The sequence below is a fragment of the Meles meles genome, chromosome 20, assembly GCF_922984935.1.
Source record: "Meles meles chromosome 20, mMelMel3.1 paternal haplotype, whole genome shotgun sequence".
NCBI classification, from domain to species: Eukaryota; Metazoa; Chordata; class Mammalia; order Carnivora; family Mustelidae; genus Meles; species Meles meles.
The window spans coordinates 2,741,794-2,878,611 of NC_060085.1; the positions used below are offsets into that span (position 1 = coordinate 2,741,794).

At 59.7% G+C, this 136,818-nt stretch overlaps 6 protein-coding genes and 1 non-coding gene across 10 annotated transcripts; 2 read left to right on the plus strand and 5 right to left on the minus strand.

Moving 5' to 3' along the window:
- Positions 1-1,480: 1,480 nt before the first annotated feature.
- DAPK3 (death associated protein kinase 3) lies at positions 1,481-13,766 on the minus strand. Its single transcript, XM_045991816.1, has 9 exons — positions 13,622-13,766; positions 12,570-12,709; positions 7,721-8,081; positions 7,445-7,574; positions 7,140-7,188; positions 6,306-6,332; positions 4,275-4,427; positions 3,511-3,556; positions 1,481-3,138 (listed from the first exon to the last, which is right to left on the minus strand). The coding sequence occupies exons 2-9, from the start codon at positions 12,629-12,631 to the stop codon at positions 2,602-2,604; spliced, it is 1,365 nt and encodes a 454-aa protein (XP_045847772.1). The 5' UTR covers positions 12,632-12,709; positions 13,622-13,766; the 3' UTR covers positions 1,481-2,601.
- Positions 13,767-17,739: 3,973 nt separating this feature from the next.
- On the minus strand, positions 17,740-26,946 carry EEF2 (eukaryotic translation elongation factor 2). The gene is made up of 15 exons (XM_045990777.1): positions 26,801-26,946; positions 25,639-25,853; positions 24,615-24,796; positions 24,325-24,536; positions 23,665-23,843; positions 23,376-23,481; positions 22,814-22,927; positions 22,477-22,615; positions 22,114-22,309; positions 21,247-21,505; positions 20,702-20,809; positions 19,940-20,293; positions 19,486-19,668; positions 19,272-19,404; positions 17,740-18,475 (listed from the first exon to the last, which is right to left on the minus strand). Exons 1-15 carry the CDS (start codon positions 26,801-26,803, stop codon positions 18,282-18,284), a joined length of 2,577 nt encoding a protein of 858 aa, XP_045846733.1. The 5' UTR covers positions 26,804-26,946; the 3' UTR covers positions 17,740-18,281.
- LOC123933301 lies at positions 23,915-23,979 on the minus strand. Its single transcript, XR_006816549.1, has one exon. It is a non-coding gene; the product is annotated as a small nucleolar RNA SNORD37 (small nucleolar RNA).
- An 18,985-nt stretch (positions 26,947-45,931) lies between the features above and the next one.
- Positions 45,932-70,441, plus strand: PIAS4 (protein inhibitor of activated STAT 4). The gene is made up of 11 exons (XM_045991137.1): positions 45,932-46,074; positions 50,979-51,405; positions 62,526-62,610; positions 63,359-63,400; positions 63,742-63,832; positions 63,927-64,055; positions 64,145-64,250; positions 65,739-65,812; positions 65,901-66,061; positions 68,342-68,472; positions 68,623-70,441. The coding sequence occupies exons 1-11, from the start codon at positions 46,048-46,050 to the stop codon at positions 68,892-68,894; spliced, it is 1,545 nt and encodes a 514-aa protein (XP_045847093.1). The 5' UTR covers positions 45,932-46,047; the 3' UTR covers positions 68,895-70,441.
- Positions 70,442-72,060: 1,619 nt separating this feature from the next.
- ZBTB7A (zinc finger and BTB domain containing 7A) lies at positions 72,061-92,380 on the minus strand. Of its 3 annotated transcripts, none has more exons than XM_045990902.1 (3): positions 91,667-92,380; positions 80,800-82,082; positions 72,061-77,163 (listed from the first exon to the last, which is right to left on the minus strand). In XM_045990902.1, the coding sequence occupies exons 2-3, from the start codon at positions 82,065-82,067 to the stop codon at positions 76,665-76,667; spliced, it is 1,767 nt and encodes a 588-aa protein (XP_045846858.1). In that variant the 5' UTR covers positions 82,068-82,082; positions 91,667-92,380; the 3' UTR covers positions 72,061-76,664. The 3 variants fall into 3 exon arrangements, with proteins under 3 accessions (XP_045846858.1, XP_045846859.1, XP_045846860.1); XM_045990903.1 differs by lacking the exon at positions 91,667-92,380 and adding an exon at positions 90,415-90,543; XM_045990904.1 differs by lacking the exon at positions 91,667-92,380 and adding an exon at positions 85,747-85,878.
- On the plus strand, positions 83,858-91,040 carry LOC123932806 (basic salivary proline-rich protein 3-like). Its single transcript, XM_045991431.1, has 4 exons — positions 83,858-83,964; positions 84,376-84,466; positions 89,293-89,361; positions 90,354-91,040. The coding sequence occupies exons 1-4, from the start codon at positions 83,858-83,860 to the stop codon at positions 91,038-91,040; spliced, it is 954 nt and encodes a 317-aa protein (XP_045847387.1).
- Positions 92,381-109,869: 17,489 nt separating the features above from the next.
- On the minus strand, positions 109,870-130,770 carry MAP2K2 (mitogen-activated protein kinase kinase 2). Of its 2 annotated transcripts, XM_045990905.1 has the most exons (11): positions 130,355-130,768; positions 126,796-127,006; positions 121,992-122,138; positions 117,877-117,954; positions 117,200-117,251; positions 116,989-117,113; positions 116,174-116,387; positions 114,239-114,303; positions 112,876-112,937; positions 111,706-111,751; positions 109,870-110,210 (listed from the first exon to the last, which is right to left on the minus strand). In XM_045990905.1, exons 1-11 carry the CDS (start codon positions 130,444-130,446, stop codon positions 110,100-110,102), a joined length of 1,203 nt encoding a protein of 400 aa, XP_045846861.1. In that variant the 5' UTR covers positions 130,447-130,768; the 3' UTR covers positions 109,870-110,099. The 2 variants fall into 2 exon arrangements, with proteins under 2 accessions (XP_045846861.1, XP_045846862.1); XM_045990906.1 differs by lacking the exon at positions 121,992-122,138 and having other exon boundaries at positions 130,355-130,770.
- Between the last annotated feature and the right edge of the window lie 6,048 nt (positions 130,771-136,818).

Here is a 136,818-nt window from a genome sequence, read left to right on the forward strand (position 1 = left end):
TCATGCGGGTGCTGGGCTTCACTCCCTGCTGCCCGCTCCCAGCCACCCGGGCCTCCGACCTGGCAGCTCCTTCCACCAGCGCCAGCCACGGAGAGCCTGCTGGGAGGACGGAAGCCACAGTCTTACAGAGCCTGATGAGGGAAGTGACCTCCATCACCTCGGCGGTGCTCTGTTGGCTAGAACCCACCACTGGGCCAGCCCGGTCTCGAGGGGCGACAGCAAGGGGCAAAGACCCACGGGGGCCATCCCCGAGTCTGCGGGCCCAAGTCAGAATAAGTAACAGCATCAGCCCCACAGGCTCTGCGAAACGACACCAGCACCTGCCGAGGACTGGCACGGGCCAGAGCCCTGACAAGGTGCCCTGTGACCCCCGAGTGGCTCCCCATGCCCCCGAATTCTGGGATGAGGAACTCAAGGCTGGGCTGAGCAGAGCTGCCCAGATCACCCAGGTAGGAGAGGTAGGGCTGAGCTGTTTCCAAAGCAAGGACATGCGCTGTTCCCCAGAGCAGGTGATAGCAACCTAGGCCTGCGGCACGGCGGACCCCGCATACTGAGAGGGTAGGTGTAGGTCCCAAGTGAATTTCATTCTCCACCCAATCTTAGACCAGCTGCACGGACAAGCAGTCCCTCCTCTCCAGTATCAGGACAGACACTGTCTCAGCCTCCCGCCAACGCCTCCCAGAGCCCGCCACGGTGCCCAGAACGTGCGAGACCAGCTCAGGGCCGGCTGGAGCCGTCTACCCAGCCCTGGGGGCCCCCAGGGTCTGGAGGCCAGCGGATCCCGCACACTGCGCCCAGCTGGGCGCCCCCTCCCACGGCCAGCGCGCTCTTCTCGGCAGTGTGGCCCAGGCGGACTTGCTGCTCAGTCATCCTAGAGGACCTGAAGGCCAGATGCTGTGTGTGGGGCAGACCAGGTCCTGGGCGGACAGACCAGCTGCAAAGGACCATCAGGGACATGGAGAAGACCTGAGAGCTGACCAGAGAGCTGAAAACTACTGAAATGCTAAAACCCGACGTTATGAACCAGAAAGAGAGTAAAAGGAGGAAATGTCATGAGAAGTCAGCTCTCTGTTTTTTTTAAGTTAAAGTAAAAAGTAAAAAGAAATGACAAGGAGAAATGTTGGCCCAGGGTGTATGGAACGAGGCAATGAGAGGACGGCTGGCGGCGGCAGGGCCGACAAGGCCGATGAGGCCACCGTTCCCGCCCCTTCTGAGCGGACGGGGTGGCCCTGTGCCGGGGCTCGAAGACGGCCGCGGAGCCCGTGTGCGGCCTGGCAGCACCACAGGTGGCACAAAGGGCAGGAAACGCCTCCGACTTCACCCCTGGCTGCCTGGAAACTTCTGGTTCCTCGCAAGGAAGTGAGACCAGCCGAACTCCGAGATCAGGGCAGCTTGCACGGCCCCCGTGGTGCCCTCTTCTGCCCCACGAGCGCAGGGGCAGGAGCAGAGGGACAGACAGTCAGACACGGCCACAAAGAGCCACGTGTCGGGAGCAGGGCTTTATTTCCCTTTGGCTCGCGGCAGACACATGCAGGACGGCACAGCAGAGCTCGCGGAGGGGGACGGTGGCTCCGGCCCAGCCCCAGGGCCCGGCCTAGGCACGGTCAGGGCAGCTCCGCCAGACCCCACAGCCGGGTCCTCCAGTCCTGGCCGGTCCCCCTGGCCGGTCCCTCCCTGCACTCGGCCCGGGACGGCCTGTCTGGAGAACGCCTCTCGTACTAGAGGGGCTGCACCGGTCACTTGCTTGACCCGACCGCAGCGGGGAACAAGCTGAGCCGCAGACGCCCAGACGCACGATTTGGTGAAGCCTGAACTCAGGCCCTTCGCTGGGGGCTCGACCCTGCTCGAGGGCGGCACCTAGTGGCGAACGGTAGCACTGCCCGTTGCAACTCCTCAGCTCCTCTGGGGTCCAGGGTCACGGGGCTTTCCACTCCCGCGGGGCAGCGCAGGCTGGCCAGGCACTCAGGGGACACTGAGCCTTCGCAGAGCGTCCCGGGGACGACGACTCCACGGGGGCTACTGTGAGCCCTGACAGTCCAAAAGGCAGCACTGGAACGGGGATGGGGGCCAGACGGGCTCGGGGCGCTTCATCCGCGTGCCTGTGGCCGTGGGCGCTTCAGAAAGGAGCGTGGGGTGCGCAGCGCCTCACCCTGCGCCCGGGACTCCACGGGCCTCTGCACCAGGGCTCGGTGCCCGGCCACAGACACCCTCAGTGGCCCCTCTGCGGGCCCTGGTGCCAGCTCAGGGCCGAGGGGGCACAGTGAGGACGGGGGATGGAGACTGCAGGGCCAGAACCTGCCACCCCCGCAGCCCCCGGGGGAGCTGCCTCCCGCCTGGTGTCCGGCAGAGGCAAGCGAGGCCCCTCCGACTCCAAGCCCCAGGCCCTCGGCAAAGCGGCACAGGCCGGGCCCACAGAGGACGCCCCCCCCGCCAGCCAAGTGCTCACAGAGCCCAGAGTTCCCTGGGTGATGCCGCCCCAGGAGCCCCCCAAGGTGCCAGAGCCTCGGGACAGAGGAGCCGAGCGGCCTCGGGTTCCCGCGCCCCGCCCCCCAGCACGTCCCAGCCCAGCGCCACCAACACCCCCCAACCCCGCCCCGCCCCCTAGCGGAGGCCGCACTCCACGCCCTGCAGCTTCTCCTGCTCCATGGCCCGCACCAGATCCTGCACGAAGCGCATCTCGGAGGCCACCTGCTTCGCCAGGGCCTCGTAGCGGTTCTCCAGGCGGCTGAAGCGGCGCTTGAGCCCGCTGGCCCCCAGCAGGGCGCCCTTGGCCTCCTCCTGGGCCTGCCGCTGCAGCGCCTCGGTCTTGTGCAGCTCCTGCCGCAGCCGCCGCAGGTCCTGGCCGATGCTCTCGTTCTCCTCCCGGTACCAGGCCTCCTTCTCCTCGTAGATGGCCGTCAGCGCCTCGACGTCCTCGTGGCAGAGACGCCGGCTGTGCTCCAGCCCCCGCAGGCCCTCCTCGGCCGCCGCCACCTCCTCCAGCACCTTGGAGAAGCGCTCGAAGTTGACGTAGGTGTTGTTGGGGGGCATGCTGGAGTGCGACTTGATGGTGTACTCCTTGAGCCGAGCCGTCTTCAGGCGCCGCCGCTCGGGCTTCCGGCCGCTGTCCTCGCGCCGCACGTTCCGCCGCCGGATCGCCTGCGGGGAGAGAGACGGGCGCCTGGAGCGGGGCCTCCGGGCCGGGCGGCCTCCGAGGGTCCCCCAGCCTCCCGCTAGGACGGCGGAGCTCAGCGGTCACGCCAGAGCCGGACCCTCTGGCCCTTTACAGGAGGTGCCGCTCCTGGCTGAGAGGTCTCCCGTTCCGGAAGTTTCCGTGGGAGGGAGCCCAGCTGTGTGCAGAGGGGGTAAAGAGAGAGCCAGGCCGGGCATGGGGTGGGGGGGGATTCCAATACCACCCCCGCACACAGTGCACACCGGCTACCACCCAGGCCACACCCCTGGGGACCCTCCCAGGACAGAGACCTTGTCACACACGCTGTCCTTGAGTGGGAGCTGCCCCGGCCGCCTCACCTTGATCCAGGAATGCTCCAGGCTCTGGGCGATGGTCATTCTTCTCCTGGAAGAGCCCCCAGCCCCATGCCCTGGTTAGCGCCACGCAGGCCATGTGCCCTGCCCTCCCACGAGGCTGATGGGGAGACGGGAACAGGGAAGGCGTTTCCCGACTCTCCTCCGCATCGCTGTTTTCCATCCCCACCTCAGACGACTCCCTACACACGGACCCCCCCGGGACTCCCCTCCAGCCTGGGGGCATGTCCCCAAAATGCCCTTGAAACGACCTGTCCCCTCCAGGGTGTCTGCTCCGCTCAGCCAGCAAGGAGCCCATGAAGGGGCCAGCGGGGGCACAGGCCCTGGGGTCTCCCGTGCTTTCTGAGGGGCTTTGTGGGCGGCGGCGAGACCCAGCGTCCCACCGAACGCTGGGTCTCGCCAACTCAGGCGCCCACAGGAGGGACCCGACAGGTGCCAGGAATGAGCGCCCGTGCCGGGGGGGGGGGCAACGCGAGCCCCTCACCATGAACGAGAGCTCCGTGACACCCCATGTTTTAGATTTCCCTGGGAAAAGTACCCAGGAATCTGGAATGTCACATGAAAACTACCTTAAACGTCAGCAAGGAACGAAGGGCTCTGAAAGACACAGCGGGAGCCCGGCCAGCCGTCCGCGCCGTCCCCAGCTCCTAGTTATGCACAGGGGACAGCACGGAGGGACGTGCTCTCGGGGGACCAGGTGGCCTTCCCTGCCAGCCCCCCGCCCCTCCTCCCCCGCCTGGCGTTCCTACTTGGGGTCTTTGACGAGCAGCCGGCGGATGAAGTCCTTGGCCAGCTCGCTGGTGTTGCTGAAGTATTCCTCGTCGAAGTCGTAGTTCACGGCCGAGATGTTGGTCAGGGTCTCCTGCTTCGTCTCACCCAGGAACGGGGAGGCGCCGCTCAGACTGGGAGGCGGACACAGGGCTCAGCATCCCCAGCGCTCGCACCCTGCCACCTCGGGGGCCAGATGCAGAGGCAAGCGGATGCTCGGGGGCTCCCTGACACGCCCGCATCCCCCCGGAACCTGCCCCAACCAGTCCCCAGCCTCCCACCAGAAAGCGCGAGGACGTCACACCCAGCCACTGACGGGCACAGAAGCGGGGGCCAAAATCTCTAACGAAGCTGGAAGCATCGGGCCCAAACGTTTAGCGATTCCAGAGGAAAAGCCGGCAACTCCCCAGGAGGGTGTCCAGGCCGACACGACGCCAGCCCCCGGGCAGGGTGCATGTCCCCAGGAGGACACAAGGACCTCGTGTGCCGTCCGGAGCTGCTACGCTGGCGGGGCCGTGACACACAGTGGGGAATACCCTTCTGGTCCTCACCCCGTCCTCGGACACGGAGCTCCCACAGGCCTCGTACTTTCTTAAACGCTAAAAACTCAGAAAGCAGGAGCGTCTATGAGGGTATCTGTTCTCTAGCCTCGGTCTCTTAGCACCGTGCTAAGGTGAGAAGAGCCCTTCGCCGTCCATCACGAGCCCCTTTCAGCCTTTTGGAAGGGCCTTAGAAGCCCCGGGCTGGGGCTAGCGGTGGATTCGCCCGCCCCACGCCTGACCTCTGGGGCACGCAGAGGGGCTGGAGACGGAGCTCATCACCGACAATTCAATCACTCGGGCCTGTACCACAGAACCTCCATGAAATCCCTCAACGAAAGGGCTCTGAGTTTCCAGGCAGGGAACGCCTCCGTGTGTGGAGAAGAGAGCACACCCCCAGGTCCACGGAGACAGAAGCTGCTGCGCTCAGAGCCCCCCTAGACCTCACCCTACGCGCCTCATCAGGCTGTCTGACCCTATCTGCAGCCTTCGTAACCGACTGGTACCAGCAAGCGGTCCTGAGTTCTGAGAGCCGCTCCGGCAGCTCTCCAGGCCGAGGGGGGTCACGGGGGCCTCTGCGCGGACAACCTGGCCTATGGCCGGCCGCTGAAGCGGGACAAGCCACCTCCGGGCAGACAGGACCAGAACCGAGCGAAGATGGGCGCCTCGGTCCTGCGTGCGGTCCCGGACCACGGAGAGCCAAGAGCGGGACAACGCCCGGACTCCGGCTGCTGGCGGTGTCCTGGGCACATCTCTTGGTGTGACAAGCACTCTCCAAGGCGCGAACGTGTCGGGGGAAGCTGGGGAGGGGCACGGAAATGCGGCCCGGTCTTTGCAGCTCCTCCCTAAGTCTGAACTTAACCCCGATCTTTAAGAACAAAAACTAGCCAGAAACTATTTAAAAACCCAGCTCGAGAAACCTTCAGGGTGCATCGCCGGGCCACCTGACCTTGACGAGGGAAGAAAAAGCAGTGGGGAGGGGCGCCTGGGGGGCTCAATGGGTTAAAGCCTCTGCCTATGGCTCAGGTCATGATCTCGGGGTCCTGGGATCGAGCCCTGCATCGGGCTCCCTGCTCAGCCGGGAGCCTGCTTCCCCCTCTCACTCTGCCTGCTTCTCTGCCTGCTTGTGATCTCTCTGTCAAATAAATAAATCTTAAAGAAAAAAAAAAAAAAGCAGAGGGGCCTGTCTGACGCTGGGATGGGGGTGAGGAACAGTCCAACTGCGGCGCCCCAGGGAATGAGGCCAGAGAAACCCCCACAGCACAGGGCAGGGCTCTCCAGGAGCCCGAGACAGGAACCACCTTTCCCTCCTCCATGAATCCACCCATCCTCCCTCCCACCCTCCCGCCCACACAGCCACCAAGTTCACTGAGCACTGCGGAGGGTCAGAGCTGCTGGTCCCTGTCCCTGCCCAGAAGACTTCCCGAGCCAGCAGGGCCCCAGCACACACAGAAGCTCCAAGCAGGCACTCACAGGATGTAAGTGATGACGCCGATGCTCCTGGAGGGGACACACAAGAAAAGAACAGTCAGCTCCGCGGTGTGGGGGTGGGGAGCACCCCAATTCCCAGAATCTCTAACTGGCCAGGGGTCTGGAACCGGGGGGCGAACCCAGAGGCCATGGCCTGCTCTTCCAGGGTCTGCACGGCCTTCGCTAAGGGCCTCCCTGCCTCAGCTCCGGGGTCTCGGGATGGGGCTTTCGCACTGGTCAGGCCACACCCGCCTATCGAGGCTCCAACCAGACAGGGCTGGGGCTCTGACGCCCGCTGCGCTCGAAGGGAGGCTGACGAACCCTTCCTACAAGGGGTGAGAAGGCGACTGCTTCTTGCCTCGTGGGTCCCAGTCTCTGTTACTCATTTGTCTGTGTTAACAACACCTTCAAAGGGGCGCCTGGAGGGCTCAGCTAAACGTCTGCCTTCGTCAGGTCGTGATCCCAGGGTCCTGGGATAGAGGCCTGCGTTGGGCTCCCTGCTCAGCGGGGCGTCTGCTTCTCCCTCTGCCGCTCCCCCTGCCTGTGCTCTCCCTCTCTCCCTCCCTCTCTCTGTCAAATAATAAATAAAATCTTTAAAACCACCCCACCTGAAAACCAGAACGCCATTCCGAGCTCACGAAACTGCTCTGGCTGGCGGGTCCCTGTTCTAAGGCAATGATGGGTCCTGCCCACACCCAACAGCACCCGACCAGGCGGATGGACCACATCCCAGCCCGCGGCTGTGTCCTGGCAGCTCCCACGACAGCCAGGGGACTCCCTAAGGAATAACGAGGCTACACGCCAGGCAGCCTGGCCCCACCACCCCCCGCCACTCACCACATGTCCGCCTCCAGACCCAGGGGCTCATAGTTGACAATCTCCGGAGCTGCAGGGACAGGGAGATGGAGGGGCAGGGTCAGACGCTGGTACATGGGAGGCAGCGCAGGGGACACGGTCACGGGGAGCGGCGCAGCCCGCCTGGGGGGAGGGGCAGGGTGGCTCCGGGGCAGGAAGGCCTGGCCGCCACGTGCGGGACCCCAGGACTCGGGAGAGGATACTGGAGCTCGTGGGCCAGACGCCCAGGGGCCTGGGATCCTCAAACGCCCCACACACCCCGCCCGAGGCGCCGCGCAGAGCCGCACCCACGAACTCGGGGGTGCCGAAGATGTTCTTGAACTCGTTCCCCGCCTCGATCTTGTGGGCGATGCCGAAGTCGATGAGCTTGATCCGCGGGTTGGGCACGTTCTTGTCCAGCAGCATGATGTTTTCCGGCTGCGGGCGAAGCGGGACTCGGTGTCTCTGCCGGCCTGGCGTCCCCGGATCGCCCCCGGGACCCCCCACAGGCCGCCGGCCCGCGCTCGGCACCGTAAGGACCGGACCGCCTCCCCGGACCCTCCGCCCCGCCGGGGTCCGCCCACCTTGAGGTCGAAGTGGGCGATGCGCTTGGAGTGCAGGTAGTGGACGCCGTCCAGGATCTGCTTGAGGAACTGCGTGGCCTCGTCCTCCGTCAGCGACTCCTTCTCGGCCAGGAAGTCGAAGAGCTCCCCGCCCGAGACCAGCTCCAGGATGAGCACCACGTCCGTCTTGTTCTCGAAGATGTCATGCAGCGTGATGATGTTGGGGTGCCGGATCTCCCGCAGGATGTTCACCTCCCGCTCGATCTCCTCCCGGCTGACCCCCCGCCGGCTGGACGACAGGCGGCGCTTCTTGATGAACTTGGCCGCGTACTCCTTGCCGGTGCCCTTCTGCCGGCACTTCCGCACGATGGCAAACTGGCCGCTGCGGGGACAGAGCGGCGAGCGGGGCTTGGCGAGGAGCCACGGCTTCTGGGACGGCACCTCCCAGCACCCACCCCACCCCGGGGAGGTCAGGCGGCGGGTGAGCCGCTGGGTGGGTCTAAAGCAGCCCTGGCAGCCCTGCCTGGCCGAGAGCGGGGAAGCGGCCGCGTGTTCACAGACAGGAACCGAGTCCGTCCCGGGGCTGGTGGGACCCCACGCAGCCTGCAGACAGCGGTGACTGGAGGTGTTGCTCGGGTGCAGCGGGCAGGGGGCCCGAGGGCGGGGCACTCCACTTGCCCTCCGAGTCGGAGGAGGGAGCTGCGGGGCAGGGCGGTCCAGAAGGGTTTTCCCTTTTATGAGATGTAATTCCACACCAATTCGGTTTTCCATAGTCTATTTCATCATATTTAAAAACCTCAGAAAAAATTTTACAAGCCGCTAACATCAAAGGGGCTTCTCATGCAACTGGCCGCGTAAGAGCATCACGTTTTCCAACTGACCGGGGCCAGAGCCCGCGCCCATGGAAACAGAAGCTTAGACACCGTTTCCGCGCGCCTCTGCAGTTCCTTCCAGCGCCCGTCCAAGAGAAATGGCAACAGAAATCCACAGGGAAGCTTCTACGAACATCCTCAGTCGGCACGATCCCCAGCAGCCTCAAGGGGCAAACAGCCAGACGGCCACCGACAGACAAATACAACGTGTCCCCCGTGTGCGGGAGCGTCCCTCAGCCACAGACTGGAGCGAGGCCCCCTCGCGCTGCCCCAGGGACGGACCCCGAGCCCATGACGCGCAGGGAGGGAACCAGACACAGGAGGTCACACGGGGTGTGAGTCCACGCGTGTGACACGCCCAGACCAGGCTCCTCCAGGGATGGGAAGGAGCTCGTGGGGGCCGGGGGCTGGGGGAGGGGAGGTGACAGCTAATGGGGATGGGACTGCTTTTGGGTGATGGAATGTTCTGGAATTATTCAGGGTGACAAGAGCAAAACCCTGTACACACTCAAGATCACTGACTTGCAGGCTGTAGACGGGTGAACCGTGCAGCGCGTGGACGAGAGCTCAAGACGCCAGTTATTAAAGAGAAATCCTATTTACCGCACTCTAGGGAGCTGTCCGACGTCCAAATTACTCTGCTGTCCAGGAACTTAGTTGTACTAACTGACTGTAACTCAAGAGCTGGCTGAAAAAGGCCAGACAGTAAATATTTTTAGCCTTATGGGCCATGTGGTTTCTGTCATAAATTTTGTGTGTTTTCACAACCTTTTAAAAAAACAAAAAGCCATTCGAGGTTCAGAGGCAGGCAGGCCCACGCTGGGCTGGGGCCGGATGTGCCCACGGGCCGCAGTCTGCTGACTCCACGGGCCGCAGTCTGCTGACTCCACGGGGACCGGGTGTAAGACAAGGCACAGGCTCCTGACAGAGACCTCAAGGCGCCACCGGGGGTCAAGAGAAGAGAGACGTGACATCTCGGGGAAAGGAGGGGGAGGGCACAGAGGAAGGGCAGACGGGCAGACGGTCGGCAGAGGGACCCGGCGGGGGTTTGCCGCTAAGTGGACGGACCCACGTGCCTGCGGAGATGTGCTCTACCCGCGCCCGGTCGGAAGACGGGGCACATTCAAGGTGGGCAGGTGAGAGGCGCCAAATCATCGTAACACCATGGGCTCAGCCAAGTCCCTCCAAGATGCCCGTCGGGGAACCCAGAACCTGCCCACAGACCTCCGCTCCTGGTAAAAGGGCCCTTGTAGCTGGATAAAGTCAGGCCCCGAAGTGGGGGCGACCCTGGGTTTCCAGGGGGCCCAGCATCCTCACGAGGTCGTCACGAGAGGGAGGCAGAGGGTGGGGGTCCGAGACGGGCAGACCCCACGCTGCTGGCGGGAAGGATGGAGGGGCGCTGCGGGGCAGGAGAGGCAGGAGCCGGTCTCCCTGGGGCCCGGGGGACCAGCCCTACAGGCCTGTTTTAGACTCCGGACCCCCAGACCTTTCACATAATTCACATCCCTCTAGGCCGCTGAACTGTGGTGACCAGGGACAGCAGTGACAGGAGACTCAAACGCTCATCCAAAAGCCAAGCGCACAGGTCCGTCGAGAGCGGCAGTGCCCCGGGTCAGGCCGAGCCCCGCCTCCCGAACACAACAGTCCCCCGGACACGTTACGCTCCTGCCCCCTCCACGTCTCCACGAACTCTCCTCCACGGGAAACACCTTCCCCTCTCTTCTGCCTGCACCAGCCACGCTCTTTCTTCCAGGCCCACGTCCAGTCCCACAACAAATCCCCGACGGGAACGACACCGAATTCCGAACGTTCACCTCGAGCCGACAGCGCTGGGCTAAGTGCTGGACGAGGGGCCTCATTTCCAAACGTAAGGACTGGTTTTCCCTGTTTTCCTCCAAGCTGAACTAACAGACGAAGAGGAGTCAGGCAGGGCTCACAGGAACAGGCAAAAAGATGCCATTACAGGCCAAACTGGGTTCCCCCAAAATCCATGCCAAAGTCAAACCCCAGCCCCTCAGAGCGGGACTATCCGGAGACAAGGCCTTCAAGAGGTGATTCAGCCCAAATGAGCTCACAGGCATGTGCCGAATCCAATCTGACCGGTGTCCTTGGAAGAGGAGAATAGGACACACAGACACAGACAGACAGACAGCCTTGTAAGGCCACGGGGAGAAGACGGTCATCACCTGCACACCAAGGACAGGCGCCAAGGACAGGAGAAGTCAGCCCTGCCCACACCTTGAGCTTGAGCTTGGACGTCCCGCCTCCAGGCCGGGGAGAGCAAGAACTTGAAGCCGCCTCCCACCCACCCCCATCCTCCCCACACCCCACCCCTGCCCCCGCCCCTGCCCACAGTACTCAGCTGCGGCAGCCCAAGTCCACACAGAGGCACACGCCACTCCATGAAGCAGAAGCCAGAGCGAAGCCCACCCTTGCCGACCCACAGACTGACATTTCCCGGGACCATCGGTGAGAAGCTGAACCAGGAAGAAAGAATCCCGCACCTCTGGTTCCCAGCACACCCGGCTTCGCAGCCAGCAGGGCTTGGTGTCAAGGCCGGAATCCCACGCGGCCACGGGGCAAGCTGCTTCCCTCCTCTCGGCCTCTGCTTTTCTATAAAACAGGGAGGGCCAGCGCACCTGCCTCGCAGGTCCCTTCGTAGGTGAACGGAAGTTACAGACAGAAGTCGGGACGTCCGAATGACATCTCTAACTCATGTAAACTGCCGCCCGGCGCGCACTGTCCTCAGATCTCCCAGTGCGCTGAGGGTCGTGGGATGGAGCCGTGCCGTCCAAGATGACAGCCACCGGCCACGCGGCGGCCCGCACGCCAGTCCGAACCGAGATGTGCTGGGCGTGTGTATCACAACCAGGCTAAAGAGGCTTCCTATCCAGAAAAGGCAGTAAAATTTTCCCCCTGTGATTTTTGTTACGATTACAAGCAAGACGGTAACTGTCCAATCTACTGCGTTAAATTAAACATATTAATTATTAAAACGGACCCAGCTACTTCCGAGGTGGCGAACATTACAGGGGCTGCTGCCTGGCTCGTAGGGATGACTGCGTGGTACTCCAGAGAGGCAGTGGCGCTGGGAGGACCACAGACGAGGCTTCCCGTACATTCCTTCCAGTGATTACAGCACCCGCGCTCTCAGTGCCCCGCGTCCTCCCGTGTACACATTCCCGCGGAATCGATTCCCAACAGTGGGATCGGGGGATGAAGGAGAACATACAGGGGACACTCGGCTGACTCCGGCCAAGCCACCCTCAGCGGGAAGACCTAATGCATTTCCAACAATAAAACGCGAGGTTGGGGGGGGTACGTTCTCTGCCACTCTACTAAGGAAATTCCTGAAGGAGGGACTTCAGAATCCCAAACGAGCCTGAAACACTTTCTCAGCCCAGGCGTGAGGCACGACTCAGTTACTTACATTCCCTTTTGGTGACATCATGGGGCTGGTAGCAGCGAACTCAACCAAATAAGGTCTGAGGCTGGGGGGGCGGGAGGGGAAGGATGGCGCCCAGTTAATCTGAGCCGCGTGTTCTTGGGGGACACGCCGCGGCCCGGCCAGACAGGAAATCAGCTGCCGGGCTGGAACGGGAAACCTCCGCTCTTTCCCACAAGAATGCTAAACTGCTGGCAGGGACGTGGGCCCGGACAGGGGGCCTCTCCTGCAAACGGGCACGAAAATCCACCACCTCCCCCGAGAGAGGATTAAAGGGAAGGACAGACCAACAGACACAGCCACCACCCCCGCGCTCACGCCACAGGGCAGGGACTCTGGCAGGTGCTCCGGGCACTCAATTCAACTCTTCCCCAAAGGAAACGGCACAGAGAAGGTCCGAGCCACAGTGCGGGGTCAGGTGGCCTACACTCCTTGGGCCAGCGCATGCCACTGACTCCCGGAGAGGGGGATGACGGACGGGCGGGGATGCTCTCCGGAAACCCCACAGTGCCCCTCTCCCACCCCCGGAGCTCCGGTGGCCAGTCCCGCTCACCTGCCCAGCTCCTCCCCCATCTCATAGTAGTCCTCCACGTCTTCCTGCCTGAACGTGGACATGGTGGGCGATCTGCCTTCTGAGGCCTTCCCTCGCTTGAGGCTGGAGTCAGGACCTCAGGGAGTCCCCCCGCTGTGACCCTGGAGGAGAAAGGGAAAGAGGGAAGAAGCAAGACGTCAGCTACTACTCTTAGCTGCATGGCGCGACGTCCCCACCCCACCCTGCCCCCGGACGAAGTTCCAGCTCCTCATAAAGGGCACACGCATGCGGCGGGCCCGTACGTTCCTGTTACCTCCCCTGGAAATCACACCACCCGAAAGTCGCTGCCAGCCCCACTGTACGGGCTTGGCCCTGAAACTCCCCGGGGCCACACCTCTGACTCCCCACACACTGCCCCAGCCCTTCTCTGCCTCTCCCCACCTGCTCATCCAACGCCCCCCACCCACATTCCTGCAAGTCGTGTCCGCCCCGCCCCCCCCCAGTTCTGCACGCCCCCAAATCCCGGGGCTCCCTCACGCCTGTCCAACTTGCTAAGTCGTTGTACCCACACCCCACCTCCCTGCCCACCGGCGACCTGAACGCCCCCCGACCTCACCCATTCCCCCCTCAAGCCCCCACCTCCGCAGATCTCTTAACACCCTCCTCAGCGCTGCGCTGGATTCCTCCGGAGCTGAACAATGGCTTCCAGGCTCCCGCCAGCCTCCTGCCCACGGCCGCCTCCCCCTGACCTCCGCCGTCCGGCAACACTAACCGCTTCCCCGCTCCTCGATGGCACCCCTGCAGAGGCCCGCACCCCGTCTCCCCACCCGCGAAGGGCCGCATCTCAGAGTCTCCTCCATTGCCCTCTCCCCGACTTCGCACAAGCTCCAGGGTGCACCCCGATGGCCCCCCACAGGCCCCTCCAGGGTCCCCCCAAGCCCCAGCGTCCGGGTTCGAGCGTCCCCAAGGCCGCCACGCCCCTCGCAAGCCCCGACCCAGACCCTTCTCCTGACGGCTCGTCCCAGGGGTCTCCGAGCGTCCCCCCGCGCCCTCGAATCGCCGCCTCTGCCTACCCCGCCCGCCGTCGGCCAAGGGTCCAGCCCGCTTCGCACCGTCCGCGGCCCCGCGGCCCCGCGCCCCCGCCGGCCCTCTGCCGCGCTGGCCACCGCCGCCCTCTCCAGCCCCGCCGCCTCGGCCTCCGGGACGCGCCGACCTGCGTCAACGTCACCGCGTCAGCAAGGGCCCGCCCCCCGGAAGGCGGGCCCTGCCTCCCATTGGTCTGAGACCCCGCCACTCGAGACGCCCCGCCCCCGGCCTGCTCCAGGCCCAGCCCACTGGCGTCAGGTCCTCCGAATCCGGATGACCTGTCGCCACTGGCCGGCAGGCTCGCCTTCATGCCGCCGATTGGCTGAAACGGACGTCACTTAGGACGACACTTAGGAAGTCGGAAGACCGACTTCCGGCCCTTGGACAGCGCCGCGGCTCTCCGCCAGCCCCGGTCTTGCGGCCGCGGGGCGCGGTGACGAACTGCAGCGTCCCTCTTCCTGCCCTCCCTGAGCGCGAGCTACGGCCGCTCCCTGCGGTGGACCCGGGACCAATTTAGTCCCTGAACTGCAGTTTCCCCCTCTAAAATGTTACCCCCGTTCCCAGTGCATCAGTAAAAATGCAGGTGAGGTGAGGTGTTGCCATGCGCGCTTGATTCTTCCGACTCGTGTCGCCTTGGGACACCGGCTCAAACAGCTGGTCAGTATGGACCATGCCTCCGGTTCTGCAGATGGGGACGCTGACCCAGAGAGGTTAAGGAGCCCACCCGAAGTCACACAGCCAGTAAATGGCGTAGCTGAGGTTCATTCCCAGGAAGCCGCGAACCCAAAGCCAGTGCTGAACCACTGCAGAGACCATCGGACAGCAGACCCCCAGGCTGGACTTTTGCCACCTACCCTGACCTCTCTCTCGCCGTTCTCCCGAGCTCACCTGCCTTCCTTCTGACTTCAAACATTGCACTCCCAGCCAGGTATTTGCACGAGCTGTCCCTTCAGCCTGGAGATGGCCTTCCTCCGTTCTTGCTTCAGGCCCCTCCTCCAGGAGCCGTTGCACTGGTAGTTAAGCACAGCTTACATTAGATGGCATCATCCCGTCTGACGTCAGTACGGAAAACTTGTCACAACTAACGAACCCACAGTAATGCACCAACACAGCCGAGTCCATTCTTCATTCAGATTTGTTCTCCCCAACATCCTTTCCCTGTCCCACAATTCCATCCAGAATCCCATGTATTTAGTCCTTATGGTCCTCATGGTTGTTTCCCAGACTTTCCTTTTCTGATGACTTTGACAGTGTCAAGGAGCACTGGTCAAGTATTTTTTTTTTTTTAAGATTTTATTTGACAGAGATCACAAGTAGGCAGAGAGGCAGGCAGAGAGAGAGAGAGAGAGAGAGAGAGGGAAGCAGGCTCCCTGCCGAGCAGAGAGCCCGATGCGGGACTCGATCCCAGGACCCCGAGATCATGACCTGAGCCGAAGGCAGCGGCTTAAACCACTGAGCCACCCAGGCGCCCCTGGTCAAGTATTTTGTATAATGTCTCTCAACTGGTTGTCTCTTTTTTTCCCCCATAGACTGGGGTGATGGGTTTTAGGGAGGAAGGCCAAAGCCCTTCTCGAGACACCATATCACAGGTCCAGACTATGAACGTGACATTGCTGTTCAGTGACCTTGGTCACCTGGTTCCAGGTAGTATCTGCTGTCAGATTTTTCCAGAATACTTTTTTTTTTTAAAGATTTTATTTGACAGAGATCACAAGTAGGCAGGGAGAGAGAGAGGAAGCAGGCTCCCTGCTAAGCAGAGAGCCTGATGCGGGGCTTGATCCCAGAACTCTGGGATCATGACCTGAGCCAAAGGCAGAGAATTTAACCCACTGAGCCACCCGGGGGGCCCCTCCAGAATACTTTTTTCCCTCCCCTTCCCATATGGCATTTTCTGGAAAAAGTCACTTGTGCATAGCCCACACTTAGTGAGTTGGAAAATCATTTTTCTTGGGGGGGACAAAAAACCTGACAAACTAACATTAGACTTGGGTATATGGAATTTTCTCAGAAACAAATCCAATCAGTCTCTTCAAGGGAAACAATTGACAGGATTTGTTGCCAATGGTAAATTTTAGCTTTTAAGGGAAAAAAAATTCAAATACTTCACTTCCTTGTTGAAATTGTTAACAAATGGGAGTTTTCGATTTTTTTTTAATGAGCTGTGTCACCATCTGAAAGGGCACCAAACTTGATATACCAGCATTTCCAAGGGACCAATGCAGGTTACAAAAAGGATGCCTTCCAAGTGCAAGAGGAGCCAAGGGAGCCTAATAGTAATAAAAAGTTCACTAATATGGTCTCAGATCCCACATTATAGTTATTCTTTAAAAAAACTACCTGCCGAGTTTTGGTGTTCTATCAAAAAGCCACAATTACCCGGTAACAGTTTTCAAAGTGCTTCTCTCTCTTCCACACACAGGAATGAATGAAGCTGGCTTGTCTCCATAGACTCCAACCAAAACCAATCATCACCGGAAGGAACACAGCAGGTACGTGACTCTGGCTGTCTCAGATCGAGACGGACATTTCGGAGACTTACGAAAAGGCAGCCTACTAGTCTTCAAATTTTTGTAGTACTTTTCTCCATAAAGATGTTAACGCATAGGGCGCCTGGGTGGCTCAGTTGGTTAAGTGCCTGCCTTCAGCTCAGGTCATGACCCCAGGATCCTGAGATCCAGCCCCACATTGGGGTCCTCCCGCTCTGTGGGGAGCCTGATTCTCCCTCTCCCTCTGCCTGCCACTCCCCTTGCATGTACTGCCAAGTAAAAATCTTTAAAAAAATGTTAACACATAAAGGATTTACCATTAAAACATTTCTAAATCTCTCCATTTTACTTTCTAAACATGGCAACTATCAGTAGATAAAACCCATTTAAACCAAAAGGGTCTTTGGGGTCCTCCATAATGAGTAAGAATGGACAGGTGTCCAGAAACTAAAAACTGAGTATTGGCCTAGAGATGAGGCTAACACAACTGGTCAAAGTAAACAAATTACGTGTGGAGAGCGACATACACACACACACACACACACACACACACACACACACACACGGGGGTGCTTGTAACACACCGCTGCTGGGGGTAGGCACAGACTGACATCGTCAGGACAGCCCTGACCAATGGCACTTTTCAGTCTCACAAGTGAAAATGCACACATAGGGGTGCTGTGTTAAGTCACATTCCGCAAATGACATACGAATTCAGAATTGAAAACTTAGAACAGTTCCATCTTCTCAATTTACACTTTTGACAGCATTACTAGACTTTAAAAACGCACTAAACGCATGCGGCATCCTGACTGGCCCCTTGAAACCGTGAGGACTTTAACGCAGAAAAGCCAATGAGCGGTCACTTCGTATCACCTTTGTAAGGTCTTCGCGACTTCTGCAGACATAGTCAGAAGTGCCTATAAAAGTGCAAAAAATGTGTGTGCATGTCAAGCAATGCCGGGTTTTGAAGTAACATTTTCCAACATGAAAGACATGGGGGATGAGAGACTTTGCAGAGGTCAACGGGCAGATGGGCGGAGCTGTCCAGTGCCTCTGGGACACCCATCACCCAGGCTCCTGGCTTCTCAACGCCGAACAGGGTTCCTTAAGCCGGTGAACACCCAAAGTCCCCCCACAAATTTCCCAAACCGCTCCCACCGCACGGCATCACTGTTTAAGCCACGCCTCTGGCGGTCATTTATCCAAGGAAGACGAAGACGGACTGAGTACAAAGGTTTCGTTCTACATGAGGTCTAGGATCAAGTATTTAAGGTTAAAATAAAAATCTACACCGCCAGACCCGAAGCGCACTCACACACGAGCTTACACGTGCGGTCCCTGGCTGCAGAGAGCTCGCTTCGAGCATTGAGCAGCCCCACAGCCCAGTGGCCACCACTCTGCAGAGTCCGGGTGAGAGGCCCCATCACACCGGGTAGCCCCTTGGGCCGGAAGGACAGACTGCGGATGGGCCTCCGTACCTGGGCCCAGCATCCGAGGATACTTCGAGGTTGAGTTGAACCTTTTGCCATTTCATGATCAGCAACGGTGGGGATACTGGCCCCGGGAGGCCCACTGCAGCCTGACCGGACCAAGGACGGAGTCACATGGACACACAGTCACCACTGTATCAAATTTATTATTCCAATGGCACAAACACAGCTGGAAGTGCCCGCGGTGACTCCGCACCAGGTTTCCTGCCTTCTAGCTTCTGTCCAAAAAGAAAGGGCTCCCCGCTTGTTCCTTCCCCCTTTCTTTGGGAAAATCCACTACGGGCCATTTACCCAAATAAACCTCTTAATGCATTTTTTTTGTGTTGGTTTTTTTTTTTTTTTTGGACATTTAAGTTTCTGAAATGGAAAAAAAAGTGTTGAATGTCCCATCCCGCCTCCCCCACCCACACCGGCCAAGTAAGTCCCTGCTGCCAGGGCATTTCTGCTGCCTCTGAAATCTTGAAATAAATATCTAGAGGAACGGCATCAAGCGTTCGCGCTGAGTGATGGTACTGAGTGGGCCCCAGAACCTGTCAGGTGGAGCGTCCCCGTCTGGACAGTCTCGAGGTGTCATGGAAAATGCGAGGGCTTGTTGCTGTGGTCGGTCGTCAGCCGGTGCAGGGGCTGTGCTGAGTCCCCTGGGGTGGTGGGCCGCAGGGGAGGGCTGTCTACAATTTGTCCAGGAAGTTGTCTAGGGCCGGAATGCCTTCCTTCAGGCCTTTGCGCTTGCGTGTTTCGGCCACCACCTGGCTGGGGCGGCTGGTGTTGTCGAAGGGATCCCCGGGCAGGATCTGCCAGTGGTCAAAAACGCACTGGGGGAAGGCCTGGCCGCCAGTGTTGGACCTCAGGTCAGCAGTGAAGCCTGTGGGGAGGCACAGGGCTCATGAGCAAGTTCAAGGGACGCGTTTCCACCACCACCGCGGCCAAGTCCGGAGGAGGTGGGGACAAGGCAGGCACACAGATCACGGAGGTCTTAGTCAACCCAGATCAGATCACACATTAAACCTAACTCTGGGGCGCCTGGGTGGCTCAGCAGGTTAAGCCTCTGCCTTCTAGGTAAGACCTTCGGCTCAGGTCATATCTCAGGGTCCTGGGATCGAGCCCCGCATAGGGCTCTCTGCTTGGCGGGGAGCCTGCTTCCCCCTCTCTCTCTGCCTGCCTCTCTGCCTACTTGTGATCTCTGTCAAATAAATAAAATCTTAAAAACAAAAACAAAAACAAAAAAAACCCCTGTAGCTCACTCAAGCTTTGCTCATCTGTAAGCCATGCTGGCCATTCTTGGGCGTCCCACTGCTCATCCCTGTAGCTCAATCTGGGTTACAGACCAACTGCTCTGCTGGCCTTGACCTTAATGTTTTGCCAAGTTACATATCCAAAGATTTTCTTCCCCTGCAGAGTCACCATTCCCGGGATCTACATGCTGAGCGGACCAATTCGTCCACGACCATGCTGCCCCCACCACCCCGCTGGGTGGGGCCGGGCCGGCACTTTGCAGCTTCCGCCCATGACTCTCATCAGACCCGCTCCAGGCCTTGCCAGAGCCGAAGTCCGGCCGTGTCCTGGACCAGGTTTAACTGCCTGTCAGACTACTGCTCTGCCCCAGGGCCCACAGGCCACAAGCAGCAGGTGTCTGAGGGGTGCCCCGAGCCCCCACTTACCGAAGGACTCATTGACGGGCAGGTAGGCCTTCACAACAAACATGGGGGTGCCGGCCACCTGGGACTCCTCAAAGACGTGACCCCGCTTCCTGTTCAGGACACCGTAGATGCCACCAACCACTTGTTCCGGACACTGTGAGGCAAGAACAACTATTATACGCAGCTATTAGGCAAAACAGGACCTGTAAGAATTAAGAGGACCCGAACTCCCTACCTGAATCTCCACCAGGTAGATGGGCTCCATAAGCCGGGGCTGGGCGGTCAGCACGCTGGCGTAGAGGCAGCGGCGGGCAGTGGGGATGATCTGGCCACCCCCGCGGTGGATGGCGTCCGCGTGCAGGGTCACGTCGTGGACATCGAAGCGCACACCACGCATGTTCTCCTCGCACAGAGCCCCCTGCAGAAGGAGGCAAGACCGCCATCAAGGTTAGCCTCCTTCCAGGACGGATCCCAGTGCCACACCAATGCCTCCAGGATAGACCCGCCGTGTCCTGCCCACCTCCCTCCACCGCCCTAGGATCCCCTTCCCAGAAAGCAAGTCCGCTGCCTCGCTCAGCCAAGGACAGGTGACCCCAAGATACCCCCAAAAGACCGCGAGCCTCCCTGGCTTATCTGAGAACCCACAGCCAACTGTCCCATCCTCGCTGGACACCCACGCAGCTCCTCACCTCTTTGGTGGCCCACTGGAAGCCAGCTACCACGCTGTCCTTGATCTCGTTGAGGTACTGCACACCTTTGGTGATGTCAGTGAGGACGTTGGGACCGGTGCCGTCGGGCCCAAAGCACCAGATCTTACGGGCTTCAGCCACGTCCCACTCGTACTTCTCGGCCAGGTAGCGGGCCCGCTGCTTGAGTTCCTGGCGGGCAGACACTTCGCCCTTGTCAATGTCCTCGGCCAGGCCATCAGGGAAGGGCCGTGCCTTCATGTACAGCCGGTTGTGCTTGTTGGGGGACTTGGACAGGCAGAGCACATTTGACTCCTCACTGACAGTCTCGCGGTAGGAAACTACAGGGTCAGATTTCTGCAAAGGAAGTGTGAAAGTCAGGCCTGGCAGGGACCTCCCAGGACACAGGGTCCTGATCATTCACAGACGTAGCATCGTATACAAATGACAAACTCAATTCCTTGCAAAAGCAAGTGAGAGCAGGGCAGCCAACAGACCTAAGGGTGGCTACGGAAACCTAAACCTAAATATGTTAATTTTAGAAACTAGCGTTACAAATTTTTATCACCTGGAAAGCAACAAATCCTTCATGATACGACCTCAAAGATTCTGAAGACAAACGTGAACTGTTCCTAAATGATATGTTTTATCTGAAGAAACACATCAAGGAAAGACAAAAGACCCTTGACTACCCATCTCTACTTGCCCTGCTCTGTGCTGGGGACAGCAGGCCTCCCACCATCTGACCCCAGACCCAGGGCTCACCTTGATGGGAATGCACGCATGGTCCTCCTCCAGGTCCTTCAGACAGATCTCCAGGTGCAGCTCCCCAGCCCCTGCGATGATGTGCTCCCCGGACTCCTCAATGATGCACTGCAACGGGTCCCAGAGTTAGCCCCCGGGCCCTGACCCCAGGACACTCAGGGATCCCGGGAAAATTTTAGGGAATGGGTGGAAAGCAGGCTCCAGGCTTCCCTACGGTTGGGAGAATGCAGACTTCCCAAAAACAGGGATTTCTGGTAGCTCAGGGGTCATGAAAGATAGCAAGAGCTCCCACGGTGTATTGTGCTGGTTCTCAGCACCACATCCCAGAGCAATACGCTCTACAACCTTCAAGAACCTAACGTACGAAAGAAAACTTGATTCCCGGGCAAGAAACCCCCTTGTCGCACAGCCGCTCTGCCAAGAATCGTGCTCACCACACCCGGCTTTCCGAGTATCTGACTCCCCCTATCCGCTGGAGAACCTGCCCGTAGGCCCCCAGTAAGCATTCCTGCAGGCAGCCTTCCCCCAGGCCCGTACCCACCCACCTGCACCATGGGGTCCGACTTGGCCAGCCGCTTCAGACCCTCCACTAGCTTGGGAAGGTCAGCCGGGTTCTTGGCCTCCACAGCCACGCGGACGACAGGGCTCACGCTGAACTTCATCACCCGCATGTTGTGGGCGTGCTCAAACGTGGTGATGGTACCAGTCTTCACCAGGAACTGGTCCACGCCCACCAGACCCACAATGTTCCCACAAGGCACATCTTCAATGGGCTCCACGTAACGACCCATCATCAGGATTGTCCTGGGGGGACAAGACAAGCACCAATACACCAGAGATCCCCAAAAAGCCAAAAATGGCCTCCCTCCCTTCTGGAGCCTACGGCTGTCCTGACCGCCTGAAATGGCACTGTGAACCCACCCCCAGAGCCTCAGGGCCTGGCTTCACCTTGCAACCCAGGTTCCTGGGACGAGGAGTCCCAGTTGTTGCACACCAAAGCGGAAAGCTACCTGCTGATTCCCGCCTCCCTTATGGAGCGCCACACCAACTCAAGGCCGACAGGCATGTCACGGGAACCTGAGAGCTGATGAAAGTCAAGCCCCAAGGAGCTAGAGGTCGGTCTTTCCCCCCACCCGGACTCGGGACTAGCACCAGCAGGCAGGGCGCCTCTGGAGTCTCTGCCCGCTCTCTGGGGACACAAGCTGCTGCTGCCACCAGCACCTCGAGCTTAGGGACATGTGTCCAACCCCAAACTCGGGCTCCAACCCCGGCTTCTGGGCATGCATCATCCAGACGAGTCCTCCCTGCTCTCTGGGCCACACTACACACCGCCACCCTCCCTGTGTGGGGAGCTCAGGACTGGTGTGGGACACAGACCAGCCTGGCACATCCAGGAGCCCCGAGCACCTCACCTCTGGATAGGTTTCAGGTACAGATCCTCCTTCTTCCCAGGGGTGTAGTTGGGCCCCATGATCCTGACCTTTAAGCCAGTGGACACCAGCCCCGAGAACACACGACCGAAGGCGTAGAAACGACCTTTGTCGGAAGTCGGCACCATTTTGGAAATGTACATCATGAGGGGACCTTTGGGATCACAGCTTTTAATGCCTGAGAAGAACGAAATCCCAAAAGGGAACTGTGTGACTCCCTTGCAGCTCACTCTTTCAGAACCACGACCCCAGGACCTGGCCATGAGCATCGCCTTCCAGCCACAGCCGCAGACTGCTCTCAGGACGCAGCGCTCTGCAGCCAGGGCGCAGATGAACCTGACATACCCATGGCCGCCTCGTCGTCCGGGGGCCCCTCGTACAGGAGCTCGCAGCGGTACTTCTGCGCTGTCACGGGGGAAGGCAGATGGATGGTGATCATCTGCAGCAGAGCGTCCCCGGCGGGGAGCCAGCGGCGCATCACAGCCTGCGGCAGGAAACGCAAAACTCAGGCAAGGCCCAGGGCCTTCAGAATCCCAACCTGCTCCTGCCAGACAGGCCAGCACCGCAGGTCTCCTGACCGCCCTGCTGGCGATGGGGCTGGGTCCGGCAAAGCCTCGGCAGCCAGCCACTGACGCACAGGACAGGGCCAGCAGCACCCCCCAAGGGACCCCCACACACTCACCTTCAGAAGTGGTTTGCCTTCCTTGTCTTTGTCTTCGCTGTCCAGCTTGATGTCCAGCTTTTCAATCAGTTTTGCCGTCTCCTCTTTCTTGAAATTCATGATCGCATCAAACACCTGACGAGTGGCACAAACAGCACAGTGAATTTGGGAACAAAACGGGAACCTGTGGCTGCTTCCTGCCCAGCAACGCTAAGCCACGGGCAAAGGGAGGACAGTGCTCCAAAAATCCCTAACAGCATAGCTCTACGGGCCTCACCAGACAATCCTGGGAGAAACAGGACAGGCTCTCACAACAGGAGTTTGTTCTAACACCTAATCCACAAACGCACTCGATTTACAAACGCTTACACTTGCTAAAAAAGCTCCCACTTTTAGTCTCCCTTCCACCCACCAACCTCAGTGGCTAGCCCTGAGGGGCTGAACCTACCTCACCCTCCCCCAGCACCCACTTTTCAACCCAGCTCTGCCCAGCCACAGGAGATAGGGAACAGATCCGGGAGCCACCAGGACCAAGGACAGAGAGCCCAGGGGAGGCACATCCGTGATGAACTCATCAGCTCACCTTGAAAATAGGGTCTAAGATGAGCTGACAGAACGTCCGCGGTAGCTTCTTCCCATCGGGGCTGCTGGCTGACTTGCTGAATTTGCCATTGGCTGGATCAAAATACCTGACAAGGAAGTACCCACCAAGTCAACTATGGCAGGAGGACGTGGGGAGCGGAGACCCAGGTGGGCAGGAGGCGCCTATAGACCTCTGGTGGTCCCCAGCCACATCGCCACCACTGCCACTGGATCCCTGCCGAGGCACAGGAGTACCACGGAGCGCCCCCCACCCCCCGCACAGTGCTCACCGGTCACCCCACAGCTTTTTCATCATGTCCTCCACTTTCTTGGCCCGCTCAGCAGGCCCCAGCTGGCCCTCGCCCTTGGCAGCAAATTTGGCCACATACATCTCTGCGAACTGCTTCAAGGTAAAGGCCCAACCGTGGAGCCCAGACCCAAAGCCGACAGTCCCAAGGACAGGGTCGATCTGCAAGGGCGAGAAAACGCTATGAGCAGAAACAGCTGCACAGAAAGCACAAAGCCCCTGGGTACTGTGGGCCTCAGACATCCGATTTCTTCAACAGCCATCAGGTCAAAGTGAAGAAATTTTAGTCATCATTTTTAAGGCCCACCTCTGCTCCATGCCCTCTGGCAGCAGGGTGTGTGAGCGTGGACAGTCACCAGGCGGGACCACCCACCAGCCCCTCAAAAGCGCAGGTGAGACCCACTTAAAAACGGCCCAAGCTCCACGGTAAACCTACCTGCACAACTACCCAGAGTCCCCAGGAGAGCCTAGACTCACGACAGCCCCAGGGCCTGCACCCTCCCACCAGGAGAGGTCCCAGCCCTTCCAGTGTGCGCAACAACTAAGGCCCCTCAGGCCCCTCCAAGGGAGACGGAACAAAGCACTGGAAACAGGCAACAGCAAGCCAGCCGAGACCCTCAACCGCTAAAGGCAAATGACCTACCATGATGTTGCCCATGGGTCCGCTCTCGCCCTCCCCGTAGGTGGAAATGATGACGTTGACGTTCTCCACGATGCGCTGGAAGGTCTGGTAGAGCTCCTCGGGCTCCAGCTGCAGCTCTAGCAGAGCCCGGTCCATCTTGTTCATCATCAGCACAGGCTTGATGCGCTCGGCAATGGCCTGCCGCAGCACCGTCTCCGTCTGTACGCACACACCTGGGAAGGGGCATCTCCGTCAGTGGGGGGCGCGGGGGGCAGGATCCCAAACCACACATACAGGGACCTACTGCTTACCAGACACACAGTCCACCACCACCAAGGCACCGTCGGTGACACGGAGGGCGGCAGTCACCTCCGAGGAGAAGTCCACATGCCCAGGGGAATCGATGAGGTTGATTAGAAAGCCGGAGCCGTCCTTGCTCTGCTTGATAAAGTTCAAGTCGTTCTCCGAGAGCTCATAGAAGAGGGAGATGGCCCTGAGGAGATTAGAGCAGGTTGCGTGGATGGAAGCCACAGCTCCACTGTCCTCCCCGAAGGCTGGGAGTAAACCCAGACCTGCCCTAGGAGTCAGCACGCCCTTTCTTTACCTCTCAATGAGGTGCTGTTTCCTCTCCTGGCTAATTACTCCACCCTACAGGCAGATTCCGACTTCCCAAGCAGAGAAGCCGACCCACCCGAGACGCTCTGGCCTCAGCCAGGAGGCCCACCTCCCCACCATGAGTACCGGCTGCAAATGCCCACCTGTCCAGCCCCCTCGTCCTGGTTCCTCTCAGGCCCAACACACCTGACTCCAAATACTGACCAGGGGACAAAATAAGACCTGAAAACCGGGGACTACCTTCCACTCTTCCCCCCGCCCCCACCGCAGTCAGTCTCGGAACCACCCAGAGAACCTCCGGAACTACCAACTGAGAGCAACGGCCACTACAGTCCCCGTTCCAGGTGCTCCCTCTGACCAAAGATGGTCACTGGGCGGACACACGCGGCAGGACGATGCCAAGTGGCTTGGTGCCAGTGGCACTAACCCAGACTTCTCACGGTGCCAAGAGCCCCGCAGTCCTGAAACTGGGAGGCCACTGGGCTAAGCCCCTTCCTCTCTCCCCGAAGAGCCCCAGGCCCCAACACCAAGCCTCCCTGGGCCTCGCTGGCTGCACTTTCCCTCGCGGGACTGATCCGCCTCCTCCCTCCCAGCCCCCACGGCGCTCAGGTCATCTCCCCCCGCTCCCCGAGAACGCGACACAACTGCCTGCTGCCGGACTCCCCACGGTCTCGTCTCCCCGCCTGTGCCCGCCCCGCCCTGGGACAGCGGCCGGCTCACGTGGATTTGATGGTGATGCAGCGCTCCTGCTCGTCCTTCCGCGTGTCTGTGAAGCGGGTCTCCCCAGCGCGGGCGGAGGCGATGATGCCGGCCTTGCACACCAGCGAGTCCGTCAGCGTGGACTTGCCGTGGTCCACGTGGGCGATGACGGACATGTTCCGGATGTTGGCCTTCTTGTCCATGATGGCCCGGATCTGGTCTACGGTGAAGTTCACCTGGGCGGGGGAGGGGGAGTTCAGGCCAGCGGCAGCCCAGGAACTTGGGTCTGGGACTCGCCCCGGTGGGGGCTGCCGAGGCCCAGAGAGGACCGTGGTGGCTGGGACACCGCGCCCGGCGTCTCAACGCCCCGTCTGCTGGCTGACACCCCCGTAAAGATGTCACTCGCCCGACCCTCCCGCAGGGACACCAGGTCCCCCGCGGACAGCACACGCCGAGGGCTGCGACAATCCAGCAGCCAGCGCGGGATGGAGGTCGCCCCGAAAACCCCATCCCCGCGGCCGCTCCCCACCCCCCCCCACCCCCCCCCCCCCCCCCGGCGAAGGTCCTCCGTGCGATCCAAGGTCACCCCTCCAGCTGGGGGCCAGGCGCGCCGCGGGCGGGCGGGGAGCTGGCGGGGTCCCCGCCGCCGCCCGCCCGGCCTGCGGGCCGCTGTCAGCCGCGCCTAAGGGGACGCGCAGGGAGGGCGGCAAGCGGCCACGACGGCCCAGCGCCGGCGCGGGAAGCCCGCCTCCGCCCCGCGCGCCCAGCCCCGTCCTGCCACCTCCCTGCCCCCGGCGGCCCCGGCAGAAAGCCGGGCCCCGCTCGCGACCCGCGGGTTACATAAGGCGGCTCGCCCTCGCCCCGCTCCCCACACAGCGACCACCATGACGGCGTCTGCCACATCAGCACAAGCTCCCCTCGCCCCGCCTCGGCCCCAGCTCCGGCCCCAGCTCCGGCCCGGGGTCCCGCGAGGCGCCGGCGCCCCCGGAAGCGGGGAAGGGGCTCGGCGAACGGCGCGACGCGCAGACATGGCGGCGGCCGCTTCCTCCCCACCCCCTCGGGCCCGCCGGCGCCGCCATGTCTCTTCCATGTCCGGGCGGCCCCATCGCTCCGGACCCGCGAGCGCCGGTCTCGCGGGGACCCCGCCGCCCTCCCAGTCCCCCAGCCGGACGCCGCTGCTCACCATGGTGGCGGATGGCGGCGGATTCTCCCAGGCAGATCCGAGCGAGGCGAGTCGCGCCGAGGATGGCGGCGACGACGGCGGAAGAGAACGTTGACGTCAACACCTGACCTTTTATAGGCAGAAGCCGGTTGGGCGGGTCATCTGACCGCGCTGCGGGGGCGGGGCGACAAAGAACGCCCCGCGCAGGCGCAAGGAAGGGCTCCTCCGGTTAACCCTTCCGGCGACGGTGCGGCCGTGGGATTTCCCGGGGGCGGTGGTCGACCCAGAGCTGGGGGCCCGCCTCCGGAATGCAGTACTGAGGAGCCTTGGGCGAAAAGCGCCGCTTTAGCTGAGAATATTAATCGTGACGGCTATCGCAGCTTGCACAGTGCCAAGCACTTCTGCTGAAAGCACTTTACGGTGCGAAAAGGGTCTGTGGATTGCACGCCAGCCAATTTTCTGGATTTGCTATTATGTAAGATGAAACCACCGAGGAAGGTGGAGCGAGAATCCTCGAGACCTCTCTGTGCTATTTGTGTAATTGTCTGCCATATAATTATTTCAGAATAAAAACCTTTCTTGAAACCAGGTATTAATCATTTATCCCGGAAAGACAGATGGGCCATCCACTGCACCAGGAATCCTGTAAGCGTCGTCGCTGTAACAACCCACGGAACACCTGACCATCTCTCCCACTTCACCTGTGCTTACACCAGGTCCTTGGATTTCTTGTGCCTCAGTTTCTTCATCTGTAAAATGGGGTCATCGGTGCTACCTTACTGCGGTAGGGTGAGATGACAGACATTCAAAGGGATAAGCTCTGCGCCTCACAGCGCTCAGTACACGCCAGCTATTTTAATTAGCTATCTCTGCTGTTAGTCCAACATTTATTTCAGAGACGCGGTTCGCCATGTCTCAGGCACCGGGCTCAGCGCTTTCCAGGTGCAACCTCGTTTTCTATTTCATTTCCTCCCTAACCAGAGGTTCACAAGTCTATTTTGCATTTGTGTCCTAATCTGACCCTAACAAGCTATTGTATCTCAGATCTTTGGCTCGAGGGAGCAAATTGACATTCCATTCTGCATCTTTATTCTTTATAATGAGCCAAGTTCAATGCTTGGTACATAGTGACTCGTAGGATGTCTTTCTTGTATCATCCACGAATGATATTCTTATCAGCACACACACACAAAAATCAACCCTAAGATAAATCTTCCCTTACACTCACGCTGTCAAAAAGAGGAACCGCATGCTTCCCTCCCTCCTTCCCCACATCCAGGAGAAGGGAAGATGTGCATGCTCAGAAGACAAGACACGTTGGAATCTGAACTTGAAGCCTGTGCACCCCTCCTTGCACATTTGGCGTTGTAAAGCACTGTCCAGCCCTGACAGCCTTTACACCGGGGGTTAATTCGGAGGCTCTAAGCACCAGCATCTGTGCTCAGGACACGTTTGATGTTGAGCTTTACAAGGCAAATCTATGTGCCATTTGAAGCACACGGGGGGGGGGGGGGGTTGTGGGTTTGGTTTTTTTTTTTAGATTTCATTTATTTACTTATTTGACAGAGAGAGAAAGCACAAGCAGGGGGAGCAGCAGAGGGAGAGGGAGAAGCTGTCTCCCCCCTGACCACAGGGCTCAATCCCCAGACTCCTGAGCTGAAGGCAGACGCTTAACTGACTGAGCCACCCAGGCGCCCCCCAAAGGACACATTTTCAGTGTACAGTTTCCCATTATTAATAAATTTTAATCTCTAAATGGATTGACGACCTACTGCACACTGGACTCCGTATCAGGCACTTTACAGCACTTCCTTTCAAATTGGGGCATTTCATTGACGAAAAGCAAAGGTTTTCATTAAAAGGGGGATCAATTTTCTCTCAAGTGAATGAAATCCTTATGACGAAACTTCAATTTAGTGTAACTTAAACGAGCAGGGTTGACTTTAAGAAGAATAGTGAGATTGAAGTCCTTCCGCCCACAGCGACCCTTCATGGAGAGGTTTTCTGTCCCGCAGCTGCAGAGAGGGGACCTGGTGTTGGCGGGCTACCTGTGCCCACCGCTATTCCCAGACCCACATTCAGCAGAAGCCTGGGGAAGGGATTGGGCTTCAGCAGACAGCGAAAGCAGCCACGGCCAGGTTCAGGGTCTGCAGTAATAAATACAGGCCGAGGTAAAGGGTGGGGAAGAACCACGAGAAAAAAGTCACCTCCGCAGGGAGGCTCAGCTGCGCATGCGCGAGCCCAGAGGTTGGACCGCCTAGGAGGCGACGGCAGCGGCCCCTGCTGACCAGGGACCGCCATTGCACACTCCTCGGATCTGCCTTTTTTTTTTTTTTTAAGATTTTATTTATTTATTTGAAAAAGATCACAAGTAGGCAGAGAGAGAGAGAGGGGAGGAAGCAGGCTCCCTGCTGAGCAGAGAGCCCGATGTGGGGCTCGATCCCAGGACTCTGAGATCATGACCTGAGCTGAAGACAGAGGCTTTAACCCACTGAGCCACCCAGGCGCCCCTTGGATCTGTCTTTTGATGCGCTTTGAGTGCTTACGGGATGTCGGCCACCGCCCTTTCAATCAATTAATTAACTTAATCCTCCTTCCACCCTGGGCTTTGGCTAAGCTCCTTTATGCTGGAGAAAACTGAGGCTCAGAGAAGTTAAGTGATTTAATGAAAGTCTCCTCCGATCAGAGCAGAACCTCTACCAGTGACTACATGTAATGAAGGGTTCCTCTGCCCTGGGAAGGACGCGCGTTCCTGCACCTGCCACGACGCGGAGGGACCCCGAGGACACGGAGCTGAGCGAGGTCCAGAAGGACACATCCCGCAGGACCCCATTCCCAGGAGGTCCCCAGAGGAGTCCCATCTGCACAGACAGGATTTGGTGGGAGCCAGGGCTGGGGCAGGGGTGGGGCCTCCAGGCTTCCTGGGGGCAGAGTCTCTGTGAGGGGAGATGGAAAGTTCTGGAGACAGAAGGTGAGGGTCGTTGCACAAGAGTGAGTATGTGGGGCGCCTGGGTGGCTCAGTCGCCCCACTGAGTGTCCGACTCATGATTTCAGCTCAGGTCGTGATCTCAGGGTTGTGAAATCAAGCCCAGCATCAGGCTCTAAGCTCAGTACAGAGTTAGCTTGCTCTCTCTCCTTTGGGCTCCTGGTTGGCTCAGCGGGTTAAGCCTTTGCCTTTGGCTCAGATCATGATCTCAGAGTCCTGGGATCGAGTCCTGCATCAGGCTCCTTGCTTGTCAGAGAGCCTGCTGCTCCCCCCGCCTGTATGCCCCCACACAAATAAATAAATAAGATTTTAAAAAAAATAAATTTTGGTCCTTCCTTTACTGGCTATGTGACCCTGGGCATGTTACTTAACCTCTCTGAGCTCCAGATTTTGCATGTAAAATATCGAATAATCACAGAACCTATTTTACTATGGGGCTCTTGTGAGGCTCGAAGAAACTACCCAGTATACAGTATTCCCTTCTTAAGAGTTTACTCCTGTTTGGGGCACCTGGATGGCTCAGTGGGTTAAAGCCTCCGCCTTCGGCTTAGGTCATGATCCCAGGGTCCTGGGATCAAGCCCCGCATCCGGCTCTCTGCTTGGCAGGGAGCCTGGCTCCCCCTCTCTCTGTGCCTGCCTCTCTGCCTACTTGTGATTTCTGTCTGTCAAATAAATTTTAAAAATCTTTAAAGAAAAAAAAGAGTTTACACCTGTTTTTTTTTTAAAAAAAAAAAAGGATTTACTCCTGTTTTAGGTTGAATTGTGTCCCCCCTACACCACCAAAATAATATACTTAAGTCCTGACCCCCAATACCTAGGAATTGGATTGTATTTGGAGATAAGGGTTTTAATGGGGTAATGTTGTGGTGAGGTCATGGTGGGAGGCCTGCTTCTCCCTCTGCCTCTGCTCCTCTGCCCACTTGTACCCCCTCCAATAAATAAATAAATTAAAAAAAAAAGAAACTTCAATCACCAGGTTAACATTTTAACACTACTTTCTGTTAACACCACTTTAAAAAAATCAAAACGAATGCATAAATGTCCATGATGAACAAGACATGAAATTTTTTTTCCATTTTATTTATTTTTTCAGCGTAACAGTATTCATTCTTTTTGCACAACACCCAGTGCTCCATGCAAAACGTGCCCTCCCCATTACCCACCACCTGTTCCCCCAACCTCCCACCCCTGACCCTTCAAAACCCTCAGGTTGTTTTTCAGAGTCCATAGTCTCTTATGGTTCGCCTCCCCTCCCCAATGTCCATAGCCCGCTCCCCTTCTCCCAATCCCACCTCCCCCCAGCAACCCCCAGTTTGTTTTGTGAGATTAAGAGTCATTTATGGTTTGTCTCCCTCCCGAAATTTTTTTTTTTTTAAGATTTTATTTACTTATTTGAGAGAGAGAGAGAGCGCGCGCGCACGCAAGAGAACACGAGCAGGAGATCATGACCGGAACCGAAGGCAGTTGGTTAACCAACTGAGCCACCCAGGCGCCTCGAGACATCAAGTTTATACACCAAGACAGAACCCGTAGTCTGGATTTTTCTCTTCACCCCGGGTCCAGCATGGCTAGCCAAATAGGTCTTCAGTGTGCCTTTGGGCAAGATGACCCGCATTGACTTCAAGTCCCGAGAAAGTAGTGTAGTGCTGCATTCTCCCCAAGCACCCCAGGGACAGACAAATTGCACTCCAGGGCGGGTGGGGCAAACCAGTTTAGGGAAATCTGGCAAAGCTAAGTGGTGAGAACAGCCGTTTCAGGGCAAAGCCCGTGTGCAGGGTCACTGAACTCTGCAGAGCCTTTAAGGAAAAAAGACAGCCTTGTTTCTAACCCTTCCGAGGGGTTTCGCCCATGGGTGACGCCCCAGGTTACAGAGGCTGAGGACAAGTTACGGTGACTGCCTCCTCCTCTTCCCGTGAGGACACCCAACAGGCCCTTGGGGCTTTGATTAGAGCCCTCCGCCAACTGTTTTGCATTTCTTTGTCTTTAACCTGCCCCTAGGACCTCCAGCCCGGGGACTTTCCAGGGCCCCGATCCACCCATCCGTTGTGCAGCCATATTTTTGCCTCAAATTTTTCACAACCCTCGGACCAGGAGCTCCTAGGTTTTTTTCGGTTATCTTCTGGGAGAGTCCCTCCCTGCCCTCAGGGAGCTGACTAGCTGGAGGAAATAGTCGATCAAATATTTCTCCAAACTGAAGTTTTCAAATGGGGCTTGGAGGGAGAGATAGACTGGGCAAAGGAGATAGCAGAACAGGGCAGGGGTAAGATCTAGCGTGGAGGATCAGGGAGGGCTGTCTGGAGGAGGTGACTTTTTTTTTAAGACTTTATTTATTTGACAGAGAGAGATCACAAGTAGGCGGAGAGGCAGGCAGAGAGAGAGCCGAGGAAGCAGACTCCCCGCTGAGCGCAGAGCCCATGCGATGCGGGGCTCAGTCCCAGGACCCTGAGATCATGACCTGAGCTGAAGGCAGAGGCTTAACCCACTGAGCTACCCAGGCACCCCAAAGAGGTGACTCTTAAAACTGTTTCCTGCGGGATGCTTGGGGGACTCAAGTCGGTGAAGCCTCTGCCTGCAGCATGGGTCATGATCCCAGGGTCCTGGAATTGAGTTCTGTGTCGGGTTCCTTCCTTTGCCTGCTGCTTTCCCCCCAGTGCTCCCCCCCGCCTGCTTGTGCTCTCTCTGACAAATAAATAAATGAAATCTTTTTTTTTAAGATTTTTTATTTATTTATTTGATAGAGAGAGATCACAAGTAGACAGAGAGGCAGGCAGAGAGAGAGAGAGAGAGAGATCACAAGTAGGCAGACAGACAGGCAGAGAGAGAGGAGGAAGCAGGCTCCCTGCAGAGCAGAGAGACCGATGCGGGACTCGATCCCAGGACCCTGAGATCATGACCCGAGCCTGGGATAGAACCCTGCAGGCTCTGTGGCGAGACTGCTTGTGATTCTCCCCCCACAACCCCCGAGTGTGCTCGCTCGCTCTCTCAAAATAAATAAACAAGGAAATAAATAAATCCTTAAAATACGGACTGTGACCAGCCTTCAGAAGCCCTAGAAACGCCCCCGTGTCTCTTCCAGTTGCTACCACCCCAAATCAACCACCATCTTGTCTTCTAACGACATTAGATGAACGGGGGGCCCCTTCTGAATTTTGTATATGTTCCAACATGCTGCATGGGTTCTTCTCAATGCCGAGTTTTCCTCTCGAGACCCTGGCCCAACGTATAAGCCCGTTTCACAGTTGGTGGGGATTCGGGCGTTTTCAGTTTGGGGCAGTTATGACTAACGCTGCTGTGGAACATTTGAGCACATGTCCCAGCAACATTTCTGTTGGGTGCATCCCTCAGAGGGGAATTGCTGAGTCATACACTGCGCCTGATTCCAGTTCCCCTGGATGCCTCCGTCTACCAGAGTACAAACCAGGATGATCTGGAAAGCAAAATGCATGTTAATTTCATGATAGCAGCATGGTTGTAACTTAGGGTTGCCCCAGGACGCTGGGATGTGTGATGTCCCCCAGCAGAAAGGGGAGGATAGGAGTTCTAGAGACCCCAGTGAGAAGAACCTTATGTACAACATGCTGCCTGTTAAGTGTCCTTTTTTGAGGTGGAATGGGGAAGCCTCATGACGCTTCAGCAGGTAGCCCCCAGGAGCAATTCTGTCCCCCATGGGGCACTGGGTCGTGTCTGGGGACATCTGTAGTTGTCACAACGGAGCGCGCCCCTGGCATCAAGTGGGTAGGGACTGGAGATGCCGCTCAACACCCCCGGTGCCCAGGACACCCCAAAGTGCCCAGCATCACCCCATTTTAGACCATGATCGGGTTCTGAATGTTCACAGTGCTCATGGAGTAAAAACCTGTGATGTGATCATTTAAAAAAAAAGAGTGGGGGCGCCTGGGTGGCTCAGTGGATTAAGCCGCTGCCTTCGGCTCAGGTCATGATCTCAGGGTCCTGGGATCGGGCCCCGCATCGGGCTCTCTGCTCCGCCGGGAGCCTGCTTCCTCCTCTCTCTCTGCCTACCTCTCTGCCTACTTGTGATCTCTCTCTCTGTCAAATAAATAAATAAAATCTTAAAAAAAAAAAAAAAGAGTGCCCTAGGAGCTGGCTCAGTCAGCAGAATATGTAAGTCTTGATCTCAGGATCATGAGTTCGAGCCCCACGTTTGAGGTAGAGATTACTAAAAGTAAATAAATAACTCTAGATTTTTAGAGGGTGTATGATATTCATCTGTCCCACAGGTATCTCGTGAGCAGTCTGCCAGACATTGACTGAGGGGCTGGGGACACAGAACAATCGTCCCTGTCCTGGTAGGGCTAGCCAGGGGAAGCATGAATACAGTATGTCAGACGTGTTGTGGAGAAAGCTGAAATGGGATTAGGGGCTGGGACCATGGGGGGCAGATGGTGGCACAGATTTCATATGTATAAGGACGCAGCAGAGCAGACCTGAAGATCGGGGGCAGAGCGATGTGGGTGTCTGGAGGAAGGGCATTCCAGGTGGGGAAAACAGTATGAGCAAAGGTCCTGGGGTAGGACCATGCCTAGAGTGTTGAAGGAAGAGCGTGGAGGCTCTGTGCCTGGAACAGAGTGAGGGAGAGGGAGAGAGGAAGGAGGGAAGGGCAGGGAGGGGATGGGGCACGTCTTGCAGGGTCTTGGCAGCCACTAGGCGTACTCCCCGGTTTTTACCCCCAGGGAGGTGGGAGTCCTCGAGGGCTGTGGGTAGAACGCAGGAATCTGACTCCTGTGCTCGCTCGTGCCCTCTGGTGGCTGCTGCGGGGAGAACAGACTGGTGGTCGCTGAAGGCAGTGGCGATTTTTCTGGTTCAGGCAGGAGACCATGGGGCTTAGGAATAAACGAATGTGCCTCCAGCCTAGCACACTGGAATATTATTATGCCCTAAAAGTACTGACACGCTACAATGTGGATGGACCTTCAAAACATGATGCTCACGGAGAGAAGCGACATACAGGTCATATAACACGTAAACGTCCAGAACAGACAAATCCACAGACACGGGACAGTGGGTTAACGGTTAACAGGGGTTGACGGAGGAGGAATGGGGAGCCATGGCTAAGGACTATTGGGTTTCTTTTTGGGGTGATAGAAATGTTTTAAAATTAGAATATAGAGATAGAAAAATTCATTGCACATTGTTTATGGATGGGGCGCCTGGGTGGTTCCATTGGTAAAGCATCAGCCTTTGGCTCAGGTCATGATCCTGGGGTGCTGGGATCGACCCTCATATCAGGCTCCCTGCTCAGTGTGGAGCCTGCTTCTCCCTTTCCCTCTGCTGCTCTGCCTGCTTGTGCGCACGCGCTCTCTCTCTCAATAAATAAAACATCTTTTAAAAAAGTGCTTTGGAATGAAATTAACACTTAAGTCAGTGGACTGTTAAGTAAAGTAGGTTGCTCTCCCTGATGAGAGCAACGAGTGGGCCTCGTCCAATCAGTTGAAGACCTGAATAAAACAAAAAAGACCGACGTTCCCCCAGCAAGAAGGAATTCCACTTCACATCGGAACTGCGGTGGCAGCTCTTCCTTGGGTCCCCAGCCTGCAGATTTGAGGACTTGCTCTTCCACAGTGGCCTAAGCAAAGTCCTTAAAGGAAACCTTCCTCCCTTCCGCTCTCACTCCCTCTTCCTCGCTACGGATGCGTATGCATGTATGAATCTATACATGCAGAGACACCCCCAGCATGTGTGTGAATAAACACACGTGTGCACGCACACATGCACCGTGTGTGTTTATTCTATACTGCACATGCTGTTTCTATGCAACACACACTGTACTAGGTGTACCCAGTGTATCCGCAAAATGCACGCATTTGTAACAGACTGCCGTCAACAAATCGAGATCCTTCTGTCTAGGAACACTTGGGCGGCTCAGTCCTTAAGCGTCTGCCTTGGGCTCAGTCAGGGTCATGGGATCGAGCCCCCCATCAGGCTCCCTGTTCAGCAGGGGGCCTGCATCTCATTTCCCTCTCCCGCTGCTGCTCCCCCTGCTTGTGTTCCCTCTCCCACTGTGTCTCTCTCTGCCACATAAATAAATAAAAATCTTTGAAGAAGAAGGTGAAGAAGATCCTTCTATCTATTTGCTTCACCCTCACTAGAGTGCTCCCCTCACCTCCGCGCCCAGGATACTATCCCCACGTGTTCACATTGCAGCCAATAAGAAGAAGGAAAGGAAAAGGAGTGTACATATCATTACCATCATTGGCCAGAATTTAGTCACATGACCACACCTAGCTGCAAGGGAACCTGGGAAATGTAGTCTATTCTAGGAGGCCGTGCCCAGCTTACAATAGGAAGTCTTATTTTTTTTTTAAGATTTTATTTATTTATTTATTTATTTGACACAGAGAAAGGGATAATGAGAGAGAGGGAGAGAGCGCAAGCAGGGGGAGTGGAAGGCAGGCAGAGGGAGAGGGAGAAGCAGGCTCCCTGCCAAGCAAGGAGTCCAACGTGGAGCTCGATCCACTATGACCTGAGCTGAAGGCAGACACTTAAGCGACTGAGCCACCCAGGTGCCCCAAGAGGAAGTCTTATCACTGGCAGAGGGGCAGATATGAGGGAACAATTCATCTTTACCACCTGTGATAATGCTAAGAATTTTGTGAGGCTTGCCACTCCTTAACACCCAGCACAAATTTTTCCACAAATTGTACACTTGCGAATTTATCTGCGCTGAGCTTGGGACATATATAAGAATATATCTCTATGGAATAAATTTCTAAAAGTGAAATTGCCAGGCCAAGTTATATGGCTACTTTTAATTCTTTTTTTTTAAAGATTTTATTTTATTTATTTGAGAGAGATCACAAGTAGATAGAGAGGCAGGCGAGAGAGAGAGAGAGAGAGAGAGGGAAGCAGGCTCCCTGCTGAGCAGAGAGCCCGATTCGGGACTCCATCCCAGGACCCCGAGATCACGACCTGAGCCGAAGGCAGCGGCTTAACCCACTGAGCCACCCAGGCGCCCCTTTAAGTCTTTTTAAAGATTTTATTTATTCATTTGACCGTGAGAGATCACAAGTGGGCAGAGAGAGAAGGGGGTAAGCAGGCTCCCCGCTGAGCAGAGAGCCTGATGCACGGCTCGATCCCAGGACCCTGAGATCGATTCGGGGCTCGATCCCAGGACCAGGCAGAGGCTTAACCCACAGGGCCACTCAGGCGCCCCCCTACTTTTAATTTTTAATAATGACGTGAATGTGTCATTCATGTGACACATGTGCCTGGGTGGTTCAGTCAGTTAGGCGTCTGACTCCTCGTTTCGGCTCAGGTCATGATCTCGTACATCATGTATTGGGCTCTGCGCTCAGCAGGAAGTCTGCTTGCAGAGTCTCTCTCTGACCTTAAACCTATTTGTGCTCTCTCATGCTTTCCCTCTCTCCTTAAAATGAATAAATCGTGGGGCGCCTGGGTGGCTCAGTGGGTTGAAGTCTCTGCCTTCGGTTCGGGTCATGATCCCAGGGTCCTGAGATCAAGCCCACATCGGGCTCTCTGCTCGGCGGGGAGCCTGCTTCCTCCTCTCTCTCTGCCTGCCTCTCTGCCTACTTGTGATCTCTGTCTGTCAAATAAATAAATAATTTTTTAAATGAATAAATCTTTAAAAAAATAATAACATGAATGTCAGGGTACCTGGCTGCTCTTTATCTCAGGGTTATGAGCATTGGACTCTTTATCTCAGGGTTGTGAGTTCAAGTCCCCTGTTACGTGTAGGAATTGCTCAAAAACACAATAACACGAATGTCTAATATTATACATGAGATCAGATTGCATATACTACTTTTAAGATACTTCTAGTACTTTTGTAGGAGTATTTATAAATGTACCATGGTGGACAGACTCTTAGGGTGGCCCTCCAAATCCTCACCTCCTGGTACTCACACCCTTGTGCCGTCTCCTCCCTTTGAGTGTGTGTGGGATCTGTGACTTGCTTCTAACTAACAGAACACAGGAGAAGTGGTGGATGTCATTCCCATGAATCGGTTACATAGGATTCCTGTCTCCGGCTGAGTTGTCTCACTCACTTGCTGGTGGGGATGGAGTGAACATCACGTTAGGAAGTTTCTCATGACAAGTCCTGGAGGGTGACTTCTAGCTGACCGCCAGCGAGGAGCTGAGTCCCTCTGTCCTACAACCAGAAGGAACAGAATTCTGCCCGTGACCACAGCACGTGTGGAAACATTTCCTTCCTCGGTCAGGCCTCCAGATGAGACCGTGGCCCAGCACACATGTAGATTTCAGCTCAGACTCTAAGAAGCAGAGCCACCCGAGCTGTGCATCGGATGCCTGAACTACAGGAACTTGAGCTGATAAACAGGTGTTGTATTAAGCGGCTAGATGAGTGGTTATTACGTTTCGCAGCAATAGCTACACAGTCAAGTTAAAGGGACTGGTATGGGGCACCTGGGTGGCTCAGTGGGTTAAGCCTCTGCCTTTGGCTCAGGTCATGATCTTAGGGTCCTGGGATTGAGCCCCGCATCGGGAATCTCTGCTTGGCGGGGGGCCTGCTTCCCCCCACCCTGCCTGCCTCTCTGCCTACTTGTGATCTCTTTCTGTCTCTCTGTCAAATAAATAAATAAATAAATAAATAAATAAAATCTTTAAAAAAAAATAGACTGTTATAAAAAACCATCCCATACCAGTTGCAATTATACAACAACAATCAAGAATTTACAAGCTTGTAGTAAGTCCTATATGCAATATATTCAAAATTTATGGAATTTCCCAAAAATGTCATTTTCGTGGCACCTGGGTGGCTCAGGTGGTTGAGCATCTGCCTTCAGCTCAGGTCATGCTCTCCGGGTCCTGGGGTCCTGGGATTGAGCCCCACATCAGGCTCCCTGCTTAGTAGGGTGTCTGCTTCTTTCCCTCTGCTGCCCCCCGCTGGTGCTCTTTCTCTCTCTCAAATGAATAAATTAAAAATGTCATTTTAGTATTTCTCTCCTCCCTTTGAGCAGTGTATCAATTTCCTAGGATTGCTGTAACAACAGATCACAAACTGGGTGTCTTAACTGACAGGAGCTTGTTGTCTCCCAGCTCTGGAGGTCAGAAGTCCAAGATCTAGGTGTCCGTGGCATTGGATCTTCTGAGGCCAGAAGAAGGGATCTGTCCCATGCCTCTCCCTCAGTTCTGGTAGCCTCAGGTGTTCTTTGTCTAGGAGAGGGGCTTCTCCTTGTGTCCTCACATTGTCTTCCTTCTGTACTTGTCCAAATCTCCCATTTCTACAAGGACACTAGTCATATTGGATTTGAGCCCATTGTAATGACTTGATCTTCTCTCGATCATTTGCAAAGACATTGTTTCCTTTTCTTTTAAAAGATTTTATATTTGTTTTGGAGAGACAGGCAGCAGCACAGTCCCCACCAAGCGGGGAGTCCAATATGGGACTCGATCCTGGGACTCCAGGATGATGACCTGAGCCAAAGGTGGTCACTTAACCGACTGAGCCACCCAGGCGCCCACAAAGACATTATTTCCAAATGAACTCCATTCGCAGGTGCTGGGGGTCAGGACTCCCAATTTTGGGGAGACACAATTCAACCGATAACAAACAGGACCCTACAACAAAGTCCGTGGTTATATTCAGTTGCTATGTCTCTTGAGTCTTATCTTCCCCGAAACTGTTCTCCCTCCCCAGCTCGCTTTTCTAAATATGACCCCATTGAAGAAAGTGGGTCGGCTGTGCCGAAAAGTGCTGCACATTCTTCGATGTGTTAATGTGCTTCCTTGGGGTGTCCACATCCGTTAGCCATCTGGTCTAACCTTGATAAAATGGCAGTTAGGGCTGGAGTCTTGGTTGAGTTCAGGTTCAACTTTTGGGGCAAAGAAAATGCTTCCTAGGTGGTGCTATTTACTTCCTATTGCATTACACCAGAAGGCTCAGAATGCCACGTGTCCCAGGCAGCGTGATGCTAAGACGGATGCGAATGTCCAGGTGATGGCAACCGGACCCCTCCAGGGTCAAGTCATCCTTCCATTGACAGCTTTGACCAGGAATCGTCTTTGCTGGAATCAGTGATTTGTTCAGCAGCTGCAAAATGGCAGCTTTCTAATTCCATCAAAACATAGGCTTTCCCTTTTGTTCCTTTTTCAAAAATTGAGATATAATTGACTACAGGTTAGTTTCAGGTGCATAATACAGATTTGATATTCGTGTTAAACGTAGACTTTTTTTTTTTTTAAGATTTTATTTGATAGATAGAGATCACAAGTAGGCAGAGAGAGAGGAAGGGAAGCAGGCTCCCCGGTGAGCAGAGAGCCCGATGCGGGGGCTTGATCCTAGGACTCTGGGACCATGACCTGAGCCGAAGGCAGAGGCCTTAACCACTGAACCACCCAGGCGCCCCCAATGTAAACTTTTTTTTTTTAAGATTTTTTATTTATTTATTTGACAGAGATCACAAGCAGGCAGAGAGGCAGGCAGAGAGAGGAGGAAGCAGGCTCCCTGCTGAGCAGAGAGCCCGATGGGATCATGACCTGAGCGGAAGGCAGAGGCTTTAATAACCCCCTGAGCCACCCAGGCGCCCCAAATGTAGACTTTCTAGTTCCTGTATTGATTGGCTGGAAATCTGTTAAAAAAAAAAATCTTCCCTTTACCAGCTAGAGCTACTCAAGTCCACTGAAACAGAGTTTGTAGGGTAAAGATTTTTTTTTTTAAATTTTATTTATTTAACAGAGAAATCACAACTAGGCAGAGAGGCAGGCAGAGAGAGAGGAGGAAGCAGGCTCCCTGCGGAGCAGAGAGCCCGACGTGGGGCTCGATCCCAGGACCCTGAGATCATGACCTGAGCCGAAGGCAGTGGCTTAATCCACTGAGCCACCCAGGCGCCCCTGTAGGGTAAAGATTGATTAAATGTTTAACTCTCTCTCTTTGAAAGCCCGCTTCAAGAGCAGTGGGCACCCCAGTTACCTCCCAGGGTGACCAGGGGTAGCTTAGTTTTCTTCTTCCCCTTTCTGCTTTTATGAAGTGGCATTAGGAACTCCTGGTTTTTGGTACTGGCAACTTACCTGGCCAGTTGTGGTCACCTCATTATTTTTTGAAAGCTGCCTTCCCCCCATGTAAAATCAGGTCATGAAGACCTCTGTTATTCCACCGAATCCAAGACGTCATCCACGGTAAGAACGACGCTATTCCCATGACTTACAGATTAGTGAGAAAGAAATTACATCGTCCATCCATCTACGTCACACAATTGGCGGCAAGGGGCACCTTAATTTCAGCGACATTCAAACAGGAAGACACGCGCACACGCCAATTTCTTTTAAAAGTCCTGTAGTATAACAGTCTATTTTGCTCCTTTTTTAATTTTATTTTTTTAAAAGACTTTATTTGATAGAGAGAGAGAGATCACAAGCAGGCAGAGAGGCAGACGGGGGCGGGGGGTGGGGAGCAGGCTCCCTGCTGATCCCAGGACCCTGAGGTCATGACCTGAGCCGAAGGCAGAGGCTCAACCCACTGAGCCACCCAGGCGCCCCTCGACTGTTATCTTGAGCTGCCAAATTTGGGGGCCATTTGTCATACAGCTATACATAACTGATGCATTATTGCCTTCCTCATTCATGCTAAAGCTAAAGAAAATGAGGCTCTGGGGCACCTAGGTGGGTCAGAGGGTTAAAGCCTCTGCCTTCTGTCTCAGGTCATGATCCTGGGGTCCTGGGATCGAGCCCCACATCGGGCTCTCTGCTCAGCAGGGAGCCTGCTTCCTCCTCTCTCTCTGCCTGCCTCTCTGCCTGCCTCTCTGCCTGCTTGTGATCTCTGCCTGTCAAATAAATAAATAAAATCTTAAAAAAAAAAAAAAAGAAAAAGAAAATGAAGCTCTGATAAGTAACCCGCCCCAGGTTACACAGAACACAGGTCCTAAACTTAGTATTTTTTTTTTTTTTAAAGATTTTATTTATTTATTTGTTTGTCAGAGAGAGAGAGTGTGTGTGCACAAGCAGGCGGAGTGGCAGGCAGAGGGAGAGGCAGGCAGAGGGAGAGGCAGGCAGAGGGAGAGGCAGAAGCAGGCTCGATCCCAGGACCCTGGGATCACGAACTGGGCTGAAAGCAGATGCTTAGCCCACTGAGCCACCCAGGTGCCCATTTTTTTCTTTTTTATACTTAAAAAAAAATGTAGTAAAATATACATAGCAAACTTCACTCTCAATTCTATTCCATTGGTCAGTATGTCTACAACAAGTCAATATGGTACAGAGGTCGGCACCCGCTGTTTTAAACACATGGTCTTATAGTAAATTTCCAAATCAGGGAACATGAGTCTTCAGATTCGTTCTCTCTCTCTCTCTCTCTCTTTTAATTGCATTGGGTGAGGCGTCTGAGTGGCTTAGTCATTAAGCATCTGGCTTTGGCTCAGGTCATGATCCCAGGGTCCTGGGTTCAGGTCCCACATCTGGCTCCCTGCTCTGTAGGAAGCCTGATTCTTTCTCCAGCTCCCCCTGCTTATGTTCTCTCTTTCTCTGTGTCTCTCTGTCAAATAAATAAAATCTTTAAAAAAAAAATCGTATTGGCTATTTGGGGTCGCTTGAGATTCAATACGAATTCTAGGATGGATATTTCTTTCTTTCTTTTTTTTTTTTAAGATTTTATTTATTTATTTGACAGAGAGAGATCACAAGTAGACAGAGAGACAGGCAGAGAGAGAGAGAGAGGGAAGCAGGCTCCCTGCTGAGCAGAGAGCCCGATGCGGGACTCGATCCCAGGACCCTGAGATCATGACCTGAGCCAAAGGCAGTGGCTTAACCCACTGAGCCACCCAGGCGCCCTAGGATGGATATTTCTATCTCTGCAAAAAAAGTGATTGGGATTTTAACGGCGATTGCATTAAATCTGTTGACCCATTACTTTGGGTAGTTTTTGACATCTGAATAATATTAAGTCAGGCACCCAGGGAATAGGAGAAAATATTTGCAAATCATATAACTGATGTGGGGTTAAGGACCACAACATATAAAGAACTCCAATAGTTCAACAACACAAAACACAAACGACCTAATTAAAAGAAAGGGGGGAGGGGCACCTGGGTGGCTCAGTGGGTTAAAGCCTCTGCCTTCGGCTCAGGTCATGATCCCAGGATCCTGGGATCGAGCCCCGCATGGGGCCCTCTGCTCAGCGGGGAGCCTGCTTCCCTTCCTCTCTCTCTGTCTGCCTCTCTGCCTACCTGTGATCTCTGTCAAATAAATAAGTAAAATCTGTAAAAAAAAAAATAAATAAAAGAAAGGGGGGAGCACAAAAGACCTGAATAGACTTTTTTTTTAAAGATTTTATTTTTTTATTTATTTTTGACAGACAGAGATCACAAGTAGGCAGAGAGGCAGGCAGAGAGAGAGGAGGAAGCAGGCTCCCCGCTGAGCAGAGAGCCTGATGTGGGGCTTGATCCCAGGACCCTGGGATCATGACCTGAGCAGAAGGCAGAGGCTTTAATCCACTGAGCTACCCAGGCGCCCCTTGAATAGACAATTTTTTAAAAAAGATTTTATTTATTTATCTGACAGAGATAGAGAAAGAGAGCATAAGAAGGGGGAGCAGCAGAGAGAGGGAGAGGGGGAAGCAGGCTCCCCTCTGAGCAGGGAGCCCAATGCAGGACTTGATCCCAGCACCCTGAGATCAAGACGGGAGCCCAACCATCTGAGCGACCCAGGCAACCCTGATCATGATTCCTTAGGAAATGCAAATAAAACCCAAGGAGATACTAATGACTTCACACCCAGGAGGATGGCTATTGTTAAAACAAAAGACAGGGGCACCTGGGAGGCTCAGTGGGTTAAAGCCTCTGCCTGGCTCAGGTCATGATCCCAGGGTCCTAGGATGGAGCCCCACATTAGGCTCTATGCTCAGCAGGGAGCCTGCTTCCCCCCCTTCTCTCTCCACCTGCCTCTCTGCCTACTTGTGATCTCTGTCTGTCAACTAAATAAATCAAATCTTTAAAAAACAAAACAAAACAAGACAAACAAACAAAAAAACACGGAAAGTAATAAGAGTTATTGAGAATGTGGAGAAATCAGAACCCTTGCATACGGCCAGTGGGAATGGAAAATGCGCCAGCCCCCATCCAGAACAATACGGCAGTTCCTTAACAAGTTAAACACAGAACTACCACGTCATCCAGCAACCCCACTTCTGGGTATTTACCCAAAAGAGCTGAAAGCACGTTCTCAAAGAGCTATCTGTACATCCTGTGTTCGTAGCAGAATTATTCAGACAGTTGAGCGATGGAAACACCGCCAAGTATCCATTCGTGGACGAACGGAGAAACAGAACGTGTCCCCTCCGCACGGCAGAATGTGATGCAGCTTGAAAAATGACGGACACGGGCACCTGCTGCAACACGGATGGACGGAGGACATCACGCTCGTCCAAATAAGCCAGATTCAGGAGGACAAATTCTGTATGAATCCACTTAGATGAGGTCCCCAGAGGAGACGGTGGGAGCCGGGGCGCCCCTTTACAGAGCCTTCTAAAAACACAGCCATAATACCACGATTGCACCTTAAACCATTAGTGGCAAGAATCTACACATGGGATCGGATTTCACCGCCACCAAAAAGTACACGGGAAAACCGGAGAAATCAAAACATCTGTACCAGAGAGCACTGTACTGTACCAGTATCACTTTCCTGGTTTTGACAACACGCGTTGTTTACGGTAGACCAGACGTTATCACTGGGGGAAGGGTTGATAAGACTCTGTACTGTCTTTGGGATTTCTTGCCAGTCTGAAAATGGTTCCAAAGACTTAAAAATTGTAGTAATAATAAAACAAACCCTGCAGGGCGCCTGGGTGGCTCAGTCAGTGAAGTTTCTGCCTTCAGCTCAGGTCCTGATCCTGAGCTCCTAGGATCGAGTCCCAGGTGGGGCTCCTTCCTCAGCAAGAAGCCTGCTTCCTCCTCTGCCTGCTGCTCCCTCTGCTTGCGCTCACACTTTCTCTCTCTCTGACAAATAAATAAAATCTTAAAAAAAAAAAAATCCTGTAAAATTAGGTTTGGGTGAGGTCAGAGAGGTCGTGCGCAACTGGAGTTGGATTCTGTCTTAAAAGTTTTCATATTTTCATCATCATGGATTTTTTTCTCTTGCATTCTCACTTTTAAAAAAATCCCGTTCACGGGGGCGCCTGGGTGGCGCAGTCAGTTAAGCATCTGCTTTAGGCTTGGGTCATGATCCCAGGGTCCTGGGATGGAGCCTCCAGGCCAGCTATCCGCTCAGCTGGAGCCTGCTTCCCCCTCCCTCTGCTTGCGTGCGCGCGCGCTCTCTCTCTCTCTCTCTGCTAAATAAATAAAATCTTAAAAAAAAAAAATCACACTAACATACTTTGTAACTGAGTGATTCGGAGTGTTTCCTTCAATTTCTCTTAATTCCTGCCCTGAGAACCATGAACTCAGGGTACGAGCCCTGGAACACACATTTAAGTATTATCTCTAAAGTCAACTCGCCCCCCAACGTGGGGCTGGAACTCACGACCCCGACATCCAGAGGCGCTCGCGCTCCCGACGGAGCCAGCCGGGCGCGCCCGGAACACACATTTTTGTCCTCTTGCTCCGGACGCAGGCAGGTTGGAGCTCCGCTGCCCGCGGGCGCTGGAGAGCCGAGGAGGGCTCTAGAGCCGGGGAGGTTCCAGTTCGTGCAGACTCCAAAGGTTACTGTGGGTGGGGAGGCGGGACCCGGAGAGGGTCGCCCGCAGGGGCGGGGCAGAGCGAGCCGCGGGAAGCTGGGGGGAGGTCCTGGTTCCCCGGCCCAAGGCCAGCCCGGGGGGCGCCGCGCCAGGACCCGGATGTGCATCGTGCCTGGCCCGCCGCGGCTGTGCGACGCTGGACGGCGGGGAGCCCGGCTACACGCGCTGGCGACCGCGGCGCCAGAGTCCCCGTCCCCTCCCCCGACGCCGCCCGACATCCGGGCGCGCACCTGGCCTGCCTCCCCGCGCGCGGGCCGCTGCACCTGGCGGCATTGTTGTCCCCGCGGCCCCCTCCCATCTTCCTTCCCTCCCAGCCCAGGACCCAGCACTCGCCCCCACCTGTGCGGAGCTCGTACCCCTTTAAGTGGACAGACACCGCCAGGGGTGGGCGTGGTCGCCGCGGGAGAAGAGGGGGGGCGGAGTCGGGCAGCCCTGATTGGCCCGAGGCCCGGGCGGCGGTCGCATGCGCCTGCGCACTGAGCAGCAGCGCGCGCCGTTGGGGGGTAGGAGGGCGCCCGGGTGCTAATTGGCCGCCGCGACGGCCCCGCCCGCGAGTGGCGGGCGGTCACGTGACGCGACGGCTGGGGGCTCCCGGCGCGGGGGACGCTGGTGGCCAAGATGGCGGCGGAGCTGGTGGAGGCCAAAGTGAGTGAGCGGCGGCGGCGCCGGCCCGGGCGGGCGGGAGAGGGGGCGGGGGCCGGGCGGCGGGCGGAGGTCTGCGCCTTCCTCTTGGGGCCCCCCGGCGCGGCCCGGTCGCGGTTCGCCGCCCAGCCCCCTCGCCCGCCCCTGGCCCTGGCGCGCCGGGTGCGGGCGGGGGGCGGGGAGGCCGGGGGCGGGGTCCCCCAAACCTTACCCCAGCCTTCGCGCTGGGGGTTGGTTCCCGGGCTTGGGGCGGGGTCGCCCCCCCACAGCCCGAGTGGTTAGGGTCCAGTCTCCCTAAGCACGGGGGACAGGGCCGCGCCTCCCAGCTAGAGGCACAGTTCCCTCGGACAGCATGACGGGCTGAACTGCTCGTCCCCTCCTCGCCCTGAGCCGGGGTCCTGCTCCGTGGGCTGGGGGGAGCGTCTTCGCCTCTCCGCCCCCCGTGGCACCGAGGGCTGGCATCTGGGTCTCAGACTCCCCACCCAGCAGGCCAGCTGGGGTTGGCGACTTCCTACTCTGAAGGGTCCCCTGACCCTTCTGCCACCGATTCCACCATCCGGGGTGATGAGCCAGGGTCCTGAAGCACCCCCAAATACAGTGTGCTCTTGGGGTTCGTACCCCGGCCTGGAGTTTGGACCCCTAGTCCTGCTCCCGCGTTGGTCCCAGAGCCCCGCCCCCTTCCTGACACCATCTCTCTCGCCCTCGGAGTGGGCACCGTGTCACTGGAGTTTGCTCTCCCGCCTGGGATGGAGTCCTGACCCCTGTTCCTAGTTTAAAGCCTTCCTCATTCTCTCCTCAGTCTTGGGTCCTGGGCTCTGCCTTCCTCCCCTTTCTACCCTCAGGACCGCATCTGGGAGGTTTTGGACTCTGCTCCTGGGGTCTCTAAACTTTACACTAGCAAGATCAGACCCTATAGTAGCTGTTTGCCCTGTACGCCCTCGTGAGCCTGCTGAGATCGTCGTGCTCCCTCCGCACAGCTCCTGAACCCTACTTCAGATCCCTTTATGCACCCCAGCTCTGCCTTCGGAGGCTTCCTCTCCTTTTTTGCTGGTTCCTTGTGTTGATCTATGGAGAGTCCCTGGTCTCTTTCTTCAGTGCTTCTCCGTCTTACTCCATTTTGGGGTTCTGGTTCCACATCCCATCGAGGCCATCCCTCTTCCTGGGATGTACCTTCTCCCACGTGCCTTCCCAGTGGTGAGGCTCCAGAGCCCTTGCCCGAACTACACTAGGATTGTTCCCTTCCTCCCTGAGAAGTTTACTCAAGGTCTTCGGTGGCAGGGAGGTGGGGGACTGGACCTCCTCTGGACAGAGGCTCCGCCCCCATCCTCCGGCTGGTCTCCCCTCCCCAGGGTCCTGACCTGTAAATGTTTTCTTTCTCCTGTTCTCTCCTTCCATCTCCCTTCCCTTCCCGCGGAGATCTGAAATGGAGCCCCCTTCCTCCTGGAGCGTCCACTTCAATGCCTTGTACTACACACTCTGCCCTTCCCTAGGGTTTTGAGAAATTGGGACTTGCCCTGGAGATGCAGAAGTCTGAACTCTGCAAGTCCACGGTGGCAACCAGTGGGCTTGAAGTCCCCTGGAGTCTTGAAATTCAGTGGTCCCATGGGGCTGTGACTCTGTGAGTCTGGGCCCAGGCCCCTGCCCCCACCCCCGCCAGAGGGTAGGGACTCAATTCAAGGCCCCATCCACGGCCTTGAAATATGATCTGATGAACTCCACTTGACCCTCCGGTGGCTGGGGCCCCCCATCCCAATTAAATCAAGTTGACCCTTTTTCCAAGTTCTCTAGAACGGGAGCGTCCGTTCAGTGGCACAGCTATTAGCTCTGAGTCTCGGGAGCCTTCCTTGAGTCTCTGACTGTCGCTGTGGAGTGCCGTACGTGTCATTGAAGTGTTCTCTTTTTCAGGTGCATACCCAACCTTTCGTATTAGGAGCTGCACATTGCATCTTTTGGGGAGCAAAACTGGCTGGTCCGCGGGGAGAAGGGGGTAGCTTGTTGGTAAACTTGGAAATCAGACTCTTCAGCTGTGGTCCCTCGGAGGGCTTGGGGGGAGAGGCAGTCTGAGAACCCCTGGGATGGTATAGCATTTTGCACCGATCTCCCATTTCCTGGAGATAAGGACCTTAACTTTCCCCCACGGTCCAAGGAACCTGGATGTGAGGCCGGTTCAGTTAAGCCCAGCAGACCTATCCAGGCTGATGCTTTTCCACGCGGCTCCAAGCAGGCCCAGAGCTGAGACCATGGAAGCCATCGGGCCCCGGTGCTGTTTATAAACAGACCTGAAGGGAGGCAGGGAAGGATGAAGCCAAGGCAGGAAGTGATTTTGCAAAGAGCTTGGGGCTTCTTCCGGAACGGTTGTGCCCCTCTCACGCTGTCCCCCCTCCCAGTGTCAAGGGCAGCCTCCTTGGTGATGGCAGCTGCTGAGAAATCTGAGTCGTGAACATATGGCAGCTTGAGGGATGTGCCCCCAGGATGCTCTTGCGGCAGCTCTGGATGTCCAGCCTGGTGCGAGGGCCAGGCCTCGGCGGGGGCAGGGCGCTCCCAGGGGCGGGGTGACGTTAGAAGACGTGGTCAGACTCGGCACCCCGAGCCCACCTGCCTTTAGCGCCGTGGAGGGCAGTCAGCTTCCACGTGACATCGGCTCTCCCCTCCAAGGCCTTGGGCCTCTTCCAGAAGAAACATCTTGCCTGCAAGCCCATTTTCTCTGCTCTAGGTAGGAAGTCAGGCCAAGGAAGGTGAAGTCTTTGTTTTCACAAGCGTTCCGGGCTCTCCGAGGGCCAGCTCGCTGCTTTGGTCCCGAAGCAGGGGGTGTGCTGGGATGGAAGGGTCCCCAGGCCCCCCAGACAGCTGGGCGGGAGTGGGAGGAAGTGCCCGCGGGAATCCAGCGGACCCTGCCACTGACACAGAGGCTTTGGGCCGGCCACTTCTTTCATGGGGCCTCGGTTTTCTCACCTCCTGGTGGGTGTAGACCCTGGTGCGATTCGGGCCGGGGAGAGCCCTTGAGCTTGGCGTATGATGGACGCTCCACGTCTGAGGAATGGGAGCAGGAGGAAGGCCCTACTGCAGGAAGAGGCTCCCTTTTGAGATTTTGCCGGCGGGATGGGGCAGCCGCACATGTTTTTGTCTGTCGTCTGGTTCCTTGACAGCCCCTCCGCCACCTGCGGGAGCCTGGAGTATGGCTGGGAGTGTTCTTAGAGGGTTCCCGTCTCTCGTGGCTAGATGAGGTGCCCAACGTGTAGAGAGGCCTGACGGAGGACCCAGGGCTCCTGAGTCTCGGTGCTGCCGTCAGACGCCACGCCTAACCCTTCGGCAACCAGGAAACAGGCAGCACCAGACGTAAACACCCTGGCAGGCTTCCCACCCACCTCCGACTGTCAGACTCCCAGGCTGAATTTAAGGGCTTTATGGATTTCCTTGGGTGCCGTCCTGCCTGGTGCCAGCCAGCTTTCCGTAGGCTCCCTAGTCACCGGTACCGATCTTCCTCGTCCTGCTGGAAGCGTCTTTTTCCCACCACATTTCGTTCATCACAGGCCCGCTTTGGGGCTCGGTGCGGGCGGCCCTGAAAGCCCGCCGTTTTTCAAGGACGCTTTGCTTATGTAACGTGGGGAAGCGTGCCTCCCCTTGGTGTCCCAGAGTGTCCCCGAGGCCGGGCCACGGTCAGGCCACCCCAAGGAGAACACTGGCACCAGCTGAACTCCCGTGTTTGGTCTGGTCGAGTTGGAGGGACCCTGCCAGACCGCTGTCGTCACTGCGCCGTGGCTCGCTTCATAGCCTCTGGGGCTGCTGGATTCTCAAAGCCTTCCTCTCAGGTCCACGGTTCTCGATGGGCCGATCCTGTTCCAGGGGACACTGGGCGGTGTCTGGGGAACGTTTGTGATTGTCACCACTGGGTTGGGCAGGGGCTCCTGGCGTCAAGTGGGCGGAGGCCAGGGATGCTGCCGAGGACCCCACAGCGCCCAGGACACCCCCACCCCGGAGAACTATCCAGCCCCAACATCCACAGTACCGAGGTGAGGAGGGCCTGCTGGGATGGTCAGACGTTTGACGCTCGCCTTACCTCAGCTCCGTGTGGACACGCATAGTGCGACGGAGAGAAATTGCTCCCGGCTTTATAGTCAGGCTTAGGTGTGAACCTTGGCTGTGACATGGAGCTCCCCCGGGCCTGGCAGGGATGTTTTAAGCATCAGAGTTAAGTATGTGATCGCATGTGCAGCTCGGGTCCTGGCAGGGGATGACTATTAAGTCGTGGCTTCCATCCTCCAGACCGAAGGGAAAACACGTTTGTGGCCAAAGCTGATTTACTCTGCTTTCCGTATGTTACCTCCTCTGGTCCTTCCCACATCCCAACGAAGTGGATCCTGTCATCCTGACGAAGATACTGAGGGTCAGAGAGGCCATTAGTGTTCTTGGCTAGGGAGTGACTGGGGTTGTTTACGGGTAAAGCAAGATTCCCAGTTCTTGCCCTGGGGATGCTTTCAGGCTTGAAGATGGGAGAAGAGAACCTAAAATAGAAGGCAGTGGTGTGTGCTGGGGGGGCGGTCAGAAGCTTTTGCTGCGTTGGCAGTGCTGAGGAAGGTTTGAAGAGGAGGAGGGGAGCAGGGCTGAGCTGGGGAGGGGGCATCACAGGGACGGGTGAGCAGGCAGCCTGAGCAAAGGCATGGAAGGGACTGAGCCTGGGCCACTGGGCCTGGTGCCAAAGCCTTTTCCTCCTCCTCCTGGGCTCCTGCTCCTGCTGGTTAGAGTGAAGGGGACCCGGGGGCAGGGTCAGGCAGCCCCCGATGGGCTCTCACTTCGCTGTCCCCCCATTTAGGGCCCAGGTGGCTCCAGGAAGCCCCGTGCCCCATTGGCAGTCCCCGAATCTGGCTATGTCTCCTCTGAGCGTGTGTTCCTGTGTTACTCTTCCCCAGAACATGGTGATGAGTTTCCGAGTCTCCGATCTTCAGATGCTCCTGGGTTTCGTTGGCCGGAGTAAGAGTGGACTTAAACACGAACTTGTCACCCGGGCCCTCCAGCTGGTCCAGTTTGACTGTAGCCCCGAGCTGTTCAAGAAGATCAAGGAGCTGTACGAGACACGCTACGCCAAGAAGAGCTCAGAGCCTGTCCCCCAGCCCCACCGGCCCCTGGACCCCCTGACCATGCACTCAACTTACGACCGGGCTGGCACGGTGCCCAGGACTCCCCTCTCGGGCCCCAACATTGACTACCCCGTGCTCTACGGGAAGTACTTGAATGGACTTGGACGCTTGCCCGCCAAGACCCTCAAGCCAGAAGTGCGTCTGGTGAAGCTGCCCTTCTTTAACATGCTGGACGAGTTGCTGAAGCCCACAGAGCTGGGTGAGTCTGCCCCCGCCCCGGGGGTGGGAGTGGGGCTGGGGGTCCCCCCTTCTGCATTCTCCCCAGTGCCTGTGGCCAGCACATCACCGCCCCGGAGTGTCTTCTGGGAAGCAGCGAGAACCAAGGGGTCATGGGGGACCTTTCCCTCCCAGAAAGCACAGAAGCCATCTCTGGGTCTTTATATTAACGACCTGTAGGGTCGTCTTGTGAATAAGCCTGAATCTCAGCAGCTTAACACCACAGACACCTGGCTTGGGAGGGTCAGAACTTGGGAGTGGCTTAGCTGAGTGGTCCTGACACACGGACGCTGGTGCGGTCTCCGCTGGTGCGGTCTCCCCTGGTGCGGTCTCCGTCGGGCTCTTGGCTGGAGGCTGTCTCATCCGAAGGCCCGGCTAGGGCTGGGTGCTGCCCACTCACGTGGTTGCTGGCAGGTCTCGGTTTCTTGCTGGCCGTTGGCTGGAGACCTCAGTTCTGTTGAAGCGTCCTCACAGTGTGGAATGGTGGTTTGCTTCCTCCGGAACCAGTGACGTGGGGTGGGGAGGGTTTGTGTGCGGACAGGCAGTAAGTGTAGAGAGCCGGAAGCTACATCGTTTTCTGGTCTCCACCTGGAAGCGGCCTGACTTTGTGTTCCACGTTTCGTTGGTCACGTAGGCCAGCTCTGTGCCTTGTGGCCTGGGACCATACCAGCCTGCACCCTAAGCGGGCGGGTGTCACTGGGGGCCACCGGGGATGCTGGCTTCCATGCTCTCACTCCCTGTGGCAGAAGGGGTGGAAGTTGCGTCTGACCTTCTTCCTTCCTTCCCCCCCACCAAAAGCTTGTTTCCTGCTGGGCAGCTTCGGGAGCAGCCTTGGCCAGTGGGTTCAGGCCGATCACCGCCCGCCAGCTGGGCAGCTTCGGGAGCAGCCTTGGCCAGTGGGTTTAGGCCGACCACCGCCCGCCAGCTGGTTAGGGAACGGCTAGTGTGCTCTCAAGGGATGGGACACCGCCAGGACTGGAGGAGACCGTGCCAGGGCCTTATGGTTCCTCTCTGCTCATTTCCCTGGCCCCCAGGTTGATGGAGCACCACATGCGGACAGGCCCCAGCCCCTCACCGGCAGCTGTGATGTGGGGCGTGGTGGGCATCAGCCTGGTCTTGGCTTCGCGTGCTCCCTCCCATGGCTGTCCATGCCTCCAGGACTTCTGATGGCGAGTCTAGGGCCACGGACTTCTTGGTGCCCCTGGGATTTGACCAGGTGCCCTCCTGGTCCTGGAGGCCCCACTCGTCGTCATTCTCACCTCTTGCATCTTCTTTCCCTTGAGGGCCTGCCAGATGGGTGCCTGTGGAAGCCCCACATTGGGGATGCGGCAGGGAGCAAGTAGGGCCCCCCCATCCTTGGGAGGGTTCGCTCTGGCATTTCTTGCTTAGGGCCTAGAGGTGCCCTGAGTGCATGTGGGCACAGTGGGTTGGGCTGTTCCTCTGCGGCCCTCATCCACGTCTCCTGCTCAGCCCCCCGCATCTTTTCCGAGCCCCCGCTGCACACCAGGCTCTGGCCCGGGTTGTGAGTTGGTCTCTGCCGACTGTGGGAGGTCATGGCCCTGCCATGCCCTGCCGCCATGCTCCCCGCTGTGTGGGTCTCTCCCTCCCCCCCTGCTGACCCAGCATCCCGTCTTGCTCAGCCAGGGGGCCCCTCTGTGCATGGAGAGTTCCACGCCAGCCCTGTGCCAGCCAGGCCACTCGGTCCAGCCCCAGCTGCAGGGAAACGGGGCCACAGCTGCCTCTTTTCCTCCTTCCTGTAGACCTTGAGCTTCGTGAGGTTGGGTGAGGGGGCAGTGGTCCCGGTGAGGCCGCAGGAGGCGGGAAGGAGTTCCTGGTGCTCCAAATCCTGGAGTCCCAAAGCCCCATTTCAACCCGAGGCTGTGCCCTCTCCTGCCTTCCCTCTGGCCGTGTTGTCACCAGCCCCCAGGTGGGGAGTAAGCTGGCCTGGCAGCCCCTGTCACGGCGTTGACGTGGCAGGGCTGGAGAGCCAAGGCCCTTTCCTCAGTTTCTCCAGGACGGCCCCCACCCCTGGCCCCAGCTCCGCTCCTCCCGACTTCCCTCTGTACGTGTTGGAACTCCTTCTCTCCCTGTGCCCAGGGGCTCTCCGGCAGGCTCTGGGGGCCTTGGGGCTGGCTGGCTCTGAAGGTCACGCAGTTCGGGCTCCTCAGGACTCAAGGGTGATGTTTACAATAGGGAGGCTGGGTTTTCACTGGGAAGCAGTAAGTCAGGCTTGGCACTGGGCGGGGGACAGAGGTGACTTTGAACTCGGGGGCCAGCAGCCTCCCTCCCCTGCCTGGACCACGAGCTTCCTTCCTGCATGGCCCGCTCCCACTCCCGCCCCACAATGCATCACTTTGCCCTGAGCCCCCGGGGACCCCAGTCACCTGATCTCCGGGAGAGTCTGCTCCCCTGTCTACACCAGGAACTACTCTGCTGGCGGCTCAGAACAAAGAGGCCCACCCCGCCCTGCCCTGGCTCCCACCCACTTCCCCGCCCCTAACCTGAATGTACCCCTTCCCTGGGGCTGTGTCCTTAGGGACCCCCGTGCGTGCCAGGTCCCTAGGGAGAGACCTCCTGGAGCACGAAGCTCGCCCGGAAGCCTCCTGGTCCGCTGTTCCAAGGCCAGGGGTTTGGGCCGCCCACTCCCCCCACCTGGGGGCCTCCCGTGGTGACTTGTGTGGTGCTGGCATTGCCCAAGAGCCGCTTCACGGGGCTCGGGCTCAGCCCGTGTCCCCTCCCCCCTCGCTCCTGACCGTGACCTGCTGACCAGAGTGAGGTCCAGACACTCCGGTCTGTTTCCCTGGAAGAGCTGCGGGCCGGCTCCAGCTTCGGGACGCAGAGCGCGCCGGGTGCAGAGGAGACATAAATCACAGGGAGCGGAATGTTTGGGTTGGGGGAGGGGAGGAGAATAATGGAGCTGGGAGGACCGCAGGAGAGGGACGATCTGCTCCAGCGGGGCTGGCCCCTAGAAAGGTCGGGACACTGACGCAGGGTCACGCAGCGTCCTGAGGAGGGGTCCTGGGGGCGCAGGCTCAGCCATCTTCCCGACTGACTCTCACGCCTCCCTGAGTCCTTGGTGCTCTGCACCTCTGGGCGGGGGTGGGGGGGCACCCATTTTGAAGCACAGGAGGGTTCCGGACCTCAGGTCTCCTCTTAGCTCAGAGAGCCTGGCTGTCCGAGCCATCCCTTGCTTCCTGACCCCCGCAGAACCCACGGGGGAGCCAGGGAACGCCGTCCTGGGCACGCCACTGCGGCCATCTGACGGCCACCTAGGCTGTGCGCGGCCGCTGTGTGACCGAGGAGGCCCAGAGCCCCGCCAGGGTGCGTGGGAGAAAGGAGAGGCCGGCGTGAGGCGTGAGATCACGGGCAGGAGGAAGGAGTCGCGACCTGGTGCAGTGCTGCTCCGTGGGGCTCGCCGTGTCCTGTGGCCGGTGTCTCGGGCTGGGGGGCTGGCTCCCTGCTGCCGCAGAGTGAAGGAGCCACCCCGTGTCGGGACAACTCCCAGGGTCTGCTGCTTGTCTCCGTGCCCTGTTGGGCAGGGCACACGCGTGTCCCTCGTGCAGCCTCTCCGGCTTTGGGCTGGTGTCACCCACGCAGCAGGGCAGGGGTGGGGTCCCCATCCTGGCATGTTTTGCCAGGAAGCTTCACTGGAGACGAATGAGTGGGGCCAGGAGAAGAAGGCTGTGCTTTCCCCGGGGGTCAGGGCCAGGAGCTCCTGGTGGTGCTCCGAGGAAGGAGCAAGGGGGCTGTGTTCCAGGCCCAGGCCTGGCAGTGAGCGAGGGCTCCGGAATGGGAGTGATCGGGCCTGGAGCGAGGTGTGGTGTGGGAGGAGAGAGGGAGGGTGAGGCCAGAGAACGTAAGACGGGTGGGCTGGGGTGGGCCGCGGGGAGAGTGGCGCCGTTGGGACTATCCTGAGGGCTTCGCGGTTGGGATCTGGTGAGCTTTCCTGGGGTCCCCTCTGAGGTGGGTGTTAGCCCCTGGGGTACACAGAGGCAGAGGGCCTGTGTGCATCCATGGGCCTGGTGGGGCTCCCACGCAGGGGTATGCTCTCTCAGTCCTCGGGTCCCTCCCCTGCCCTGGGGCTGGGGTGGTCATGTGGCATCCCAGGTCCGCCCTCGGCGCAGCTCCAGGGGCAGGTGGGCCAACCTCCCAGGCCAGCGCAGCCTACCCCCCCCCCCCCCCCCACAGCCCACCTGTGCAGCCGCCTCCCTGCTTTCCTTCCTCCACATTGCGAGTCTCCCTCAGCAGCCAGAGGAAACTTTTAAAATAGCTGGCTCATTATGTCCTTCCTCTGTTCAAAACCCTCCAGTGACCAACTGACTTTCTGCTTGGTTTCTTCCCTGCCCTCCTCTCTTCTCTCTCCCTTCCCCTTGCCTTGCTATTTCTCCAAAACACCAGGTCCAGTGTTGCCCCAGGGCCTTGGCATGTGCCATACCTTCTGTCTGTCACACTTTCTCAGGCGCTGCCTGGCCCTTTCCACCCTGGTCACCTAACCTGAAGCTCATCTTCCTTTCCTCCTCGCCTTCCCTCGCCTTCTTGTCACCCCCCACCCCCCTGCCCTTCGTGGCCTTGCCTCCAGCCCTGACGTGGTTTATTGGTTTGTTGGTGGTGTTCTCCCAGCATCCACAGTGGGGAGCAGGGCAGGAGGCGCCCAGTCCAGGAGCTGAGAAGCGGCCTGAGGCTGCTGTGAGGGTGACGGCGAGCTGGCGGTGTCTGGCTCTCTTTCGGTGTGTGACTTTTGTGAAATTGTGTATGCGTCGTAGAACATAGCATCAAGCCCCTGCTGGAGGCTTCAGCTTGTTCTTGGTACTCTCTTTTCTTTGCCTGTGTGACCCTCCGAAACAGTGGCTGTGCCCTAACTACTGTTTTACCTACCCTGCCCCCATTATGGAGTGAGCATCCGCTCGGGGCCAGTAAGTGTTCTCTGCTGGTGGTGGTTTGCACGGTGGGCTGGCAGCCGGAGCAGAGATGATCATGCTGGGCTCCTCGGTTGGTGTCTTGGATTGAGCCGGAGGCTGGTTCCCGGGCCTCCCAGAGGACCTGGAAGCAGGGGGTTCCCTCCCTTTCGTTCCTGGGGGCCTCTGAGTCCTGGGATGGGTACCTCATCCTAGCCTGCGCAGCGTCCCCACAGCCTTGGGGCAGCTTGTGGGACACAGCAGAGGCACTTTGGGGTCAGTTTGGTGTTGGCAAAGAGCCAGAGACACTGGGAAGCTGTGTTGATTCTTTTTTTTTTTTTTTTTTAGATTTTATTTATTTATTTGACAGAGAGAGATCACAAGTAAGCAGAGAGGCAGGCAGAGAGAGAGAGAGAGAGAGGAGGAACCAGGCTCCCCGCTGAGCAGAGAACCCAATGTGGGGCTTGATCCCAGGACCCTGGAATCACGACCCGAGCCAAAGGCAGAGGCTTTAACCCACTGAGCCACCCAGGTGCCCCCCCCTTTTTTTAAGATTTTATTTTATTTATAGGAAGGGAGATCACAAGCAGGCAGAAAAGCAGGCAGAGAGAGAGGGGGAACCAGGCTCCCTGACGAGCAGAAAACCTGATGCGGGGCTCTATCCCAGGACCCTGGGATCATGACCTGAGCCAAAGGCAGAGGCTTTAACCCTCTGAGCCACCCAGGCGCCCCAGTTGTGTTGATTCTTAGGAGGTAAAAGTTGTAGAGAAGAATCAAGTGGGCGGGGAGGTGCGGGCAGTACCAGGATGGTGGGGGGTTGTGGGGGGTTCCAGCTTCTAAATAAAGGCAATCAGGGTAGTCTGTCGTTCTGGCGCGGTTTGAGCAGACTTCGGATACATCAGGCCATCTGAGTAGCTGGGGAGGAATCTTCCAGAAGATGGGATGTTGAGCACAGAGGCCCAAGGCAGGATGTCCTTGGCACGTGGGGAACACGAGGAGGTGGCCATGAAATCAAGACCACTAGGGGTGAGGACAGCATCCCTCAAGCGGCAGATGGTGAGCTTGGGGGAGCCAGGGGGCCAGCCGGGGGTCGCGTACAGATCAGGGGCAGGGGCGGTGGGGGAGGGACCTTGCTAGCGTGTTTCAGAATCGGAGCCAGCTGGGAGTCGGTGCTGTGGGTGGGGTGCCTGGAGTCGTGGATATGCCGTCTACGGCCCAGCCCTGAGCAGCTGGAGGGGTGCACTTGCCGTTGACAGTGGGTGATGGAGGCCGGGGTTTGGGGGAACCCCCACCAACATCCTACCGTGCAGGGTGTGCTGTGTCCCCATTGAGGCTCACCTCCCATTGGCCGCTTGGCTTCCTGAGGGAGCTGGCAGCCACCCGGGGCCCATGGCACAGCAGAAAATCTGAACGCTGTCCCCGCGGGGGTGTCATCTAGAAGTGGCGGCCCTGAAAGGGACCCTAGACTCTTGGCTTCCCACTCGGCCCTCGCAGCCCCGCCTAGGTGTGGGGAGCCCCGCCCTGCCCCATCAGAAATAATTATCCCCCCCCCCCACCGCCCAGGGAGCCTGGGGGGCTCAGCAGGTTAAAGCCTCTGCCTTTGGCTCAGGTCATGATCCCAGGGTCCTGGGATCGAGCCCTACATCGGGCTCCCTGCTCAGCGGGGAGCCTGCTTCCTCCTCTCTCTCTCTCTCTCTCTCTCTCTCTGCCTGCCTCTCTGCCTGCTTGTGATCTCTGTCTAATAAATAAATAAAGTCTTTCTTTTTAAAAAAAAAAAAAAAAAAGGAGTAATTGCCCCTTGGCTGTTGGGGCCGTCTGGGCCTGTGCGCACCCCCACCCCGCAGGTAGCCCTCCGCAAGGGCGCTGGCCAGGACTCTGTGGGACTCGCCAGGCCCTCCGCAGACAAGCAGGAATTGATGGCAGCAGCTTGGCGGCTTTGGCGGCCCTCGCTGAGCTCCAGCTGCGCGCCCAGCTCTGGGCCCTGGGAACTGTGTCCCATGGCCGGAGGGCACCCAGGCTGGGGCGGGGGCAGGGATGTGTGCCCCCAGGCAGCTGGGGTATGAACCCCGGGGTCTGGCTTCTGAGTCTGAGCTGGTTTTAAATCCAGATTGTGTCTGTGTTTTAAATAGGGACCTTCTGTTGTGGTTTTGGAGTTCAGAAGGTCGTAGAGCTGGGGTGGGCCAGCTAGAGCCAGGGGCCAACATCACTGGCTGCCTGTTTGCCTAAACCAAGCTGTATTGACACACAGCAGCACCCGTCTGTCTGTTTACTGTCTCTGGTGGCTTTCGTGGTACGAGGCAGAGTGGGGACATTGAGGCAGAGACCGTGTCTCACTAAAACCAAAGCTGTTCGCGCTCCAGCCCTTCACAGGAACAGCAGTTACGCCACTGTGGAAGGGCTGGCGGTCCAGAGAAAGCTGGCTCCCTGCCTCTCCCGGTCACTCTGTGACCGTGGCCGTCCTTGCGCAGACGAGCGGACCTACGTTCGCCCAGACCTTCCCTCTGCGGGTGACCCGGCCCGGGTGTGGTGCACGCCTGCCTGCACCGGCTGCTTTCAGCTGGTTCAGAAGCATCTCGCGGGTTACCTCTGAGAGAGCACGAAGAGCTCCCGGGTTCCTCGTTGTCCGTGTCGGGGTCGCGTGCTCGTCCTCTGTTAGCTGACCTGGAGCACATCGTCGCCAGGCTGGCTCGGTAGGCACGGATTTGGGGCATCAGCCGTCTGGTGGAAACCATTCCGAGTAGGGCTGCCCGTGGGCCTTGGGCGTCCTTTCTGTGTGAGCCGGTCGCGCGTGTGGCGGTGACAAGACGGCCTGCTCTCGCGTCTCATCTTCGGATCAGGCGGCTTTTCAGTGTGGTTGGTGGGTTGTTGTTTTTGGGTTGTTTTTTTTTTAAGATTTTATTTATTTGACAGACAGAGATTACAAGCAGGCAGAGAGAGAGGAAGGGAAGCAGGCTCCCTGCTGAGCAGACAGCCCGATGCGGGACTCGATCCCAGGACCCTGAGCTCATGACCTGAGCAAAAGGCAGAGGCTTAACCTTAACACTGAGCCACCCAGGCGCCCGGTGGGTTTTTTTTTTTTAAGATTTTAATTTTAGGGGCACCTGGGTTGCTCTGTTAGTGAAGCCTCTGCTTTCAGCTCAGGTCATGATCTTCAGGGCCTTGGATCGAGTCGAGCCCTGCGTCGGGCTCCCTAATCAGTGGGGAGCCTGCTTCTCCCTCCCCCGGTCTTGTGCTGTCACTCGCACTCTCCCCCCCCGACCCCAAATAAACAAACAAGATCTTTAAAAAAAAAAAATTAAAATTAAAAAAATATTTTAATTTTAAGTCATCTCTGCACCAACATGGGGCTTTAACTCACAACCCCCAGATCAGGAGTTGCAGGCTCCACCGACGGAGCCAGTCAGGTGCCCCTAATTCAGCAAAGATGCCAGCGTGTTTACGTTGAGGTATAATTTACATCCAGCGAGGTCCGCAGATACTCAGTGTGAACTTGGAGTCTTACCAAGTGAACGTACCCCAGTTACCCAGATGCCAGCAAACAGAACACGTCCGTCCTGTAAAGACCCTCACCGCCGCTCCAGCATCCCTGGCCACACCCCACCCCCAGAGGCAGCCCCCGTTCTGATCCCTGTCCCTGTGGGTTAGTGCCCTGTTGGGGGTGCGGCCTAGCGGACGTGCAGTGGGTGCTTCAGGCATTTCTGACGGTGGCTCACCATCCTGATTTTAGATTTGTCCTGCACTCACCTAGGTCACCCTTTTTATTTTACCGCGTGAACACACCACCGTCTATTTCTGCCTTTCCACTGGCAGGCACTCAGGTCGTTTCCAGTTCAGGGCTCTTAGGAAAAAGTTTGCCATGAGCACTGTTGGGCAATTCTTTTTGTAGCCCTATGTCCATTCATTTGGGTGTATGTTTAACTTCGCTAGCTGACATTTTCCCAGAGGGGTTGTGCTGTGGCAGAGAATCCCTCGCTCTGTGTCCCTGTCAACACTTGGAGTTGCCACTCTTTCCATTTTAGCCACGCTCGTGGATGAGTAGAATGCCGTCTTGTATTCCTGGGCTAACTCCCCAAATCCCGGATATTTGCTGATATTTTCTAAAGGACTTTTGTGTCTGTGTTCATGGGAGGTGTTTATCTGTCATTTTCCTTTCTTGATGTGTTTTTGTCAGGTTTTGATATCAGGGTGGTGTCAGCCCTGTGAAGTGAGTTCGCTGTTCCCTTTGTTTTCTGGAAGTTCAGAGAAGTTTATTGACATGGTTTTTTAAATATTAGAACTCAGCAATTGGATCTGCAGTTTTCTTTGTGGAAAAGGTTTTTTTGCTTTTTTTTATTTAGATTTTATTTATCTGTTCATTTGACAGCACACACGTGCGCACAAAAAGGAGAAGCAGCAGCGGGAAAGGGAGAAACAGGCTTCCCGTTGAGCAGGGAGCCTGATGCGGGGCTCATCCCAGGACCCTAGGATCATGACCTGAGCTTAACGCAGATGCTTAACCAACTGAGCCACCCAAGTACCCCTGTGGAAAAGTTTTTAATTATGAGTTCAGCTTCTTTAAGTGATAAAGGGCTTCTCTAGCTTCCCGTATTTTTTGGTAGGAGTTTTGGTAATTTGCAACTTCCGAAGAATTTGTCTATTTCATGGAAGGTATCAGATTTCTTGCCATGAATTTGTTGGTTTCATTCCTGTATTAAACCAAGAGACTGTAGGATCTGTATTAGTGTCTATATTTTGTTTCTGGCAGTGGGTGTGCTTGCGATCTTTTTTATTGTTTGTTCTAGTAGCTTATCTAAGACGTTTGGCCTGATTGATTTTCTCTGTTGCTGACTTTCTGTTTTTATCTTTAACTTCCTTCTGATAAGTTCACCTTTAATTTGCTCTTTTTCTAGTTTCTTGTGGAGGAGTCAATCGTTTGAAACCTTTTTCTGTCTTTTTTTTTTTTTTAAAGATTTTATTTATTTATTTGACAGAAATCACAAGTAGGCAGAGAGGCAGGCAGAGAGAGAGAGGAAGGGAAGCAGGCTCTCCACCGAGCAGAGAGCCTGATGCGGGGCTCGATCCCAGGACGCCGGGATCATGACCTGAGCCGAAGGCAGAGGCTTTAACCCACTGAGCCACCCAGGTGCCCCTTTTTCTGTCTTTTTTAGGAGAAGCATTTAAGGCTGTGATTTTGCCTCCATTGGCCATGTTAGTTGCTCCCCCCTCCCCTGGGTTTTGCAGGACTGTGTCTTCTTGTTCACTTCAGAGACTTTCTGGTCACCCCTGGGGTTCTCGATGCAGTTTTAATGGACAGTGAAAAGCCAGCTTGTCACCACCATGGTCCCCATCCTCTGGCACATTCCTCTACTACTTTTTTTTTTTTTTAAGATTTTATTTATGTATTTGACAGACAGAGATCACAAGTAGACAGAGAGACAGGCAGAGAGAGAGAGGGAAGCAGCCTCTCTGCTGAGCAGAGAGCCTGATGCGGGACTTGATCCCAGGACCCTGGGATCATGACCTGAGCTGAAGGCAGAGGCTTTAACCCACTGAGCCACCCAGGCGTCCCACATTCCTCTACTTGTGCACCCACTGGGCACTTTGGGATGGCCAGTGTGGCTCTCTGTGTGGTGTCCCTGCGCCTTCCTCACGTCTTCTGTGCGCGGGGCTGCTCCGTGACCCTTGTTTTCTGCACTCGGAGCTTTGGGGCTGTTTCACTTGCCTGCCTCCTCCGCTGGCCATGAATGCCCAAGGCAGGAGCTCTGTCCAGCTTGTCTCTGCGCCTCACAGACAGGCAGACACTTGCCAGGTGCCCAGAACAGTGGTGCGAGGTGGGGACAGAGTTGTTGCTGGCATCTCACAGGCCCCAGGGGAAGCAGCTGGCCCAAGGGCATGCAGTCTGTCGCACCGGCTCCTGTCAGCTAGGCAGGCTCCTCTCCCTGCGCCGAGCACTTCGGTCTTCCTTAGAGACTCCTGAACCCCAGAGGGCTAAGAAGCTTGCTGCTTCCCGCGGGACCCTTCGGGTTTGGGGTGTTCCCTGAATCATAGGCTGCGGTATGACACCAGCAGGGGCCGCGCTCCCCGCACCCTCGTCCCCGGCGGCCCTGCTTCCATCCCACGGGCCTGGCTGCCTGGGGGGGCTCAGCCTCCTGCTCCCTGCTTCCCCTCTGAGGAGGGGCCGGCTCCCTCCCTGGGGACCGGACGTCGCCCTGACGCTGAGTGTCTTTAGTCCCGCAGAATAGCGAGAAGCTGCAGGAGAGCCCATGCATCTTTGCCCTGACGCCGAGGCAAGTGGAGCTGATCAGGAACTCCAGGTGCGCTGCGCCCCGCACCCCTGCTGGCCTCCCCAGCGGCCGCTGTGCCAGCGTGCTCTTGGGCCATCCAGGGGCCGGGCTAGGGGCCCTTCCGCAGACCCGATGTTGACCTTGTGCCCCATGCTGGAGGGAGGGGGAAGCCCCGTGCGCCTGACTGCGTGCTCTCCCTGCCTCTAATCTGCAGCCCCCAGATGTTGGCCGCTGTCCCCTTTTAACAGGACTCCCCGCAGCACTGTTGACATCAGCGCTCTTTGCGGGGGGTGCCCCAGGGGGTGTCCCGGGCCCTGTGGGGGGCTGAGCTGCATCCCTGGCCCCCACCCACTTGATGGCAGGACTCCCCTAGTTGTAATGCCCGTAGCCGTCCCAGTGCTGCCGGGGTCCTGCCAGGCCAGCATCGCCCTGATGAGGACCCTGAGCCTTAACAGCCGAGAGCCAGAGGCCATTCCCAGCGTCTGCCAAGACGTAACTCCCCCCTGGAGCAGCCGTTTGGCTCCCCCATGGCCCATGCCGGGCTCACACCCGCCGACCTATTCAGTAAATCCCCACGGCCGCCCCGCCTCATGCGGAGAGGGGAGGCCCTCTGCCCAAGTCCCCAGTGAGTAAGCAGGAGAGAACGTTCCAGTCAGCACCCAGAGGTCTTCGGCTGCCGAGGGAGGTAGCGGGGGACCCTGTCTGGCTGGGTCAGGTGGAGGGCTCTCCTGCCTCACTGAGCCCTCTTCTCCTCCCCTCTGCTTCCATGGCCGCGCAGAGAACTGCAGCCCGGGATCAAGGCCGTGCAGGTCGTCCTCAGGTAAGCCTGGGCCTGCCCGGAGACCCCGTGCCCGGACCCTGGCCCTGCCCGCCCTAGCGCCTCCCTCCTGATGGCGTCTCAGGTTCTCCACGGTCAGAGGTGGAGCCCTGCTCCTCCTCCCTGCCTGCCGTCTGTCCTTGCCTGCGCACCCGTCCCCATGGAGCCTCGCTCGGGCCAGATCCGGGGCTCCGAGAGCCGCTCTTGCGGTCCGGCACGGCAGTGCCCCTGCCACACAGACGCGGCCCTCATGGCCCCTGCGCCAGCCCTGCGCCCATCCCCCCTCGGGGCCACCCCTCTGTCCAGGGCCCCTGCTGGCCTCACGGTGCGCGCTGTCATTGCAGAATTTGCTACTCAGACACCAGCAGCCCTCAGGAGGACCAGTACCCACCCAACATCGCCGTGAAGGTCAACCACAGCTACTGCTCGGTCCCGGTGAGTGGGCACCCCCGGGCCGCCGTGGGCGACGGGGCCGGGGGGCCGCCACGGAAGCCCTTTCCGAGGTGTGAGCGCCCGCGTCTGCTTCCAGGGCTACTACCCCTCCAACAAGCCGGGAGTGGAGCCCAAGAGGCCCTGCCGCCCCATCAACCTCACTCACCTCATGTACCTGTCCTCGGCCACCAACCGCATCACCGTGACCTGGGGGAACTACGGCAAGGTGAGGGAGGCCGCCGCCCGCCTGCCCTGCAGCCCGGCCCCCTGCAGGCCCCACCTCTGCCTGACCACTCCTCCCCCACTTCTCCCCAGAGTTACTCCGTGGCCTTGTACTTGGTGCGGCAGCTGACCTCTTCGGAGCTGCTGCAGAGGTTGAAAACCATCGGGGTCAAGCACCCAGAGCTGTGCAAGGCGCTGGGTGAGCTGCGGGGCCCGCGTGTCACGCGGGGGGACGCACAGGGAAGGGGAGCAGAACAGTCAGCGTAGAGGCCCCGAGGCGGGGACGTGGGAGGCGGGACCCGCTGGGGTGGTGAGAGTCGGGGGCCAGGTCTGGTGGCATGTGGGCAGGGCGGACACATGGGGGTTGCCCCCACAGCAGCTGGGAAAGATCCTGGGGGACGGGTGCTCGAGGCCGATGCTTCTGACTGCTGGGTGGGGGCCGGGGGCCGGGGGGGCAGGAGCAGACCCGATTCGCAGCTGCAGGTACCGGCCGGGTGATGGAGCCCAACCCGAGACCAGACCAGCAGTGTTGGGGGCGGGGTGGGGGGGGTGACACGGGGAGTGTTGAAAGTGAACCACCGCCAAGACGGGTGGACAAAACCAGTCCTGTTTCTCGTCTTGCGTCCATGTGTGCGATGGCTGTGTGGCCTCAGGCAAGTCACTGGTCCTCTCTGTTCGCTGCGTCTTCTGACCAGATCCTCATAGTAGCCCTGGGCCGAGGGACTAGGCGGGGAGGGGCGGGCCTGGCTTCAAAACCAGACGTACCTGAGTCTGTCGCTGGCGTTGGGTCTGAGAGGCGAGCCCTGAGCTGGGACTTCACGTGGGGGTGCGAAGGGCTGATGTGGCCTTCGGGACACTGGGGAGCTTCTGGGGGGGGTTGCGGGGGTTGCGTGGAGGAAGGAGGGGCAGCTCCGGGTCGGTCTGTCCTGAGTCTCCCCGTTCCCACTGAGAGCGGAGCAGACGCACGATGAGCCTGAAAGAGTCGGAGAGGGAGACCGTGCACCCCTGCGGGCCTGCCTCGGGGTTCGCTCTGTGCGCCTTTCCTTCCGGTCTCTCTCCCAGCCCCGCGCTCACTGTTGCAAAGGGGGCCTTGTGTGTTGTTGTGGGCATCTTCCACGCGGCCTTTGGCTTTGGGCACCGACCAGCTCTTCCTAAGTTAGGTCGACTTGGTCACCTGAGAGGCCGCGCTCGGGGGCTCACTTCTGCCCTTGCTGGGTTTGGGGGTGTCCAGGAGTGGGGCCTCGCCGTGTCCTGGCTCCGCGTGTGGTGGCCACAAGGACCGTCGTGGAGCGCGCGGGTGGCAGCGGACAGCCCCGTGGGCGGCTGTCCTTGCCTCCATCTTTGTTCCGAAAGAGGCCCGTGGGTGGTGAGAACGCGCAGCGGAGTGGGCTCGTGGGCCGGCCTGCCCCGTCAGCCTGCCAGGTCGCACGAGATACCCGGCCGCTGCCCAGGGCGCTTTCGCAGGTGACCCTCTTGGGCCCAAGCCCCGGAGCCGAGCCGTGCAGCTCGTCCTGGGAGGAGGATGCGGGGTGCCCCGAGTGCAGACCGTCTTCCCCGAGAGGGAGGGGCTGAGGGTGCTTGTGGCTGCCGGCCCCTGCGTCCGCGGGCGCTACAAACGCCTGCCTCTCGGCTCCGCCCTCGCGGGCACCCCTGCTCCTTCTGACAATGGCCACCCCGTTCTCCGCAGTCAAAGAGAAGCTGCGCCTGGACCCCGACAGCGAGATCGCCACCACAGGCGTGCGGGTCTCCCTCATCTGCCCGGTGAGTCGGCGCGTGCGCGTCCTCCACCCCCACCTGCCCGCGGCGGGCGGCCGCCCGGGGCCGCTGACCGCCCCCCCCCTCCCCGCAGCTGGTGAAGATGCGGCTGTCGGTGCCCTGCCGCGCCGAGACCTGCGCGCACCTGCAGTGCTTCGACGCCGTCTTCTACCTGCAGATGAACGAGAAGAAGCCCACCTGGATGTGCCCGGTGTGCGACAAGCCGGCCCCCTACGACCAGCTCATCATCGATGGGTGAGGCTGCGGGCCGCGCGGCCCCTCTCCTCCCGGGACCCGCAGGCGCCCCACCGCCCGGGCTCACGGGCTGCCCCAGAGCCCCGGCCGCAGGGCCGGCGGGTGTCCTCCCTGTGGGGCCCTGTGGGGCCTTGGCGGCGCGGGCAGAGGCCGCTGGCTTAGGCTCTCTGGGCCCAGGACCCCGCGGACCCTGGGGTCTGCTTTTCCCCAACAAAGCAGGGGCCCCGAGAGCCCAGCTCACGGCCCCTGCACGAGCCGGAGAGCCACTCCCCACACGGCGCTTGGTGCCGCCCCCAGCTTGTCCTCCGGGCTGAGAGGTGGGAGGCTCAGCGTCTGCCCGACTCTGCTCTCTTGTGCCCTGCTTCCCGGGTGGCGCCCGCGTGCTGCCAGGCCAGGCCCTCCCCGTGCCACAGGGAGACAAGGGGAGAACGGCTGTTCTCCCCAAAAGGGAGACTTTGCTCAGGTCTTAGGTTTCCAGAAACGGAGCCCAGCACCTGACCAGGCAGCTCCGTCCGGCCAGACGCCAGCCCCACCCGTCTCCTCTCCCGGCGCTGGGGGTGGGGCGGGGAGGGGGGGGAGAGGCCTCCCGGCTGGGTCTGTGGCCACACTCAGTGCCTGGAAGTCTGTGCAGCCCAGATGCGTGTTGCGGGATGCGTGCGTGTGGGGGCCGGGGCATGGCCGGCGGCCAGCAGGGGCTTGCGTAAGTCTGTCGCCATACGTGGGCTCTTGTCAGACCATCCCTCCCACCTGTACCGAGACGTGGTGGGCCTAGATCTTCCCCACCTCACTGACGAGACTGAGACTCAGAGGGGACAGTCACCTGTCCCAGGCGTGCCCAGCTCATAGGCGACCGGGCCAGCTCTGAGCCTGGGTCCCCTCCCCGGAGGGGCTGAGCTGCTGTGTCCCAGTGTCCCCACGCCGTCTGGTCTTTGGGTGGAGTGAGGAGGCCCCTGGGGCTGGGCACAAGGGCCAGGGTTGAATGGCTGCTCTGTTCCTGGCCTGGCAGCCGTGCGGCCCCGTGCCTGCCTCTCCCCCCACCCCCACAGGCCTCGAGCGGGTCACCCGGGCTCCAGTTGTGGCAGCTCGGACAGCTCCAGGGGCAGATGGGCCTGGGGCTAGGGGGTGTGGCCCTGCCCCATACACCACAGTCCCAGCATCCCATGGGGCCTGGGCATAGGCAGGGAGGCTTCCTGGAGGCAGGGTCCTTGATTATTCTGTTTCCTTGTGAGGATTTGGTATTTTGTCCCACCCTTGGCTCTGAGCTGGGTGATTCTGGGGTCTCCCTAAGGACTGTGTCCCAGACTCTGCCTTCAGGGAATCCTAGCTGGGCTTGGGGAGCGTGGGGAACTAAGCCAGACAGAGACGCTCCTACTGCTTAGGCTCTGGGGGGGGGCAAGAGGCGCTGCGGACTGGGGCGTCCTGGCGGAGACGTCCACGGCAGGCAGAGCTGTGTTAACACTGCGGAGTGACCCCGGAGTGGCAGGTCTGTGAGTGGCCCGGGGAGGTATCCTGGAGCTTGGCCTCCCTCCCTGAGACTGTTTGCGGTGGTTGAAGTCACATGGAGGCAGGTACTGTTTTGACCTGGAACAGATGCTGGGGGCCAGACTGGCCCGTTGCTGCTGGGGCACGTGTGTCCCTTGTACGGGACCTGGCCCAGTGTGGGCCTCCCAGCCACTGGAGTTGGTGGGGAGGTGGAGGCCCCGTGACCGGGAAGGGGTAGAGCCAGGAATGGAGCCCAGGCGGCCTGGTTTCCGGCCTCGTTGGCTTCGAGGAGCTTCCCACCCCTCCCTGGCCTTGGTTTCTCCATCTGTAAAATGGGTCTGGCCGAACACCTTAGTGAAAAGGTACCCAGGGCCAGAGCGTGTCTTGCTGGGCCAGCCTCGCCATGGGTGCTCCCTTGGGGTTGCTGTGGCATTTGGGAATCCAGTGTCCTCATTTCTGCTTCCTGCCCTGCCCCAGAGCCTCTCCAGGGCGCTGTGAGCAGTGCCCACCCTCTGCGCACACGTGGCGTCTGGTCTGCAGAGAGGGGGAGGTGTGGGGACGGTACAGGAGGGTAGGGGGTTGTGGGCCAGAGGGCGCAGCCAAAGACACAGGGCGCGGTGCAGGCAGGCCTCTCCCTCCCGTAGGGCGGTGGGCCCCCAGGCCCTGGTGGGTGCCGTCTTGAAACCGCTTGCACGGAAAAGGAAGTAGCTAATTTAGCGGGTGTCTGCGGGAGTCCACGCAGTCGGGGCGGGGTGACAGCGGCCCTGCCGGCCCGGAGTCAGCTCCTCGCCCCTCCAGGCTCCTCTCCAAGATCCTGAGTGAGTGCGAGGACGCGGACGAGATCGAGTACCTGGTGGACGGCTCGTGGTGCCCGATCCGTGCCGAGAAGGAGCGCAGCTGCAGTCCGCAGTGTCCCATCCTCGTGCTGGGTGAGTTGAGTCCCCAGGAGCCAGGCAGCGCGGGGCTCGGGGCTCTGGCTAGAGACCTCCGCTGTGTCCCGTCGCCCGCCATGTGCCAGGCCCCTGCCCCTCGCTGGCCTCCATGGGCCCGCTCTGAGCACCGCCCCCTGTCGCCCTCAGGCCCCTCAGACGCCAATGGGCTCCTGTCCACCCCCAACGTCAACGGCGGTGGTGGCGGCGGCGCGCTTGGGGGCGCCGGTGGCGGTGGCGGCGCGGCGGGCGGTGTGGAGAACGGGAAGCCGGGAGCCGACGTGGTGGACCTCACGCTGGACAGCTCGTCGTCCTCGGAGGAGGAGGAGGACGAGGAAGAGGATGAGGAGGACGAGGACGAGGAGGGCCCCCGGCCCAAGCGACGCTGCCCCTTTCAGAAGGGCCTGGTGTCGGCCTGCTGACTGCTTGCCGCCGCCGCCGGCTGGACACGCGACTTTCCTGGTGCTCACCCACACGGATGGGGCGCAGGCGGGCCTCGGGGTACAGAGGGAGGAGTGATTTTTTTTTTCTTTTTATTGTTGTTCATTTGTTTTTCCACCCCTTTCCCTGGCTCCTGGCACCTGTACCTCTGGACTCTCCGATCGGAGGATTAAAAAAAAAGTAAAATGACAAAAAAAAAAAAAAGTACAAAAAAAAAAAGAAACAACAAAAAAATATCAAACTCTTAAAAACAAGGCAAGCCGCCCCCACAGCTGCTCCCCCAGCCAGAGCCTGTGCCCCGGAGCCTGAGCCGGCCCTGGGCAGCGGCGGGCAGCCCCGGATGCTGCACGCAGACGCCCCGCCCCACCTCGCCTCATCCAGGGACCATTCCAGCGGGTGCAGAGGGACGGGGCGCGTGGGGGTGGCGGGGCAGCAGGGGAGACGGACGGGGGCTCCCCTCCCTGGCAGCAGCCACGACTTTGACATTCGTCTGTTCCTTTTGCTTGTTTTTCTCTGCAAACACGTTCTCTCGCGCAGAGACCCTGGAGCGCACCGCTGAGCAGGGAGCATTTTAGCCAAGAAGCCATGGAGTGGGTTCGGGCGGGGAGGGGGGTGCAGGGGGCACGGGGGTGGGGGGGCGGGTGGGGGCCAGGGAGGGTTTAGCCACAGATGTGTTGTATTTTTTGAAAGTGCAATAATTTGGTATTTTGAAGACCCAGCATGTGGCCAGGACCCCCCCTCCCCGTGGAAGGCGGGGGCCCCAGGGTGCGGCAGCGTGTGGCGTGGGGGGGTCTCCGTTTCCTAGCAGCTACCTCGGTAACTCCAATTCAGGTTAACTTCCCTACGGACCAGCGCAGGTGTCCGCAGACGCCGCCGCCGCCGTCGGCCCTCCTCAGCGGGCGGGGCGGGCGGCCACTTTCCGAGGGGCAGCAGGGACTCCCGCCCCACCCTCTCCGTGTGGGGTGGCTCCTTCCCCCTCTTCTTGCTCTTGGGTTTTCCAACGGGTAGAGGCCTGCCTGGCACCCCCCCCCCCCCCCGGGAGCCTCACTCTCGTCTTCCAACAGGACCAGGCCGAGGGCCACCCGCCAGCAACTCACCCGGCCTTGGGGGGTCCAGCCGTCGTGGGGGGGGGCCCACCACTGCCCCTGATGCCTCCAGGAACCCGCGGCTGGGTGCCCGGCCCCCCGCCCAGCGTCCTTGTCCTCTGGAGGCCACGCTTGGTTCTCCCACCGCCTCTGCCCTCCGTTCTGTTCCGCTTTTTCTTTTTCCTTGCTGCCCCCCCAGCCCCAGAATAATTTCCTTTGTGTAAACAGCTCTTCTAGTCAGGAAGCAATACCGTTTCAGGTCTGAAGAAGAAAGGGACATCAATCTGGCCGAGGGCAAATTCAGTTTTACTGTATAAACTCGGCTGTGCAGCTCGGCCCCGCTCCGGCTGCACCGGCAGCTGAGGGCCGCGGTTTTCTAATATTTGTATTCTAATTTAATTGTTTTTAAAAAACGCAAATAAAAAAGGTCAAGGTGAAGCCACCAAGGCGTCTCTTCTCTGTGCGTCGGGGCACTGGCTGGGGCCAGGGGCTCCAAGGACAAAAGCTCCCTGTGGCCGGTCCCCTGCCTTGCAGGATGTTGGGGATCCAAAAGGCGCGGCATTTGGTCAAACGCGGAAGGTTTCGCCTGGTGCTGCTGGGCCGGTGTCCGTGCGAGGCTGGGCCAGGAGCCGAGGCAGAGCTGCCAAGTCCAGGATTGTCCCCGTGGGCAGCCGGGAAGACCCCCACACGGCCCGTAAGCTGGTGGGGGAAATGGGCCACGGCCCCGAGACCCCAGCAAAGCCACCCAGAGGGCTGCAGTCGGAAGGGAGTGTCGGCGACGACGCGGAGGGACCGGGACCCTCACGCGGCCCGGCGGGAGTGGAAAGTGGGGCAGCCGCCCCAGAGCACAGGACAGCGGCCCCTCCCCAGGGGAAACACAGAGTGATCGTGGGACAGCCGGTCCCGTCCTAGGTTAGCGAGACAAGTTCATGTATCAACCCGCACACACGTGTGCACAGCAGCCGGAAGGTGGAAACAGCCCCGCATCCAGAGACAGGCTGACGGATAAAGAAGGGGTGTCCCCCACGTGCGGGCACGTCCCTTGGCCGCAAACAGGGCTCCCAAACCGCTCCCAGTGGCTCCGGGACCAGACTCCGAACCCACGAGGCTCAGGGAGGGACCCAGACACAGAAGGCCACACGGGGTGTGAGTCCACACATGTGACATGCCCAGAACAGGCTCCTCCACGGACGGGGAGGCGGCTCGTGGGGCAGTGTGTAGGGGTGACTACTAACAGGGATGGGTTTCTGGGGTAATGGAATGTTCTGGAAGGAGGTGGGTTCCTGGAATATGCCGAAACCCCTTGTTTTACAAGATGAGTCCTGAGTGAATACTATTTAAATTAAAAGCAAACCCCTCCCTCCTAGCTGGGGGGGGGCGGGTAAAGGGGGACATCAGGGCGTGTGGGAAGAGGCCTTGGTGGGCTGGTGGCTGCCTCAGGCCCCTGGTCCCACCGAACCCAGCCCACAGTGGAGGCCGCAGCCGCCGGCCCGCGCATGACCCCGAATCCCTTCCCACGACCCAGCTACCGTCCGGGACCCCTCGTTGTGGGTGGGCAGCGGCCCCCCTTCCTCCTGGGGGCATGTCAGGGGAACAGCAGTCAGCACAGATCCTTGATCGTGTCATGGGGCCCAGTGTGGGACAGCACCCGGCAGGGCCTCTGGCAGATTTGGGGCTCCCCAACTAGACGCCCTGCCCCCGGTCTCCAGAAACCGAGGAGCTAGAGGTGACCGAGAAGCCTGTCAGGCCAGTTCTCCCTGCCCGCCCCCGGGGCCCCTTCCTGGTGCCATCTGCCCAAGCTGGGGGCGTGCAGGTCACCTCCTCTGTAGGGGCCACAGGCCTGCCAGTGCTGGGGATCCCCACCCAGCCTGGGAGCCCGGAGGCCAGCTTCCAGGCCCGGCAGGAAGGGTCAGGCTGAGCATGGTGTGGGTGCTTGAGGGCTGGACCCTCAGTGATGGGGCCCCCAAGGCCCTCCGTCCCCGCCCCCCAGCCTCCCCCCACCCCCAGACCCCCACCCCACAAAACACAAAGAACATCAAAATCAGGCAAATGAGGCGGCAGCTTTCGTAACAGGCTGCGTTTAGTGGTTTTTTTATGTACAAGAAAAATGACTTTTTTTGTCTGGTTTTTCATCTTTTGTCTTTTTGTTTTTGTTTTTTTATTACTTTTAAAGCTTCTCCCCCCACCCCCAAAAAGTGCATTTTTATCAATTGATTTTTTTTTTTAATCTCCCACACTTTATAAAGACTCTCAGATACAGTCTATGGAATGTCTGCTCTGTGCTCTGTGCCCCCGGGCGCCGCCCTGCCCCCCATTCACCAGCCCCGGCCCCCCAAAGTCCAAGGCACCTTGTTTCTGGGCCTGGGAGGGGCAGGGGGGAACCGGGGTATCCGGACCCCTGGCCGTGGCCTCCAGGCAGCTCCGACTCCGGGACGGGGGCCTCCCCGCCCACCCCCCGTGTAAATCTATGTACTTAGTGCGAGTTAGTCTGAACTCTGAGGTTATGGCTCCCGGGGCCCCTGAGCCCCCAAGGCCCTGACCCGTCCTGCGCCAGCCGCCCCTCCAGGAAGGCTGCTTCCTCAGCTTAAATAACTTTTTTAAAATAAAACTGCAAATATAAATATCTTTCTTTCTCAAAAAATAGGATTTTTGCTTTTTTTTTTGTTGGTTTTAAATTTTTTTGTCCTGCTTTGCCTTTCACTCTCTCTGGCCTCCTACAATCCCGGCTGCCTGGACTGCCTCGGTCCTGGGGTGGGTGGGGGGATGCTCCCCGGGCCCCAGCCCCTGCCTCGGTACCCCCTTGTACCACACATCTGCCACTGCCCCCCACCCCACCCCGACCCCGCACGCCCGCCACCATCACTGGGTCTCAGTAGTGCAAAGACTCCCCAGAGGGCCCTGGAAGGGACTGGGGTCTCTCCCCTCCCACCTGAGACCCCCCTCCCCCCTGGAAGGAAGCAAAGGGACAGCCATGTACAAATGGAACGGGATGAGATGGCCACATAGGGTCTCCTGGGCGAGCCACCCAACAGGGCAGACTTTGGTACGGCCTGCTGAGCCCGACTGGGCCTGCTCCGGCACTTTACATTCACTGGGTTTTAAGATTTTTTTCTTTTTTTTTTTTTTTTGCCTTTTTTTTTTTTTTTTCCTTAATCTCAAAAGGCAGGGTCAGGGTTGGGGTGGGGGCCTAGGCAGGGAGCAGTAGCAAGGGTGTTAACCTCTCTCTCCAGGTCCCATAGGCTGGTGGACGGCTCGGGGTGGGGGAGCCGGAGCCCCCCACCCCGAGCCCCCCCGGAGCCCCCCACCCAGAGCCCCAGTCCGGGACCTCACTCTTACACGCGCGCACAACACACAGCCACACAACTTCACCAAGATGATGGAAATAACAATTTCGCTTTGTTTTTCTTTTCTTTCTTTTTTTTTTTTGTACCAGGCAGTTAAAAAAAAAAAACACCTCAAAAAAAGAAAACACAAAAAAAACCCCAAACAACCAAACAAAAAAACGTTTTGCTGTGTCCCTTCTGACCAGTCAGCACGTTCCCCCTCAAAATTTTTTTTTTGTTTGTTTGTTTCCTGAAACGCGAGAATTCAGCAGTATCTTTGGCAACACTTTATCACGACCTTAATTTAAAGAATAAAAATAAAATCGATCCACGTCTATATACAGTATGTGATTGCGCAGAGTTGGGGGGGGCTGGGGTCCCGGCGCTGGGCCCATGCAGACCCTGCGGCCCCTAGGACGGGCTGGCGGGCAGCAGGAGAGGGTTAAGGCGGAGTGGGTGGGCAGGGCTGTCAGAAGCTGAGCTCAGAGCTAGGGGCAGGGGTTTAGTGCAATTCCCGAGGAAGTTTGTTAAAAGTGTGCTCGGCGGGGGTTCAGCCCTTGCCCCCCCGCCATAGTCCCAGAGGCCTTGATCCCCCAAGTCCAGTCGCCCCCACTGGCCAGGACGACAGCTGATTTTTCAGTTGGTTTTATTGCAAGGGGGGTATACGGGTAGGGGGAGGGGGAGAGGGCTGTTCCCTCAGGGAACCTCTCAGCTGGGGTGGGGTGGGGGGTCCCTGGCCTGGGCGCTCGAGCTCTCTTGCTTGGCCTCCACAGATGGTTCTCCAAAAGAGCTCACTCCGTGACACGGGAGTGTGAGCGAGGCCACCCTGGGCTCCCTGCCACCCCCCTCGGTGGGGGGGGGGGGGCAGTCCTGAGACATTTGGGGGGGCTGATGGGCTTGGGGGGGGGAGACACGAAAACTATCCTGTAGAAACAATGATGAAAGTTGCCTTCTTAAGAAGCTTCCCTTTAAAAAAAAAAAAGAAAGAAAAAGAAGACGAGAAGACGGGGGTCTGTGTCACAGAGCCAAGGGGCATGGGGAGATGGGCCAGCAGCTGCGGGGCGGGGGGGGGGGGGGGGGGAGCAGGGGCCCCTCACCTTGGGCTTCGATGGGGAAGGGTCTCGGCTTGGCAGAGCGTCTATTTACAGGGTCCCACGCTAGGCATTGCATATGCGAGAGGGCGTCGGGGTGAGGGTGCCCTGGCCTCTGGCAACACGGTCCCCCCAGCCCTGGCCCCTGTCCGTGGCCTGTGGCTCGGTCGGTACCGGGCCTTTGGGGAGCCAGGGGCTGGGGGGAGGCAGGTGCCAGCCCCCAGATTACAGTCAGTGCCTTTGAATAAAAAGAGGGGTGCCTGGGGGGGGAATGTAAGGCCCTGGAGGTGGGGCCCCGTCACCCACCTCGACGGGGATGGCATGTCCAAGATGGCGGCTCCTTGGTGGCCACAAGGAAGGGCGGCCATGCTGGAGGGCGGGGGGCCCCGAAGTGGGCGAGGGGCGAGGGCAGGGGCCTGTGGTGGGGGGTGCTGGGGGGGGCTGGGCTGCTCTGGCTGGTCGGAAGGCCAGCCTCTCTCGGGCCCATCCCTGAGCTGGGGAGTCAGTAAGGAGGGCCCCCGCGGACACGGGCTGGCCATCGTGCGGCTGGCGGGTGACGAGACATCTCCAGATCGGAACCAAAAAGGGACAGAAGGGGGGTGGGGCCGGGGGACACGGCAGAAACACAAAAACCCCTCGGTCCTGCCTGCAGCACAGGCCCCCATGGGGAAGCACGAAGACGGCCTCAGCCCCGGCCCGTGCCTTCCTGACCCCCTCCTCACCTCGGGGAACAGAAGTGGATTCTGCATCTGTGGTGGGTTTTGTTTTTTATTATTTTGTACAAAAATAAATTGACTTTTTAGGAATTTTCTTTTTGCTCTCTCGCTCTCTCTCGCTCGCTCGCTCTCTCTCTTTTATTTTTTATTTTTATTTTTTTTTGTCTTTTCGACTTTTCATAGAAGTTGGTTGCAACTTGTAAACATGTTTTTAAATTAAGAATTAAGATAAAGTGTAGTACCCGTTCTGTTACAAAGTGCCGAGACTTCTATTTGTGGTTGGTTGTCTTTTTTTTTATGTTTTTTTGGTTTTTTTTGTTTTTTGTTTTTTTTTTTTTGTTTTTGTTTTTCCTTTCGTTTTGTAAAATCTTGTTTTTATTGCTTTTGTGATACTGGAACTTCTGGACTCTCCCCCCCTCCTCCCTGCCACCACGAGACCCTGGGCTCCCTCTGCTCTGGGCTGGTCTGCCCCACACTGCTGTCTGCTCCTCTGAGGAAAGTATATTTTATATATATATCTATATATATCTATATATAAATTTTGTTTTTAAGGAGGAAAAGGAAAAAAAAATCTAAAAAGTGCTTTAAAAACTTGGGGAGAGGGCAGGGGCGGGGAGGGTGAAGACAAAAAAGTTTCGAATCTCCAAACGTCGTCTCGTGGGGTCTGGGCGTCACGGAGCGCAGGCGGGGCGGGGGTCGGGGGGCGCCCTGAGCGGAGGTCCGGGGTGGGGGTGGGGGTCCGCCGGGGTGTAAGTGCCGAGAAGGGAGGCGGCGGGAGCCCCTGGGAGCCGCCCTGGTGCCCCCGCCCCCCCCAACCCCCGGGGGGCTCCCCTCTCTCCAGGCCTGGAAATAAATAGATTTGTGTCACAGCGGCCAGGAGACGCAGAGGACCACAGGCAGGAACGGGAGGCGGGGAGGCCATTGGGGAGACGGAGGCGGGGAGACCCCCACTTAGTAAGTGCCCTGAGGAAGGAGGGTGGGGGGTGGGGACAGGGTACATTTTAACGTCCACTCACAGCGGACAGAGAGCGTTTAAGGTCCTGTCTGAAAGACTCGTAGAAACCAGCGAGGGGAGGAAAACAAAAGCCCACCCCCCACCCCGTCCCCAGCCCCCCACGGCCACCCTCACCCCCACCTGGGGCCTGGGGCCCTGACCAGGCCTCAGATGGGACCCCAGACTCCGTGTCAGGGGACGTCTGGGGCCTCCGCATCTGTGTCCCACAAAAACCCCAAAGTGAGCCCCGAAACCCATCGACGGGGTTGGGGGGATGGGGAGCCGGAGCGGGGGCGAGGGTCCCCGTGGAGGGAGAGAACATCATGAAGGAGAAAAATCTGAGAAAAGCACTACCCTAGATTCTGTGACGTTTCATATATATATATCTGTATATATATATATAGATATAGATATCTGTATATAGATAGATTTTCTTTTTTTGTGTTTTTTGGGGGGGTGGTGGGTGATTTTCTCTCTCTCTCTCTCTCTCTCTGTCTCTCTCTCTCTCTCTCTCTCGGGTTTCTGTTTTCTCTTTTTGGTTTTCAGGCAAGTCCGGCCGCAAAGCTGCCGTCGGCGGTGGGCCCCGAGCCCCCGTCGCCTCCCCCTGCGCCGGCACCCGCTACATTCAACCTGCTCAGGCCGTCGGGGCTGGCCGCCTCCTCGTCCTCCTCCTCGTCCTTAAAGTGCTTCTCCTGGCCGTTGCGCCGGGCGTCAGGGGAGCCGGGCGGGGCCGGGGCGCCGGGCGGGGCGGTGGCCCCCGGGGAGGGGTCGGGCCCCCCGAGCCCCCCGCCCCGGACGCGGGGCTTGCGGCCGCGGCGCGAGGGGACGCCGTTGCAGCCGTCCTTCTTGAGGTGTCTGTGCAGGTGGTCGGAGCGGACGAAGGTCTTGCAGCAGCTGTCACACTGGTAGGGACGCAGGCCCGTGTGCACGCGCATGTGGTTCTTCAGGTCGTAGTTGTGGGCGAAGGCCGCCCCGCACTGCTGGCAGAGGTAGGGCTTCTCGCCCGTGTGCTTCCTCATATGCACCTTGAGCTTGTCCTGCCTGTGGGCGGGGCGACGGGTCAGCGGCACCGCGGGGGGGGGGGGGGCCGCCCCCCCCCACCCCGGCCTGGCTGGGGATGTGAGACATCGGCGCTGGAGCGGGGGCAGTGCTGGGCGCTACGGGGCGAGGGCGGCACCGAGGGCCCACAGGAATGGAAACGGGCCTCGGACCCCGCTCGCTGTGTGGCCTCATGACAACGGCTGAACCTCTCTGAACCCCTTTTCTCAGCCACAGAAGGAGGAATCTAAGCGCTTCCCCTGGGACTTTTATGGAGGGCCTGCGGGGGGCACCAGGCCCTAATTCCAGGGTCTGACATATACTGCAGGGCACAAGGCGGAATGCTGGGGTGTTTGGCAACAGACGGGGGGCCCAGCTGTCCTGGTTTTTAACACCCGCCGTCCTGCATCCTGGGGCCATGAGTCTCCACCCCACGGCCCGCAGGCCCCATGGACTCTCCCAGCACCTCTGCTTCTCTTGGCCGGCTCCGGCCACCTGGGTGTCCTGGCTGTCACAGCGACACGCCAAGCACGTGCCTACCTCAGGACCTTTGCATGTGCCCTTCCCGATGCCTGGAGCACTTTCTTCCCAGATCTTCACCTCTAAATTCCAGCTCAAATGTCACTTCCTCAGAGAGACCCCTCTACCCCCTACATACCGCCTCTACCCCCACCCCATGTCCCTCATGCCACCACCATCTGACTCTCATGCCAGTCTCCTCGTTTCTCATCTGTCTGACTGACTGGACCATGAGCCCCACGACAGCAGGGTCGGGGTGACTCCGGGATCCCTGCCTGCCCATCTTGCCCTGTAGGGAACAGCGTGGACCTAGCTCAACCTGGGGCCTTTCGGCCCCCAAAGCTGGTCAGCGTATCAGCCTTAAGCAACTTCAGGCCAGCTGCGGCTCTGTCCCCCAGCAGCCACTGCTCGCATGTGGCCCCTGAGCCCTTGAAACATGTCCTGTCCGAACTGAGAGGTGCTAGAAGCACAAAACGCATCCCAGATCCGGAAGACTTTATCTGGTTAATGTAACGTAAAAAACCTCATTTATGATTTGGCACACTGGTTACATGTTAGATGTGTAAAAAAAAAAAAAAAAAGGATACAAAGTATGATTCAAATTACTTTCACCCGTTCCTTTAACTTTTTTAAAATGTGGCTATCAGAAAATGTAAAATCACAGTAGTGACTCACACGATGCTTTCCCACACTATGTTGGTCTGCAGTCACAGCAGAGGGCTCCTGCTTGGACCCACACGGCAGGGGCAGAGACCTGGGTCTCGGGAGCCCTGGCCAGCAACCACCCTTTGCTGCAGCTTCTCGCACCCTAAGTCTGAGATACACTGGGTCTCTCACTTTTCACATGTGGCCAGCCTGGTCAGATCCAGGAGTGGCAAACTCCTATTCATCCTTCAAAGCCCCATCTCAAATGCCCTCCTCCTCCAGGAAGGCTTTCCCACCCCTCAGACAGAGACTTGGTCTCCCCGAGGTTCCTCTAGCCCCAGGTCCCCCCCTCTGGAATCACCCACAGAGCTGGTGTCCTTACTTGCTCTAACGCTTTCTTGACTCCTCACTGCTCTGAGGGTCAAGGCCTGGCCCTCTGCAACCACACTCCTGCCTATTCTCCAGCCTTATTACTTCTAGGTGCATCAATGGAACTCAGGCCAAAGTGAACTCATCGTTCCCTGGACTGACCGGGTCTGTCAGCAGTGAGGGAGGGGATGCAGCCGCCAAGTTCCTTTCCTCTCACCCCACCCAAAGTCTGCTAACATGGTCCTCCAGCTGCCTTGCCCGGATCCTAGCATGGGACAGGGTCCAGAGGGGACAGCAGGGGCTCGGACTATGCAAGCAGTGCACAGAGATTTCCCCACGTGAGGCTCAGAGAGGGAAAGTGACCTGCCCCAAGTTGCACAGCGGGTCAGGGGCCGCACAGTGGTGGGGTGGGGGTGGAAGCAGCCTGTTTCGTCACCCCAAGCCCTGGTCCGGGTAATTATAGCCCCGGCTGCCACAGGCCCCGCTTACTCAACTCTCTAGTGTGACTCAGAGGGGCCCCTGGGCTCCCTGGCCTGGAGGAAGGCGTGGGGGCTGGGGCCCTGGGTTGGGGGCAAAGAGGAGCCAGGTGGGCACATGGGGGAAGAGGCACAGCCCAGGGACCTTCTCCCTGCCTCAGCTTCCCCGAATGGCAAACAGAATCAGCCCGAGTCAGGGTGGGGTACCCACGAGTATAGCAGGTCAGAATGAAACTGCGTCAGGCCTGTGGTTAGGGGAGCTGGGGGAGTGTGGCGGGGGTGCTCCAGGCCTCTGCTCAGCCTGGTCAGCTCTCCAGACCCTGGCTTGCTGGGCCTCTATCAGGCTGCTCGTGGGCCCAGAGACCCCTGAGGGCAGGGCCCACAGCCACCTTAGGACTCCTGTCTGGAGAAAGAGGGAGACCCCAAGCTCACCAACGGGGTGGGAGCTGGGCCACCAACTAGACTGCCTCCCTCCCACCTAGCACCCTTGGCTCCTCGCCGGGGATGCCAGGCCCTGCAGTCTGGGCCACACCCTCTTCTCCTGGCCTGCTGGGGAGGGGGCCAGGGGTCAGCCCCTCTGTCCTGTCCCCATGGGGCAGGGCCGGGAAGCTGGGACAATGGCCTCTTTCTTTAGCCTGGGTGGGCGTGGCTGGGGGAACCCCAGGGCGGGTGGGGGTAGGGGGTGATGCTGAGTCACCCAGCCTGGCCAGGCCCCTGCACGCCAGCCCCCCACCCCCACTGGGCTGGCCCACAAGGCCCAACCAGCCAGCTCTGGACTCTTAAGATCCAATCACAAATTCCCCTAGCCTGGCCTCGGACTCCTCCTGCCTGGGGACCAAGCCCCATGGCTTGTAGGCCCATTTTCCCTCCACAGGTAGCTGCAACCAAGTCCACTGGCCTCAGGGCCTTTGCACCGGCTGTTCACGCTACCTTTCCCCTGCCTCCTTGGGATATCGGCTCTGTTTAAAACAGCTGCCACCCCCCACTCTGTTCTCTGTAGCTCCGCCAACCCATGATACCAATTCTGTGGCTTCGTCTCACATGTGCCCCCGCGCCCACACAGGGCCTCTAGCGTGTCTCTGCACTCCTGGGTCCCCACCACCTAGGACCGGGCCCAGCACCGGGCAGGTGTGCCATGAATGTTGGCCAAGGACAGTGAGGCCCCCAGGGCTCCCAGGAGACTCAAGGAGATAACACGGCTCCCCGTGCCCTATGGGGCAGCCACCCCCTCCCAAGGCAAACATCCGCCTCCAGCACAGCAGAGAAGAACCACCCCTGGGAAAAGAAGAAGAGCGACTCCCTGTGCCTTCCCCTCAAGCCTCCTGTGGTTCGGCTCCGGCACCCGCACACTCCCCGTGGTGAGCACCCAAGCTCCCCCCCGCACCCGAAGGCTGTTCTCTGAGGAGCGTAGGGGAGGCAGGTGACCAAAAACGGAAGGAGCGCCCTTCCAGGCAGGACTGCGCCACCCCTGCACGCGCCCGCGCTGTGTGCATGTGTGCGTGCGCGCGGCTGGGTCCACACGTGGGGGAGGGGTCCACACACGCCTGCAGTTGAGGCAAAGGGCCCCCTGCAACCCCCCCCACGCCCCCGCGGCAACCCCGCCCCGGCCACGCCCCCGCCGCTGGCTCACCTGGTGAAGCGGACCTTGCAGATGTTGCACTCGTAGGGCTTCTCCCCCGTGTGGGTCCGGATGTGCCGCGGCAGCTTGCCCGCGCCCTGGATGACCTTCTCGCAGATGGGGCACTTCTGGAAGGCCTTGGCCCGGATCTTCTTCTCCACCTTCTGTGACCAGGCCGGGTAAACATCCCCGTCGTGGGCGCCGCTGAAGTACTTCAGGTAGTAGTCCACGACGCCCTTGTCGTCCGCCCGCGACTCGTCGTCACTGTCCCCCGCCGCCGCCGCCCCTGCCCGGCCCACCGATGACATCATCTGCTGCAGCAGCGTGCTGGCCGCCAGCCCGTCCGCTTCGGGCCCGTCCCCGTCCCCGTCCTCGGCCGCACCCGACAGGAAGCCCGGAGAGTCGCCCGGCTCGGGGGCTGCCTCCGACAGCGAGGCCGCCTCCTCCTCGCCACCCCGGCCGTAGTGGCCGTTCTGCGTGGCAGTGGCCGGCGGGGCCACGGGGGGCGGGAAGAGGCCCCCGGTGGGGGCGTCCTCGTCCCGCTCGGGCCACAGACCTGGGTTGCTGTCGCCCTCGTCCCCGTCCCCAGCCGAGGGCCGATCGCCCGGCGGTCCCGGCCCGTAGAAGTCCAAGCCGTTGCAGTCGCCAGCGGCCACGGCAGCCACGGCCGCGGCCACGGCCTCCTTGGTGGCATCCAGGTCATCGTCGGACGCGCCGAAGGCAGACCAGGGGAAGGCGGCGGCGGCGGCGGCGGCGGCGGGGGGCAAGCTGTTCATGGGGTTGCTCTGGAAGAACTCGAGGTACTCCTTAGCCCGGAGCAGGTTCCGCTGGTCGGTCTGATCAACGAGGTCCAGCTGCCCGGTGTCGGCGCCCGCGTCGGCCGCCAGGATCTGCCGGTCCAGGAGGTCGGCGCAGACGTGGCTCACGGCGGGGATCTCGAGCAGGCGGGCGGCACTGAGGATGTCGCCCACGTTGGCCGTGCTGACGGTGAGCGTGGCCGTGTAGGCGAAGTCCATGAGGGCCGTGAGCGCCTCGGCGCTGACGAAGTCGATCTCGTACACGTTCTGCTGGTCCACCACGGCGCCCGACGTGAACAGCTTCTTGAAGTACTGGCTGCAGGCCGCCAGCACCGAGCGGTGCGTGGGGAACTCCCGGCCCTCCACCAGGATCACCACGTCGCACAGCAGGCCCTGCGTCCGCTGCTCGTTGAGCCCGCTCAGGATGTCGCTGCTGTGGTCAGGGAACGGGATCCCGATGGGGCCGTCCACGCCGCCGGCCATCTTCCGCGCCGAGACCTACAGCGCCGGGGAGGGAGGGCTGCTCGTGAGGGTGCCGGCCGGGGACCCGGGGCTGTTCACCCGCCCGTCCCCCCAGCCTCGGTGGCCCAAGCGGGTGGGGGGGGGTGCCGTTCAGCACCATCAAGGTGAGATGATGCTTCGGGGGGCGGACCCTGGCGCCCTGTCCTCCACTAGGGGGCCCACCAGACGACCCATCCAAGAGGGGATCTGCGGTGGGACGAGAGCACACAGTAGGTGCCCAACGAATGCCTCCGGGGACTTGCTTCCTCATGAAGCTGAGCACTGGCTTCTGCCCCTGCCCCCGGCCTCTCCAGGCGGCAGTGACCCAAGCCACCACCGGGCGCCAGCACACCCGAGCCCCCAGCCCCCGGGGCAGCAGAAACCAGGCCTCGGGGAGGAGACCTGTGCTCACGGCCCCGCAGCTGCACCCCAGCTCAAACCTAGGGTGCGTGACCAGAGGGTCTGTGTCCGCCTGGCCTCATGGCCTCCCGGACCCTCACTCCCACCTCCCAGTGAGGCCGAGTTCACTTGGGGGGCTCTGAGTCAGGGAAAGGGAGAGGCTGAGACCCAGAGACCAGGCTGGGATCACCAGGCTGTAGGTGTGCCCGGGGGGGGGGGGGGGGGGCGGAGCCAGGGACATCACAACAAACCCCGGTGGCCCCGGGGAACCCCCACCAAACAGTCTGGCCCTGGGACTGCTCTCCCCTGCCCGCCACGGATGAACCCCCGCAGAGGCGGAGCAGGGGGCCGGGGACTTCCTGTCCACGTCAGGCCCACCCAGACCCCCCCAACTCTTGGCCACCCTGGCCACTGCTGTTCGGCCCGGGCCTCAGTCTCCCCATCCGTTAAATGGACAGAGGGCTCTGGAACAGCTGGCCACGGCGGGGGCGGCACTCAGTCCGTCCTGCCCCTCTTCCCCACTCCTTTTTTCCGCCTCCCCCTGGGCTGTGACTCATCCAACCACTCGGGCGCTTGTGCAACCCTCTGGCTCCTGTCCGCACCCCTCCGCCCTCTCTGGGGAGCCCCCAGCTGCCCCGAGCCACCCAACACAACCCACAGTCCTCTGGCCCGCTGGCTCCCGGGACAGAGCCCCCCGGACATCTCCCGGGAGAAGGACACAGCTGTGCCTTCCTCCGCCTCCCAGGACCTCTGGAGAGCCAGCCCCCAGCGCCAAGCAGCCCAGCACAGCTCGAACCCAGATCCCTCCCACCTCGAGGGGCCAGCGTGGTGGGCCACGGAGCCCAGGGTTGGTGCTGCCGGCCCCAAGGCTGCGGCGGAATGGTCCCAAGCCTGGGCCGCCCTGGGGACGGGGTCCAGGCCTTGGGGCCGACACAGAGGCCTTTGTGTGGCCACAGGCACAAACTACACTTCCCAGGATGCCTCTCTCTGCGGCCCGCCCTCTTTCCCGCTGACCGCACCAGCTGCTCGGTTCCCCCTCAGTTCCGCCAGCCCGTTGGCAGGGAGGGAGGCTGACAAGTGGCCGCTGGGAGCAGGAAGATGGGGGGCTGACCCCTTCTGAGAGGCTCAGCCCCGGGAAGCCTCGGAGGAGCCCCCATGGCGGCTTCCACCCCCTGCCACCATCTGCTGTCTGGCCCCAGGCCCCGGGGAGCAAGCGGGCAGATGGGCTCCGGATCAGACTGGCCTTGGCCCTCCTCACCCCCTTCTGATCCGCCTCAAGATGGCCACCCTGGCTGATCTGTCCCCCCCACCGGGGTGCCCCAGCGTCCCCTCGGACAGTGAGGTGTCTCTGGGGGCCTCAAGGTCGGGCCGAGATGGTTCAGATGATTCAGCAGCCCCTCTTCCACGGCCGCTCCGCCCCCGCCTTCCCACGGGCACGGAGCCCGCAGGGCAAGGGGGCCCGCACAGCCCTACTTCAAGGGTGAGGAGGCCCAGCTTCTCATCTGCTGGAAACCACCCGGCTGGGAAGAAGCAAGCTTGGGCCTCAGAACTGGTGTGGGGCACGGGGCCAAGTCCCGGGGTCTGCGCCGGGTCCGAGAGCATCTCTTTCCCCACATAACCCTACGAGGTCCTCGGGAGGGCCAGGCCTGGGAGGATGGACAGAGGCCAGGGAACCCCCCGCCCTGTGAGTGCGGCATGGCCCCCACTGACAGAGAACACAAGGGCCCAGACACACCTGGACCCCTAGCCTGGGGTGCCTGGTGACCCTGACCCTCTGGGTCCGGCCCCCCACGTCCCTGCTCCTGCCACCAGCCCAACAAGCCGTCACCTCCTCCCTCACCCTGCAAACTAAACTGGCTTTGCAGACACCTGGCCCACACCCTCTCTCCAGGAACACAGGCCACCTGCCCGCCACGCCCTGGGCCACGGCCCCCACCCAGGCCTCCCGGGGCCCTCCCTCTAAGACAGAGTTAGAAGACGGCGTAAGCAAGGAGAGGGGAGACAGCTGAGCCCCCTCGCTGGGTCAGGTGGGTTCCTGGCAGCAAAGAGCCGTGTCTGCACACCCACTGGGCCCTGCGTCTTCTCCCCGGAGAGCCTCAGGGCTTCCAGCGCTCTAACAGGCCCGGCTCACACCTGACGCCTAGTAGGTGCCCCCACACGAGGCGGTTTCCTTGGCAATGACAATCCAATGAAACTCCTCTCCTCCGGGAAGCCCCACCCCCACGCCGGCCAGGCCGGGAGGTGGGGAGGGGGGTCCCCTGAGCTCAGGCCCACACCCACCAGGCCCATCTTTCATCAGAGCTCCGCCCCCGCGCTCGTCCCTGTGGGATTTCCGGGGTGCTGGGTGCTGGGTGCTGACTCGGCGGCAGAGGGGCAGGCCTCAGCAGGCTCCTCCCGGGCTAGAGGTGGGGCACCCCTTCTCTCTGTGCTCCCCGCCCACCCTCCTCCCACCACCGCCGCCGCCGCCGCCGCCGCGGGCGCACAGTAGGGGCGCAGCAAACCGGATGAACCGAAGACCACAGAGCCAGGCGCCGGAGAGAGCCCACGCCCAGCCCCGCCCACCTCACCACCCGGCTCCCCAGTCCCACCTCCCATCTAACCCGGGGTCGCTTGCTGCACTTCTTCCAAGGCGGCAGAACCCCGGCCGCATTCGGCCCTTCTGGGGCCTCCTCTGCGCCCTGGACATTTCAGGAATTAATTCAGGCACTAACCGGGCACCTTGACTTCATCCTTCCTGCTGGAACCCTGGGCTTTACAGACAAGGAGAGGCTCAGAGCCGTGAGGGGACCCGGGCAAGGTGACAGAGCAGACCGGCTGGGCTGGGACTCAGACTAGCAAACCCGAGCCGCTGCCACGCAACTGCTAGGGCCCCAGGGTGAGGTCAGAGGTGCATCCCCCTGGTCCCAGGAGGAGCAGGCGCCACCAGGAAGGACCCCACGACTGTGGGAAGGGCGTCCCAAGCATGGCGAACGGCAGAGGCCAAGGCCCAGAGGTGGGCGCCTGAGAGAGGGATGGGGAGAGGAGGCGGCATCTACCAGGGTCAAGGGTGCAAAGCGAGGCTTGGGGCGGGCCTCCTCCTCCCCCACCCCTCAGGAAGGAGAGGGGGCAGGCAGCCCAGGTTAACGGCCATGTGACATCTTCCTGGAGGAGTCCTGGCGGGGTGGGGGGTGGCTGGGGACAGCTTAGTGAGGGGTCCAGGCCTCTCCACCCCTCACCCGCAGAGGAGAATGACAGGAAACCAAAGGGAACTCTTAACACCTACTATGCGCCACAAGAGCGGCCCGGGCCCGCCCCGGCTCTTCCTCGTCCAAGCGGCAGGACTCTGGGCAAAACGCAGGGTCTCTGTGCCCCGGTCTCCTCAGAGGTCGTGACGGCGGCGAGGGGACTGCGGCTGCTCTCGGCCCAGGGTCCCGCTCTCCCCCACGGGGCAAATTCTGCCTGGGGACCTACTGTGTGCCGACATGGTCCCCAGAGGCCCAATGGGGCTGTTTGTTGACCCTCTCCTGTGCACGGGGGTGGGGGGGGTGGGGGGGTTTGGAACTTAATCTCTGAACGTTACTGCAGGAACTTAGCCCCTCCCCACCGACTGTGTGTCCAGGGAGTGGGGGGGGGGGGCGGGGGGGGGCAGGCCGCAGGAGGAAGCCGGGGAGAGGAGCTGTCACCTGGAGGGGAAAACCAGGCCCAGGCCCAGAGAGGGTGGGTGGCCCACCCAAGGTCACACAGCAAGTCTGGTGCTCAGGTGCGGCTGCCAGGCCCACGCCCAGCCACCCCCGCCCCCTCCCAGGCCAGCGGCCTGTGTTGCAAGGTTGGTCCCAATGGGCAACCCCGCCCTGACCTGGTGCCAATCCCTGCCTGGCCCGGTCCCCGGCCTGGGGTTTAATGGGACAGGAATGCAGCGTCCCGATTAGGGAGTGGGGGGCACCAAGGGCCTGGCGTGGCTGCCGGGCTCCTAGCCTGCTTGTCCTCATAGGCCTCCCTCCAGGCCAGACACCAGCGAACAGGCCCTCGGCCATTTTATGTGTCCATTATTGCCCTAAATGGGGAGGGGCTTCCTGCCCAGGCCTTAAAGGGCCAGAGGCAGGAAGGCTGCGGGCCCAGTGGGAAGTGTAGGGGGGAGGGGTGACGAGGAGGTCATGGGGATCCCATCTGACCCCCAACTCATGGGTGGGCCTGAGGCTCACCCTATTCCCACGCTCTTGAGTGTCGTCACGGGTCAGGAAGTGACAGGCCTACCCTGACACCAGCTCCGGGTTCCAAGAGGAAGCCCCAGGAAGACAGGCCATTCACGGTGTTAGAAGGAACGAGCTTCCCATCCCCTGGGGTAAGTAAAGCCCAGCCTCGCAAAATCCCGTCCCTGCCTACCCCACCCCTGCTCGGGCTGCACCTGCTTGTACAAAACGCCGGGCAGAGGCCTGGGGAGCCTCTAGGAGCCAGACTCCTCTGCCCTCCAGCCTCTTCCTCCCTCCCCGGAGGCCTGCTTGTTACCAGGAGGTGCCTGCATAAGCCCCACCCCCGCCCCCAGCCTGGGCAGGCGGAGGGCTCAGCCTCCAAGCCCCAAAGGGGAGCTCGGCCTATCGGGGGGGCCCTAGTATCCCGTGCCCACAAGGCCGCCAAGTTCCCTCCCATCAAACACATCCTGATGGGAGGTGGGACCGGGCCTTGTTTTCCAGTTAAACCAGAAAGGCGTGGGTGGGGACACTTCCACTGAGTGGCCGTTCACAGCCTGCTGGGGGGACAGATGGAGGGGCCGGTCCTTTGGCCACGCTCCCCACAAGCGCCAGATTCCCCGCGGGTATCTTTCGCACTTTGGTACTCCGGCCTCGGGCCGGGGGCAGGGGTGGGGGGGCCTGATCTCGATCCTCTCGACATCAAGCATCACAGGGTCTGTAATCACTGCCCCACTTTACAGGTCAGGAAACTGAGGCTCAGGAGAGGGGAAGGGACTTGCCCAGGGTCACACAACAGAGCTGACTTTGAGCTCCGCATTGTCTAACTGGTCCTGCCAGGGCTCCTTCCCCCCCTCCTCCACACTGCCCTGGGGCACCAGCAAAGGACTAAATCCCCCTCCCCTGGGGGCCTTGGGGCCCAGGACAGCTTATTCTCACGCCCCCTCAGCGCTGCCTTGTGATAGCCCAGGAGAGGGATAGGTTTGCCTGAAGTCACACGGGGAGCCTGGGGCAGGCCCGGAGTCCGGAGCCCTGGTCCTCAGGAGAGGGATGCAGGAGGGGCTCTCCCGGGCCTTGACGCTCCCTGGGAATCACTGACCAAACCCTCAGGCCCAGAGACTCGGGCTGACGGCAAGACTGAGGTGGACAGAGGGGTAGTGACCTCCCCAGGTAGACCTTGGGTGAGGCAAGGGGTAGGCTGGGACTGGCCCCCACCCAGGCCTGTTTCTCTGGTCCCTACCGCCCAGGGCTGTGGCAGGGCGGTTTATGGCCCATCAGGTGCCTGGAGCACAAGGTGACGGAGGGGCCGGGGCTGCCGCGGGTCTCAAGGGGCCGGGCTGGCGACACACTCCAGCAGAATCCAGGTGCTGCCCGGCACTGACCTGGGGGCTTCCTCAACGGGGGAGGGAAGGAGCGAGAACACAGGCAGCCCTGGAGCCACCAACCGCAGAATACCCTGTAACCCCACTTTACGAGGGGGGACATCCAGACTCCGAAAGGCCGAGGGGCTTGTCCAACGTCACAGAGCAGCCGGGAGGCCGTCATTCGAAACTCCCGCAGACCTGGGCCAGCTCTGTTGCAGAGCAGCCGGCCCCGAGACTCGGCTCTTTCCTCGGCTCTTTCGAGGTGACCTCAGTCATCTTGGGGATAATGGGTCATAAAACCCAGAGCCCTGCCCGCCTTCAGGGGCCAAGGTGCCAAGGTGCGGGACTGTGGCTCCAAGGGGGTGGGAAAGGCCTCAGCAAGTCGTAAAAGGGCCGGCCAGAAAAGACCGGGAGGTGAGAGGCCAGGGGTTTGTGCTGTGTGACCTTGGGCACCTCGCTGGCCCTCTCTGGGTCTCACTGTCCTCTTCGTGCAAAGGGGTTCGAGAGCCCCAGGAAAGCTCCATTTGGCCTCCAGACGTCTGCTCTCAACCCCCAGGCCCTCTGGAAGACAGGGGTGTGGGCGCCCCTCTGCTGAGAGGAAGGAAGGTTGGGCCTCATCCTGAGCCGGGAGGCAGGACCGAGGTGGACAGACCCTGCTCCAGCGAGGTGACCTTGGGCTGCTCTCTGCTTGCCCCTGAGCCCCGGTCCCCACCCCCCCTCGCCATGACACAGGCTCCCAGAGACTCCCAAGGCTGCTGTAAGCCCCCCTCGCCGGGGTCCTCTCCCTGCCTTGGTTTCCTCCTAAGGCAACGGCGGCCGGGGCGGGGGGGGGGGCGGGGGGGGGGGCGGGCTGCGACCAGCCTAAAGCAGCCGCAGGTCGGAGGGCCCCGAGGAAGAGAAAGCAAGGAAAAAAGCAAACACAGGTGCTTGCTACTGTCTCGGGAGCCTGTCGGGAGCCTGCCCTGCAGGACGGAGGCTGAGCTCTGCGGGGCCTCAGTACCCCACACGGAGAAAAGGCCGCACCAGCTCCCCTCCGCAGCCCTAACACTGCTTCTCCCGGGGCCCTCGAGCGCGGAGAGTTTTGTGGCTCCCGGCCCGGGCCAGGGTGCTGACTGGCCACCACGCAGCCAATCAGAGCTAAATAATAAATACCCCCCCAAAGTGACCCACGAATTAAAATTTCAGTGTCCCCGTTGGCTCCTCTTTCCTTCATTAGGCATGCGGATCCCAGGGCTTCGCTCTCCCAGTCACTGGCTCCTGCCCCCCCTTCTCCCCTAGGCTCCCGTCGCCACAGCGATGGCTGGCGGTAAACAGAGCCCCGAGCCCAGCCGACAAGTGCCAGGCCCGGTGTGCTCCAGGGGCCCCACTGGGGGGTGGCCCCGGGGGGAAATGCCCCCTGCCTGGAGCCCTCGGCCCGGCAGCAGCAGGGCCCAGCCTGGACTCCCCGGACCCCTCCCAAGACCAGCTCTGCCAATAGGAAGTGATCGGCGGGTCGTGCGGAGGGCCCCCCCAGGGAGGGAGCGGCACACTCACGGTTACGCCCTGGCCCTGTTGGGGCGGGGGGGGCTGACATGGAATCCCGGATGCCCTCTCCAGCCAGCCCTGCTCCCGGAGGCAGCTGGCAGTGAGGAGGGGGGCAGTAAACCAAGCCTGCCACCCATGGGTGAACCAGGTGGGCACAGCCGGGGAAGGGGCACCAACACCTCTCTCACTTCCGCCGCCTGGCTAGGGGCAGAGAGAGAGAGAGAGAGAGAGAGAGAGAGAGGCTAGTTGTCCACCTCCCCCTGCCGCTCACTCCACTGCTGGCTGCATTTCCCAAACATTTAGTGGGCGCCCACTAGGTGCCCCGGCCTGGTTGGACAGCAGTCACTTGCTGCGGTCCACCGGGCTCCCCCGCAGCCAGCCAGCGCGGGCAGTGCCTCCCAGAACCCGCAAAGGCCTGTGCCTGGGGGTGCACCGGCCCCAGCGCTCAGCTCAGGCCCCTGCCTGGTTCCCAGGCCTGGGGCCGGGGGAGGGAGCTGATTCCCAAGCCAGGGAGGGAGGAAGAGCGAGGGAGGGGTCCGGATCCCACCAGCTCACCCCCTCCTCTGCCGGGGCTCAGCGTTCGCACGTGGTGGTGGCGTCAAGGGGAAGGAGGGGGGTCCGGGCCAGAGGAGACGGGGTCACGCGCTTTGGGGGCGCGGGCGGGGGAACAGGGGTGCTCTCCGCCCCCTCCTCGGGGGCCGGAGCCGTGCGGCCGCGCGCGGGCGGGGCAAGGGGCCAGGCCGGTCCCCCCACCCAAGGCTGAGTCAGGCCCGGGCGGGGGCAGGAAGCGGCCCCCTCCCCCGCCCCGGCCGCAGCGCGCGGCCCCCGCCCCGGCCCGCGGGTCCCCGCCGCGCCGCCCGCGCGGGGGGCTCCTACCTCCTTCCCGGGGCAGCGGCGAGGGGGCCCGGCCCCGGCGGCGGCGGTGGCGGCGGCTGCGGCTGGGCTGGCTCCCTCCGAGGGGCCGGGAGGCGGCAGTGAGCCTGGCCCCGCGCCACCCCCCGCCGCCGGCGGCCAATCCCCACCCGGGCTGGGGGGAGGGCGATGCAAATTACCCCGGATCTGGGTCCGCCCGCCCGCCTCCCCCACGCCCGAGCCCGGCCTGCACTAGGCCGCGCATCCCCGGGCTCGCTTGCGCCGCGCGGCCGCTCGGGCCGCCGCCCTCCCCGGGGAGCGCCGGGTGGGTGACCCCCCCCCAGGGCGGGGGGCCGAGGGGAGGGGGGCTGGGGACGGTTACACAACCAGGCTGGGAGGGGCCCCGGGGCGGGGAGGGGGCCGGCCCGCGGGCCGCGCAGCCGGAAGCCGGGGACCGCCACCGGCCCCCGGCGAGGGGAGCCCGGCTTCAGGCCCCGCCCCCAGGCCGCCTCGGCCCGCCCCCGCGCCGCGCCGCGCGATCGGCCCGCTCCCATTGGTTCGCCGGCCCGCCGCTCACCGCCCCTCCTCCGCACCGCCCCTACCCGCGGACCGCGGCGGGCCGCCGGCGCGAGGCACCCTGGGACGTGTAGTCCGAGCCGCCCGCCACCCGCCAGCCGCAAGCGGCGTGGGGACTACGACGTCCAGAAACCCCCGCGGCCGCTCCCGCCCACCGGGACACTCCACCCCTTCCCCCTCCTTTGCAAAGCCCCCCTCCCTGTTTTTTCAGCCCCCTCCCCCCCATCCCCCATGGAGCTCAATCCTGGCCAACTCCAACGTATGCACGCAGCACGGAATAGGCCCCCGGGGGGCGAGAGCACCCCCAGTACCTAGCTGCAAACTTAGCACGCGACGCGCCCCCCTATCTCCCCACGCCGGTTTCCCCCACCCTCAATGCGGCCCCGCTTCCCCTCCCCCGCTCCCCGCGCGCCTGGGATCCCCGAAAAGCCATGCACTCGCGGGGGGGGGGGGGCGCTGGGGCACAAGTCCATGCACTTCGCCCCCAATCCCCCTTCCCGGGCGGCGCCCCCTCCCCGCGCTCGGGATCCAGGGTGCCTCCAGCCTCCGGGCAGCTGCCAACCACCCCCTCCTCTGAAACTTGCGGAACGTCCGCGGCTCCGCGATCTCCCCTTCCCGGGAGGGCAGAGGTGGGCGCAGCGCCCCCGGGCCGTCCCCGCCCTGCACCCCGTGCGGGGGGCCGCGCCGGGCGCTGACTTACCTCGCGCGGCCGGGCCGGGGCCGGGCCGGGCCGGGGCGCGAGGGGCCGGGGCCCGGAGTTGGGACTGGGCTCCTCGGCCGCTCGCCTCCGGGGTCCGCGTCTCTCGCTCTCCGCCTCTCGCGCTCTCCCCTCGTCGCTCCCTCGCTCCGGCGGCGGCGGCGGCGTCACTGCCCCTACAGTAACTGTACAGTACAGCCAAAGCCCCGTATGATGCTCGCGACTCCCTTCCTGGTTTCTCCGAGGGCAAGAGGGGTCCTCCCTTGTCTTAAAGGTGCCGCAGCCGCCGGCCCCCCCCCACGCCCAGCCCGCCCCCCCCACCCCGGCCTCGGAGGCCAGAACAGGCTCGGCAGGTCCCCTCTTGCCACGTCTCTGCCCTCCCGTGGGGCTTCGCCTGCTGCGCCGGGGAGACCGGGCTGTTATTAGGTTTTGTCAAGTTGGGGGGGGGGTCCAGCCCGCCCCCGGCGCGCCCCCCCTCCTCTGACCTCTCCGCCCCGCTGCGCGGCGCCGTGCCAGCTTGCCAGCTTATCTGGCCCCAGAGCTCCCCGGGGCGCGGGGGGAGCGGGCCCCCCGGGGTGGAGGGGGGTGGGGGCCTCCAGATAAACAGGCCCCCAGCCTCTGCGCAGAGGCGGGCGCGGGGGGGCGCGGGCTTTGCCCCCGACGCCCGGGGCGTGGCAGGATGGCAGCGGGGGCGGGGAGGGCTGTGCGCACTGCGAGGACCGACGCGGGCGTGGGTCGCGGCGGCCCGGGGTGCTGGGGGTGGGTGGGGGCGCGAGGGAACGGGGACCCCGGGCCAGGCGCCGGCCCTCCCGGGGCCTCAGTTTGCCCAGCCGCAGAAGGGACCCGGGGGCGGGCTTTCGAATGACGGCTTGGGTCCGCCGGGCTCCCGGGTCCCTAAATGAAGCAGCCAACCTGCCTGCCCGCGATTATATAAAAGAGTCGCCTCCGCCCGCTGCGCCAGGGGCGTAGCGGGGGAAGGGGTTGGCGAGGGGCGGGCTGGGCGGTTGTTTTCCCGGCTTTCCGAGTTCCCCCACCCAACTGCGGGCCGCCGGGCTGGACGGGCACCGGGCCCCGGACGTCGGGGTCCTGCGGGCCGCTCGCGCCAGGGTCTGCGTGGCTCCGGAGAGGCAGCGATGGGGAGTGGGGAGGCGTTGGCTTAACCTAACTTTTTTCCCTGTCCATTTCTCCCACTTCCTCTCCGGTCGTGGGAGAGGTCCGGCGGGGGACGGGGGAGGGGCAGGAGGGGACGAGCGGTGAGAACAGCCTGACCCGGCCCGGCCGGCTGCCCGCTGCACACAGTAGGCGCCTGGGGAGGGCCGGCGGGTGCGGTCCGCCGCGTGGGGGGCTCAGGGCCGCAGTTTGCCCTTCCTCCTTTCCTTGCGCGGAGAGGGCGGGCACCTGCTTCACAGCTGCCTTTTCCAGAGGGCTTCTCGAGTGGCTGGCTCTGTCCGGGGTCCTGTTTACCTCCATTCTAACATCTAATCGCATTATACTCATTTATTGCTATTATCATTACCACATTACCTTCCAGGCAGGAAACTTGCGCTGCCATGGGTAAGGTGAAGTCAGTCTGTCCTCTGACTCCAAAGCTTCCCACCGCCCCTTGTACTTTATTACTTCTACGCACAACATATTAAAGGCGCCTTTCAACACCCAAACGGGTTGAATCGGCTTTTGTAATAATAATTTGGCTTTAAGGGGAAACCCGGGAGGCCCCCAGAGGGGAAGTGACAGCCCCAGGACTTGCAGCCTGAAACCAGCCCCAGTAGGTGGGAAGGGACTGAGGGAGGGGCCACGTGGGTCCCCGCTGAGGGTGGAACCCAGGGACTTTGCTCTAACGACCCTGCCTGGGACATAAGCCCTTCTTCCTTCCTTAAACCACCCTGCCATCAGCCTTGGGATTAGAAGGGCCAAGCAGAAAGACAATTTGCAGGTCTCAGGGGTGGGTCTGGTCTCTGGCAGATAACTAGCTCGGTCCTTACTCCCGGGTGGTCTCACCGCCCCTCACCCTAAGCTCCACCCACTAGGTCAGTACAGGGGTAACTCCGTTCTCCCTCCTGTACCACCTGACCTCGAGTATCCGGCACCCTTTCTCTACCACCCTTTCTCTACCGTTGATAACCTGATTCGGAATGGGAAGGGAATGCATATAGAAGGTTGGCACGGATCTTATTCTCAACACGCCCTGAAAAGAGGCAGGAGTTATATAATTTCCATCTTCCATATGAGCAAACTGAGGCCAGAGGGGGAGCCCCAGTCTAAAGCTAATAGGGTTATAAAAGACTGTTACTCTGTGACCTTGCGCAGGTCTCCTCCCGACTGTTACTGTGTGACCCTGCGCAGATTACTTAACCTCTCTGATCCTCAGACTCCTTTCCAGAGAATAATGATGGAGACTTCCTAGGGTTCTAACAAGCGAGACACAGGATGGTACCTGTAACACTTTTTTTTTTAAGACTTTATTTATTTGAGAGAAAGAGACAGACAGTGAGAGAGAGCACGAACGAGGAGCGGAGGGAGAAGCAGTCTCCCCACTGAGCAGAGAGCCCAACATGGGACTCAGTCCCAGGACCCTGAGATCATGACCCAAGCTGAAGGCAGAAGCTCAACCGACCAAGCCCCCCAGGCACTCTACATGTGACATTCTTAAACAGCACAGGAGGGCAGGGCAGGAGAGAAGTGTTCCGTACGAGAGAGATGTTACTCTATCGATGTTACTACTACCGTTTGGGCCATACCCCAGCTCCCGTTCCTGGCAGGGCAGTGATGAAACCCACATTTCTAAGACGACTGGTTCACACACACACTCAATGCATTTTTTTTTAAAGATTTTATTTATTTATTTGACAGACAGAGATCACAAGTAGGCAGAGAGGCAGGCAGAGAGAGAAGAGGAAGCAGGCTCCCTGCTGAGCAGAGAGCCCGATGTGGGGCTCGACCCCAGGACCCTGGGATCATGACCTGAGCCGAAGGCAGAGGCTTTAACCCACTGAGCCACCCAGGCGCCCCTCTCAATGCATTTTTTACTTCATCGACATTCCCCCATAAGGTGCTCACCGAAAAGGTTCTCGGAGTATGTCTAGACCAGCTCCGTCTTAGCAATAAAACGACACGAAAATCAACAAATGCTTGGCACTTGCCTCGGAACAAATTTGTTCCGGGATAGGTAGGAACACCAGCTCCGGGTTTCTGAATTCCATCTTTGAATGCAACTTGAGTCCCTTTGCGTAGCAGGGATTATCATCCCTGATGGACAGGATGATGGTGCAGAGACCCAGAGAAGGCAAGTAATTTGCCGAAGACACACAGCGAATGGATGGACTGACTTGAATTCGAGGTATGTTGGCCAGGCCACCAGCTGATATATTTTGAGCAGCTAATCCTTGTCACCATAAGCAGGGGTTGCTTCTGGGATAGGGGATGATCCCCCCAAAAGGGGATGGGGACCAGGGTTAGAGACCCTGTGTTTACTCTCTTTGATCTTTTGAATTTTGCTTCATGATTTTTTTTAAAGTCATCTCTACGCCCAACATGGGGCTTGAACTCAGAACCCCGAGAGCAAGAGTCACACACTCTCCTGACTGAGCTGCCCAGGTGCCCCGATGCACATATTGTTTATAATGAAATTTAAAATAAAGTCACATTTCTTGACTTCTGCGCTTCAGAGAATACCATCAAGAAAGTGAAAGAAAAACCCACAGAAGGGGAGAGCATATTTGCGAATCATAGCTATGAGCAGGGTCTGCTGCTCAGAATAGGTGAAGAAATCTTAAACCTACCCATAAAAACAAAATAACCAATTGTTTTACATGGGAAAAGGATTTTAATAGACATCTCTCCAAAAAAGATATACCAAAAAGAAAAAAAGATACACACAAAAAAGTTGCCCAACATCGCTAGTCATTAGGGAAATGCAAATCAAAACCACGATGAGACACCACCTCACCCCTGCTGGTGTGGGCTGAGTCGAAAAGGCAGACGACAGCAAGTGTTGGTGGGTATGGGGAGAGACTGGAGCTCTCCTGTCCCCACAGCTGATGTTGCAGCTGCCGTGGCCGGGCGGGCACTTCTTCCCAAAGTTAAAGAGAAGTTAACTTCCCCAAGTTAAACCTCTAGCCCGGCAAGGCGTGTGCCCAAGACAAATGGCATCTGGTCCAGGGCGAAACATGCAGAGGCAAACTCACAGCTGCATTATTCCTAAGAGCCAAAAATGAAAACCAGTCCTAACGCCCATCCGCTGATGGATAAATGCATACAGCGCGCCCGTCCACGCTGGGGAGTATCAGCCACGTGCAGGGGGAGGCGCCCCCACGCGCCGCCTCTGGACGGACCGAGCCTACGACGTGCAGGGAGGGAACCAGACACAGAAGGCCCCACGGGGTGTGAGTCCACGCGTGTGACACGCCCAGACCAGGCTCCTCCATGGATGGGAAGGGGCTCGTGGGGCAGTGTGTGTGGGTGATTGCTAATGGGGACACGTTTCCTTTAGGGGTGATAAAAATGTTCCAAGATTAGATCGTGGCGATGGTTGTAAAACTTTTGAGTGCACTGAAAACCACTGAATCACAAACTTTAAAGAGTGGATGTTTTAGTACGTGGATGACATAAATTTTTAAAAAGCAAAGCAACACCCGTATTCACAGCAGCGTTTTCCCCAACAGCTGAAATGTAGACACAACCCAAATGCCCAGCAACAAATGGACAAGGGGCACCTGGGTAGCTCGATTGGTTAGGCGTCTGCCTCCGGCTCAGGTCATGATCTCAGGTTCCTGAGATCGAGCCCCCCGTCCAGCTCTCTGCGCAGCGGGGGTCTGCTTCTCCCTCTCCCTCTGCCTCTGTGCTCTCTCTCTCTCTGTAGCTCTCTCTCTCTCAAATTAATAGATAACAATCTTAAAAAACACACAAATGAATGGAGAAACACAATTCAGCGTCATTCATACACTGGAATATTACTCGGCCTGAAAAAAGGAAGGGACCCTGACCCCTGCTATGGTGTGGAGGGACCCCGAGGACACGGAGCTCAGCGAGAGCAGCCAGACCCGGAAGGACCCCTCCCACAGGTTTCCACTCCCAGGAAGGCCCCAGAGGAGTCCCGGCCACACAGACAGAGAGGAGAGGGTGGGAGCTGGGGCTGGGGCAAAGGGTGGGGAGTCTGTGCTTCGTGGGGACGGAGTCTCTGTGTGGGGAGATGGAAATTCTGGAGACAGAGGGTGGGCATGGGGGCATGAGAACATGAATGTGCTTAATGCCATGGACTTACACACATAAAAATGGATGAAATAGTGAATTTTCTGCCACAGATAGTTTATCACAGTAAAAAAGTAAAAAGAAAAAGAAGTGTCCCTGTAGGAGGGTGTGAGGGCTGCTGTGTTCGATCTGGTTCCAAAGTCTGGGAACTTGTGTGGTCCCTGCTGGATGGCACATTCCGTTAGTATCTACGTGTGGTTATTGAGGAATAAAAATTTTTCTTCCAAAAAATTAAAATTAAAGGGGCGCCTGGGTGGCTCAGTCGTTAGGCGTCTGCCTTTGGCTCAGGTCATGATCCCGGGGTCCTGGGATCGAGTCCCGCATCGCGGTCTCTGCTCCGCGGGGAGCCTGCTTCTCCCTCTGCCGCTCCCCCTGCTTGTGTTCCCTCTCTGTCTCTCTCTCTGCCAAATAAATTAAAAAAAAAAATTTTTTTTTTTTTTTAAAGATTTCATTTATCCATTTGACAGAGATCACAAGTAGGCCGACAGGCAGGCAGAGAGAGAGGAGGAAGCAGGCTCCCCGCTGAGCGAGAGCCCGATGCGGGGCTCCATGAGGGGCTCGATCCCAGGACCCTGGGATCATGACCCGAGCCGAAGGCAGAGGCTTTAACCCACTGAGCCACCCAGGCGCCCCTAAAAAAAAAATTTTTTTTTAATTAAAATGAAAAGATGGAAAGGTGCCCCAAAACGGTGTGAGGGGAAGGCGTTAGCATTATTTTAAGCAGATGACGGCTGGCCTTCATGCTCCCTTCGTCAGACCCGTGGCTGAGTGAGAACCCCTGGGCAGGGCGCGGAGCGGCCCGCTGGGGTCCTGGTGTGGGCATCCGGGGGCACCGCTGGAAACAGTGGTGGCAGAATGGAGAATGGGTCCTCTTTGAAGGTCAAGTCGAGAAGATCTGATGCTGCATGGGATGTTGGGGGGGCGGGGGATGGGAGGCAAAGAACCCCAAGGGCTTCTGGGTTTCACGGGGCGTGCGGCGCCAGGACACATGGGTTTGGGAAGACAGCGAGCGCGAGGTACGAGCCGTGACTCCGTTTTCCCTCTTCACGATGGAGACGTGTCCATTGGGGGTCCAGAGGCAGTGGACAGATGAATCAGGAGTGTCGGGGAGAGGGTGGGCCTGGTGCTGGGGGTTGGTCTTCTCCAGCTCAAAGGCTGCATGGCACCTCCAGGGGGGCACGGACAGAGAGGGCGTCCCCAGGCACCCCGATGCCAGAGTCCAGAAAAGGGGGGCAGAGAAGGAGGCCAGCGGGAGACTAGAAGCGGGTCAGATCCCAGCCAGTAGTTTCCAAGGAACAGGCCTGGCCGCTCACTGCCTAAACCCCGGGGCTCAGGAGACGGTCCTGCCCGGCGAGCTGGGCCGCTAAACCCTTGCTTGAAGAATGAGCAGTTGTCTTTAAACACGCAGGTGAGAAAAGCGGCAACCATCAGGAACCCTCCCGCAATCACCAAGGACAAGTCACAGCCAAGGGGATGTCTTCGTTGGCTTCTTAGATCAAAGCATAGAAGGAGACAGGCGGAGCGTACCCCGAACTCCAGCAAGGTCAGGAGCCGGATGGTGCCCAGGAGGGAGGAAGAGTGTGGGGAAGGCAGCAAACGGAACGGGGTACACGTGACCTGTTCCTGGACCCGCCTGTGTGTGTGTGCGCGCGTGTGTGTGCGCGCACGCGTGAACATTTATTTTTACTCTTGATCTCAATTATACATAAATAATATATAGACGATTATTTTTTTAAAAGGCTCATGATCTCTTTCTTCCATCTTCAGAACATCAGTGTGATGTTCTTCCAAGATCTCTCTGACCCTCCCACCCTCCTCTTGGAATGGACCCCATGAAATATATCAGCTGCTTTCTTAGGGCTGCCGAGATGGGCTCCCCAGACCCGGTAGCACAGACCGGCTGAAAAACAGTCTCTCCGTTCTGGGGCCGGCAGTCCCAAGTCAAGGTGTTGGTGGGGCCACGCTCCCTCCCAAGCCTCCACGTCCGGACCAATGTCTCCTGGTTTCCAGGAACCACGTAGTCCTGGATGGCTTCCCCGGGCCCTTCCTCCGTGTGGGTCTGTCTCTCCGTGTCCAGATGTCCCCTTCTTATAAAGCCAGCAGTCCTGCTGGACTGGGGGCCCACCCTCCTCCAGCGTCCTCACGTTAACGAATCAGATCGTCTTCCATAACCGTCTCCCCAGAGAAGGTCACATTCTAGGGTCCCCGATGGAGGTCGGGACTTGAATGTGACGTGGTGGGTATGTCTGTGTGCGCGTGTCCCCATGTGAACACATCCGGCCAGCTATCTACCCATCGCCCGTCAGTTTCACCAGTGACTTGAGCGAGGTGTTGAAGGCGAGTTTATTGGCCGTTTGGGAGTCACGTTTGGGAGAACAGAGCGATGTCTGGATTCGAGGTGGACCACACACAAAGAACCACCTGCGTGAACACCAAGTTTCCTGGAAGGGCCGTAAAGATTCCGCACAGGCTCTCAAAAGCCAGCTCGCTGCATGGGGATGGAGGTCCGGTCTGGGAGGACGAGAAAGTTCTGGAGACGGGCGGTGAGCGTGGCCGAGCCCCAGCGTGACACTGTTCGAGGTCACGAATCTGCACACCCAGAAAGGGTTAAAATGGTAATAGCTGCGCAATGTATAATTTGCTGCAATTATTTTTTAAGATTTTATTTATTTATTGGACAGAGAGAGAGAAAGACCACAAGTAGGCAGAGAGGCAGGCACAGAGAGAGGAGGGGAAGCAGGCTCCCCGACACAGGGCTCGATCCCAGGACCCTGAGACCGTGACCTGGGCCGAAGGCAGAGGCTTAACCCACCGAGCCACCCAGGTCCCCCAAAGAAACTATTTTTTAAATTCACCTTCTAGGGGTGTCTGGGTGGCTCAGTGGGTTAAAGCCGCTGCCTTCGGCTCAGGTCATGATCTCAGGGTCCTGGGATCAAGCCCCGCATCGGGCTCTCTGCTCGGCAGGGAGCCTGCTTCCCTCTCTCTCTGCCTACTTGTGATCTCTGTCTGTCAAATAAATAAATAAAATCTTTAAAAAATGTATCTAAAGGAAATATTTTGGGTTGTGCTTTAAGACGTAGCTGCAAGGATGTTCAACTGAGCATTGTTTATAGAAGCAAAATATGGGGAGATGATGCAAATGTCCTGTGGCAGGACTTTCGGGTAGTGAGATATGCAGGGGTGATATTCAGGATATTTGACCCACTGATAAAACCCGAGCACTGAGCGGACAAGTACCCGAGGGAGGGATGTCAGACCAGCCCTTGGTCCCCTCTGAGCCTCCACCTACTGTCTTGCACACTGCATGGGGCTCTCTAGTCCCTGGCAGGCAAATGCGCACAACCCCCGGAGAATTTCCTGGAAGCCTTGAGGGGACCCTTCCACCGGACTCATCAGGTCCAGCTCCAAAGCGCCAACGGGGCTGAGGCCTAAGTCAGAGACCCCAGAGCAAAGTTCAATTCCTAAAATTATGTTGGTGTTTGCACACCCATGTGTGTAGTCGCCCAAAGGTGCGAGCACCCTGAAGGTGTCCATCCATGGAGGGAGGACACACGGCGCGGTCCGTCCCCACGCGGGAACATGGTCCAGCCTCAGGAAGGGAGGGACCCTGACCTCTGCCACGACGCAGAGGGACCCCAAGGACAGCGGGATCAGTGAGAGCAGCCAGACCCAGAAGGACACATCCCGCAGGATCCCACTCCCAGGAGGGCCCCAGAGGAGTCCCGTCCACACAGAGGAGACAGTGGGAGCCGGGCTGGGGCAGAGGTGGGGAGTCCGTGCTTCGTGGGGACAGAGTCTCCGTGTGGGGGATGGAAAGTTCTGGAGTCCAAGGGTGGGGGCGACTGCGGGACGGGGTGAGCGGAGCTGTGCGCTTAGAGACGGTTACGATGGTGACTTATGTGTATCTTACACAATAAAAATATCAAGAGTTCTAATCTTTTTCTTTTTTTTTAAGACTAAAAAGAAGGAAAGCAGAGAATATCAGGGTCCTGTTCCACAGAGGCCGGCCTTTTCGGTCCGACAATAAGGACATTAGGAAAAAAGAAGGGGCACGTTGCTGCCCACAAGTACAGAGACAAGCACCCCCCACGGCCCGCCACCCCCAGACTCTTGAGTCCCGCTGGGACCGCAGCGCTGAATTGGTGGGTCAGGACGGTGCAGGCCACGGGGGCCCGCGGATCCCGGGATTGCGTGCCGCTCGAGGAAGGCGGGCTGCCGCCAGGAGCCCCCCCACGCTCCACCCCCCAACCCCCAAGGGTGAAGCCGCCTCCTGCCTGGGCTGCTCCCAGGTCCCGGGCTTCACCCGCACGCGCTCCGGGGCAGAGCTAACATTTAACCAGCGCGCCCAGGGTGGTCAAACCAGGTGTGCCGGTCTGAAGGCGCTACCTGCTCGGCAGACACGGCTGTTGGAAGTGCCCAGGAAGCCTCTCCGAGGACAGCACCCTGGAGGCTCCCAGCAGTCTGGCAGCCCCCGGACCCACAGAGGCTGGGGAGAAGCCTGGCCTCTGTGTGCCTGGGGGGCTAGGGCACCCCACCTAAGCTGTTTAGACTTGGCCCACGAGGTGAAGGAGGGGAGCTTTCCAGGCACCGCTGCGGTCCTGACTCGACTCTGCAGCTCAGTATTCCTATCTGTGCAATGGGCCTTGCTGCCCGCCACTCCCCGAGGGTGCCTCCCACTGGCCCTTCTCTCTGCTGGCTCCGAGCTCTCTGTCTGACCCTCTCTCCCCCGCCTGGCTTCACATTGTAAGAATTTGCTGAGGGCCGTGTGTCACAGGAGAGAGGCTGATCCCCCCCCCTCCCCGGGCTCCCTCCCGGGACAGAGGCTGCCATCTGGGGACATCGGTAGGGGTGACACAAGGGGGTGTTCCTGGCATCCAGGGGTTGGGGCCAGGATGCTGCTGGAGCCCCATATGCCCAGGATGCCCCCCCAACCCCGCCCAATGATCAGGCCCCAAATGGCCACACTGCGGATGGGGAGAAAGTCTGGCCTGGGTCTAAGGTCAGTCCTGCGTGCTGCCGAGCGTACTGGCCCCATGGCCCAGTGCGACCCAGGATTTGAGCCTCCCTCTGCCCCCTGCCCCCTGCCCTGCTGCCCCCAGGCAGCCAGTCTCCACTCAGGGCCTCAGAGATGGTCCCGGGGGATCCGCTTCACCTGCCTGCGGGACCCCAAAAGGACCGGGTGGGTCCTGGTTCTGGCCGCAGCCCTGCTGGAGGGGGCGAGCAGAGGAGACCAGGCCGCGGGGCGGGGCCGGGGGCGCCCGGAGAACGCGGCTGCATTTCTGGTCCCGGTTCTTTATTTAAAATCACCGCAGTGGCCTAGCCACTCCTCCCTCCGTCCTGCGCCTGCCACGTGGGCCGCCGGCGGCCGCCGCTATCCCCGACCCTCCCTGGGCTGGGCCAGCGGCAGGCGCTTTGGTTTCACTTTCCGGCAGGAGAAGAAAAGAAAGAGGCAGAGCGAGGGACGGAGAGCGCACCGAGGCTCCGTCGGCCACGGGGTCAGCCGGCAGCGGCCGCCTCCCGCAGCCCCCACGCCCCGCCCTCCTCCCGGCCTGGGGATTCTCCTTTCTCCTGGAGTCAAGGTCAAGGGGTCAAGGTCAAGTTTGCTACATGACTGTGGGCGGGGCCAGCCACCTCCTCCCTCTGAGCTCCTTTCGGAAAGCCCACCCCCCTGAGCCAGGCTGAGAGTCCCTCCGCAGGCTGACATCAAGGACAGTCCCACCGTGTTCCCAGTGGGAGGGGTGGGGCAAGGTGCAGGGCAGAACAGGACGTCGGGTCTGCTGACCTTCCCCGGCAGGGGGCCTTTTGGCCCAGAAACCACTAGGAAGGAGGTTCTGTGTGGTCTGAGTCCGGGTCTGGATGTGCATGTGTCGGTGGGGGACAGGACAGTGTTCCCGAGGCCACCTGCCGTGGCATCTGTCTGGCAGGCCCAGGCTGGAAGCCCAGCTGCTCCGCTGGCTTTCTGGCACACCTGCCCGGCTCTGGTGTTTTCATCTGTGAAATGGGCGTGGCCTTGTTCCTTGCCCCAAGTGCTCCCCCAGCCCTGGGGCAGCGGTGGGTGGGGGGTGGTGCGAGTCCCTGCTGCCCTTGTGCGGACAGGGGATCCACAGCCTTGGGAGCCTGGCTAAGAGCCGCGCCAGGGCAGGACCCGGGGGCCTTTCCCCTCTCTCCGCAGCACAGGCTCAGGGCCTGGAAAGGACTTGCCAGACAGGACTGGGGAGTCATGCGCGGCCTCTGTCAATATGGTGGCGCAGGCAACAGGGAGCGTGTGCGCGGATGGGACGGGGGGCGGGGGGGGGGGGGCTCATTGTTTTCAAGAACAGCGTTACCGAGACAGAATTCACTCACTGTTAGCTCGAGCACGTCGAGTGTCTGGTTCAGTAGTTGTTGGTACGTTCACTCAACTGTGCAACCACGACCACTACCAGTTCTGGAACGTTCCATTGCCCCAGCACGAGACCCTGTCCCCATCATCAGCCCCACCCTAGCCCCGACCCCCACGAACCCCCTTCCTGTCCGTGGGGGAGCCTCGTCTGGGCGCGTCACATGCATGGACTCACACCCCGTGTGGCCTCCTGTGTCTGGGTCCCTCCCTCCCTAAGCTTTGTGGGCTCGGGGTCCGTCCCCGGGGCAGTGCGCAGCGGGGGAGGATGGGACAACACGCTGTGTCTCTGCTTCTCAGTCGGTGGGCATCTGGCCTGTTTCCACTCTGGGCTCCCGTGAGTCGCGCTGCTGTGAACGAGGGCAGGCGTTAAGGTGCCCCCAGCAGGTCATGGCCAGTGTGTCCGCCCGCAGTAAGTGATGCTCGGGGACCCTGTGTTTCGTGGGGTAACAAGCGTCACTAAATGCAGTGAGAGGAGGAGTGCCCGCGGGGGGCTCTGGCACCCAGGCTCTCCAGGTCTCTGCTGGGCTCCGGAACCCTTTCCTCACCCCCTAGTTTGTGAACCTGGAACCCCCCACCTGAGGACCCCGGGGCTCCCCGACACTCAGGGGCAGCCCTCAGTGCTGGCTGACAGCGCAGGGGCCGGGCACGCTGGGAACACAGGTCTGGAAAGTGGTCCCTTCCCTTTAAAGGGGAGGACCTCTGGGCGGCTGTGTGCAGGGAAGGGAGGGGAGAGGCAGGGAGGGGAAGGAGGATGGGGGAGTCGGAGTCACTTCCTATTCTTCAGTGTGGGGTGAAGACGGGAGACAGCACACCTAGGGCTTCATTCAAGCATCCCCCCCGGCCCCCAACCCCAGACCCTGGGCCTCGGCCTTGCCAATGCATCGGGATCCCCCCGGCCCCCAACCCCAGACCCTGGGCCTTGGCCTTGCCAATGCACTGCCTGGGTCCTGGGGCTGGGACCCTGCCCCTCTGTGGACCGGCCAGAAATCCAGCCCAGATCTGGGTGTCATCCATGGGGAACGAGGTCCAGTGTCCCCGTCCAAGCCCCTGCCTGCTTTGTAACTGGGGCGACTGTCCTTGGGTCGCTGAGCCGTAAGGGTTCTTTATGCACTCTGGACGCCAGGCCAGTCTCCCCCTGTGGCTTGTCTCGTGATGGGGCCCTTTCACGCACCCGGTTTTTGACTTCTATCAGTCCGAGCACACCTGTGTTTTCGTCTCCTGTCCTGCTGCCGAGCCCACTGCCAAGTCCAAGAGCACGGAGATGGGAGTGGGGGAATCCAGCAATCAGTGATGCTGAAGGTACCCTGGAAGGTCTGGTGACCCTTGTGGGGGGGAAGGAGCAGGCTGCCCTGAGTTGGGGGGACGTCTGTCCTGAGCCTGAAGTTTGAGGAGGAGTTGGGGGTGGAGAGGGGCGAAGACAGGGAGAAGCTTCCAGAACAGGGAGCAGCAGGTGCACAGACAGGGAGGGGAGGCAAGAGTGAATGAGAGATTTGCATTTCCCCTGTACCCCTCCCCTTTCTCCCCTCTCCTCCCCGCACCCCATAACCCGTGGGTAGGCCCTAGGCCTGCACCCTGAGTCCTGGGGCCAACGGCCACGGGGGTGATTTGACTGTGTTTAGAAACGTGGGTCTCTGTGAAAAAAATCCAAGCCTGTCCCTGGAAGGAGATGGGGGTCAGGGCAGGGAGATGGCCAGTGCCCCCCGTGTGAGCTTGTACGTGAGCAGAGGGGGTGACTGCAGCCACACGGGGGGTTACAGGGGTGAGGGAAGCGGGAGTGGTCTCCCTGAGAAGGTGAATCCTAAGCAGATGCCCACCTATCAGCGAGCAGGAGCTCGGCAGGCGCAGAGGGAACAGAGTGTGAAAAGGCTCAGAGGCAAGCAGAATGGGACGCGTGCAGGGAGTGGACAGCCAAGCCAGGTGGGCTTGGTCCTTTGGGGGAAGAGAGGGCCCAGGACAGCTTCTCAGGGGCTGGCCTTTCCCTCCACAAGAGGCAGGCCCCCCAGCTAGGGTCTCTGTGGCTCTAAGGGCTGGACCCCAGAACAGGCCGTGCAGGGGTCACCATGGGGTCTCCAGGCCAAGGCCTCGCCCTGCCCTTTAGGAACCAGCTCTGTGACGTTCTTTGCAGTCTGAGGTCTGCTTCCCCGGGGCTCCCCCTTGAACCTGGACATGCACTCCCGCATCACTGGTGTGGCCCCAAAAGAGGCCACTGGACCTCCGTGGGCTGGTCGGGGCTGGACCCCGAGCGGGGTAATCCGTGCGTCCTGCTCCGTAGGAACTCAGCTTCCTCAACCTGCTCGTCTGAGGTCACTGCCTGGCTCGCGGTCGGCAGCTGTCCCTGGCACAAGCCACTAGTCTCTTAGCCAGACGCCCAACTGACCGGGCTCCCAGCGTGGCCGCCACCTGGCCCTGCACCCCAGGCCGGTGGGGGGTTGCAGCATTAATAGGCTTGTTTCTCCTGGTGGCGGACGTCCTGTCCTGTTTCCCACTGTGTCACCCGAAAGGGTCAGTTGACACTGGGCACAGTTGGGGGCGGGCCCGACCCTCTTCTGAGCCCTGGTCCCTTCCCACGTCCAGGGGAGCGCTGACTGCTCTGCGGGACGCCTGGTAAATATTTTGAGCCCCATCCTGCCTCCCCAGCCCGCCAGATCTCCAGGGCCTGTGTCCTTTGGCCTCACTGCCTGTGTAGGTTCCCCTGCTGGGGTGCGCTCTGCCCGGCCCTTGGGACCCCCCCTTCACGGTTCCTGTCGCTTTGCCGTTAGCCTCAAGGGCTCCGTGAGCTATGTTCAGCCTACGGCCAGGCTGTGGGCCCCGCCATGCGGCACCAGGGGACGGAAAAGACAGTGAGAGTCAAGAGAAAGCGTGGCTCCGGCGAGGGCGGGATGGCCGGCGTTTGTCCTGGGGCAGGCGGGACCCTCCGTGGTCAGAGAACTACGCTGCCCACATTGCAGGCTGTGGCCAGGGTGGAGGGAGAAGGGATTCGGGCTGCCCCAGAGGGTCTGCTCCTTCCGGGGGGAGTGGCAGGAGCCATCTCTGGGCTCCTGGGAGGACCCCCTCCTGCTGGCAGGGCGGGGAGGGAATGGGGCCACAGACCCAGGGGGACAGTGATGTGGGTGTCCCAGGGGAAGGGGCAGGGCTGTGGGCCCGAGTCCCTCCCTCACCTGAGGCCCCTGGTTCTCCAAGGGCTGCTCTTCGGCCTCCCTCTGTCCCCTGGGAAGCCCGAGCAGAAACCCGAGACAGCCGGGCCTCGGTTCACACCGCGGTGGGGCCCAGGCCTCTCCCTTCGGCCCTCCTTCCTCCTCCTCCTCGGTTGCCATGGGGACGGCCGACCAGGCCGGTCGTCCTCTGCGCACCTGGCCGGGCAGCCCCCAGGCTCACACACCTGGGCAGCTCCTCCGAGCCCCGAGAGGGGCGGCGCCTGGAGGGCCCCTGCTGCTTTCGTTTCGAGGGGGCCCCCTCCCCACCCCACTCCTGCTTGGACCCCGCGTTCTGGGAAACCCTGTGGCAGTTTCCTCTGACCTCTGTTAACCCGGAGTCCGTGGCCCACAGAGGGAGGCCGACTTCCGCCTCTGACCTGAGGCTTCCTGCCCAGCACATACCTCCGCCCCGAGGGCTGGCTGAGCACCCTGCTCTGGACTCCCCACCTTCCAGAAGGTTCCGGGGCCCCTCTGCCCACAACCCTCCTGCTGCACCGGGCCCCAGGCTCCGGCCACTAGAAGTCCGCTGGCTAGGGCACAGAGGCCTCTGCCTCTTGGGGCATTGAACTGGGGTGGGGTTTAGGGCTGGATTGTCCTCGGGGTGCTGTGGGGGCGGGGCAGCACCCTTGGCCCCACCCCCCCAACGCCAGGAGCTCCCCAGTGCAACCACCACAGAGGTCCCCAGACAGGACCGTGTCCCCTGCAGGGCAAGTTGGCCCCAGGTGGGATCCTGCATTGGGGGTTCCACCGACCCCCAGGCCACTGCCTTCCGCGGTCATCCGACTGCAGAGGTCCTGGGAGCCGCACATGCTTAAAGGCGCACACTGGGGGCGTCTGGAGCGCGCGGCTCTTGACCTCCCAAGCTCGAGCCCCACGTGGAGCTTCAACACACTCACCGAGTGGGAGGGAGGGGATGACTCACAGACACCAGGGTCACCTGGGCTGTACCCCCGGCCCCTGGGGATTTACTCTGGTGTCTAGTGTGTGGAGTCCCCCCACTCCACCGCAGCCATGGGGACTCCTCTGCGGGGCCACCCAGGGTGCGGTGGGGGCTGAGCAGCACCCCTGGCCCCATCCACTGCAGGCCGGGAGCCCCCAGTGTGACCACCCCAGACGTCCCGGACATGACCCTGCGTCTCCGGGTAAGACCCAGTGGGCGGACAGCCCGAGCGGACACAGAGCGGAGTGGAGCGGAGCTGGGCCTCTGCTGTGCAGTCCTGGCCACGTGTGGCCCCTGGGCCCCGAGACGTGACCACGCCGGCCTGAGGGGTGCTGTGAGGGCAGAAAGCCCGCCAGATTCCAAAGGCTCCGTGGAAGAAGAAACACAAAAGAACCTACAAGACCACACCGCTCATCTCTCGTGTCGGCTACAAAGTAAAAGGGTGCTAATTCGCTGCTATCGGGGCGAATAAAACATCCCATCAGGTTACCGTCCCCCGTCTTTCCCTGGCCTAGACGCGGCTGCCGGGAGGTCAGGCTGGGGCTGGCGCAGCGGGCCATGACCTTGCCCGGGTCTGCAGGCCTGTGCCCTGCGGAAAGGGAGTGCGGGTGGGCTTTCCTGGGAGGGTTGGGGGCCCCAGCGGGCCGTCCGGATCCTCTCAGGGCTCCGCCACACAAACTATGCGGAAGGGACAGAGCCCGTCCTCCCGGGATGCAGAGAGCAGGATGAGAAAGGCCGGCGCAGACGAGAAGAACCATCCGCCGCACAAGACGCGGAGCTCTGATGCCTTCGCTGGTTGGTTGTTTGGACAGAGGGCAGAAAGAGGGGGTGCCCTGGGTCACGGGTGTGTCTGCAGGGGCCCCCGATGTGGAGGCAGGGTCTCCCTTGGGGCTCCCGTACTTGATGGTGTCACAATTCTTCAACAAGAGCCGAGAAACCTCAACGTGGCCGCACAAAACGCTCCCTCTCCCAAGGGCCACCTTGTGCCCCGAGCCCCAGGTCAGGAGACACCAAAACCAGCAGCTCCTACAGGACTCCCGACGAGCCCTGCCCCCTCGCCTTGGAGCCCCCGGCGTCAGGTCTGGCCGGCGAAGACGCCGGCGCGTGCGGGAGATGGCAGTGGGGGGAGACCCCGGGAGGCGCTGGCCTAGGTCCCCGAGGCTCTCGTGAGCCCCTGGCTTCCCAGGAGCCTGGCTGGGGCAGACATGGAAGAGAAAGGTCCGTTTCTCTGCAGTCCGGCCCTGCGGCAGCTCGGAGCGGAAGCCTTGGGGCGGCACCCAGGCCTTGCTGGGGTCCTGAGCCTGGAGACACCCTGCTTTGGAAGCAGCCTCCCCATCGATTCCCGATCCTCCCCGAGCCCTCAGGACCCAGCCGCCACGGTCTCTTACTCCTTGAAAACGGCAGCCCCCGTTACTGGAGGCTCGGCGGCTGCGGCTGGGCGTGGGTGGGACAGGTCCCAAGCTGCGGCCCATCCTGGTGGCCCGTGCTGGACCCCACCGTCCAGATGCTGACCCACCTTCCCGGCCCCACAGAGGGACAGCGGCAGACTTCCAGGATCTTCTTTATTCTCCTCTCAACCAGGCGAGACTTTGGGGACTAGCAGGGGTGGAAACCTGGGAAGCTGGCGGAAGGAGCCAGCAACTCGTCTCTTCTTTGGTGTCCACAGGAAACAAGGCAGGAGACTAGAAGGGCCGCCTCCAGAAACACAGGGCTGACCGCCGGCCATGCCCCGCAGAGCAGCTGGGCCCCGTGACCTGCCAGGGGCGGCTGCCCCGTCTTCAGAGGTGGTCCCGCTTTCCAGCCTGGGTCCTGGGCCATGTGCACAACCCGATGGACACAGGGACTGGGACCACCACACCCTCACCGTTTCCCTGCCCGGCAGCTGCGGCTGGCCTGCTGGAGGGCCTGAGGGACGCGCCCCGGGCCAAGCAGAGGGACGCAAAGAGCCGCGGCCTGCAGGCGCAGGGACGGCGCAGGCTCACGGGCAGCTCTGCAGGGCTTCTCCACCACACCGACAGCCTGGAAGCCTCCTGCTTCCTTTCTGCCAACGTCAGCTCAGCAACTGCCACTGAGGGCCCGAAGGGTGTCCCCTGCAGCACAGGAGGCGGTGAGCAGGTCCCTCCTGGGGGCACGTCCCAGGCGGGTCAGCGGCGGGACAGGACGGGGGCAGGGAGTGGACCCCATGACCAGCAACGGGCGACACAGGAGTGCGGGGCTGTGGCACCTTTCTTTCGGTGACAGACACACACCGAGGTCTAGAGGGTCCCCCGAGGCTGCATCCCTCGGAAACAGAGCGAAGCCAGTTCCCGGTGCCCCCCCCCCAGCCCATGACGCTGCCCCCCAGGTGGGCGGTGGGCTCATGGGGAGCTCTCCCGGCCGGGGGCTAAGCCAGAGGCTGACCTCCCCGCCCCCCCACGACAAACAGAACAAGGAGTACACGGGGCACGGTTTGCGTTTTCTTTCCCTGTTTTGTTTTAACCCTAAGAAGCAGGTCTGAGAAGACCCCGCGAGCAGCGTCACCCGTCACCCTTCCCCGGGGACCGGAGGCCACACCGGTCGGGACAGGCGGGAGCAAGGCTCAGTGTCCCCGCGGCGCGTGCGGGCGGCTCCGCAGATGGCGGAGGGAGAGGCGGGCGCGGGCGGGATGGCGGGCAGGTCCCCCGCAGGGCCCCGTCACACGGCGGCGCGCGTGGGCGTGCCGGGCTGCTTCAGCCGCAGCGTGTCGCACAGCCAGCCGGCAAAATCCCCTTCTTCCACCTCCGACCGCTTGATGAACGTGTGGCTCTGCCGGGGGAGAGGCGTGTCAGGAAGGCCGCGGCCGGCCCGGGGGGCTCCCGGGGGTGGCAGGTGAGGTGGGCTCGTCGGCCCCGGTCACCGCCCGTGTGGGGCCAGTCACGCTCTAAGGGGGGACGGCACTGTCCCCGGCCCCTCGACGCCCGGAGCACCCCCGTCATGAAGCCCGCGAGGTCCCTAGACACCGCCCGCTGTCCCCCACGGTCACCCCTGGGAGAGAACACCAGATCTGGAAGGACAGACGTGTCTGCGAGGACAGTAAGTCCCCAACACGTTCTGTCAGGTGCGGCAGCCACGGGCCATGAGAGCCTCCCAAGGCCGACACTGGGCTCCCGGGGCTGTCCAGAACTCAGCATTCTGTCTGTTTCCAGAACTGAGAGAACTACACGGGGCCGGCGGCAACCGCACAGGACGGGACGCCGGCAGCTCCTTCCTGAAGGCTGGGGGGCGTGAGCGAGGCTGTCCCCAAGGGTGTGCAGGGCAGGGGCGGCCCTGGGGGCTTAGGGGGCACGGGAGGGGTGCAGGCCTCCACGAGATGACCAGCTGGGTGGCAGGATGTCCACGGTCTGGGGCAATAGGCCCCACAGGAAGTGGTTTAAATTGGGGCAGAGAGACCAGGGGGCCTCATGGGGACCTCAACACCGAGGAGCTCGTCTAGATCATCTAACTGGACACCTTACACCGGACACATATTGGTGACGTCACACGTGCCTCTAACATGTAACTGGAACTCTCTGCTGGAACCAGGGCACAAAGACCCTTCCCCTGTGGTGCCCTCGGTGGTGCCCATGACCAGGAAACACTGGCTGTCACCGAAACTAACAGAGGAGGCAAGACTGGACGAGGTGCCTGGGGACGCCTCACAGGAGGGATGGGGACAAGCCAGCCGAGAGGGCCACGGGAGGTGTCCCCCGGGGAGCAGGACAGTCCTGTGCAAAGGCCCTGAGGTGGAGGTTCTGTGAAGGAGGCAGGAAGGCCGAGACTCCCTTCCTGGGAAGTCTGCGTCCTGACATTGAATAGAGGCTCATGTTCTGCCGCACCACAATGGGGGCCGGGCGCCCGGGACTCACGCGGTCTCGCGTCGCGGAGGTGGGTGAAGGGCGGGCTGCCGCAGGCGTGGCAGGACCGTGGGGATGAGAGCAGGCAGTGGAGGGCACTGAAGGCGCCGGTGGCCTCACTGCCCTGTGTCCCCTCCCCTGGCAGGGGAAGGGGAGTACCGACGCCCACCCTGGTTCTCAAGGACATCAGACGGCAACCCTGGGTCTCCCCAGCCTGTGGGGCCCCGCCAGCCCCAGGAACACCCCTGACCGCGCCTCCAGGAGCCAAGGGCGCCACGGCCGCTCTAGACCCGCCCACTGCTGGACGCAGGAGACCACAGCCAGGGGCTCTCTGCGGGGACACGCGGTGTAGGACAGCAGAGCCGCTCGAGGGCTGCCTGGGGTCTCTCCTCTCCCCGGGGCGAGCCAGTGCCCCTGGGATCACTTACCATGAGCATCTTCAGATCCGCTCGCTCTGCTGGGTTCTTTATTAGGCTGCAGAGAAAGAGAGAGAATGGGGGAGACAAGGCAGGGCAGTTAGCCAGCGGCCACGGGAACCCACATTCTGAGCCATGACAGGTCAGCCCCGTCGCCGCACCCGGCCCAGCTGAAGCCGGACGCGGCAAGTAGCAGAATCCACCTGCTATCCCTCGGGGGTGAGGGCAGGACCCCTGGTGAGGGAAGGGCAAGGGTCTGACACCAGGACAAGAAGGAAGGGCAAAGGCTGTGGGGACCCCTGGGCGCTGCTCAGTCTGAGGCCAAACAGCAACAGCACCTAATAAATCCTCCCGATCTGGGACTCTGAATGGCAAAATGGAACTTTTTCCTTCAAAAAAGCAGAACTGCTCCTAAAGACAGTTGCTCAAACCAGCCCGAAGCCAAACGGTGGCTGTTCAGAACCAAAAAAAATGCAAGGTGTAGCAAAACATTTACACACACCCCTGGTTCGTGCGGCAATGTGCTCGCCAGCGGTCGTGCAAAGGGCCAGTGGTCCCTTCACCACCGGGAGTGGGTTTGCTACTGTGTGGGATGCAGGCAGAAATCCAGGCAGCAATGAGGCCAGCAGACTCCACCGGCCCTGACCTGGAGGACTGCCCTCAAGGTGAGGGGGGTGGCCCAGGCCCCCTTCCTGCGCCAGAGCCTGCTCGCCCCAGGCCCATGCTGACGCACTGAGAACAGCTGGCCACTTGCCAGAACCCGACTTGGAAGGCTTGTTTGGAAGCTAGTGGGTTACGGGGCTTGAGGAATTAGGAAACCGGGATGCCTGCCGGCGGAAAGCAAGACGGGAATGGCGTCATTTCCAAAGAGCCTGAAATCCTGGTTTGTTCTGGGCTTTGGGGACAGGATGGGGACAGCAGATGGACACGACTCAGCAGTCTTGGGAAGGGAACCTATCTGGATTCTCAGGTGAGCTCCAGGTGCCCCCCGATGCCGCCGCCCACGGGCAGTCCCGCTGTTGATCCCGGAAGGGGGACCGGGCCCAGGACCAGGAAGGATGTGTGCACCTGGGTCGGCGGCTGGGGTGTGGCAGCTGTCCCGGGAAGCAGGCGGGGCCTCTCGCGGCATGGCATCCTGCCCTGGCCCGCCCCGAGACCATGCTGGGGGCGGTCGCACCTTACCATTTATTTACAAACTCCTGGAAGTCCTGGGTGAAGACGCCACTGGGGAGCTTGGGAGGCGGCTGTGGGACAGAGCAGAGAGGTGGGGGTTGGATGCTCGAAGAAAGTTCCAGAATCCTGGGCCTGAATCTGTCAGGACAGCCCAGCACTTTTGGGGGGCCCTCAGAAGGCACCTCTCCTGGCCTTAGTCCCTTCCCCTTGCCAGAGGGGGGGCCCCCCCGACCCCGCCTTCTGGCAGCTTCCCCACAGGACCTGTTGCCCGTCCTGCCAACTTGGTCTCAGGCTCATCTGAGGTTCTCTTTGGAAAGTTCTGGTTTTGCGATCACAGCTGGTTCCCGGGGGTAGGAGAACAGGGCCCACCCATCGCCAGCTGGGGGTCTGGACCACTAGGGGAAGGGGCAGGGTACAAGGCAGTGGGTTCCAGAAGCCCAAGGAGACTGGCCCCACGTGTATGTGCCGGGGTGGGCACGGCTGGGCGCGGGGTCAGGCCCCCGTCAGGGACGGCAGCGGGCACACTGCCCGGCGAAACCCACGGGGCCCCCCTCCAGGCAGGGGTGGGAGGTGGCGGCGAGGCTCCCTGGGAGGACGGGCTTGCCGGGCCTGGGTGTGGCTGCAGGTGCGGGGCGAGCTGTGTCACTGGAGCCGGCCCGTCCTGTTCTGTCACCAGCAGCCCCGCTCCGGGCCGCTCACCCCACCACTCAGCCCTATGCCAAGCCAGTGCCGCAGGCCGTCCGTTCTCTGCCCTGACTCCAAAGGCTCCCCAGAAGCACCCTTCGGCCCAAAGGAGGCCCAGGAGGGGCGACATGGCCAGGCGGGGAGGGCAGGCTCTGGGGACAGGTCTCACTCTGTCCCTTTCTGGCCGCAGGCCCGAGGAGGCTGCTCCCATCCTGCCACATCTACGACGGAAACTACCCCACTACCTGCTTACGCGGTGGGCGAGGAAGATCTGGGGGGTCGGGCCCGCCACGCCAACTGCCCCGAGCCTTCCCTGGGGAAGGGTTCACTCGTGACTGTGCATGCAAGGACTCCGAGACGCGTGGGGAGCTCCCGGGGGTGGGGGGCAGCTCGGGCCAGGAGGGTCCCGCAGCAGGACTATGGGGTTGTCTCTACTCCGCCCATCCCCACACGTGCATGCACACACGTGGGCACATGAGCTCCTCCTGGGAAGCGGCAGACTCATGCGGCGCAGCAGGAAGGCCGCGCTCCTACCCCCGACAGCTGGCCGTCGGGAGGTCCTGCCCGTCCCCAGTCCTCCCCAACAGTCCAGTTCCCGTGCGGCATCCCTTCCTCTGGGTAACGACTTCCTAGTGAAAGGCTTCACCCGCCCACGTGGAGACAAGCCAGAGAGGCCTCAGGTACGCACCTCGTTCACAATGTAGTCCAGCAGCTCGAAGATGGCCATGGCCGGCCGGCTGTCCGTCCCGTGACCTGCACGGACCGAGACAAAACAGGGGTGAGGCAGGCGTCCACCGAGTATCCTGCCCCTGACACGGGCCCAGATAAGGGGAGGTGCCCTGGCGGGCTCCCTGCTGCCAGGCTCGCTCTCTGGGGAAAGCAGCTTCTCTCTGAGCCTCCGGTGAATTCACGAAACAAAACAAAGCAAAATGCCAAAATGAACAGGAGCGTTTTTTGAGAAGTCGCACGTTTGGCACGGTGCTGCTTCCAGGCTGTGCCAAAGGCACAAGCCCTGCCGTGTGGCGCCCGGGCGGCTGTGCGGGTGGCGCTGACCAGCAGCAAGGCCGGCGGCGTGACCTTGCACAGAGCCATGGGCGAGGGCAGCATCAGGCCCCAAGTGCCGCCCAGACTGGACGACCAGCCGGGGGGAGCTGACCCCTGTCTTCGACCCAGCTGGCCAGGGCCAGGTTTGGCAGCTGGACTTTCTCCTTCCGTCCCCTGTCCTGAAACGGGCACGCAGGCCGGGGCTGGGGGAGGTGCTGGCAGGCCAAGGTGGCCTGGCACGGCCCACCAGTCCTCCCTGCTGGGACAGGGCCACAGCTGAACACCCGCGATGCCACCTGGGAGTTGGTGCTGGGAGGGACAGGGCCAGGGTCCGGGGACACAGATGGGAGCGGGGGTGGGGGGGTTTCTCCCCTTGGAGAAAATCAAGACACCCCAGTGATGGGGGTCTGTCCCTAGGAAAGGAGGAGCTGGGCATAAAAATACTGTGAAGGCCACTGTTGGATGGCCCGTGTCCGTGAGCCGCAAAGACAACACGGTCCCCTACACTGAGACACACGGCTGTGAACAGGAGCAAAGTTTTGACCCGCACGGTCTCTGGGGACAGACCTTGAGCAGGGAGGGAACCAGACACAGAAGGCCCCACGGGGTGTGAGCCCACACGTGTGACACGCCCAGACCAGGCCCCTCCACAGACAGGAAGGGGGCTCGTGGGGGCCGGGGAGGAGATGCAAGTGGGTAAGGGGCTTTTTGGGGTGCTGGAACGTTCTGAAACTAGACACTGGTTATGCCGGCCCAACCTTGTGAAGATACAGAATTCCACGAACTGTACACCTTCACAAGTGAGGCCCGGGGAGCGCGAGGGCTAAGGGCTCCACGAAGGCCGCAGCAAACACGCCCAGCCGCACTGGGCCGCACACTCCCTTGGCCTCACTCAAGTCCCTTCCTGTCACTTGACTTCAAAAATGGAAATCAGAGTCCTAAGCGCTGCTTCCTAATTACGCTGCGTCCACCGTAACCCTTACTCTCCCCACCTCCAGAATGCGTCCGGGGGAGCCCCCCACCTCCCGGGGGATTGCTGCCGGCCCGCAGAGCCCCCCGAAGCCCCCTGGGCTCTTGTCCCCTCCCACGCTGTGTGTCAGGACTGAATCGGACAAGCCGCCCAAGGAAATTCTGAGCCTTGCTTTCAGTTTCTGCAAGGCCCGGGCCAAACACAGAACGTTCGCCGCCGAGTCCAGGCGGGGGGCATGTAGGCGGCTCGCGGGGCAATCCTCGTGGGCCTTTCTCTCCATTAGAACGTTCCTGTGATGAAATGCTGGAAAACCCACCAACCAGCAGCCCGGCTGAGGAGGTCATTTCCAGAACAACCCCCCCCGCCCCGGCCCCGGCCCCGGCCCCAGGCTGGCCACATCCCACGCAGCTGCCCCAGACAGCAGCGGCCTGGGGAACCATCCCCAGAAGCCTTGGGACCACCCGGGGACTGCTGAGCACAGTTAGCGTGACCCGGGGGACAGCTGGTGCCGAGGGGCCAGAGCCGAGGCAGCTGCCGCCCCCGCGCACGGCACTCCCCACGTGTGGCTCGTGGCCGGTCCCAGCCCGAAGTTCCAGAGTCAGGCCGTACCGCTGATGGGGCGTCCGGGGGGTCTCGGCCGCGGCGAGATGCTGTGAAGCTCTCCTTCTACCCCGTCCGCCACGGGCCGGCCAAATATGGCCTCCAGCTCCTTGGCGTCCGGCGGGGGGATGGGGTACCTTCCGATGGACAGCTCCACCAGGGACAGCCCCATGCTCCAGATGTCTGACTGCACCGAGTAGTGCGTGCCCTGCAGCCGCTCCGGCTGTCGGCGAGAGAGCAGAGAGACGCCCCGATGGGTGCTGGGGTCTGGGAGCGCGCGTGGCGCTCCTCTGCGGCCCCACCCGGGCCTGGGCCGCCCTCCAGAGACCCAGCAGCGGAAAGAGCGCAACTCCCTCTCCTCCCTGCCCCTGCTGCGGGACCACGGTGCTCCCGGCCAGGGCTGACAGCGGCGCTCAACACCCAGATCCCCGGCCCTTCTGGAAAAGGGTGGCCGCCCCAGGACAGGCAGAGGGGGGTGCCTCCTCTTCCGCGACAATCCCAAGACTAGCTTCTCAGAGTCTGCTCCTGAGGCCGCCCAGATGTTTCCTGAGCTATCTGCGGGGTAGGCTCACGGCCCAGAGGCTGCCTGACTGCTCTCCTGCACGGGGCTCTTCCTGTTAGCGGGAGGCACCGGGTGGGCACTTCCAGAGAGCGCCCGGCGTGAGCAGACGGCCACAGTGAGAGTCTGGACGGAAAAGAGAGAAACCCAGCGGAAACGGAAAGTGTGCTACGGGGAACCGCAGGCTTTGGAAAAGCTTCTGGAAAACAGAGAACAGCTGACAGGCCGGGAGGATCCAGACCTCCTCACGCCCCGACGGACTTACAGACATGTAGGACCGAGTTCCCACGAAGGAGTTGGCCATGGAGTCGATGAGCTGCCCGCTCACCCCAAAATCGCACAGCTTAATCTCCCCTCGGGAGTTGACGAGGATGTTGGAAGGTTTCACATCTAAGGGCAGGGCCGGGGCAGGTGAGAGGGGAGCCTGGCCTGCCTGCCAGCCCCGCCCAGCCCCCAGGCACCCCTGCTTGGCTCACCTCGGTGCATGATCTGGTGCTTTTCCCGCAGATACGCCAAGCCCCGGAGAACCTGTGGGGGAGCCCCGGGCTGGGGTCAGCGGGCAGCACCGCGGGCAGACCTAAGGGCCCAGGAGCTCAGGGAGGAGCCCGCGTTGCGGGGTGGGGGCAAGCGGGAAGAGCAGCAGGGACGGTCATACTGTCCCAGGTCAGCAGGCAGATGCCCGACTCACCCGCCCGCACGCATGGCCCACTGGCCGGGCAGGCGCTCTGCAGGGACTGGCTGGGCCCAAGGCCCAGCAGGAGGGCTGCCCTGCCTCGCCGGGGATTATCTGGGGAATGCTTCCGAGCTGCGTTTGCGTGGAGGCCCTGCAGACGGACGGCCACTCCACCGAGCGACAGTGGCACTGTGGGGTCCTATGCAGCTGGGGCCCTTGCCACTCGGGCCCTGGGCACCCCTGACACCTGAACGGGGAAGGGAAGCATCACTCCCATTTTATAGGCCACAAGATGCCACGGGCCAGGCCCGCAGATGGCAGAGATGGGTATGGGCTGCAGTCCTGGGCTTCCTCCGGTGGCTGCTCTGACTCTGGCCACGTGGAAGGGGGTGGGGACAATAAACCCGGGCAGAGCACTGGGCCAGGAGCATGCGCACGGCCCCCAGCGCCTGCCTGGCTAGAGGGGCCAGAGCCACTTACCGCAATGCTGACCTTCCCCAGGATCTCCTCGGGAATTCTCTTGGCTTCTTTCAACACCTGGTCCAGGGAGCCGCCATCCTAGGGTGAGCACAGAAAAAGAAAAACCCAGTCGTGCTAAGTGGGCGGCCGGGCAGGGCCTGCAGGCCAGAGGCTGGTCCCGAGAGGGACACGGAAGCAGCAGGTAGGAAGGCGAAGCATTTCCCTGGTTCCCGGCGAGCTGAAGCCTGGCTTCCTCCACGGGAAACAGAGGCCAGACCACTGCCAAGTGCCACCTGTTGGCCCAGAGTGGGGCCTCCTTCAGGCCCTCGCAGCTCTGGGGCTCCAGAACGGCCCGTCCAGTAAGGAAGGACAAGGGTGGCAGTTCGCTCCCTCGGCCTTCCAGGAGCCCAGGCCTCTGACTCAGCCGGCCTGCCCAGGTTGCCACGGCAGCGGCGGGCGAGGCCGAGAGCCCGGCTGGCAACCAGAGCAACCACGAAGGCGCCAGAGCTCCACCGCCCGCTTCTGGGGCCTGGGTTCCAGTCCTGCCAGCCCGCGGCAGCCCCACCGCACCGGGGTCGGAGAGCTGGGAAACGAGGCCAGGAGGCACCAGGGCAGGAGAAGGCAGATGGAGTCGCTCCCCTGACTCTGGCCCATAGGTCTGGTCCCGTGCTCCCTGCACAGGTCCTCCGGCTCAGCTCCCCACACCAGGCCCAGCCTTAAATCCACAGGAAATCTGGAGACCAAGCCCAGGCCAGGGTCCCCGCCCGGCCGCCGGGCCGCCAGGTGGAAACACCGAACCTCACAGCAGGCGCCTTCTCCCTGCGATGCTCCAGGCCATCTACAACCGCGCGGCTTTGAGGAGTGGAGCGCCGGGCGGGGAGGCCGGGGGCCTGCCGTCTCCAGTACTCTGCTCCAGCCTTGCTCAGTTAGAAGGGCCGTGGGTGGGAGCTCCAGAAAACCCAGCGCGCTGTGAAGCTTCTACAACCCGCACTTGACGGTGGCCTAGCTCCTGCCGGACGGGGCGGGGCTGTGCAGAGAGAGAGGCTGGGCCTGGGGGGAAACCCACCGGCCCAGCCTTCCTGGGTCCGCCTGCAGGACCAGCGGGAAGGCCTTCCAGGATCAGCTCTCCTCTCCATCACTGAAGCACACGGAAAAACTCCTTCTAAACTAGGACCGTGCTTCGCGACACAGCTTCTTTCACCCTGGACTTTTTCATGGAGCCGCGGCAGGTTTACAGATGAGGACGTCCGGGGAGGGCACCCCAGAAAGGCCACGGTAGGCCAGACCCCGTGCGGGGACCTCGTCAGCGGCTCTGACCGTTCGGGGAACGGACAATTCTGTCCCCTCTCTGGCTGCCGCTGCCTCACCCCCTCCCCGTGCTGACCACAGATGCCCGCGGACACGGCCCAGCGTCTGCCGGGGCAGGAGCACTTCCGGATGAGACCCCGGTCCACGCCGAGAAGACTGCAAGCCGCTCCAGTCACGCTGACAGGAAGTGGTGCAGGAGACAGCACAACTGGGTCCCTCTGACCCCAAATGTCACACCCTGTGCGGCGTCATGCGCTTTCGTTTTGCGTGTGTTCTGGCAACGGCGCTCTTACTAAGCAAGCGCCGCACGAGTACCGTGTTAGAAAAAGCTCCACCCTAGGGGCGGCCCGGTGGCTCTGTCGGTGCAGCGCCGGGCTCCCGGTTGGGGCTCCGGTCGTGATCTCAGGGTCGTGAGGTCAAGCCCTGCGTCGGGCCGCTGGAAACGCCGCCCCTTCCCCTGCTCACGCTCTCTCCCACTCTCTCTCTCTCAAAACAAAAGCAATTATAGGTAAGCGGCACTCTCCTCTTCCTAAAATTCTACTCGCCTCCCCTGAAATGTGGCTTCCAGATCCTGTGTATTTGTGTATGCTCCCATATGCGCCGGAAAACACAGAATTTAAAAACTATACGTAAGTGGGCTCCCATTATGCGTATTTCCTCCCTCGGCACATAAGCACCATCTCCCCTCCCTGCTGCCAAGTGGCCCGTTACCGTTCCTTACCTCTCCCCTACCAGCGGATGTGTGATTTTCACTATTACAGAACAAGAGAGCATGTGCTTCAGGCGTGACTAGATCCCCCAAAATACCAACAGGTGCCTCTGAACAGGCAGTGAGCTGTCCCCCGGATACCCATGGTCTGCGGGGTCCGTGCCCTGAGCTGTCCCAGTGAGAGCCCCAGAAGCCAGCAGGTGCTGCCGGAGAGTTCCCCCTTCTGGGCCGAGTCTGGGCTGCTCATCCCCCACTTGGGGTCTCTGCTCGCAAGCTGGGGCTGGAATCGACCCGTCAGGAACAGGAGCCGATTCACACCCAAACCTGCATAGAGACGATGTCTTACCCTCTGCTCCCTGCTCCAGACTCCGCAGGAAGACTGGCTCCCCCAACCCCCACCCCGGCCCCAGGGGCAGGCACTGCCACCCCTCGGGTGAAGGAGGGAGAACCTGGTCCCAAATCACGCCGGTGGGAGGTGGGCGGTGGAGTACAAGCCGACCCCAAGCTGTCCCGCAATGTGGCACATGGGCGAGCGTGGCAGGAACGTCCCGCACACACGGAAAGGTCCTGGGCACACGGCGCGGTTCTGTGCACGGGTCACGTGACATGGAAACACCACGAAGGTTGGTGGGACGGCCTCCCCCTTCCGGCATACGTTATGACCCGGTATTTTATGATCCGTTTGTTCTCAGCCCTTCCTTGCCCGCAGCGCCCCCTCCCAAAGGCTCATGGCTAACCTGCGAACAGGGTGTCGGAGCTCAGCGCGCTGCGCCGGTGCACACCTCACCTGAAGGCGTCTTTGCCGGAGGGAGCGGCTGCCCTCCTCCTATGCCCGGCAGGAACGCTCACCAAGAAAACCCAACCAGGAATATGCAGTGGGTGGGCACGATACACCCCTGGGACCGCCAGCACCTCCCCCGCCCCGCGTCACGGCGGCTCCTCCTAGTGCTGCTGGGGGCAGCCGCCTCACGCAGGAACCCTCTGCTTCAGGTTCACCAACAACAGAAGCCGAAGGCAGGCCAGGCTGGGACACTCCGCCCCTCTATGAGGGCAAGAAGCACCTCTGAATTCCCACTGCGTTCAGGGAAAACAGGGAGAGGAGGCAAAGGGCGCCCCTCGGATCACAAAGGGACGCCCCGTCCTTTCTCGCGCTAGGTGCCTGTCTGCAGTGACTGCCAGGCAGGCGGCAGGTTTGACCTCCCTCTCCCTCTGCGCTGGGGCGCTGCTGGGCCAGGAGCCTGGGGCCAGGTAGGGGCAGAGCGGGAGGGCGGGAAGCGCCTTCTCCAGGGCAGGGTCACACCACGCGGCTGCTCACAAGGCACTCCTCCCGGCTGCTTGCTCAAACTCACTTCCTGCCTCCGTTACAAAACCATCAGGGAAGAGGGCGCTGTGCCTGCAAGGCGTAACCGAAGCCCCCGGGCCCGAGGTCACCGCATCCTGGTTTTGCAAGGGCCCCAAAGTGCCCGAGCCTGGACAGCCCGGCAGCAGGCAGCCCCGTACCTGACGAATCAGGCTCGGCCTGGGGTCGGCAGCACTTCCTCCCGGGCCCTCAGCTCTGACCACTTCTGCTTTCGTTACCCCCGATCCCACCCATTTCTGAGGTTCAAGACCAGCGTTTCTTAACAAGGGGGCTCATCAGAACCGACAGGGTGGTTTGAAACAAGATCCCTTCCCGGGTTCCACCCCGGAGCTCCTGATTCCACAGACCTGAGCTGGGTGGCAAGGCCAGGTCTCGCCCGAACAGAGCGCGCAGATCGGGGCTCTCTGCTCCGGGGCCCCTGTGCCCAGCAGCAACTCCCCCTCACAGACCTCATCCCACCTCTGGCCCGAGGACATTCCTCGCGCTGCCGCTCCCGACAGGCGGGAAACAACCTGTGTCCGCCACCCCGACGGCGTTCGATGAACTACCTGACAGGCTCTCGCCGTGGCCGGGACACGGACCGCGGGGAAAGCGACGCCGGCTGCCTGCGTGCCAGTGGGGAACGGCTTCCACGAGGTGTGCGGGCAGAGGCCAGGCTGCAAGGGGGGCGTCTCGTGCATACAGAACCGGGGATCTAGGTGCACGCGGCTGCGCGGCACAGAGCGTCTCCCGGGGCCCCGCGGCGGCAGGTGCGCTCACCATGTGCTCCATGCAGATGCTGATCTCGCCGTCGCTGTAGAAGGCCCCGTAGAAGCCCACGATGTACGGGGAGTTGCACTCGTGCAGCACCTGCAGCTCGCGGATGATCTGGTTCCGGATGGCCGGCTTGATCTCCAGGTGGATCAGCTGCGGGGGAAGCGAAGGGGGCTCACAACCGGGCTTCTCGGGGGCCCAGGAGGAGGCGGCTTTGGCCCCCGACCCTGGGTGCGCTCACGGCGGCTTTCGGCACTGTGCAATCCGCTCTGAGGCACTTACCTAGAGAATAAAAAAAACACACGTCCACACACAAACCCGCTCAGCCGTGTTCACACAGCAGGACTCACAACGGCCAGAGTGTGGCAGCCACGCAAGTGTCCACCGCCAGGGGAAGAGAAACACGCGCACCCACACCCACACCCAGGCACGCCGCTGCACCAGGACAGGAGCGAGGCGCCCCACGCGCTGCTCCGGGCCCACGATGCTCAGGCAGGGAACCACCTGGAGGAGGCTCCTGGCTCCCCTTCCACCGGACGTCAAGTCAGCGGAAGGGGGGCTCCCCCACGGCATCCCGACGTTCACACGGGAAGAAACCCGAGGACTGTCTGGAGAGATGCAGTCACGGCTGACAAAGCCGACGGCAAAGCCCAACAGGAAAGCGTCGAGGCCGGGGCTCCACGTCCGGGCCGCTTAGGATCCCAGCTGCTCCGACCATTGCAACAGGACAACAGAACATTATTTCCACCTGCCTGTCAGGGGTGTCTGAACCTATCGCCACAGGTCCCACATTTCATCGGAGCCCTGTGATCGGGAGAGGGAGCGGCAAAGACTTGCTTGGAGGGGACACGCGCCTGGAAGGACAAGTGGAGTTGGCCGGACGGATGTGGTGGCCAGTCGGGGGGCAAAATGCTGACTGAGGCCACCAAGGCAGGAAGGGGTGTGCGCCAAGCTCAGGGAGGCACACAGTATGTGTGGGGAGCAACACCTGCTCCCCGATGACCCTGGCCACCTTGAGAACAGCAGAAGGTCCTTGTGGGACGGTGCCCGGCACTTTTCGCCACTCCCCGGCAAAGCTTCCTGCCTCCACCTGTGAAGGCAAGCTCCCCCCAGGGCCAGCCCCAGTAGGACGCTCTCTCTCTGGGGGGACCACACCTGTGGTGTGATGCCAACCGGCACACACAAGATGCTGGTCTGAAAATGGAGTGTTGCCGTCGACGCGGTAGGCAGGAGGTCTGCTCTCAAAATCCCGGAAAGACTTGTTGAGGCCGAAGGATGAGCCCCACAGGGTGACAGAGGCCAACATCAGCCACAGAAATACAACCAGACCTCATGTTTAGTTGTAAACCCTCCGACTGCCCCATTAGTAGAGTGCAAAGAAACAGAAATGACTCTTTTCACGTATTTTAACTCAATGCAGCATATCAAAAAATGACAGTTTCAGGGGCGGGGTGGCTCAGTGGGTTGGGCCTCTGCCTTCAGTTCAGGTCATGATCCCAGGGTCCAGGGATCGAGCCCCACATCAGGCTCTCTGCTCAGTGGGGAGCCTGCTTCCCTTCCTCTCTCTCTGCCTGCCTCTCTGCCTACTTGTGATCTCTGTCAAAAAACAAAAACAAAAAAACAAAACAACAACAAAAGACTGTTTCAACAGGCAATCCATGTAAAAATATTCATGCGATGGTCCCATACTAAGCCCCTGAAACCTGGCGCCGTGGCTCTCTGCACGACAGCACAGCCTGGCCGGACCGACCGCGTCTCGGGGGCTCCTTGCACACGGCTGACCGCGCTGGCTGCCACGGACACTGCAATTCTCAGCCAAGAACCTCACAGGAGCCACAGATGAGCGACTGAGCTGGGGAGCAAGAACCCCAGGCTCTGCACCAGAGGAAGGGGCGGACAAAGGTGGGCGGCACTGGACGGAAACCCAGAGGTCACAGGAGCCTGGAGTTGGGGCCCGGCACGTGAAGGACGGCCACCGGAAGTCAAGACGCTTCTGGGAAAGATGCAGGGAGGACGCAGGGGCTCATGGGCCGCAGGGTGGGCCTTCCAGGCCCCCGAGGAGGCACACTGAGAGGATATGGACAAAGAGCGGGCACAGGAAGGGGCACGCTTCTGAGCACACATTTCCACAGCTCCCGGGGACGGGAGAAGCACGCCCGCTGCGGGTTCTGAGAGGCTCGATCCTGTTTCCAGGGGCACGCGGCTGCCGAGCGGTCAAGTGTGCGTCAGGCCGGGGCTCCCGGATCGCCCAAACCCACGCTCTCTCCACGCCAGCACCAGGGGTCATGCACGCCCTGGGAGCTGGTGACACAGGGGCGGCGCCAGCCATTCAAACCCAACACCAAGCCCGTCCAGGAGTTTCAGCGACTTCTACTGCGGAATGGGGGTGCACACAAGAAAGAGAAGGAAAGACATTCTGGAGGCAAACGCTGACAGCTTCCTCCAGGTCAGGCCAACGGGAAAGGGCAGACCCGAGAGGGCTCACACCCAACTCAGACGCCGACCCACCTCGGCCCGTTTCCTTGTGTGTAAAATGGAGCTTTTGCTCCCCTGAGACCAGAACAGGACACCAGCTCTGCTGCGCAGCAGCCACTCGAAGGACGGCAGCCAGGACCGCGACGCGGCCTCGCAGGGGCCACAGACCCCCATCAGGCAAGCAAGCGCTCGGGGCCCACACAAACACGATGCCCAAACAGGCTCCTCTGCCCGAGTTCTGGGGAGCCCAGGAGAGCATGTACCCAACACACATGCTAATTCATCCTACAGCTCCCGGGGCCCGAGCAATGCAGAGGTCACGCCCCCCGGGCTCGCAGAAGGATGCAGGAGTCAGAACGCAACGCGTGACTCAAGAACACACTTTCTATCACATGCGATTGTAAACCTCAAGACCAGCTCACTCAGGGCTTACAGAACTGGTCTCCCTGCTCTCTCCCGGCAGGTCATACCGGTTAGGAAAATCCTCTACCGGTCCAAGGGGCCCCAGGGATGCTGGCCACAAAGGGTGCTGCCCAGGGAGAAGCCCCACCCCAGGCTGTTTTTGGAGATCTGGTGACCTTATGTCCTCACAAAGCCCGGAATCCATCCACGGCACCTGGGAGTTCAGAACCCACCCGGGGTCGTCGGGGAGGGGTGGGGGAAGGACCCAGGCTGGTTTCCCCAAAACCCTCTGTCGCATCAATTCCCATCAGCACCCGCAATTGAACAAAGACAACCCGGGCCGAGGCTGAACCGGCATTCCAGATGGGCTGAGAGGAGCCCCTGACTCCTGGGCCATCGCAGAGTCACAGCCCGGAGCCACACGACGGCCGTGGGGCCGGCCTTCTTGTTCAACGTGTTTGCCAAGTACTCGTGGGCACTGTGCCGGGCGTGCAGCCACTCGGGAACCCGCCATGGGGGAGCTCACCATCCACGGAGAACAACACTGGACGCCCTTCTCCTGCCTGTCTCAGACCTACCGCCCCGTAGCTTCTTACTTTGAGAGACTCACAGAAGCTCGGGCAAGCTGTCACGCCAGCAGCGTCCCCTGCAGTCCCTACCCCACCGCCCACGGCAGTGTCTCCTCCAGCTGAAGGACGGTGTAAAACCTGGAAACCCGCACTGGGCCAGCACTGTGACTGTCCGGCAGAACTGATCTGGGCCCCTGGGGTTTATACCCCCAAACCTGCCAAGAGCTGCCAAGCAGCTCCCGGAGTCAGGCTTACAAAGCCCGTTGGTGCCCCCCGGCGACTGCTCAGCAGGTCTGGGGGCTCTCCGAGGTCCCCAATGCCAACCTGGGCCAGCACACTGTTCGCAGGCATCCCCCTCCCCACCACCTGTGGAATCTCTCGTCTGCCTTTCTATCCCTGCTCACACGGTGACAGCAGACCCGAGATTTCTGGGGTCTCCAGTTCAGCAAAGGCTGCCTGTGGGGGGGGGGGGGGGCAGAGCCAGGTCTCGGAGGGCGGGGGTGCTCCAGGGGCAAGAGAAACAGGCCAGGGGACAGCCAGCCAGCGCGGCGCTTCCGGGAAAGGCAGGACAGCGGGCACCACGCAGGCATGGGGTGCCCGGGTTTCTGAGCACGCGAAGTAGGACCTATGGGGGAGGGGGTTCCAGAAAGAGGTGATTTTCCCTGCCTGAGAGAACACACCTGTAGGAGCAGAATAATTTGTCACACAAAGTCCCCTGGTTATGTGAGCCACCATCCCCAAAGGGTCACAACCTCCTCTTCTCCACCCATCCAGCTTGCAGGGAGGACTCTAGACCGCTCAGCTGGGAGCCCGGGGGAGGGCGCCAGTCTGGAACAATCCGGACGTTTCTGAGCACGGGAGTTTAAGTTCTGGAAGGCAGAAGTCAGGGATGCAAGGGAAGAGATGCCCAAGGCAGAGGGGCACTGCCATGTCCTGACCAGAGGCTGCTCTCCCTGAGGATGGGGGGGAGGCCTGAGCGTGCCAAGCCCAGGGGCCAATCAGAAAGCAGAGGCCTGGGGCGCCTGGGTGGCTCAGTGGGTTAAAGCCTCTGCCTTCGGCTCAGGTCAGGATCCCAGGGTCCTGGGATTGAGCCCTGCATCAGGCTCTCTGCTCGGCCGGGAGCCTGATTCCTCCTCTCTCTCTGCCTGCCTCTCTGCCTACCTGTGACCTCTGTCTGTCCAATAAATAAATAAAAATCTTAAAAAAAAAAAAAAAAAAAAAGAAAGGAAAAGAAAAGAAAGAAAGCAGAGGCCTGCACCTTCCAAACCTACCTCTTATTTCGGGGGGGTGGGCGGGGGCTGCCCCACCACACCCCGCCGCAGGGCACAGGGACGGAGTGCCCGCCCTCACCGACCGCCCCTCACCTTTCTCGCCATGATGAGGCCGGACGGTCTGTGCTGGACCTTGGTGACCACCCCGCCGTTCCCAGCTCCCAGCTCCGAGATCCGTTCAAAGTCATCGTCCTTGAGCTCCCCAACCTTGGCCTTCTGGGTGAGGAAGGCTTCCAGTCGCTTCTTCTGCTGCTCATCCAGTTCTAGCTCCGCTAGCTTCTTCTGGAGGTCCACCAAGTTTGCTCTGCGAAGACCCAAAGGGCAAGGGCCAGTGAAGAGAGTGCAGGCTGCGGAAAGAGGACTGGGCCCGGCCGAGTACCAGGCCCCACGTGCGTGGCCACAAGGGCACCGGGTTGGATCAGACACCAGCCCCTGCTCAGGACCGGCTCTGGTTCACTGGTGCTCGTCGCAGACCCAGGAGCTCCCATCCCTGACACGAGGACTCCGAGACGCAGGAACAGGGAGGGGACGGGCAGGGGACGAGCCACGGATCAGGCGAGGGAAGGCTCAGGCTGACACAGAGGAGGAAACTCGTTCTGAGTGGGGTCAGGGCCAAGAACAAGAACCACTGGGCAGAAGACAGAAGGTGCAACATGCCTGCCTTTAAAGTACACGAATGACACAGGGCACTTGAGGGGAAACGAAGAGGGGCAGACAGCAAACAGCGCAGGCACTTCTAGGGCGTGGCTGCCCAGCCAGCGGGCTCTTAGCACGTTACTCTAAACACGAAGCATTTATGCGCCCAAACGTTCCCGCAGCCGGTCATTAAAAAACAACCAGGGGCGCCTGGGTGATGCAGTCGGTTAAGTGTCTGGTTCTTGATTTCGGCTCAGGTCATGATCTCGGGTCGTGGGATCAAGACCCACATCCGGCGCCACGCTCAGTGTGGCGTCTGCTTGGGGTTCTCTCCCTCCCCTGCGCTCTCTCAAATAAATAAATAAATCTTTAAGAAAAGAAAAAAAACAACACCCAACCATATATACCTCTTTATAGGGTGATATGAGGAATTTCCCAAGGAATTCTGACCGAAAGCTATTCTCACGAATGCCTTGACTTTGACCCAAATCCTGGAGTCAACCGCGGCTCCCTATACAGGTGGGCAGACGCTAGCTCAACGCACCAAAGGACTAACCCCGCGCTGTCCCAAAGAAATAGAATAAAAGTCATGTTGGCAATTTGTTTTTTTAATACGTGCACCATTAAAATGTTTCTGGCTACGTTAAAAAACATCAGGTGAAATTAGTTTTAAAATACTCAATTTAACCCATCAAAAATACAAATTTCACGGGACGCCTGGGTGGCTCAGTGGGTTAAAGCCTCTGCCTTCGGCTCAGGTCATGGTCTCAGGGTCCTAGGATCGAGCCCCGCATCTTGACGGGGAGCTGCTTCTTCCCTCTCTCTCTGCCTACTTGTGATCTCTCTCGCTATCAAATAATATTAAAAACAAAAACAAAAACAAATTTCAACATGAAATCAGTATAAAAAATTAATGAAAACGAATTTTCCTTTTTCTTCATGTAAAGCCTGTGGAATCTGGAAGGCATAATACACATCCAGCTCCCCTGAATTCGGACCTGGCACATGTCGATCCTGGCGGTGGCCAGGGGCTGACCGGACCAGAGAAGGTGGGCAGTTCAGAGAGTCTCTAAAGGTCCCTGAGTGATGCCCAGCCACTGATTTCTGAGGGTTTTTAAGAGGCTGACCCCCAACCTGGGGGAGACCTGGCGGGGGGATTCAAGCAGGGAATGAAGGGGGGACTGGGGCTCTCTCAGGAAGCTTCCAAACCTCAGATTTGACCGTAACTAGGCTAGAACTCGGAGGCCGAGCAAAGGGGCACAGGCTGGGAACGAGATGAGGGAAGTCATCGGAGCTGCTACAGCGAGAAGCTGCTAGAAGGCGGGGGGCTAGGTGCCACTTCCTGAACACACACCAGGGCTTACAAACACCACCTTGTTTCACTCTTAAGATCTTCCTGGGAGGTGGGCATCTTGTAGTCCCAGCCCACGTAGGAGGGAACAGGCTCAGAGAGGTTAAGTAACCTGCCTGTGGGTCGCAGTGCAAGGAAGTGGCAATGCCTGGAACCAAACCCGTGTCCGTCCTCACTGCCAAGCCCTGCTCATCACGGCACGGTGCTGAGCCGGGACCGGGGGCCTACTAGGTGCTCCCTGAACGCCTGGGTAACAGAGACCTGGACGAGGAAGGGACGGAGGAGGGAAGACAAAGGAATGAATGTACACGACAAGCTTCTCTCCTAAAGGGCTGAAGAGGTGGCTTTCGAGGCCAGACTCTGCGAAGTCGTCTTCGTAGGGCCCTGCGATCTGAACACGCATCCCGGTGGCCAGCAGATCCATCCATTTTACATGCAATAGCAACCAGCTGTGGCTACAAAGAAACCCTGGAATCCCAATGGCTGGCTTCCTCTGCAGGGGGCAGTTCTGGAAGGGGTGGAAACCAGAAGCGAGTAAAAGAAAGGGGAGAGAGAATGGAGAAGGTCCTCTCCTGGGAGAATAAGCAGCGGGCTTTTGGAAACAAGGACCCCGTCCCCGTGTCGAGCTGCCTGCTCAGAGACACAGAAAGAGGTCAAGTCACACCCAGAGGCATCAGGCCCTCTCACCCGGGGCACAGGGGCCGGGTCCCCTGAGTGGGGCCACCCACGCTGCTCCCCCATCGCACCTGGTTCTCAGGGGGTCACGCCACACCCACAGCAAGCAGACCCCAGTCAGGAGCCTCTGCAACCGTCCTGCTCCTCTTTACCGTGGGGGACAGGAGTGGGGAGATCCCAGGGACGTCTCCGGCCAAGGGATCACCCTCCCTTGACCTCGCAAGTGTGTGCCCCTCCTTCAGTAGGATTCCCCGTCTCCAGACCCCACTGTCCCAGATGCTCTTTTCTGTCCCTTCCCCCAAAGTCCTCCTCTCTGCTTCCGTGCCTGCGGCTCCAGCCCTTAGAGGCTCCTTGTCCTCCTCCCTGCCAGGATCCTGCAGCTGGCCTCACTACTCAGGGGCCTCACCTGGCCCTGGGCCCTAAGAGACCCTCAACTAGTCTCCCCTCAGGGGGTCCTGGCTCATCCTAGCCCTCTACCGCCCCTCCCCTCCACGGACCCTTCCCCCCACTCTTAGGTATGCAAGCCCCCCCAGTTTCACTACTCGGGCCCCAAACCCCATCTTCTTCCTCAGGGGCTCCCGCTGTCTTCACTCTGCACTCAGACTCCTCCCCCCATCCTCTGCGCGCAGGAACCCTCCCTCAACTCCATCTCCCCCCTGCAGACCTCCCACCCCATCCTCTTCTCCCAGAGACCCTCTCTCCAGAACACACGACAGGGACCCTCTCTCCTGACTCAAGCCTCAGGGTCCCGCACCCCGTCCTCTCCACTCAGGACCCGCCTCCCCTCAACCTCACCACCGAGAGCGCGGCACCCCGTCCTCTTCGCCGAGGGACCCGCTGCCCCGACCTCACTACTCAGGGCCCGCACCCCATCCTCTCCACTCGGGGACCGCACGACCCACCTTTTCCTCTCAGGTCCCCCCTCCTACCGACCTCACTACTCAGGGACCCCCGCCCCTTCCTCACCCCGGCCAAGCCCGGCCCACTCACTCGGAGGCGCCCTCGCTGGTGGGGGACGGGCCCTCGGCGATGGCGGGGTTGATAGTGAGCGCCGGCAGCACCGGCTTCCTCCGGGCCAGCATCGGGGCTCCGCGGGCCGGCGGCGGCGGCACCTCTAACCGGGGCCCATAGGGGGCGGGCCGGGAGCGGGCGGCGCCGACGCGAGCCCGGGGCTGCGGCCTCGGCCTAGGCGGGCGCCGGGGCGGCGAGTGAGGGCGTCGCTGCGGACCCGGGCCGAGGGGCGCCGACGGGCACCGGGGCTGAGGCCGAGAAGCCGCCGCCGCCGCCGCCAAAGAGGCCCTTGCGAAGCTGACGCTGCAGCCCGAGCCCGGGAAACCGAGGGCAGGGAGGGGGAGCGTCGAAATTGCGCGCCGGCCTCTCGCGAGAGTCAGCGCCGGTAGCCGCGAGGCCCCGCCCCTCACCGCGGCGCGTGCGCACCAGCCGGAGGCCGCCTTCCTGTAGTGGGGCGGGGGAAAGGGGCGGAGACCTACAGAGACGCCGCCTGGAGCGTGCACACTTGCTCGCTTCCTTCAGCTGGTTTGCGCATGCGCCTGAAGCTCTGGGCGGAGGTGCAAAGGAGGCGGAGCCGACGGGAGGCGCGTTGGGGGCTGTTGAGAGCAGGTGCGCGGGTCCGAGGCCAGACCCCCGTGAGCCCTGCAGGTGCCCCGCTGGGGCTGCGTGAGCCACTAAGATCCCCAAAACGTGTGGGAGACCACTGAGTCCATTGCAGTCTTTCTGTCGTTTATGGACTCACAGCCCCCGGAAAGAAAGCTCATTTCCAAGCTTTATTTTTAAGTCGTCGGAATATATATATGGCGTAAAATTTACCACGCAATGTTCTGAGTGCGCAGCTCGGTGGCTTGAAGCTCGCTCACTCGTCCTGCGACCCCCCACCCTGCGTCTCCAGAACTTCCATCTCCCCAGACGGAGGCTCATGGACTCCCCAGCCCCTGCCCCAGCGCCGGCTCCCACCAGGGCTCCTCTCTGCCTGGGTGGACGGGACTCCTCTGGGGACCTCAGATAACTGGAGTCATATTGTTAAACAAGAACAGGCCCCACATGGATTGACTCATGGTAAGCCCCAGGTCAGCAAAGCAAGTCTTGAGACCGAACCTCACTGCAGTTTTGAGCTTTCCCAAGAGTGGGACCTTTAGCCAATCTGGAATTCCTTGGTCCTCACTAGCGAGGCCACCTGCCTGACAGACCCCTGCCTTCCCCCGAAGGAAGAAGGAAGGAGAATCCTGCCTAAAACAATCCACTCTTTGCTACAAACTGCTTTATGCCGCTTGCTTCTGCCTATAAAAACCTTTTTCCATTTGTGCAGCTTCTCAGCGTTCCAGAGATGGGATGCTGCTCATTTTTATGAGTCATTAAACAGAGCCAATTCGGACGTACATTTACCTAGTTGAATTTTGTTTTTGTTTTTGTTTTTTTAAGATTTCATTTATTTATTTGACAGGCAGAGATCACAAGTAGGCAGAGAGGCAGGCAGAGAAAGAGGGAAGCAGGCTCCCCCTTGAGCAGGGAGCCCGATGCGGGGCTCGATCCCAGGACCCCGGGATCATGACCTGAGCCGAAGGCAGAGGCTTAACCCACTGAGCCACTCAGGCCCCCCCCCCTTTTTTAAACAGTATTTGTTCTTTTGGGTCTGCCTGATTTCCCCAAGCATCGCGTCCTCAAGCTTCCGCCATGTTTTAGCGGGTGTCAGAATTTTCTTCATTTTCAAGGCCAAATCATATTTCGTTGTGTGGATGGACCCCATTTTGTTTAGCCTGTCATCCACTGGTGGGTGTTTGAGCTTTTCTGTCTTCTGGACGTTACTCATTGTTGCTATGAACAAGGTGTAAAATATCTGTTTGAAACCTGCTTTTAATTCTTTTGGGTATCTCTCCATTCAGAAGTGGAATCGCCGGGTCATATGCTAATTCTATGTCTAATTTTTTGAAGAATCATCATACTAGTTTCCACGGCAGCTACGCCATCTTACGAGAAAGGACACTTTAACACCAATTTAAAAAAAAAAAAAAGGAGGAAACATGGCATAGAATAAGGAAGAGTCATGGAGATGGGAGAAAAGTCGACTTCGCAAAAATCTCACCAACCACACTCCGCTTCTTTTTGTCCTATCCCCGAGCACCAGCGTATATAGCATGGCGGGGAGCACCTGTGGGAACCACACACAAAGAAACAAAGAGGGAAAAGGTTTATCGACCCCCTCTGCCAGGGGCCAGCCCAGGTCCCTTGGTCACCCTGGCTCAGTCCTGTCCCCTTCCTGTCCAGCAGCCTTTCAGTCATTCTTGTGAAGGTTAGGTTGCCTAGCTCTTTATGTGGCGGATACTGTGCTGGGCACCAGAAATATAATGCTTAAAAAGTAGATCCATGATAAATGTATGCATAATTGCAAAATGTAACAATGATCCAAAGTGCCGTGTAGCTATGGTTCTCCCCGATTAAACTGGTATGCATGCCTGCTTCTCCGTCCCTAGAAGATGAGCCTTTTGGGTTTTTTCTCCCACTGCTCCCACCCACTCACGGAAAGTTAGGGAGAAGGCTTACCTGCCTTCAAATAATGCCACGACCTTCCCCAGCTCTCGGGGTTTTTCTACCTTCCCTCTGTTCCGCAAAGTGATCTCTCCATCACTGTATTTTATTTTAGGCCCCACGTACATATAGTCTTTTTATGGAACCTGTAACTTCCATATAATAAACCCACAGTTCTTGCCTATTCCATTCCTTGAGCTTTGACAATTGTATATGCCCATGTAAGCACATCCATGTACCAAACAAGATGCAGAGCCCTTCTGTCACCCCAGAAAGTGTCCTCCGTACCCTTTTCAGTAAATTACCCTCACTCCTATCAGCGGTGCTGTGCTAGTAAATGTTTAACAATGGTTTTTTTTTTTAAGATTTTATTTATTTATTTGGCAGACAGAGATCACAAGTAGGCAGAGAGGCAGGCAGAGAGAGAGGAGGAAGCAGGCTCCCCGCGGAGCAGAGAGCCCGATGCAGGGCTCGATCCCAGGACCCTGAGATCATGACCTGAGCCGAAGGCAGAGGCTTAACCACTGAGCCACCCAGGCGCCCCATCAATGTTTTTTTTTTTTTTTTTAAGATTTTATTTATTTATTTGACAGACAGAGATCACAAATAGGCAGAGAGGCAGGCAGGGGTGGGGGGGAGCAGGCTCGCCGCTTAGCAGAGAGCCTGATGCGGGGCTCGATTCCAGGACCCCGGGATCATGACCTAAACAGAAGGCAGAGGCTTCAACCCACTGAGCCACCCAGGCGCCCCTAACAATGGGTTTTGAAATGAGAGATGGATTGGCAGAGAGATGAAGAAAAAGAGAGGGAGGGAGGGAGGGGTAGAGAGAGAGAGACAGGCTGATTTGGAAAGAATTGAAGCAACTGACCCCAGTGAGACAGGACAGGCCGCTGCACACCACTACCCTATAGACAGCCTAGAGTCTGATTTCTATCCCCATAGGTTAGTTCTCTGTGTTCTAGAACTTTATGGAAATGTACAGTATGTACTCTTTGGCATCTGACTTCTTTGGCCCTGCACGATGCTCTGCCATCCATCCACGGGGTTGCATCTAACCGCGATGGGCTCTGTTTCCTCGCTCCGGGATACTTCACGGTGTGTCCTCTGGGGATCGCCCTTTCCTCTTCTTGAGGAGGGTGAAGCGATCACATCTTTCCTAATGTTCAGAATTGTTGATTTCCACTAGTTCAGACTTGAGGGCTCGGCCCCCAAGCCCCCTTTTCCACAAACTCTATAAACATAAACTATGGATTCTGCCAGTGGCCTCTAGCCCCCTCCTTCTGGAATTTCTGATATAGCCTGCCTGTTTCTGGCTTTTAGCTCTTGTCTTCCAGCCCAACGTAGCGCTCTTGCATTATGTCCTCCCCACTAGTGACGAATGTTCTGAGGGCAAAGAGGTTCTTGGGTCCATGTCTTTCTCCCCCAGCCCTGCTCCTTGGAGGTAACTAAAGCTTCCTATATATATTGGTTGAATGAATGTAATGGCTGTTGCTGTCCAGAGGGGGGGACAAGTTTCCGGCTAGTCACGTGGTTCTCAGCACTTGGTAGAGAACAATTTATTGTTGAGATAACAGTGTGGATTCGTGCCCTCTACCCTCTTGCCTATCTCTGCTAGCGAGCACATTCTGCTCTGAAGCCTCTCCCTGCTCCCTATCTCTGTAGTTACCATTGATTCTAATCACAGCTCTCTTCGAACTTCTGTTCCCTGGTCCCAGAAACTTGGGTGTCTGCTGAATCTGCCCCCAGCCCAGGAAATGAATTTCTAATAGCTTTGCTGATAGATTCACTCCAACTTGACATTTATCTCGTATTTATGCACAATCCCATATTAATAATGCATGTGCACACTCATCTATCTGGAAATGCGCCCTGAATGTTGTCTTTCTCACCTGTACAACGGATTGACAAAAACAATGTGGACAGGACCCTTTTGGAAAGCAGTTTAGTACCATCTAGAACACATACAACCCAGCAGTTCTATTCTTCGGCATCTAACCTAGGAAACTCCTGGCTTGTATAACCAGGAGTTTGTTGTATAACCAGGAGCCATAGCCACAAATGTTCTCAATGGCAGGAATCTGGAAACCACACAAATACAAATTAATGGAAAATAATATGTTCTAGAGTAGTCCCACAAAGAGATACTAAGCATCAGAAAACTCACAAATTAAGCAACATAAAAAAAAATGCCTTGGCAATATGGGGTGCCCACTGGCTCGCTCGGTAGAACAGGCAACTCTCGATCTCAAGGTCAGGAGTTCGAGTCTCGCACTGGGCATGGAAGCTTACTTAAAAAAAAAATACAAGTCTTAAAAATATTGAATTACAGAATATATCTTTATGACCAAAACCCCGGTAAGGTACTGCTGCTCGTTCACTTAAAATGGCTAAAGTACAAAGGTGGACGATACCAAGTGTTGCCAAGGATACAGAGCAACGGGGACTCACACTTTGCTGGTGGGAATGTGAAAATGGTACAGCTTCTCCGGAAAAATGGTTTAGTGGTTTCTTAGAAAGGTAAATGAACACTTCCTCTATGACCTAGCGATCCCACTCCTGGGTTGTTTACCCAAGAGAAATGAACTCTTAGGCTCACCCCAGATCTGAACATGAATCTTCAAAAAAGCGTGATGGGTAATAGACCCAAAACTGGAAACAACCCAAGTGTTCTTCAATGGGTGAACCGGTAAACAAATTCTGAATTGAATGAGTAGAAAAAAAATTATGAATTAACTGCACCCAGGGGACTACTACTCAGTAATGGAAAGGAATGAACTGAGTACACACATGAACTTAAAGGCGGTTCAAGGGCATTATGCTGACAAAAGGAAGGCAATCACAAATAGCTACATGAGGCAGGATTCCATGTATTTGAGGTCCCTAGAGAAGTCGCAAATGTGGAGGCAGGAAGTAGGTGGTGGGAGCTGGGTGGGGAGGGGGATAGAGAGAGTTGTTTAGTGGATACTGGGTTTCCTTTTGGGGTGATGACAGTGTTTTGGAACTAGAGAGAGCTGACCGTCACAGAACATTGTCACTGTTTTAAATGCAACTGAATTGTTCCCTTTGAAAGAGTTAAACTTTTTTTTTTTTTAAGATTTTATTTATTCATTTGACAGAGAGAAGACAGCAAGAGAGGGAACCCAAGCAGGGGGAGGGGAAGAGGGAGAAGCAGACTTCCCACCCAGCAGGGAGCCCGACTCGGGGCTTGACGCGGGGCTCGATCCCAGGACCCCGGGACCATGACCTGAGCTGAAGGCAGACGCTTAACGACTGAGGCACCCAGACGCCCCTTACTGTGTACCTTTTCAACTTGACTTCATTGACATCATATTGGCAGCCCGAAGGGGGCCATGGTTGGAGTATTTACTTTGTGGGAACTGGTTAATGTCACAAATGAGGGCTGAATGCGTGATGTTATTGTTCTCCAGATCGAGGGTCAGAAACCTTTTATGATAAAGGATCAGGTAGTACATGTTCTGTTTTGTGGACCCTTCCAGTCTCTGTTGCATCTGCCCACCCCTGTCATAGTGAAAAAGCAACCATAAACCACATAACCCGATGGGCATGCCGTGTGCCAATAAAACTTTATTTACATAAACAGGTGGAGGGCTACAAGCATGTCAGCCCCTGGTTTTGGCTTTAAAGAGTGATGGAGAGGGACGCCCAGGTGGTTCAGCTGGTTAAGCATCTGCCTTCAGGTCAGGTCATGATCCCAGGATCCCAGGATCGAGTCCCACATCAGGCTCCTTGCTCAGCGGGAGCCTGCTTCTCCCTCTGTGTGCGCACACTCTCTCTCTCTCTGGCAAACAAGTAAATAAAATCTTTTAAAAATAATAAAAAGAAAAAAATAATAATAATAAAAAGAAAATAAAGAAAAATAAAAAGTGATGGAGAGGGGCACCTGGTTGGTCAGT

Coding starts and splice junctions, on each gene's coding strand:
- DAPK3 (XM_045991816.1), bottom strand. CDS start 12,631: ATGTCCACGTTCAGGCAGGAAGACGTGGAGGACTACTATGAGATGGGG. Junction 8,082..12,569: donor ATGGGGGAGGAGCTGGGCAG/GTGAGCGGGACT, acceptor CTGTCCCCGCAG/CGGCCAGTTTGCCATCGTGC. Junction 6,333..7,139: donor GGTCTGGAGGCGGACATGTG/GTGAGTGGCGGG, acceptor TGTCCCCTCCAG/GAGCATCGGCGTCATCACTT.
- EEF2 (XM_045990777.1), bottom strand. Junction 22,616..22,813: donor AAGGCAAACCACTTCTGAAG/GTGAGTGTGTGG, acceptor TTCCTGCCGCAG/GCTGTGATGCGCCGCTGGCT. Junction 18,476..19,271: donor GCCCGTCAATGAGTCCTTCG/GTAAGTGGGGGC, acceptor GCCTCCCCACAG/GCTTCACTGCTGACCTGAGG.
- PIAS4 (XM_045991137.1), top strand. CDS start 46,048: ATGGCGGCGGAGCTGGTGGAGGCCAAA. Junction 63,401..63,741: donor GCCGTGCAGGTCGTCCTCAG/GTAAGCCTGGGC, acceptor CTGTCATTGCAG/AATTTGCTACTCAGACACCA. Junction 64,251..65,738: donor AGAGCTGTGCAAGGCGCTGG/GTGAGCTGCGGG, acceptor CGTTCTCCGCAG/TCAAAGAGAAGCTGCGCCTG.
- ZBTB7A (XM_045990902.1), bottom strand. CDS start 82,067: ATGGCCGGCGGCGTGGACGGCCCCATCGGGATCCCGTTCCCTGACCAC. Junction 77,164..80,799: donor TGCAAGGTCCGCTTCACCAG/GTGAGCCAGCGG, acceptor CCCCGCCCACAG/GCAGGACAAGCTCAAGGTGC.
- LOC123932806 (XM_045991431.1), top strand. CDS start 83,858: ATGGTTCAGATGATTCAGCAGCCCCTCTTCCACGGCCGCTCCGCCCCC. Junction 83,965..84,375: donor CGCACAGCCCTACTTCAAGG/GTGAGGAGGCCC, acceptor CCCTCTCTCCAG/GAACACAGGCCACCTGCCCG. Junction 84,467..89,292: donor AGACAGAGTTAGAAGACGGC/GTAAGCAAGGAG, acceptor CTTCTCCCCTAG/GCTCCCGTCGCCACAGCGAT.
- MAP2K2 (XM_045990905.1), bottom strand. CDS start 130,446: ATGCTGGCCCGGAGGAAGCCGGTGCTGCCGGCGCTCACTATCAACCCC. Junction 117,252..117,876: donor TGGGGAAGGTCAGCATTGCG/GTAAGTGGCTCT, acceptor GCTCCCCCACAG/GTTCTCCGGGGCTTGGCGTA. Junction 112,938..114,238: donor TGGACTACATTGTGAACGAG/GTGCGTACCTGA, acceptor TCTGTCCCACAG/CCGCCTCCCAAGCTCCCCAG.